A 144179-nucleotide genomic window follows, 5' to 3' on the forward strand; every position below is an offset into this window, starting at 1 on the left:
TTATCATCCCTAATTAAAACTTTTCTAACACTTTCTTATATTATTTAGGTTATGTTTGTTATAGCTTCTGCTATATATTATGGATAGTCACGTATCAGAGATTGTTTAATACTAAGATTTATTGAAAATCATCTGTCAAGTGACTTTGATTACTGTGATCCGGATGATTGAAGTGGAATGCAAATGTTTTAATAAAAATGAAACTGGATCAACAAAGCCTTCTTGACTAGTAACAGTCCACAGAGTTCAATGATGATTCCATAGTTGGCACAACTGATACCGGTAACAAGAAAAGCATCATGAAACACTACTGCCATCTAGCGTAATGTTGAGATGGTACAATAATACATTTGAAGGCAGTTGTATTTTCGTAAGCCAATTAATATTTTATTGTATTGGAGTACTTTGTTATTTCTAATCTTTATATAGCCTACTTTCTTCTAATCGTGTAATAGTCAATTAAATCCCACTCGAGTTTTGATTTTCTCTAGATAAATCAAAACCTCTAGTGAGATTACTGTTGATAATACACGATTAGATGAAAGTATATAAAGATTAGACGTAACAAAGTACTCCAATACAATATAATATTAATTGGCTTACGAAAATACAACTGTCTTCAAATGTATTATTCTACCATCGCAACATTACGCTAGATGGCAGTAGTGTTTTATGATTATGTTTTCTTGTTCACCGGTATCAGTTGTGCCAACTATGGAATCATCATTGAACTCTGTGGACTGTTACTAGTAAAGAAGGCTTTGTTGATTCAGTTTCATTTTTATTAATACATTTGCATTCCACTTCAATCATCCGTATCCCAGTAATCAACGTCACTTGACATATGATTTTCAATAAATCTTAGTATTAAACAATCTCTGATAAGTGACTATCCATAATATCATATAGCAGAAGCTATAACAAACATAACCTAAATAATATAAACGAGTGTTAGAAAAGTTTTAATTAGGGATGATGAAATAAACAAGAAACGTTTTAATTAACGATGATGAAATAAAAAATAAACATGAATAATTAAAAAAAACAATTATTGAAAGTACAATTTTTAAATTTGAATGTTTTAGTGGTTCAGTTGATGTTATATTGGACGTGTGCGTAGGAGAAGTGAACTCGTTGATGTACATGGTGTATCCCTCAACTTATTCAGGATTTCCGAATGGTGCTCTTCATATATGACCAGTGATCTTTATTAATTCTTGTTCTTGAATGCCAATGCGAGTCATATTTGAAAGTGCTGTGCATCGACTGGAGTGGTTAGTAATTTTCTGTTTTTTTTTTCTCTCTTTTTTTTTTTTTGACCTCCAGACCAGTGCAGTTTGAAATGTTGGCAAACAAAGAAACAAATGCTAGGGTAGTGATAAAAGAAAACAAATGCTAGGGACGCGATAAAATTAAACAAACGCTAGGGACGCGATAAAATTGTGCGATAAGCAGCCATGATTGGTTGAAAGACGTCCTTTCGTACCGTTTTATTGGTCGAAAGTAGTGTGACGTAGTAAAAGTGTAATAGTCACTGTAACTACCATGATATTGAAGACAGAATTTTATAAATTTTTCTGTACGAAATCAACATTTTACTGCCTCAAATTAATGACACTTCATTATACAGTGTGTCTTCGTGAGAGTTCGGCCGAGTTTCACAGGCACTAGGCCTACTCTTAATGAAATGTTACAATAATCTCTGATGTAAAATTTTAACTCAAAATGTTACTGTATCAGAGGCATTATTCAGAACTTGTTTAATCATTTATTACAATAACCTATAATATAAAATTTTAACCTAAAATATTACTGTTTCATAAGTAACGATTTTAATGCAATGTTGAAGCCCATATTACGATAATCTTTGTTGTAAAATGTTAACTTAAAACACCGGTACAACTGTAACACAGGTACTGCCCTGGATGAAATGTTAAAGCCCACATTAAGATACCTTCGTTGTAAAATTTTAACTTAAAACACAGGTACAACTGTAACACAGGTACTGTCCTGCGTGAAATGAAATGTTTAAGCCTATATTACGAGGCGCATCCAGAAAGTAAGTTTCTCGATTTTTTCCCCTTGAAAGTAAACGTAATTAGCCGTGTCAATTGCGCATGCGTAACAGATCTATGACGTATCATCAATCATATGCCAGCCGGACAGGTCCCGCCTGGTGTCAGTAGCGTGGCAGCAGTGGTCCGAAATGGAAGCTCTTATTTCTTCTCCCGCCGCCTGCGAGGTTCGGTCGGTGATATAGTTCTTTAATGCACAAAGCATTGCGCCAATTGAAATTCATCGCCAGCTCTGTCAGGTCTATGGGCCGAACATCTCTCTCTCTCTCTCTCTCTCTCTCTCTCTCTTTCTCTGTTGCACCTCAAGAAATTGCTGTCCTCCGGTGAGCGTTTTGGCAAACGACGAAGAGCTAAGACGTCTGTCACACGCTGGTTCCATTCACAGGCGGCAGAGTTCTACGACAGAGGGATACAAAAGTTGATCCCACGATACAAGTGTCTCAATTCTGATGGTGGCTATGTTGAACAATAGCTGAAACATTGCTGTACCTGTTGCCAATAAATGTTTTCCTGAAAGTGTGTGTTCTTTTAAAAAAAAATAGGGAAACTTACTTTCTGGATGCGCCCCGTACAATAATCTTTCCTGAAAAAAATTACCTTGTAATAATAGGCCTATAACACAGGTATTGTCCTTGTCGTAGCTCAACTGTAAGTGACTCACTCATTCGTGCGCCAAAACACGCTTTCTTATGTATCTCAACATCTATTGGGCAGTCTGTTTTTCATCAATATCTCAGAAAGTTGGTTTTGGCACTTAGCACATTTAGAATATTAGGTCCTCAATTATGAAGAGCAAAGACGCTAGGAACATATGTATCAACCTAATACGTTAATATATATTTTCTTCAAGGGACGATGATGTTTGTGGGATGATGTAGAGGAGTAGGTTGTCCCACGACCTAATTTGCACACCAGAAGTCCGACTTGGCCACGTGAAAATTTGAACTCAAAATTTCAGCGTGGAAAACCGACATTCTAACTATCTCTTTGTAAATGCGTAATGAAAAAATATGCGCAATTTACAAGCACTGTTTATTGTTTTTGTTGCAGTGTGTGTGTGTGTCTGTGTAGGAAGCATGCCGCTCTGACACGATGTATCTGCTCTGAGGGACTGCATGCACGGTGTTACCACGAAGCCCGGTAGAAAGGCTTTCTGCTAACGCATGGAAAAACAAGACGCATCAACATTTTCACGTAGATTATATTTAATACTGGTACAAATCCTGCTGAATTTCAACGGATAAACTTACAGATCTACTGACGCGGCAAAACCGTCATGACGACCGAGACCTCGACACATGGATAACATGCAGTACGAGAGAAATGTAACAACTGAATGTCATCCACAAGAAAAAAAGGTTTTACACATTCAAGCACTTAGCAGTGTGCACATTCATTTATTTTATGTATTTGTTTACGTATTTGAGCCCTTATACTGAGGTGTTGATGGTATATAGGTAATGAAAAACAGTGTAATGATGATGACTAATCATGATAATTTTTTTAGACATTTTAAAGTGGAAAAATTTCCCTGAAATTTTTCAAACAAGTTTTCTTTAAAATAATTTCTTACTTACTGTCCTTTAAGGAACCCGGAGAATCATTGCCGCCCTCACATAAGCCCGCCATGGTCCCTATCCTGAGCAAGATTAATCCAGTCTCTATCATCATATCCCACCTCCTTCAAATCCATTTTAATATTATCCTTCCACCTACGTCTCGGTCTCCCCAAAGGTCTTTTTCCCTCCGGCCTCTCAACTAACACTATATATGCATTTCTGGATTCGCCCATACGTGCTACATGCCCTGCCCATTTCAAACGTCTGGATTTAATGTTCCTAATTATGTCAGGCGAAGAATACAATGCGTGTAGTTCTGTGTTGTGTAACTTTCTCCATTCTCCTGTAACTTCATCCCACTTAGCCCCAAATATTTTCCTAAGCACCTTATTCTCAAACCCCTTAACCTATGTTCCTCTCTCAGAGTGGGAGTCCAAGTTTCGCAACTGTAAAGAACAACCGGTAATATAACTGTTTTATAAATTCTAACTTTCAGGTTTTTTGACAGCAGACTGGATGGTAAAAGCTTCTCAACCGAATAACAACAGGCATTTCCCTTATTTATTCTGTTTTTCATTTCCTCCCGAGTATCATTTATATTTGTTACTGTTGCTCCCAGGTATTCAAAAATTTCCAGTTCTTCGAAAGATAAATTTACAATTTCCGTTTTATAATATACGTTTTTGTACGATCTTTTTTTGTGTGTTTACAGCTATTGTTGTTAGGCCTTAAAAGTTAGATTTCCCAAACAAAAACTTATTGCTAGGGCAACCATTCTTCATAACAAAAAACTGTACTGAAATAGACTCAATACAGTGTTCCTTAGTTACCATTACAATATAGTTTTGCGAAGGTTTTGGAATAATATTGCTCTAAATTTTCAATGCAAAATATTGTAGGTTATTTGAAAATTTAAAAGTATCATCGTGCGAAAAATGTTGTACAATATACTTTTTTTGAAGTGCAGTACAAAATCTCGGAAATTTAAAAAAAAAATGCTCTGCTCGTTTTTCAAGCTTTTCAAAAAAATTTTGTAAAAAACACTTCCCAAACTTGTATCGTATTTTTTAAATTCAGTTGTAAATAATTAACACCTGTACAATGGATTAAAAGGAAATGGACAGCAATGTGAAAATTAAATATGTAACTTCAGCTATATTTAAGTTCTTTCTTTCAAATAAATTGTTTAAAACTATCGTAATCTGTGTAAAATACAAAAATAAAAGGAATAGTAAACAGAGTAACAAAATAAATACATCACCATTACTTTCTATTGTTACTGCAATAAACAAAACAACATCAACACTTTCTGTTATTGTTTTTCTTGTACCATACAGGCATTTAATATGGAGTGTAAGAGTTTAGTAGCGATATCTGTTTGGATTAGAATCATGTGGCAAACACCATTATTATTCTAATTTTATTAGGTTTAATTTCTGCTACACTAAAGGCGATTGTTCCTTTAAAAAATTAAACTTTGTACTGAAAATACAGGGTTGTTTCCGATCTCTGATAAACGAATTTGAATGCCGTCATGTGCGTCAGGAATCACACCGGCAGCTGAATTGCGACGAGAGGTGACAGACCAGTAGTGAGTGATTTCATAATCAGAGTGCACGGTGTATTACAGTAGCAATGCCCAAGATAACCGAGCCTTTTTGGAAGGGGTGCATAACAACCCTTTCCAGTGCCAAGTACAGTTACGTGAAAATCATAGGAGTCTGCAAAAAACGTGGTTTCGTTATTTCCAAGAAAGGCATCTTGTGTGTACCTAATGAGACTGGCAAAACTCGGATGGGATTAATTCCAGAGTGGAAAAAGCAAGTAAATCCACCTCCCCCCCCCCGTCACAAGTCGCCGCACCCCACGAGATGATACAAATTAATTCCATTCGAGTCTTACCAATCTTATTAAGTACACAGAAGATGCCTTTCTTGGAAATAACGAAACCTCGTTTATTGCACGCTTCTTATATTTTCACTTAACTGTACTTGGCATCGGAAAGGGTTGTTATGTACCCCTCCCAAAAAGGCTCGATTTTCTTGGTAATTTCTGCTGTAATTTGTTATCAGAGATCGGAAAGAACCCTGTACTCTTTTTCTGATTAATATTTATTTAAGATTTGTTATAAATTACACAGCTGTAACGACTTTTACATCGAACAAACTGGAGTATTGTTTCAATCACGATAGGAAAACACATCCCAGCCATAACCAACTCACACAATACTTCCGCATACGTAGAACACTTCACAAACACCAATCTTATTAAGTACACAGAAGATGCCTTTCTTGGAAATAACGAAACCTCGTTTATTGTAGGCTTCTTTTATTTTCACTTAACTGTACTTGGCATCGGAAAGGGTTGTTATGTACCCCTCCCAAAAAGGCTCGATTTTCTTGGTAATTTCTGCTGTAATTTGTTATGAGAGATCGGAAAGAACCTTGTACTCTTTTTCTGATTAATATTTATTTAGAACTTGTTATAAATTACACAGCTGTAACGACTTTTACATCGAACAAACTGGAGTATTGTTTCAATCACGATAGGAAAACACATCCCAGCCATAACCAACTCACACAACACTTCCACATACGCAGAACACTTCACAAACACCAACCACAACTACAGTAACAAAAAAATAGACATGGAAATCCTACATATTTAAACGATAAAAACTGGTGGTAGAGCATTAATAAGTGAAGATAAAAGTCAAATAATGGTTTTCTATAACTGTCAAATTTTTTACCCCGAAAAAAAATGTGTTTTGTGTGTCTAACTTTTTTTGAAAACGAGACTAGACATTCATTATTTACTTTACCCGTTACATATGTTAGAGCAGTCGTTTGTTACTTTGTTGTGTATTCGTATGTTTTAGGTGCAAGGTCAATGACATTCACGTTCAGTCGAAATGTAAACAATATGAGAGTATTTAGCAAAAACGTCAGTTGTCAGAAATCTGGTAATTTTAGTAAGGGCGGCTATCTGATGCTCCACTGGGACATGCATGAACACTGTTGCAGTTCATTAAATTTTAGTAACATGCAGAAACTTGAGAAGTCGTGCGATGGGTGATGAGGTTAAGAATGAAAGTGGGTATCATATCCTGGCACAGTTAATTAGGAGAGATGCAATTATATAATATTGTTACGGCGTCTCTCCGGTTAGACATAATGTTACACGTTATTAGTATGGGGGGGGGGGTTCCCTCCCTGCATGCACCGAGTTAATTATTACTGCAGATTGATAAGTGCATTGCCATCCTATATAATTGCAAATATTGAATATCATGTCTGCAACATTAAGTTCTAATCTACTGCAGCCGTTTGCCGTTACAAGCAAGTTAACTTAATATTACGTTAACTCGTTCCGGATGAGTGGTTGGCAAACTACGGCCCGCGGTATGGACTACGCAGTTATCGACGAAACCTTATGTGCATTAAAATATGTATTGCATCTATTTATTCACATTGCAAATGGGTATATACCCGGTGGTAGTGGCAACTAATTACGCTCAATAATGACAATTAATAATAAAAACAATTAATAATAAATTAATAAAATACTAATAATAATAATTAATAATAATACTTACTTAATTACTTACTTACTTACTTACTGGTTTTTAAGGAACCCGGAACTTCATTGCCGCCTTCACATAAGCCCGCCATTGGTCCCTATACTGAGCAAGATTAATCCATTCTCTACCATCATATCCCACCTCCCTCAAATCCATTTAATATTATCTTCCCATCTACGTCTCGGCCTCCCTAAAGGTCTTTTTCCCTCCGGCCTTCCAACTAACATTCTAGACGCATTTCTGGATTCACCCATACGTGCTACATGCCCATCTCAAACGTCTGGTGAAGAATACAATGCGTGCAGTTCTGTGTTGTGTAACTTTCTCCATTCTCTTGTAACTTCTCTTAGCCCCAAATATTTTCCTAAGCACCTTATTCTTAAACACCCTTTACCTATGTTCCTCTCTCAAAGTGAGAGTCCAAGTTTCACAGCCATAAAGAAGAACCGGTAATATAACTGTTTTATAAATTCTAACTTTGAGATGTTTTGTCAGCAGACTGCATGATAAAAGCTTCTCAACTGGATAATAACAGGCATTTCCCATATTTATTCTGTGTTTAATTTCCTCCCGAGTATCATTTATATTTGTTACTGTTGCTACAAGATACTTGAACTTCTCCACCTCTTCAAAAGATAAATTTCCAATTTTTTAAATTGTCCACTATGGTTCGCTTAAAGTGTAACGTACATATGTATTATTTCTTCAGTATTGCAGAACTCACGATTACAAATCAAACGAGTAGTAACACAGGTATATAGCTGCTCTCGATGCCGAGATATTACTGATAGAGTCCTCGCGGCATGATTAATTTTATACACAACGTCGGCGCCTTCATGCCCGAGGAGAGATGGCGTCCTTGGATGTGGTAACACAAGTAACATTGGTTCATGGCCTAAGTAGCCTAATAGTAACAGGCATTCGACATCAGTTTATAATCTTCTTGCAGTAAATATTTGAAATACTTCCATTTTTTTTCACCACAGATCCCGGAACTGGTGGTCATGCGCCTTGCGGGGAAAGATTTATTCTATGTTAAAACCACAGCATTATTAAAATTATTATTTCGATCAGATGTTTACAAAATATAGAAAAATGCTTTCATATCATTACTCTTTGAACTCTTCTGTAGTGCTGTACACTTTTACATGACATACACCCTTTACTCTTTGTATACTCCCGAATATTTACAGTATTTATGTTGACTATTTTGAAGTACAGCAGAACCTCTATTATCCGTGGTAATGAAGGGGATGTACTGGACGGTTAATCGAAAATATCGGATAATCCGTATCGTAAAAGATTTTCGTAAATAAAGTGCATAATATTTAGGCCTATAGTTTCGTAATTTCCTCCGTGGTGTTGTGTTTAACATGCTAATTAGTGGATCAGAAGTTCATAATCAGAGACGGGTTTTAAGGGCTAAGGGAATTCCTTGTGATGGTTGTCTGTCGAAAGTTAGGAGTAGAGGTCTCGTGTTATAGATTTATACACTCTTAATTTATACAATTTAGCTTTCTTTATTAAATCGCGTACAGTTGTAACTCCAATCTCGTATTCTGATTCGATATGAGATAAAGTTTCTGCCTTTTCAAATCTCTCAATTATTGCTCTTTTTTATACTTAGCATAACACGTTTTCTTTCGACACCCATAGAAGATATTTTACGTATGTTATACAGAACGTCCTCTCCAGCAGTAGCACAAGGACTGAATTGTACACGGGTTTTGCGATTTTGTGGAAGTTCTTGGGGTCATTTTCTTGAAAGCAGGTAGTGATTATTTTACAAGTTGGGAAAAACACCCCCTCCAACAAGTAATTGTATGGGAATTCATATTTCGTCCTTTAAAGAGAGAGAGAGAGAGAGAGAGAGAGAGAGAGAGAGAGAGAGAGAGAGAGAGAGAGAGAACAGTCGGATAATCCGCCAATCGGTTAATAGGGTGACGGATAATCGGGGTTCTACTGGAACTGTTCTGTATTGCTGTACACTTTTATATTACATACATCCTGTACTCTTTGTATACTCCCGAATATTTACAGTATTTATGTTGACTATTTCGCTTATATGACGTCATTTCATTTTCGACCAATGAAGTGTAATGAAATTTTGAATTCCAACCAATCACAGTCATACTTTGCGATAATTTCTGCAGCTAGATTTATCGCTATCAATTTATCGCATGGTCGTTCTTTTGTTTAGTCGTTGTCGCCAACTGTTTCCCCGTAAATTGATGATCATGAATACATTAAGATGCAACTACACGGTTAAATTTTCTTTCAACTTTAAAGCAATGAGTGCAACATTGATATTTAATATTAATTAATATATTTACGCAATGAAGACCACGTTCAAAACGGGGCACCATGTAGACACAAAATCTTTATGCATCTTAATTGAACGCACCTTTTAAACTTGATTCTTTCAATATTCTTCCCAGATTGCACGCATACGCGATTGGAATATTGAACTGTGTAGATGCAGCTTTAGTTCCGTTACACACTGTAGCGAGAATGCGTTTGTCGAGCTATAAAAAATGCTTTCGTGTAGCACTCATTGTAAGTAACGGTCGAAATAAGACACAGCTGACATTGGTCCTGCTTCCACAGGTAGGCCTAACGTAACCTATAAAATTGTAGCCTATAACATTTGTATTGAAATTAAACAATTAATAGACGTTCAAATTTATGTAACATAATCGCATATCAAACTCATAGACCTTGCATAGTAATAATGTCTTTGCTCGAACTGCCTTTCGTATGGCGTAATAAAATTCGTGTTTTAATTAGGCCTATCTATACAGAGATGGCTTCACTGTGTAGCAACATGTCTCGCTGTGAATACATAAGCATTGGTATATAGCTGTCCCCACTGTTACTGTTAAATTAAATTATGATTTCAGCAGATAATGAAAATATATTTGTTATAATAATAAGAGAAAAGTGCAGTACATGTAATTAATATTGTTAAACCTGTATTTCGCTTTTCGCAATTGGCATTACTGAATAATAACATCGAATTTCTTTATTGCAATAATCGATATTCATCTACGAGTATTTCAACTTCACAATGTCTGAATAGGTTAAGTATTCGTTAATATACAATTATTAATATTTTGTGATCGAATTTTAGGGATATATTATTTACATTTTTATTTTATTCACGAAATAGTCCTAATAAATGTCACTCGAGGTCTGAGATTTCCCAGATAAATCCACTCGCTTCGCTCGTGGATTTATCGGCAGATCTCAGGCCTCTCGTGACATTACTACAGACTATTTTGAAGTAGTAACTGCTAATTTTGTTATGATCACTGAAAATACCAGAAGGAATGTAAGTATTTTCTTAACAGGCCTTAGAATGTAGTCTATTAATATGCTATTTACCGTTTATCTCCAATATCTGAAAATTATCTGCCGACTAATCAAATTTGAACGGTCTCCGTAAACATTGTTAGCTTAAGTATGTACTATAACACACGCTTTAGTATTTAGTGGTAAAATAATAGGAAGCAAGCGGCCCCCATGATGTCGTCAGGGCTATGGCATGGTTCAATAACGCGGGAGGATCCATCCGCCCCTCGCCCATGTCCCTCGAGATGTGCAAGTTAGGGAGTGGGATTTCCCTGTTACAGGGCGGGCACATGCCCTTATTGATTTCTTCATTTATAGACAAGATAGGGGAGGGGGTTAGTATGAACGTATTTCCCTGGAGTTTTAATCAGGAAACGTAAATTTGTATGGATTAACTTTTGAAAACGAGGGAGATATTTAAGTAGTTACTGTTTCATAATTTGAAAATGAAGGGGGGGACGAAGAAGTAACGAGAAATGTCATGTGATAACGGGAATCATAGCGTCATAAGATGACATCCCCCAACAACACTGTCGTCATTTAATAATATAATTTCAACGTTTCGCGATAACGAAATTATAATATACATACACATATATTATAGTGCATATACATATTATGTATTCAATATGTCTATGTATATTTATTTGTTTATAGAGGCATATATGTGTTTGTGTAGATATATGATTAAAAATCTTCACTTATCCGAATGTGAATGTATCATTAAATACATATATGAAAAATATTAGAACAGAATAAACATAAAGCTATAAACCATAAAAATAAAACGTAATAGAACAAAAGAAAACAATGAAATAGAAGTGAAGGTAAAGGGCAGAAAAGAAAGAAAAAAATCATAACATAAAGCAATAAAACAGAGATGAAAATCATAGAAGATGAGGGAAAGCAATAGAAAATAAAAAAGAGACGAAAATCGTAGAAGATCAGGGAAAGCAATAGAAAATAAGAGAGAAGAGAAATCGACAGAACAGAATAGAAAGCAATGGAAAAAGATATAAAGCAAAAGAACAGAATAAAAAGGAAAAGGAATAGAAGAGAATAGAAAGAAATAGAACATAATAGAAAGCAATGGAACAAAATAGAAAGCAATAGAACAGAATAGAAAGCAATAGAAAAGAATAGAAAGCACTGCAACAGAATAGAAAGCAATAGAACAGAATAGAAAGCAATAGAACAGAAAAGAAAGCAATAGAACTGAATAGAAAGCAATAGAACAGAATAGAAAGCAATAGAACAGAAAAGAAAGCAATAGAACTGAATAGAAAGCAATAGAACTGAATAGAAAGCAATGGAACATAATAGAAAGCAATGGAACAGAATAGAAAGCAATAGAACAGAATAGAAAGCAATAGAACTGAATAGAAAGCAATAGAACTGAATAGAAAGCAATGGAACATAATAGAAAGCAATGGAACAGAATAGAAAGCAATAGAACAGAATAGAAAGCAATAGAACAGAAAAGAAAGCAATAGAACTGAATAGAAAGCAATAGAACAGAATAAAAAGCAATAGAACAGATTAGAAAGCAATAGAACTGAATAGAAAGCAATAGAACTGAATAGAAAGCAATAGAACAGAATAGAAAGCAATAGAAGGGAAGGGAAATAACAGAACAGAATATAAAGTAGCAGAACAAAATAAAAAGCAACAGAAGAGAATAGAAAGAAATAGAACAGATTAGAAAGCAATGGAAAGCAAGAGAACAGAACAGAAAACAAAAAAACGTAATGTAAACCAATGGAACAGAACAGAAAGCAGAGCAGGAGGGAATGCAGCAAAGAACAAGAGATAGCAATAGAACAGAAAGAGATAGCAATACAGCAAAATATATAGCAATAGAACAACTGAGACGTCTTGCACATGCAATCCAAGGAAAACGACCAACAAGACTGCGTGGAGTGATGCTACTCCACGATAACTCCTGTCCGCATCCTGCTAACCTGACAAAAACGCTATCCAGGAGTTGGGTTGGGAAGTCATTCCACACCCACCTTATTCACCTCATCTTGCGCCCTCAGATTTTCAACTTTTCCGCTCTCTATCGAACAGCCTTCAAAGAACTTCCTTTCCGGATGAAAATGCGCTCCGAACATGCTCAAAACCACGCGATTTCTACAGGCGTGGAACCGAAAAACTACTCCAGGGTTGGTAGACTATTGTAAATAGTGAAGGAGAATATATTGTTAATGATTAACTTCTTTCTTATGTATATCTGATCTGCTTAATAAACTTATGAAAAATCTCTACGGAATTATGTAACCAACCTAATACAGGGACATCATTTTATTTTTACTTCAATTTTTATTGTACCTGAGTTTTGGAATGTACTTCACTCCCACCCCTTCTACTAGTAAACTTCCAACCGTTCACGACACAGAGCCGAGGGCGCGTAAGCAGTACTGAGTTACTGAGTATAGTACTTTCAGAAATATGTTCGCGTTTTCCAGTGACGAAAGAGCTTTCAATATTGAATCATATTTTCGTACGGGTACTGTCGTCCGTTTCCCTATGTCGCATCCCGGTTTCCCCCACCTGCTTCTGTTCGCCCCTTTGTAAAGTCTAGTAGCTAGGCTATCTTAGCTCTTTTCTGAAAACATTAATTTCTGTTAGGAATTGGACGTCTACGTAATATTATTCCAGTGTTTAAAATAACTTAAATAAAAGGGCTTCCTTAAGTAATTAACTGTCACGTGATCCCCCCCCCTTTCTACAACCCTGCGACAAAACCACTTGAACGGAGAGTAGATAGCATTTCTGAGTGATTTTATCTTTTCGGATCGGGCAGAAGTGAAGATTGAATTTACAATACGTAAGGTACTCTTTTATAGAGTAGGTACAGAATTATTTCAACATGAGTTACTCGTACGAAGGACGAAACTGGTAATTGGAATTAGGTACAATAGTCTATAGTGCGATAATATGCACAAAAGAACTGAAGCCTGTATCGAAATGAACGGCCACCATTTTCTAAAATGTGTTTAAACATCCGTATTATAATTATTTTTCAATTTAACTTCATTCTCTATATAGTATGCTAATGTGCTGTAACAGTACAATATACACTGCATAATTAATACTTCCGAATGGATAGCTCAATTCGTGTGTAAAATACTAAGTGTTAATACAGTACTGTACTTTGATTAAACAAAAACCTAATGAAAATTATAAAACTCAAAATCGCGATATTCCCTAGTTTACATAAATGGATGAACCACTTTTCTTCCCTCCTATATCTAGTAAAGTGATTTGTATTTTACGCCAGTATCATCGAACTCCGTCGTGGAAAGGGTAGCAAACGGTGTTTCCTGTTTCAATCGTTAATAGAAAGGTATAGCCAGGTTAATATTAAAAATGTTAGTAAAAATAAAATGATGTCCCTGTACTTATATCCATAAGGGCTTCCGATATTGAAGGCCGAAGTCCTTGACAGTTAGTCACGTGCCCCACCTGCGAATATGACTTCTGCATGGTTACTAATTTTATCCTAGAGATAGGCCTACACCCTCTAAAGTTATCGCAAGGCAATTGCTGGAGTTAACGGTTGATTAACAGCAAAACAAGAGCATAGGAGTTGGCCTTATGAAAATAAATAAACATGCGAAGAGCGCCGACAAGTTAATGGGGCACAAAATAAAAGCAGAACATTACAAACGCTCGCTAGAGGCGCTACAACTTTATACTTGTTTACTCCGGTACAATAGCCGTCACAGGCTAGAGACGAGTCTCTTATCATGCAACGCCATCTTAATAGCTTCTACCAAGTGTGTTGCAATCGTTTCCCAGGGTACATATTGAACATTTCTTATAAAGTTAAATTAAGTTCTTTTTGAGAGGAAGAAGAAGAAATTTTGAGAGTTATGTAACATTGAACTGAAGCATGATTCGTCTTTCTTTGGACAGGAGCAACCGCTTACATAAAGAGATCTTCTAGAAGGAAATTGCAACGCTGTATTCGTTTCACATGTTTTTAACAGAGAAACGATCCTTTAACTGCATCTTCGGTAGAGAGGCAATGACATGCCGAGTTTATGCTTGCTAATTTATTCAGAGCAAGATATTACATTACTATAAAATGGAATAGAATAAGAACAAAATATAATTAAAAAGAACGGTGAAATGAAAGAGGTTGAAATACAATGGAAATACTATATTTCTAAATAAATGCAATGAAATTGAGAGAATAGCAATAAAATTCGAATAAAAACAAAACGTAATTCTCTGGAAAAAAATATTATTTTTATTTAGTTACTTAATTATTTATATATATATATATATATATATATATATATATTTATTTATTTATGTATACATTTATTTATGTATACAATTATTTATGTATACATTAATTAATTAATTTTTTTATCTATCTATCTATCTATCTATCTATCTATCTATCTATCTATCTATCTATCTATCTATCTATCTATCTATCTATCTGTCTGTCTGTCTGTCTGTCTGTCTGTCTGTCTGTCTGTCTGTCTGTCTGTCTGTCTGTCTGTCTGTCTGTCTGTCTGTCTGTCTGTCTGTCTGTCTGTCTGTCTGTCTGTCTGTCTGTCTGTCTGTCTGTCTGTCTGTCTGTCTGTCTGTCTGTCTGTCTGTCTGTCTGTCTGTCTGTCTGTCTGTCTGTCTGTCTGTCTGTCTGTCTGTCTGTCTGTCTGTCTGTCTGTCTGTCTGTCTGTCTGTCTGTCTGTCTGTCTGTCTGTCTGTCTGTCTGTCTGTCTGTCTGTCTGTCTGTCTGTCTGTCTGTCTGTCTGTCTGTCTGTCTGTCTGTCTGTCTGTCTGTCTGTCTGTCTGTCTGTCTGTCTGTCTGTCTGTCTGTCTGTCTGTCTGTCTGTCTGTCTGTCTGTCTATCTGTCTATCTATCTATCTATCTATCTATCTATCTATCTATCTATCTATCTATCTATCTATCTATCTATCTATCTATCTATCTATCTATCTATTTATTTATTTATTGCTAGTAAGTTTGAAATGAATACAAGTTAATACAATGTAAGATAGATAGATTTGCTTTATTAAGTTTGGCTTGTGTCTACAGATAATAAAACTAAGTCAAGAAACTATCAACATAAGTCAAAGCAACACATTCTTAAGCATACCTTGAAAATCACTTATTCTATAATATGGATGGATAGTAATACGGTACAATCTTAAAATGTCTCATATCCAAAATTTTAACGTCATTAGCCAACATGTTTTTATACTTTGTTTCATAATTGTTTTTTTTTTTTCAAGTCTAATGAATGGTAACTGAATATCATTACAATATCTAGTAGCGTGCTCATGATAGTCTTTACGTAAAGGAAGCCGAGTTTCATTTCTTTTAACATACAACAAACATGCATAAATATACAAATATGGAAGTGTCATAATTTGAAGCGTAATAAACAATGGTTTGCAATGTGCTACATCATTACTGCCAGATAAAATTCTAACAGCCTTCTTTTATTTTACAGATGTTTAAAAAAACTCACTAAAATCATCAGCTGTAAACGGATGATCTTCCACCGAACTTTTGTTATTGTTTAGAACTTCAGTTCTTAATATATTCCATGAAGTCTTACATTTATCAGAGGATTCACTAATGTATCTACCATATGCAGCTTTTATTGTGTTCCTAATTTTAATTTTATATTTATTCCTTAATGACTTATATTCCTTATAAACAGCAACATCACCCATACACTTATAGTTATTATACATATTGATTACACTATTTTTCACATTTATCAATTCTTCATCAAACCAATTGAATCTAACCTTAGCTTTCTTACTTGAATTTAACATACCTTTTTCATCAATTTCTCTAATTGGAAAACAATGACTTAAAATATCCATAAATATTAACCAAAATATCTTAAAGGCTTCAACAGCCCCTTTGTATCCAAACATCATGACATAAAGTTTTGAATTGCTGCATCTTATGACCTTCGTATTCAATAGGTCTAATAATTGAATTTGCCATTTTATATTTATTATTAGAACTTCTAATTGCAATCTTAATTTCAATATCAAGAGCCATATGGTCAGCAATACCATAAACTAGCCCACTCCTGAATGAGTAAGACTCGTGCTCAGGAGGGGATTCCAATACAGACAAAAATAAAATTGAAATTGAGAATGAATACAGATTAAAAAGTGTTTAATATGTTTAAACCCAAACTATAACTCAAATGCAATATATTTTATTTTTCTTTTTATTAATTTGAAGAGGATTCGTGGTTAAAATAATTTTTGAATAAAATAAAATAAAATCAATTAATCAATGAGGGAGAAAGATGGGAGATTAAAGAGAATTGGATTAATCTGGAAATTAATATCACAATTAAGTTTCTTAGAATTAGCCTGTTTTCAATTATCTATTTCTGCTTTTTTTTTACTCCGCAATACAAGTGGAGACATATTGAAAGTATAATAATAATAACAACAAATTTTAAAGACAAATAATAGGCCTAACTATCACGCTGAATGGCGAATATTTCGAATATTATAAGAAGTGAATAACCTCGAAAATCTCTGGTATCTTTTATTTAGATTTATTTACCAGCGCTGTATCAACCACTATACTCCGTTTTCGGAATCACTATAGGAGGCGAAACAAATTGTAAGAGGATGGGACCAGTCCAATGACCGCTCTGGCGAAAAGCATTGCTTGACGACGAGCGTCTAAAATGCCATCCTAATTAACAACTTCTTCCACGCGCATCTTACGCCTTAGCGGCCGTGACCAGATGCAGCCCGCAATACAATTCCGCACTGATAGTCTCCGCCCATTCGCTTTTCATCGGCTCCACCCAAATGCGTCAACCTACTGTACAGATTCAAGAAACGGAGTATAGGTTATATTTAGCGTCGATGGGATTGGTGATAGCGAGATAGTATTAGGCGAGTTGAGGCCCAGGATTCGCCATAGATTACCTGACATTCGCCTTACCGTTGGGGAAAACATCGGAAGAAACCCAACCAGATAATCAGCTCAAGGGGGAACCCAACCCACGCCCGAGCGCAACTCTGACTTGCAGTGATATTAACTTCAGACCTGTTGTGTTTATTATAACACCCATTTGTGCAAAAATAACAATTTTTAAATTAAAATTAAGTTTAATATTTCGTTAAGGTTTTTTACAGGTTACAAACTTTTCACGTCAATCTTTTCTATTTTCAACTGATACCGAAGTTAAAGATCTACAAAAACTACATTTTTGTATTAAGATACAAATTACTCAAATAAAGGGCTTCAAAGACTTTGTTTATTTATTAATTACAGTGTATACCGAAAAATATAAATTAAGAAGTAGTTACCGTACTCTTAGTTTCAATAACATGATAATTACTTATAAATAAAGACTGATTTCTTAGTCCAACAACATTGGAATGAGTATACGTAATAGAGATGAACAAAACTAACTACCGCTCTCGCTCGCTGTGTTCGTTGCATTTGTCTTTCGAGTCTGGCCTCGTAACTCCCGTGCCCTTGGAGTTATGCTCATCATTCTCGAAATAGCATTTGGTCGGCGTGGAAACATTTCGTAACTTTGAATGACATACATCATTGAAATAAATAACATGAAAAATGTTTAATTGAGACAAAAAGACAAAACAAAACAGTATCGTAGTTATCGAAATGTTCTGGTTTCTAATATCAGATATTACTTAAGGTTATAAGGTAATTCCGGGGAAGATGCCAGTTGGGGGAAGACGCAACTTTGTTTGCAGTTCTTTTATGTGTCAGCAATTGACAGCGCGGATCCTCTAGTTTAAAGAGCGTTGACGGGGTGGACACGTAGCGTGTGCATTTGTCTTACTTTATCGTCTTTCATCGCCGTTATTTTGGATCATGTGAGCATATAGTCTGGTGAGTACACACTTTATAATATTTCGTTGCTTATATTTAAGGTTCGTAGACTAATGTTTTATTTTAAATTAAATATCTGCTATAAACGTGAATTGTGCAGTTTGTTGCGCACACTAGACATACAGCCACGGCAACAACCTTGCGGCAGTAGGCAAGTAAGTGTCAGTGGCGCCTTCCCCCTGCTGTAACTGGGGGAAGACGCAACATGGTTAAGAAATACATTATTTAATCCATAAATTATGTTGTGGGAAGGTTATTATTTGATAATATTTTACATTATATTATTTTACATATTCTCTGATACTTTACAAAAGGTATCAATGATTAAAAATGTAATTCACATTTCATTTCTATGCAGATAATGACTTGAGACTGCTAAATAAAAACAGATTGGACATCTTAGTCAAAATAAAATTTAATTTGAGCTGCTGAAGATGTAAAATATGGACAAAAATCGTTATGGGCTGCAGCGAGGATGTATGGCATTCCATACAGAACTCTGAAACGACGGATGGAATCTTCAAACCTTACTAAATGTTCACCAGGTCCTTCCACTTGCGGAGCATGTAGCAGTAGACCTACATCAACAGTTGCTCCTATCAGAACAGATAACGAGATTTCAACTCTGGAAACAATCAGCCCTATTACTCAAGTAAGGAAATCTAAACTCTTGGGGTGTAAAAAACAAACAGCGCATATCTCAACTACACCACAGAGAAGAGAAACTATGCTGGAAAAGGCCAGAAAAAAATAAACCTTCCCAAAGAAAAAGAGATTTGTAAGTTCATCTTCCTCTTCTTCTGGTGACGAAATTAGTCACGATGACAGTGGTAATAGTTTTGATGAGGAAGATGACTTTTGTTGTTCGTTCTGGACACTTTTACGCTAAGAAAGGTTCCTAGTGCAACTGAATTCAGTGCATCGCATGCAAGAAATAGTTGCACGAAGATTGCAGTGGTGATAATTTGCAGTGTATGAAATGTGGTGCAGGCTCGTACTAACATTAAGAATTGTTTCCTAATTAACCAATTTTTGCAAAATAATCATGAGAGAAGTATATAATTAATTTCATAGATGTTTCTCTGTAGTTGTAATAAAATACACATAAAATATTCCAATGTTTATTTTATGTATGCCATTCACTGTGTTGTTGCATCTTACCCCATACCAAGTGGCATCTTCCCCGTATATATGGGGGAAGATGCCACCCTGACAAGAGTTCTTTTAACATGAAAAATTGTTAACAATATACGCACTTGGAAAGGAATCAATCATTATACAGAGCTAATTATAATTGAAAAATACAATAAATTTGTTTGTATTGCCTTATCTTTTCAGGTTTGAGTTGTATGGCCAAGAAATACCTTAGTTGTAGCGTCTTCCCCCGAATTACCTTATAAATAGAAAAAAATTCTCAAATAAATTTGCATTTCTAAGAAACGTAAAACATAACGCTAAATAAAGCGTTAATGTAGTACACTTGATCTCAAACATACGAAAAGAAAAATCCTAGCCTTTTAGTAATTATATATAAAGATTAAGGAACGGATTATTCTACACTGAAAGGTAGAGATGATGTTTCAAATAGGCTAATAATTGATTGTTTATACATATATAACAGTTGGCAAAACAGCTAAAAGTTCAGAATGATCTGTGAGTATAAACAACTGTGACAATTCAAGGCTGCTTGACGTTCGAGACTCGACAATTCCCGAAGTCTTGAAAAGCTTACAAGCAGTCTTTACGTCAACGACGCGATGTAGTCAATATTGTCGTGCGGGTTTTCGGTTTTGCTGGCGCTTTTATTTTGCTTTCTCGATCGTTGTTCAACTCTAATGCATAAGTGTGCACATAAGTGTCTCCTTCAGTAGACACCCTGTTCAGAAACACAAGTAACTCTGCAACAGATTTATTACTCCTAAACTAGTGCAGTCGTTCATTCATTTATTCAGTGTTCTGCCCAAGGGCAGGTCTTTCACTGCAAAACCCATCTTTCTCCAGTTTTTCCTATTTTCTGCTTCCTCCTTGTCTCCTCATATGAACCATATAACTTAATGTCGTATATATCATCTGATATCTTCTTCTGCCCCGAACTCTTCTACCGTTCACCATCCCTTTCATTGCACTTATTATTATGGTGATTATATTTTATTATTATTTTTCTCATTATTATTATTATTATTATTATTATTATTATTATTATTATTGTTATTGCTACTATTATTGTTTATTTAGTCAACTGTCCGAAGACAGGTCTGAAACTCACAAGTATTACCAAGAAGGCACCACTCATGAGGCAACTAGGCCAAGAGATAATGAGGTAGGGTGGTCAGGTCTTTTCCCCCTCCATTGGATACATCGCCCACTGGCTACATATTACACTACTCAGACTTCAGATGCATACCAACAATTGTTCTTCCTCTAACACATATCGTCAAGTGAGATGTACATATCAGCCAGAACCTCAATCAGAGATTATTATTATTATTATTATTATTATTATTATTATTATTATTATTAGTAGTAGTAGTAGTAGTAGTAGTAGTAGTAGTAGTAGTAGTAATATTATTATTTAAAGATTTTATTATTTATGTATTCCCTTTCTAATGTGATAAAATACGACAGCTTTTATAAAAGATTATGAAGATAGTGATTATGATGATGATGATGACGATGGCGATTATTATTATTATTATTATTATTATTATTATTATTATTATTATTATTATATGAAGATTTCATTCCTTTCCTTTCCTTTCTTGCCAGTTCTCCTCATCAATTGCTTCTGAACAGTCAATAAACGGAATATTTTATCAAGTAATTGTTTATATGCCGATCTTACTTCCTTGGTCGCAGTTGAAATCCGTGCCTCGCTACAGATCTTCCTTCCTCCGACAACCGAAACAGCAAACAAACGTACCTCGCGTTATTGGTAAGGAATTGGGAGGCGAAGGTAAATCTCAAGTGGTGAAGATAAAAGGAAAAGGGGGGAAACTAGAATATTCATGAGCGGTAAAAAAAAATAAGGTTGACAAATTTGTCTTGTTTTCAAAGAAAGTCGTTGGCGAGGTACTGAAGGAGATCGCGCTGACAACCGACATCGGCGAGTGAAATCAAATAAAAAGTATTGCCAAGTCAAGCGAGATATTACAGTGGGACCCGTAAAAGCTTTTCTCGTTTCTTGTATGATGTAAATTTGGACCACCTAAATATTGGAGACGCTCTCCGCCATGCAAGACCGTCGTAACGAAACGCCCGCTTGAGCGACGAGCTGGGATTAACTTTGTTCCCAAGAAAATCACACACTGCTGGAGTTGTGTTTGCGTAACAAGTTGGGGTGTGTAATTAGAAGCAAGAGCTCGTGTTATTTCTCAATCCTAGCCTGCAGTCGGGGCACAAAAACTGCCATTGAGACGTGCGTGACGGGTAATAACGCAGGAAGGGAAGGCTGACATGGAAAGAGACGGAGGAAGGTGGTGAGAAAAACAAAGACAAAGAGCCAACAGGACTGACAGTAAAGAAGAGAAGAAAAAGAACAATTATGTTAATTAATAAATTTATTCCTTATGTGTTTATTAATTTATGTATAGGCCTATATTCACTTACGTATTTATTTATTTTATGCTCGACCATGCCGAAATGTAGTAATTATACACCTGGTAGCAGTCCTTTAATGCATGTCATTAAAGTACACCTACTCATTAAAGTACAGGTGTTCAGCCAATGACAACTCAGCTTAACAACCAAGTTGTTATTTTTTTCTCCTCTCTCTCTCTCTTCTTCTTCTTTTTTTCTCTTTTCTTTTTTTATTATCTTGATATATTACTTAATCATTTGTGTTTGTATGCCATTTAGTACGACTTTGCTAATCAACATTTTATGTCTTGTAACCCACATGTATTCTCCTATTAGTATATTAACTGTATAATATATATCAAGTGAATTAATCGTCGAATTTATCTCGGGCATTTTAGGTCTTATAATTTGTGTTTGTGTGTGTGTGTGTGTGTGTGTGTGTGTATGTGTGAGAGAGTGTGTATATTCCCCTTATGTTATGTAACTGATTTTGACTATGTGTAATTTTCTACTTTATTTTATATATTATGTAACCGATCTTGACTATTTGTAATTTTATATTATGTAACTGATCTTGACTATTGTAATTTTCTACTATATTTTATGTAATTTCTAAGGTATTTTCTTTTGTGTTGTTTTGTAATCTAATTTTGTATTTCATGTATATTATTGAAACCTGGTTGAGTGGAACAGAAGGCCTCATGGCCTTAACTCTGCCAGGCAAAATGAAACTACTACTACTACTACTACTACTACTACTACTACTACTACTACTACTACTAATACTTACAGATGTTCAGCCAATGACAAGTCAGCTTTGTACCGTTATAAAACCGCAAGTATCGATTATTCTCGGATATGCAATCTAGAGAGAATTAGCGAAAAGTCACGGAGGCTAGAAATCCAATACTGTCGCAGAAGGTTATGTTCTGTTACTATAATAATTAGCGTTAATTGTAAATAATATTCAAATAAATTCAATTTGTCATCCCGTTTTTCAATGTCGAATTCAATAATCAAGGTTATATCAAGTTTAACGGGATTACATCAAGGTCAATGACATTATTGTTCCTCGGAAAAAATCAATACTTTCGCGTCTGCGCACATCTCATAATTCACGACCTAGAACAAGGTCACTTCCGATCTTGTCAGATACAAATAAAATGTATACATCTGAATAATTTCAAGTTAGAAATATGGTCGAGCATAAAAAGTCGTATGAAACTTGCCTATAATAGTAATTAAGACGCTCGTATGAATATTATAAAACTCGCTTGCGCTCGTTTCATAAATAACCATACTTGCGTCTTAATTACTATCATTATAGGCTCGTTGCATAATGTACTATTATGCTCGACCATGCCGAAATGTAGTATTTATACACCTGGTAGCAGCCCTTTAATGGGCCTCATTAAATTACACCTATTCATTGAGACGGTTCCTCGTATAGGATGAGGAGATTTTCATTAGATTAGTATTTAGTGTTAATATTCTTATATGGATAGGATGCGCGGACGTGTAAGTTAGTTTCAAAATCTGAGACGGAAGTAACAGGTGGACAGGAAGGCCGAACCCAAGCTAGGGGGACAGGAAACATGTGTCCAGGCGTGGAGTTGACTGATGAGGGAATGTATGGACTTTGCCTGCGGGTGGTCAGTAAGATGACGCCAAGCCAGGTTCCAATAGAGATGATCTGGTATATGTCAGAGGATTGTCAGGACGCCGGAAGTAGGGGGATGTTCTAGTTAACGAACAATTTTTGAAGAACGCGTCTTAAGTGACGTAAGTGTAATCATGGCCAATCAGGATTCTTAATAGAGACACGTGATATATAGATAGGAGGGCGAAATTCTATGTTTGGTGGTTGAAAGTAGGGGATAGATTTGGCAGATACACAGAAGGCAGATAGACAGTGTTCGGAGAGGTCGAACTCCACATATTCTCGGCAAACCTAACTCGGAAGTATAACAATTTACGGACTTAGAATTTTTTAGTGGGTGTAGTAAGAAGTCGTGTGTTGCATTATTATTATAAGTCTGAATTCTTTCCTCTCATCACGTTATCAACTGTCCGTTATATTACTGGTGTTTTATAGTACAAAAGATATAATTACGTGAACTCAGAAATTAGTATACCAACTTGCGGGAATTGAGAGCGAGATATTATACACTTGGACGCGCATTTCTGCTAATCTGAAACGAACACTTAATAGTAATAATAAACGCTTTCATAGTTCTTACCAACAACTTCTGGTGTGCGCCTACATCATTACAACCTACGAGCACGTCTCCCAAACCCCATGTCCCGACCGTTTTTGCAGCTGACCTGGGAACCTCATCCTCTACCGGAGCAATCTCGAGGAGGCTGGCGCCCAAATTAATCAGTGTAATAATAGTTAATTATCGACATCGACGTGCATCCTCGAGATACTTTCCATATTTCGGAGCTGGCAGCCGAGGGCGATGATGACGGCTACATCATTAAAGTTCAGGTGTTCCACCAATCAGAAAATACCATTGTAGCAATATGAAAGCGCAAGTATCGATTATTCTCGGATATGCAATCGAAAGATAACTAGTTCTGTTACTATAATAATTAGCGTTAATTGTAAATAATATTCAAATAAATTCAATTTGTCATTTCTTTTTTCAATGTCTAATTCAATTTCAAGGTTATATCACGATTAATGTTTATTTTACTCTCTAGATTATATCAAGGTCAATGTTGACATTTGTTTCTCGGAAAAAATCAATGCTTTCGCGTCTGCGCACATCTCACAATTTACGAGGTATTGCACAAGGTCAGTTCCGCTCCTCAGTCAGATAAGAATAACATGAATACTTATGAATAAGTTAGAAATATGGTCGAGCATAAAAAGTTGTAACTTGCCTATAATGGTAATTAAGACGTTCGTATGAAAATAATGAAACTCGCTTGCGCTCGTTTCATAAGCACACTCGTGTCTTAATTACTACCATTCTAGGCTCGTTGCATAATGTACTATTAATGTACAGTCTATTAACACATAATGCGCAAAATACGTTGCCTTAAAATTACATGACAAAAAATGTACTATAACATTAAGATTGAACATTTATAACATCACAATAGAATACATTAAGATTATAATACGACATAATTAGGCCTACCAACCATTAAAATACCTTTTTTTATGTTTTTGTTAAAACCAAAAATAAAACGAGAAAATTTATTTGACTCTTTCATTGCCATTATTATGAAATTGTTTTGTTTTAGGCAATCTTGTCATGAGCAAATGTAGGCTATCTTTTTGTGCTACCTCGTGTCATAATTGTGAATATCTTCCCTTACAATAAAATCATTAAAATTATCCTTTACAAATAATAATAAATCTAAAATATACAAATTAGTAAATACAATATACAAACAAGTACCCCACGTGCTAGGTTTCTGCCCTCTGGCCGAATTAGTGCGAATTGACAGACATAACACAGTCCGCTCAATAATTTCTAACAGATTAAGGGAACATGGTGATTACGAAGTTTATGAGGAAGTTCAATGTCTTTCTACGGAAGGATCTACATGGCGTGCTGACATCATAATAATTGACCGAGATAAAAAAAACTGGTCTCATTCTTGACCCAACTGTAAGGTTCGGAATTAATGAAGATCAACCAAAGCAGATACATGAAGAGAAACGCGCTATTTACCTTCCATGCTGTGATGATCTCAGTCATAAATATAATATTCAAGATTGGAATGACATTGGACTTATGTTTGGTGCGCGAGGAACAATTCCCAAATTTACATTTGGAGAATCTCAGAAAATTAAAGGTTCCTGAAAAGACTCTTCAGACAATTGCATCAACCATTTTAAAACCTTCATTGAACATCATCAATCACCATCTCTTTTCATCTTTATAATATTCAATGTATATTATTCATTTTCAATAACTTTTTATCGTTTTGACAGCTATCACATCTTGTCGCAGAATATTCTTTTTCAAAATTTCATTATGTATTTTTTAAACATTAATTTAATTTTCTTTTTTGTTCATTTAAATTGTTTAGGATGTCGATATTTTAAATCCAAGCTATAGACGGCTATCATTTCGATGATATTCTCTCTAGGTCTATCCTTTTTAATTGCGGGTACTTACATATTTAAATACTTGGTGGCCCATCAGTTAACACTACATTTCTTTTATTTCTACAATAATTAAGAATTGGAACAACGTAAGCCTGTGCAGACTGTATAATAATTCGGTGAAATAAATGGGCGATTTCGGTGTTAATTCTGCCACTATTTTCGGGGGTATTTCGTGAAATAAGTTATCAGTTCGCTGGGTATTTCGTAAAATAATTTCTCATTTAAATATATTGTGTTATGTTTAATATAAAAGTTTTGTTTCTTTCTTTCTTTTTGCTTACACACATTTGTAAGCACTACTTTTTCTTCTTCTTCTTCGTCTTCTTCTTCTTCTTCTTCTTCTTCTTCTTCTTCTTCTTCTTTTTGGTAATAGAGATAGCTAACGCGCGAAAATTTTTTCGCAATTTCACAATTACACTAACACTTAAAGATACATAAATAAAATTCGGATAAAGTAGCTGTATCAGGATTGGCATCCTTGATCCGTGCGTTTTGTTTAGTAATACAGGGACATCATTTTATTTTTACTAACATTTTTAATATTAACCTGTCTATACCTCTGGATCAACGCCGTTTGCTATCCCCTTCCACGACTGGAGTTCGATGATACTGACGTAATATACAAACAAATCACTTTACTAGGTATAGGAGGGAAGAAAAGTAGTTCATCCATTTACGTAAACTAGGAAATATTGCGCTTTTGAGATTCATCATTTTCATTAGGTTTTTGTTTAATCAAAATACAGTACAGTATTAACAATGAGTGTTTTTACTCACGAACTGAGCTGTCCATGTGGACGTATTCATTATGCAGTGTATATTATACTGTCTACATCACATTAGCGTACAATATAGAGATTGAAGTTCAATTGAAAAATAATCATAATATGGATATTAAACACATTTCGATACAGGCTTCAGTTCTATGTGCATATTATCGCACTATAGACTATTGTACTTAATTCCAATTACCAGTTCTTCGTACTAGTAACTCATGTTGAAATAATTCTGTACCTTCTCTATAAAAGAGTACCTTACGTACTGTAAATTCAATCTTCACTTCTGCCCGAAAAGAAAAAATTACTCAGACATACTATCTACTGTCCGTCCAAGTGGTTATGTCGTAGGGTCGTAGAAAAGAGGGAAATCACGTGACAATTAATTACTTAACGAGGCCCTCTTATTTAAGTTATTTTAAACAGTTGTATAATATTACGTAGACGTCCAATTTCGAACAGAAATTAATGTTCTCAGAAAATAGCTATGACAGTCCAGCCACTAGCTGGCGAATAAAAGCTGGTTGGAGAAACCGGGATACGATGTAGGCAAATGGACGACAGTACCTGTACGAAAATGATTCAATTTTGAAAGCTCTTTCGTCACTGGAAAATGCGAACATATTTTTGGAACGTACTGTGACTACTATGACTGTATATGCGGTCTTGCATCTGTGTGGAAGACGGTTGAAGGGGTGGGAGTGAAGTACATTCAAAAACTCGGGTACAATAAAAATTGAAGTAAAAATAAAATGATGTCCCTGTATTAACTAGTTGTCGCGTGTTCCCCAGCCGACAATAGTGGCGACGTATATTCAGTTCCTATGGCTGTGTTCTCTATTTACTGATGTTTTAGCTGGGAGGGGGGGGCGCTCCACCCGGCGGGTAGTCTTAGCTAGTCGAAGGGGGTATTGTTTACTTAGTCTGAAGCAAGTAGAAGCCGTATCCTATACAGTCTATCCTGATACATAAAATACCATGTTTAAGCAAAAAATACTCGCGTAATAACGCGAAATTTGGATAATTTTGCAAAATATTTCAATAATCACGAAATACACTACATCTATCGCAGAATCTACGAAATCATTTTATTTTTACTTCAATTTTTATTGTACCTGAGTTTTTGAATGTACTTCACTCCCACCCCTTCTACTAATGAAGTTCCAACTCCACACAAAACCAAGACCGCAGATAGTAAGCAGTACTGAGTTACTGAGTACAGTACGTTCCAGAAATATGTTCGCGTTTTCCAGTGACGAAAGAGCTTTCAATATTGAATCATATTTTCGCACAGGTACTGTCCGTTTGCCTACGTCGCATCCCGATTTCCCCCACCTGCTTCTGCTCGCCCCTCTGTAAAAGCTGGGCTGTCTTAGCTCTTTTCTGAAAAGTTTAATTTCTCTTAGGAATTGGGCATTTACGTAATATTATACAGCTGTTTAATTTAACTTAAATAAAAGGGCCTCGTTAAGTAATTAACTGTCACGTGATTTCCTCCCTTTCTACAATCCTGCGGCATAACCACTTGGACGGACAGTAGATAGCATGAGTTACTAGTACGAAGGACGAAACTGGCAATTGGAATTAGATGCAATAGTCTATAGTGCGATAATATGCACAAAAGAATTGAAGCCTGTATCGAAATGAACGGCCACCATTTTCAAAATTGTGTTTAAATATTCATATTATGATTATTTGAGGCGCCCGAGATCAAAATGGGCTATGTCATAAAAAGTAAATTTCAAGAAAACAGAAAAAATTTCCTACATCTCATACAATGCTGGTACAAATGCGGGAATGCATTTAATTGATGAAGACGACTATAGTAAACATGCCTACCATGTTCATTTAAATCATAGTGTCCAAATATTTGTTTTGTAAGAAAATTAAATTTAAGATATCCCATTTTGATGCATTTATTTTGAAATTCGTTACTCTAATTTTATATTAATTGATATAATGATGCTTTTGAACATGATTTTTTAAAATCAAGTTTTCAAATTAATTTAAATTTATTTATAATACCAGTATTTACAAATTAGTTACAAAACAAGTACAAAATTGGAAGTCTTTTAGAATATTATTATAGTAATTACAACGTATTACAGAAATTACAACAAAAACACTCTTCAAACATGTACACAAGTATCTTTATCAAGACAAAAGCATGTACCAAGGCCATCTGCGTCCTCTTCTCCATCTTCCTCGCTTTCTGGTACTTTCCCGGTCATGCGGATTTGCAGGTATATCTGCAAACTGTCATCTCCTTCCCAGGACAATCCAAAATGTTTCTGCAGCAATCCTTCTACGTCTCTGATTTTTAATGGATTGATACTTCCAACTTTCTTAGATACAGAGGGCATTGATGCCCCGCGGAAGCATTTCCCTCGTTTGCATAGTCCATTTGATAAATACTGATTGCTCTGAAAGCGAAAACATGCTTCTCCTTTGAATTGGACGACTGTTCCCTTTCTACGGAGAAAAAGACGTGTAACTTCTGAGATCTTAAATGGAAGGGCACTGGTTGGTTTCATCATGTCTTTTGCAAATTCCTTCCACTCACGGATTGGACATTCTTCATTTCCAACCTTGATTATAATTGCATGCTTCCCAATGATAGTATGATATTCTTCTGGCAACACAATCACCTCTTCCTTTTTTATTTGCTTCTCCACGTTTCCGAATACCCTATCACAAGGTAGAGAACTGTGTCCAACGACAGGGAATAGAACCTCCACAAATTTGAGGGATGATGGAGCTTCATTGTAGAACCACCAACAGATCATCGATATCATAATAGAATTTTTGTTTTGAGACCCGCATCCATCTGACACTAGACGAATCTTCTCAATTCCAATCAGATCAGTAGATGTCAGTCTATGATGAATAATAGATGCAACTTCAGCTTCCTTTAGGAGACTCATGTTCCATCCATGTGTAAGAAAATACATTATCTGGTCTCAACGTTTTGTCTTGTCTCTGCTCAACTACTGTTTCATTGTACATGTAATACTGCCTAGCATAATATGTTGCTTGATCAGGAAGACGTGGAAGCACCAAATTCTGCTGACAGTCAAAGATCAAAGTGAGAAGGCCTGGAGACATCTCATTCATGATTTCATAAAAGCTTTTCGCTCTTAACAGGTGAATACGTTGAGTAGTCATAGCCTGCAATCTTCTGTCTTGATTTCCAGATCTGATTATCTCTTTGTTTTGCCGACATGTTGAACAAACATCTTTTTGTGGCACACCGAAAGCGAGGTTGAATTTTCTAGTAAATATAGATTCGAAGAATCCGTATTTTACTCTTGGTAAGCCTTCTGTTGGGGCATATTTTTCATTATACAATCTCCAGCAGTTTCGGATCGATTTTAGCTCCTTCCCTACATACACTTTTTTGGAACCTTGGCGACTATAATGGGCTTCCCTGCCAGGCAGCATCTGTATAAACTTTGTCACAGACTCACGGCATAGTCTGAATTTACCTTCTTTTCTGTCTCCACCACGATTCTCTTTTCTGCATTTATCTGTTTCATGGTAAATCTTCAGAAGCCGACCAAGTCGTCCATTGCTGATATTTGGAATAATTGCCAGGAATAGTTTTTTACAAACTTGCATAGTCTTCTTGCTTTCTGTCCTTATGAAAAATGAAGCAGAATAATTCTTTTTTCCTTTGTTTCCTTTCATGATGGGCTGTGTACTAAGATGTTTCAAAATGAACTCATCTTGAGATTTGTTATCAGGTCTACTCAAGAACAGATTGCTGAAGTATGAAGCATCAGAAGGGGTAATCCTGAAACATTCTAGTTTTCTCTGTGCATGCTTACAAGCAGGAAGTGTGACTGGCCTCCTCATACGAGAATATCTAGAAAATACAAATTTTTCCCTTTACAGAAATTATTACTTTTATATTTCACGTTCTTTAACTTTATAATATATTACATTATTATTATTATTATTATTATTATTATTATTATTATTATTATTATTATTATTACATAAATTTCAATGCATGTGTAGACTATACATTTCATAAACGCGATATAATAAGACTAAGTTTTTAAATAATGCGCAATTTCACGTAATTTATTCGTACCTAACATTCTTTTCCTTCAGTCTTTTCCATTGTTGTGGATTTGCTATCCTCTTCCTCCCCCCTTCAACAGGCTGTAGATGTCCCATAGACGAGAAGCCGTCCATTGTCGCAATAAATGTAAAGCTGTTGTGTCCAACACCTAATCATAAAACTATAAAATAATATTTTACTAAAGATTCCATAAAGATAAAAGACGTAGTATTTTAGTAGCAATAATTCATAAAATGATGCCTATTACTTTAAATTACAACAAAATTTTATGTATCAGTACAGTCCTTACCTTATAAATTAGAACATAAATGAAGACGTATAATTACTGTGTAACTAAGATCTCAACCATGTTAGTTTTCTGAAAAATCTGGCGGCAGAACTAAAAACACAAGCTTTGGCACACATAGACCATTATGTTTCATGTGCTCTGGAAATATAACGCAACACTATGAAATATGGCCCATTTTGTTCTGATGAAAATAACGAATCACATATCCCATTTTGATTAATTCATTAATAATAACATATCCCATTTTGATCTATGTACTGATTTTCTCCATGCATTTACACGTCTAAAATAAACCACTTTGAAATTGAACTTTTCACTGCTGAAAGTCTTCAACCCAAACTTGCCAATGACGTCAATAACTCAATTTCCGAAAAAAGGTCACATAGCCCATTTTGATCTCGGGCCCCTCATTTTTCAATTTAACTTCTTTCTCTATATTGTACGCTAATGTGCTGTAGACAGTATAATACACACTGCATAATGAATACGTTCGCATGGATAACTCACTTCGTGAGTAAAAACACTTATTCTTAATGCAGTACTGTACTTTGATTAAAGAAAGACCTAATGAAAATTATCAAACTCAAAATCGCGATATTTCCTAGTTTACGTAAATGGATGAACTACTTTTCTTCCTTCCTATACCTAGTAGAATGATTTGTGTTTTACGCCAGTATCATCGAACTCCAGTCTTGGAGGGGGGAGCAAGCGGTGTTTCCGGTTCTCTAAAGGTATAGACAGGTTAATATTAAAAATGTTAGTATAAATAAAATGATGTCCCTGTATAAATATCGTATTCAATATTGTTTGAAACCATTTTTATGTTTCTTGTTTTAGTGAATTTGTGAGTAGCTGAGTAACGCCAATATTTCTTTATTATTTATATGGATATTGTGTTACTCACTTTTTAGTGTTTCAATAGTTTTCTGAAATGCTTGGTTATGAACTGAAAACAGTAACACCAACTCAACAGATTGCAAATATTTTAAAAGATTGGGATATTAACATGAGAGAATCAAATGATGACAACCTTATAGACCGTACCATGAAACCCATGTGCAATAGATGATAACAAAAGTAATATATAAGAGAAATATTTTAGGAAATAGCAACATTTTTTCAACTCGTTTGCAGGTTAGGTTACGTAACGGTTGCTACTGGCGAACTATACCAAATGTGTCGTGTGCATGTGCTATCATCTATACCCTATAGTACATCTAACCTGTTTCTTCGTACGGTGACCAAACCTTGGCCTTTAATAATAAGCAAGAAACTATTTGAATTTAATCTATTAATCGAGTTAAAAAAATGTTTTACTATACTGTAATACACAATTATTATTAAATTTAACTTGTGTTCGGTGATAAGGATAAGTATTAAAATGTTATATGTTTGAATATATTGTATGGTTATATTACAAAACAACTATTTTAAATAGGCCTACTTACTAACATATTTGTTATGAGGGTTATAATTTATTATGTCAATTTCCTCGGGAATTTTTAAGACAAACATAAATAACAAGAAGTATGAAGAGTCACCTAGTTAATACTGCTTCATCCATGATTTTAAACACGTGAGTGCATTCACATGCTCCGAATTAAGTGTCGCTCTACGTTTAGTAACAATGAACCGTATTCATAGACATTCTTAGCGCGGGTTTCCGGTGGATGATCAGGGAACTAACGTTTTTCGTATTCATAAACCAGTGTTAGCGATATGATATATCAATCCCGTACAAGTAATCAGTCGATAGCCGGGGCTAGTTTAAGCACGCTCGTAGCGCGGGCTAGCGAAATGTCTATGAGCACCCCATATGTTTCATGCATCACTAAACACAAAAAAAAATTCTGTCAAGCACTTCTCCACGATCGTTCAATTTAAATCCAAACGTTTCACCGAGTTTACCTCTCAAATTTTCATATGACATAATGTAGTTTACATTTTTCACAAACCACAGAAAACTGATGTTTTTTCTTTATCAAACTAAACACACAACCTTCATATACAAACTCAGTACAGAAACTGCAACTGCAAACAGAAGACTGGCCCCTATTGTAATCAAATTACCAGATTTTAGAAAGAGTAGAAGGTAGTTACACTCGCACTTACACACAGTGTAGACATGGCTATTTTATAAGGGACGAGGGGGATGAATCCCAGAAAAGTAGGTGTATTTCATATGCTAGGAAGACGAGCTGATAACAAGGTGGAAGTTTTCTTGGAAAACCATGAAACTTACTAAGGGTTTCGCATTGTGTTTCAACGTTCAATGGAGGTAGACTAGGTCATTGCCCTCATATCTCCATCTCTTTCTGAAGTGTTTGTGCAAAGATAATCCCTACGCTACCTGGTTTACAGTTATAAAAACAGTACTATTGTGCTTTTAAGTAAGCAATTTCCGAGACAGGAATATTCTCGGAATTTTTAGTATGAGTTTGTACAGGGACATCATTTTATTTTTACTAACATTTTTAATATTAACTTTCCTATACCTCTGGATCAACGCCGTTTGCTATCCCCTTCCACGACTGGAGTAATATACAAGCAAATCACTTTACTAGGTATAGGAGGGAAGAAAATTAGTTCATCCATTTAGCCTACGTAAACTAGGAAATATTGCGCTTTTGAGTTTAATAATTTTCATTAGGTTTTGTTTAATCAAAATACAGTACAGTATTAACAATGAGTGTTTTTACTCACGAACTGAGCTGTCCATGTGGACGTATTCATTATGCAGTGTATATTATACTGTCTACAGCACATTAGCGTACAATATAGAAAATGAAGTTAAATTGAAAAATAATCATAATATAGATATTTAAACACATTTTTGAAAATGGTGCCCGTTCATTTCGATACAGACTTCAGTTCTAATGTGCATATTATCGCACTATAGACTATTGTACCTAATCCCAATTACCAGTTTCGTTCTTCGTACTAGTAACTCATGTTGAAATAATTCTGTACCTACTCTATAAAAGAGTACCTTACGTACTGCAAATTCAATCTTCACTTCTGCCCGATCCGAAAAGATAAAATTACTCAGACATACTATCCACTGTCCGTCCAAGTGGTTATGTCATAGGGTCGTAGAAAGGAGGGAAATCACGTGACAGTTAATTACTTAACGAAGCCCGTTTATATAAGTTATTTAAACAGTTGTATAATATTACGTATACGTCCAATTCCTAACAGAAATTAATGTTCTCAGAAAAGAGCTAAGACAGCCCAGCCACTAGCTGGCGAATAAAAGCTGGTTGGGGAAACCGGGATACGACGTAGGCAAATGGACGACAGTACCTGCGCGAAAATGATTCAATATTGAAAGCTCTTTCGTCACTGGAAAACGCGAACATATTTTTGGAACGTTCTGTGGGTACTATGACTGTATATGCGGTTTTGGATCTGTGTGGAAGACGGTTGAACTTCGTTAGTAGAAGGGGTGGGAGTGAAGTACATTAAAAAACTCAGGTACAATAAAAATTGAAGTAAAAATAAAATGATGTCCCTGTATTAACGAAATAATTGATATCAACTACAACCGATTAATTTTAATCGACTGGATTATTAGATTAAATATTTTTGATCGATTAATCTTACAATAGAAATTAATCGATTAATCGATTAGATTAATCAATTAAATCCCGCAACACTAATTATAATAAAAAATCTTGGAGGTAGGCTATTTATTGCCAGGAAGCGCGCGTTAAACATTACCGCAGATTCCCGGATGACATTCGTAAAAGTCCGCAAATGCGCAGGACCCGAGACTGGGTCATGAAGCGTGGGAGTTTTCTTTTTATGATCCGCTAATAAAACGCGTGAATACGAACTCGCAGCGTTTACTTGGTTCGGCTCTGACTGGGAGCGATTACATCTGACCCGCGCGCACTCTCGCGGCGCCTCCATTAAATATTCACAATCCAAGGCGTTTAAAGATTCATCGGCTGGAACGCGAGCTCCCTCTACTCCGCAGGGGTGCGCAAACCCCCGCGCTTCCTGCTCAATTTATTACAAGCCTTTCATGACCAGGCTTCGGCGCTGTTAATACTACCAGCAGTAATGAATTTTACCGACCAAACTGAGGAAAGTCAATTCTCGGTTAGAAAAGCCAACGTACTATGGTAGGGACGATCATGATTTTAAAATCAAATGTAGGAAGCAGAAAACGGATGTAGGTAAATTCTCATTTTTAAATAGAACTATAAATGATTAGAATGACCTACCTGCAGCGGTCTTTGAGGGCTGTCCTTTCTTAAGGAGGTTCAAGAATAATTTAAAGAGTTGTGTATAAAGTGAAAATTAAAATTAAGGTGATATTCAACATTTAATTTTTTAAGGTGACGTGTATTTATCTAGGCTGACGAGTTTACTTCCTTGGTTTGAATTGTAAATTATTTAAAAATAGCGTGTAAGAGGGCCTTAGACTAGAAATGTTTAGTTTAAATGTAGTTCTGTTTATAAGTATGCATAAGGATGTAATTATTTGACTTATTTGAACTGTTGTATCAGTGAAGCGAGGTGAGTCAGTGAAGTTATGGTTTTACAGTGCAGTGAACAGTTCCGATCAGTGATAATTTATAGCGTCAATGAAATGTGTTCTATAGTGTCAGTGAAATGTGTTACAGAGTGTCAGTGAAATGTATGCTAAAGTGTCAGTGAAATGCGTCATAGTGCCACTACAGGGAATGAGAGGAGAGTAAAGTGAAAGACTATTGAAACTTATGTAGGACCTATACATAATTATGTAGGTTGTATTGTAAAATTAGGTATTTTATTTTATATTTTATTATTATTGTGTTAAATTGCATTGTGTATTATTATTGTATTGTGTGTAAAATTGTATATGTGTTGTAAAATTGTATTGTGTATTGTAAATTTTATTGTGTATTGCTTATCATTTTATTGTGTATTGTTAATATTGTATATACCACTGCCACTTGCAGTGTAAATAAATACATACAAACATATATATATATATATATATATATATATACATATATATATATATAACTATAGTCAAGGAAAGCTAATGGCTAAAGGCTGGTTCACAATAAACCGGGAACGGAAACGGCAACGAGAACTAGAACGGAAATAATGTTAAAATAAATGTACAGTGAAACCTGCCTTTGCGGTCACTTCATTTAAACGGCCACCTGGCCAAAAGGCCAATTTTCTCTGGAACCAATTGGATTTTCCATAAGATCAATACAAATTCTCTCTCCATTTAGCGGCCACCTCATGCGCCGGCCAGCGGCCGGGGTCTATTTGGATTGGAACCTGACTATAACAGTCACTGTCCAACAAAAAATCTTTTCATGGATACTATCTGACCTATTTTTTCGATGGTTAGAGGACAGGGGACAATAGCTAAGTGTACAACAGTACACCCTCCATATCTTCGGGGTTAGTTGGTTACTGTTTATGACTCTTTTGTCACTATCCACTCCGACCCTGTACAGCTATAAATTCTTACTCGTTTTAAAGGATTGAAACACGGACTTTTTCTATCGAAAATGTCACAGTATGTTTTAGGTCAGTAGTTAACCATTCGAATGTTTTTTTTTTTTTTTTTCCTCCTCTTTCTATCTTTCTCTATTTGGACCAGCTTTTACGAATGTTTCTTCTTTTCATACAGGTTTTTTTTTTCAGAGCCCTCCCTAACAAAACTTTAAGTTTTAAGAAAAAAGAGTGTAAAGGGGGGAAGTTGGCAAAAGACAGAATAACCCTGCTGTTTTTTTTTTTTTTTTGTAATGCTGCAGGAGAAAAAGAACCACTTTAATGATAGGGAAATCACTGAAACTGAGATGTTTAAAAAATGTTGACATGGGCTTATTGGAGGTGAAGTGGACTGCCAACAATAAAGCTTGTATGCATCATCGTTGTTTGAGAATTGGCTATGCGATTTCAATTCGAAGATTAAACGACAAAATCGCAATGTGATCCGCGAAATTGGTATTTCTTCCTACAAATACATCACACCTCCAGCCCCTTGAACAAGGTATTATTCAGTCATTTAAACTGAGGTACCGCAAGCGAGTTTTGAAAATGCTATTTGCCAAGAATGGAAGAAGCTGACATTAATATGCACGATTGTTGTACGCGCACAGTACTAAAAAGTCAATGAAATTCAGTATTTTCATGCTGATTCATAAAAACCGCAACCTTAATCAAGCGGCCACCTGATAAAACGGCCATTTTACAAGGTAACTTCAGATGGCCGCTTTAGACAGGTTTCACTGTATTTAAATGTGAGCGTTCACAATAGTTAATTGTGAATCCTCACATTTAAATACATTCATTTTAATAATATTTCCGTTCTCGTTCTCGTTGCCGTTTCTGTTCCCGGTTTATTGTGAACCAGCCTTAATTCACACGGAGATAGTTTAGAGGAGTCAAGTGCTTGGAGCAAGTCGACTTTCCTTCAACTTTCCCCGTGTGATATGGTCGAGACAGTCAAGTCGTGACTTAGCGGTCAAGCAGAATTTGAGTTGACGACCCGTCAACTTTTGTGTCCACTTTCCCGTCACGTGACCAACTTGACTCCACCACTTCCCGCGTGTGAATGCGAACTTGTAGCAACTTGGCAAGTAGAAAGTTTGTAGTTTTAGGCTTATTGTCGAAGTAAATTAATAATTATTAATAATGAGCGCTCCTAAGTGGAATTCCAACGATATCATGAAGTTTTTGGAAGTGTATGAGAAGTATGAACTTCTATGGAATATAAGGTAGGTGTCCCTGATATGGCCTTGCTATGGTTTGAGAATTTTTCTAGCCGCCATTTTGAAAAAAAATGTAAACCACTTTTTTCTTACTCGTTCTCAGTCTAATGGACTTTCTTAAAACAATTTCCTTTCTCCACAAAAATAGCTTTAATTCTCCAAAAAGTCCCAAATTCCAAAAGTCTACCTAGTGGCCATATCAGGAACATGTGCACATGATATGGCCACCCTTGTTCCATGTTCTACAAATCGTGATTGTTTTCAGTTTGATAGCGCAGTTGTGCTAAAATTAAATAATTTTGGTGTAAAATGAATAAACATGACACTTAATAATCTATTTTATAATTCAAAAGTGTAGTCAAAACAGGTTTTTCCATAAAAAAAAGTACGTTGTTTTTCTTAAAATACAAAATTTTTGCGTAATTCCAGCTATAAGATATGTAAATTTGTCAAGTAAAGGAACAAAAGTGGAATGGACTTGATATGGCCATGGTGCATTGATATGGCCATATCAGGAGCAGGTAAGCTTTCACGAAAATCGTTTGATTATGAACAACTCGTAAAAGATACGCCATCAACGACAACACCAATCAACAGAACATTAAAAACTGAATGGAGTACGATGGTTTTCATGAAACAAGTCTTTGAAAAACACGCATAAAACAAAGGAGACTTACCAGAGTAAAATAAGAAGAGGTCACATGAAAACCGCAAAACAGCCAACTGACGCCATATTGCTCAACCTGACTGGATGGAAAACGATCAAGTGACATACCAGGATGCTCTTTCAGTGGATGCCGCTGCAATTTAGCGGATTTTTTGGTTAACTAACTCACAATAGGGGGGGTGGGCATATCAGGAACATGGCCATAACAGGAGCACTCACCTTATGTGACAAAGAATACCTCAATAAAAACAAGCGGGAATTATTATTCCAGAAACTAGTCAGCGAACTCATGGAACAAGGTCACGAAAACGTAGACGTAGAAGTGGTTCGAAAAAAGTTAAAAACCCTTAAAACAGGACTCATTCTGAGATGTTTCCTGTATTCTGCAGGATCTTCTTCAGCCAATTCTTTCAACAAGTTATTAGATGAACCGTGCATAATTCTTCTACGAATCCATTTCTTAACCCATGTTCTCTTTTCCTTTTTTTCAAGATTATTTTGTAATTCATACAATAACAAGGCGCCAATTGCTGCACACATGCTTGAATATGTGCTGGTGGCATCTTCAGTTTCATCAAACTAAAGATTCCAGTTTACTATTGATTGTTATTAACTATAACAGAATTCAAACACCGCTACGAATACAACATTCAGTGCGGGCTTTTTTCAAGCAGTGCTGCTCATCGGAATGACTACTACCGCGCAGGAATCGGAGATTACGAATAAAGCTCTCCACCGGTGATCTCCGGTACTACCGTAGATGGAACAGGGGACATACGGAGGGATGCGGTGGTTCGGAGCGAAGCGACAGTTAGCTCAAGGACGACCGACGCGTACGGACTGACTGTAGTTGTGAGTGGAATAAAATGGCACCAAATCGGATATCCGTCGCATGGAAATTCTTTAATTTAGTTGAAGGTAATAATAAAGTCGCACACTGTAAACTTTGTGAGCGAATTTACTCTAAGGGTGGTGGAGCTTCGAATGTGTTAGACCATTTGAAGCGATCGTACAAACGCGAACTTGATGAAAACAATTACGCAAAACATTTGATACGATTTCTTTTTAAATTGTTTAAGTGTTATTGTTCCCAAAGGCCCACAATATAGGAAAAAGTCTTGAAATTTCTCTAAAACGTAACTTTCGAGGCAATAAAAAAACATATGAAATATTTAAAAGACGACTTGAGTTATATTTTTCTGTTTAGACAACTTGAGTTATGTTTTACTTTTGGATTAAAATATTGAGTTTCTGAATAAACTAAAGAAACATGTGGTAATAATACGATTACAATTATTCTTAAGTTGATATCCGCTTATATTTTTATTACAGAGCAAGAGTGGCGCGTTTTAGAAGAGGCAGTTCAAATGCTGACACCCTTTAACACAATAATCACAATCCTGTCCGGTGAAGAATCTGAATAAATTATGTTGGACAGAAAATTTTAAACCATTGATAGCCCACGTTTCTTTTGTTCAATTCTGAAGCTCCCTCAATATATTTTACGTTAAACTAACTTGATTAGAATAATAACTGACAAACACTGTTTGCGATTAAACGAGAGTTTCTAGGAGAACTACAGTATACATGTTTACATGCGTTAGTTTTGCAGTTAGATTGAATGTTATGAATTTGATCAATGACATAAAACTAATACTCCATTCCACATATACTATGAATTTTAAAACTAGAAAGAAAATCTGACAGCTAACGTAGCACTTCAAGCAAAACAAGAAAAAAAAAGAGCCGAAGAAAGAGAGAGAGATTAACATAAAAGAGAGATTAAACAACAACAAATTACAACTTATTTTAAAAGATACGCGGACGTCAGCGGACTCGAATCACTACCTGATCCGATTAAAGGAATGCTCAGCGGAAAGTGTATGTCTGCGCCATAGCACATATACAACCTGCGCGGCATCAATCGGAGATAACCGGAGGTCTCCGATTGAAAGTGCGCAAACAACCGCTCCGGAGAAAACCTAATCATAAGCAGCACTATTTTCAAGCATGGTTTCAAGTTTAATGTCTCCGTGTGATCACAAATATAGCATCAAGTTTAGAGGCTTCAAGCACTTGACTCCTGTAAACTATCCCAGTGTGACTCGGGTTTGAGAAAGGACAGCAGGAAAGTGACTAGAAGAGGATGAGAACGAAATGGAAAGAGGAAGAAGGTGTCAAAGAAGAGGCAAATGGTAGTAAAGAAGGAGAGATTGAGAAAGTTGAAAGATAGGAGAAAAGAAGACAAAATAATGACAAACTGTAGCAGGAGAGATGAAGCTGCTAAGAATTAAACCTCATGAAAGCCCTTGTTCTGCAAGTCAAGGAGCGACTTTTTTTTTTATTTTTCTGAGAAGTCACTTCAAGTACACGGCTTTAAAGGAAATTATTCACAGCGGCTTGTGCTAGGTCTGCAATACTTGCAGACTGCGAGCTCAACAGGATAGAGGAGCCAGAAGCAGCGATTCCTTTAGGTCTCAATGCCAATAGCGAGAAACACAAGACGCAATAGTCCGCATCGCATTCCAAACATGTGACACGAGATTCCAGGTCAAAGTCGATTCTGCCGCTTTTTGTTTCACGAGTTTATTTCCATGTTACAACAACTTGTAAGGATTTTTTTTTTTGACAGCTTTGGCAAGTAACTTGAGAAGAGTTAATCGCAAATTTATACGTTTTCGTTTTACTCTTTTTTATTTCTCAAGTAACAAAAGAGAAAGATCAATGGATTCTCTAAAGAATGTATCAGTTTTGAATTGTGAGTCAATGAAAGCAGAATCAGATATAAATAATGTTTATAGACTTTAAGAGAAGGCAGAAATGGGTTGCGAAGTTTTCTTTCTGTATGTGCGTGCGTGTGTGAGAGAAAGTGTGTGTTTTCTTTCGCAATTGGAATAGACATGGAATGGAACAATTACCGTATTTCTTTCAACGGGAAATTGACTTCTAAATCAAGACAACGGACAGTTCTATCAAGAACTCAAAAACAAAATTAATAAATTCAGATAAACTGTTCGCGAACACAGACTGAATGTGGATGTAGTTGCCAATTTGTTACAAGAAGTTGAAATAATATTCATCAGAATTTCAACACGAATTCATACATACTTCAATGCATTACCCCAGGCCATTTATCTCAGAAGCGGGTAAAGCATTATGCCTTTATCGACAGTAAAACGTCTTTGACAACAATAATAAATCAGTAGATAAAAAAGGGTTTAACCTAACTCTAACATCGCTTGTGATACTTCTGAATAATGCTACAGGTTGATAGATATTAGATTTAGTTTATATTTTCAATTGAGCTTGCAATTTATCTCTTTATGCTCCTACCTGAACCTTCAAATTTATTTTGTATATACCTACTTACTTACAAAAGGCTTTTTTTTTATTTTATTGGGTTATTTTACGACGCTGTATCAACAGCTAGGTTATTTAGCGTCTGAATGAAATGAGTCCGGTGAAATGAGTCCGGGGTCCAGCACCGAAAGTTACCCAGCATTTGCTCGTATTGAATTGAGGGAAAACCCCGGAAAAAACCTCAACCAGGTAACTTATCCCGACCGGGATTCGAACCCGAGCCACCTGGTTTCGCGGCCAGACGCGCTGACCGTTACTCCATAGGTGTGGACCAAATGGGTTTTAAGGAACCTGCAGGTCCATTGCCGTCCTCACATAAGCCCGCCATCGGTCCCTATCCTGTGCAAGATTAATCCAGTCTCTACCATCATATCCCACCTATCTCAAATCCATAAAATATTATCCTTCCATTACGTCTCGGCCTCCCCAAAGGTCTTTTTCCCTCCGGTCTCCCAACTAACACTCTATATGCATTTCTGAATTCGCCCATACGTGCTACATGCTCTGCCCATCTCAAACGTCTAGATGTCAGGTGAAGAATACAATGCGTGCAGTTCTGCGTTGTGTAACTTCCTCCATTCTCCTGTAACTTCATCCCTCTTAGCCCCAAATATTTTCCTAAGCACCTTATTCTCAAACACCCTTAACCTATGTTCCTCTCTCAAAGTGAGAGTCCAAGTTTCACAACCATACAGAACAACCGGTAATATAACTGTTTTATAAATTCTAACTTCCAGATTTTTTTGACAACAGACTAGATAATAAAAGCTTCTCAACCGAATAATAACACGCATTTCCTATATTTATTCTGTGTTTAATTTCCTCCCGAATGTCATTTATATTTGTTACTGTTGCTCCCAGGTATTTGAATTTTTCCACCTCTTCAAGGGATAAATTTCCAATGTTTATATTTCCATTTCTTGCAATATTCTCGTCACGAGACATAAGCATATATTTTGTCTTTTCGGTACTTACTTCCAAACCTATTTCTTTACTTGCTTCAAGTAAAATTCCCATATTTTCCCTAATCGTTTGTCGATTTTCTTCTAACATATTCATGTCATCCGCATAGACAAGAAGCTGACGTAACCCGTGCTTAACTTGTATACATTTCTTTTTACAATCTCATTTTTTAAATATTCTTTAACATGTTAAGAAATTCATTTGTATGTTCTCGATTCATACAGTCTTTCAGTGGTGCCGATTGTTGAATTAACTCAATATTACGTAAGACTATTTCTAGTCATATTTTTTCGGATTGAAATTCTCTCTTGACTTCATCCTCGTCATCGATGTGTTGATCACCGGATTTTTCTAATAGGTAGAAGGAAGAAAAAAATAAATTATTGTACTGTAATTAACAAGTAACGATTTGATTTTTAACGTACAAAATGAAAAGTAAAACCGTCATACGGCATGAGAAATCTTACCTTTCAAGAAACTGTTAAATAGCGGTGCAAATAACCCTTTGTCATACCTCGGAGGCCATTTGTAAGCGGAAATTGTACCTTTTTCGTAGCAATCCCCAACTTTCTCAGAATCTCAGCGCTGAGCAATCCGATGGCATCACGGTGTTCCGAATTTCACCGATGGCGTCATTGATGCTCCACCGGTCTCGCACCGGTGCCATCAGCTTGCAGAGGTGGTGGCAGTCTCCATCAGTGAATCTGATTGGTTCTTGTATAGGGCGGGAATTAGCAGACGAATGACATCGTGTACTGTTGTGTCATGGCGGTGTGTTCTGCTGTATTGTTTGTAATGAGCACAACGTAAAAACAATATGTTAATAGCTTATGAGCGAACATGTCAACGGACCAGTTATTACTACTGGTTCAATAAATAAATTGTTTATGTTCTCTTTTCTTTGAACGAGATGGCAGTACAGAAATTTCGCAAAATTTTGCTAGCTTAGCACAGACAACAACTTATACAGTCGTCATGACAGCCATCAATCCTTCCAGCAGTTTTGTTCCTAATTCGCTGCAGCGTGACGTCATTGTTGTCCACCGGTCCGGTGAGATTCGGAATACGCTGTACAGTATCACTTAACAACGTTGCCGAACATCATTTTAGCTTCTAGTTCTGTACGAATTTCTTGGAATTTATTTAAGCTACTGCAATGTAATAAAATACTAAATTGTAAATTTTTAAAATACAGTATGGTCTTTTAAAAGGAGTAAAATTAAGGAAATGGCTATTCAATCACCGGTCGGTGGTCGGGGAGAGAAGTGGTCTCTTAAAAGGTGTGTGATTTACATTGGTTTTTTGGATTTTTAATTCGGTCCTTTAAAAATATCGACCTTTAGGAGGAGTGGTCTCTCAATAGGGATGGTCTTTCAGACAGGTTTTACTGTAATGTAAAATGGCCGTTAACAATGGCGGCATTGTTGGCACGTTTTCAATGCCATCTATGTGTAAGGCCACGAACTTCTCAAACATACCTCGTATAACGCTTTTCCATTAGAATCGCCCACACTGTCATCCCTCAAGATAAAACTCTTTCCCCCTGAAAACCCCGGTTTATATGTATAACATTACATGCAGTCTCAACATCACTTCATGGATGAATATATAATAGGATGCGAAACTTACTGAGTTTCCCGTAATACATACTAGAGGCGATGTTGTAGAAATTGATCTTGCTGCCACCTGTTGAGGGGAGGGGCGTTATTACATCTAGCAGCGCACCAAGTAGCGTAAAGAGTAACTAATTACTCCATGCATTTAGCAGCGCACCTGGTGACGAAAATGTTAATCTGTGCAGAAAGTATTCCCTCCCACCCTCATCGATATTCAAAACTAACCCAATTTAAAATAAAACATTTACATTTTTATTCCTCACAGCATATTCTACTGAAAATTCTTACCGGAGCCAACAGGAAGATAAAAGAGACGATCTATTTTACACTACGCAATTAAAATATAACCAGACAGAGACAAAAAATAAAGCAAAAGGTTAGATAATTGGGATTGTATTCATAGGGTATTTATTGTATAGCGCAATGGAAAAATCTGCAAGAACTACTTAGTTCAATTTATTATATTACTATTACTTTACAATACATTCAACAACACTATTTTTACAACGTTCATAAACATCACTGTTTAACATGCACTGCTTATACACACGCAGTATCACTTTATGTTCACTTATTAGCAAGTTTCTGTCTGCCATCTTGTCTCTTCGAGCAATATCTCGAACGGATAAATAGAGAACTCTGGGTATGTACCCAACACGTAGTTCTAATGTTCACCACCTACGACGTTGGGCGCTGATCATCATATTTCAGCCCCCCGCCGCAAGATGGTGCTGACCGCAGTTTCGCATCCTATTATATATTTACCCATTATGATTTCTTAAGGCAACAGTACTTTCACTAGAGCAATATACGAACAAACGTATTTATTTACGTATTTCTACGTGTTTAAAAACTGTATTCTTTCGCCGTATGCTACAGCTTGTTGCAAGCTCACAACTCGTTATTAAAAAACCATCGATACATTTGTAATTATTTAAAGAGAGAATTTGTTGCTAAAAGATTTTTTCTCTGTTTTCAGTAATTCATCCTGAAAGCGTAAATATTAACATTACTAGGTACTTAAACGGATTGAATTAAATGGGATACGCTTATTTGTGTGCATTTAATATATACCACATTTTAAAATCAGAACAAAAGAATTAACTTCCATCTAAATAAGAACGGTTTAGTTTACAAACAACAAACAAACAAACAAACAGCACGCAATCAATATTAAACCTCTCTGTGCTTTTGAATATAGCCAATACCTTTTCTAGGAACACAAGCTCTATATGGAGAGTGGAATCGCACAGTTTACTGTTAGTGTTTTTATACGTATTTGTGCTATTCCACTTTATCTATTTTGTCAAAAGTTTGATTTTAATCCTGCAAAGTGCTTTACAGATTGAATAGCGTTTAGAGGAGTCATTCCACTTTTGTTTCCCTTTATTTTCTTTTTGTCCTGTTTATACACTCTACACTCGCCCTTTTGGTCCAAGCCAAGCTTAGTGAGAATTAATGTCGTGCTTTCATCCTAGAATTAACTGAGAAAAAATCGCTTCCCTATGCTATTATTAATGGTAGCAAACAGCTGAGATTTGAACTCATAGGCTGTCTCTTGTTGGGTTCAGTTCAAATAGCTCGTAAGTAAGGAAGCGGCTGCTATGAGCCACAGGTTTGTTAGTTGCTTCCATATTATTACATGGATGTGATACCTCAAATGTGAAATAAAATAAATGAGAGTTATATTTTTTATAGAGGAATTAAACGCAACAATCCATCCTTTAAGGCAATGGAAAGTGATTAGGGCAAAAAAAAAAAATCGAACGTACACTTTTCATTTTAAAACCCAGAAACCTGATGGCCTTAACTGCACCAGAATGAATGAATGAATAAATGAATGAATGAATGAATAAATAAATAAATAAATAAATAAATAAATAAATAAATAAATAAATAAATAAATAAGTAGATAAATAAACGAACAAATAAGTAAATAAGTAAATAAATAAATACGTAAGTAAATAAGTAAGTAAATAAATAAATAAATAAGTAAGTAAATAAGTAAATAAGTTAATAAATAATTAAATAAATAAATAAATAAGTAAATTAATAAGTAACTAAGTAAGTAAATAAATAAGCAAATAAATAAATAAACAAATAAGTAAATAAATAAACAAATACATAATTAAATAAATAAATAAGTAAATAAATAAACAAATAAAGAAGTAAATAAGTAAATAAATAAAAATAAATAAATAAGTAAATAAATAAGTAGTAAATACATAAATAAATAAATAAATAAATAAATAAATAAATAAGTAAATAAGTAACTACCGTATTTGCTCGCGTAATTTGCGCCCCCGCGTATTTTGCGCACCCTAATTTTTAAGGGATTATTTTGAACTTTATTTTTGCTCCGTGTATTTTGCGCACACATTTTACGTACATATTTTTTTCAGTGTAGTAGGGATTACGTACATATTTTTTTCAGTGTAGTAGGGATTTTCCTTCCCTACAGTCCATAGTAGGCCATTCACCAGCAACTGAAGTACCTGCTTCAGAAAGAAACCCCAAAGTCCCGCCACTTTAACAATGCTTGTCCTTGGTAGAGACAAGTTACCGGTATAGAAAATTAGCCCTACCGTAAATACTTACCTATACATATACTAATTGAGATAAACTCAGAACAGGACCTCTTATTTGAAAAATCCGCATATTTTACGCACCCCAATTTTTCAGTGGCCAAAGTTAATTAAAAAGTGCGCAATTTACGCGAGCAAATACGGTATGTAAATAAATAAATAAACAAATACATAAGTAAATACGTAAATATATAAATAAGTAAATAAATAAATAAGTAACTAAGTAAGTAAATAATATAAATAAGTAAATAAATAAACAGATAAATAAATAAATAAGTCAATAAATATATATAAATAAATAAGTAACTATGTAAATAAGTAAAAATAAACAAATAAATAAGTAAATACGTAAATATATAAATAAGTAAATAAATAAATAAGTAACTAAGTAAGTAAATATATAAATAAATAAATAAGTAAATAAATAAATAGATAAATAAATAAATAAGTCAATAAATATATATAAATAAATAAGTAACTATGTAAATAAGTAAATAAATAAACAAATACATAAGTAAATACGTAAATATAAAAATAAGTAAATAAATAAATAAATAACTAAGTAAGTAAATATATAAATAAGTAAATAAATAAATAAATAAATAAGTAACTAAGTAAGTAAATATATAAATAAGTAAATAAATAAATAAGTAAGTAAATATATAAATAAGTAAATAAATAAATAAGTAACTAAGTAAGTAAATAAATAAATAAATAAGTAAATAAATAAATAGATAAATAAATAAATAAGTCAATAAATATATATAAATAAATAAGTAACTATGTAAATAAGTAAATAAATAAACAAATATATAAGTAAATACGTAAATATATAAATAAGTAAATGAATAAATAAATAAGTAACTAAGTACGTAAATATATAAATAAGTAAATAAATAAATAAGTAACTAAGTAAGTAAATAAATAAATAAATAAATAAGTAAATAGATAAATAGATAGATAAATAAATAAGTCAATAAATATATATATATATATATATATAAGTAACTACGTAAATAAGTAAATAAATAAATAAGTAATAAGTAAATAAATAAAAAATGAATAAATAAGTAAATACATAATGCACACTGTCGTTTATCACATGGCTCCTTAATTAAAAAGTCCTGCTCCTACTGGGCTACTACAGAGCTTACTACCATATTACTAGTGAAAACTTCTGCAAATAAAAGTAACTATAAATAACTAAAAAAATCACTAACAAAATACTAGTGGAGACATCTATGGACAACAATAGATACCGAACTTGAAGTTACCTCAACTGTTAGTTACAAAATCTGATAAATCTACATTTAACTTTTCGGAAACTCATGAAAGTTATCAGTGCAGTTAAATTTATAAGTGCAGTTAAGTAACTGAGAGTTAACTGAGGTCTATCAGAAACCGGGCATAAACTCTACAATTACGGCTTCATAATTTGAGAGAGCGACGATGAAAATGAAGACATTAAATATGATTTTGATCACGTTATCAAAAGAAAGTATATATGGTGGCATATGAACGTCTGATGCTGGACACCCCTGTGCAATTTACTTTCACATAGACGACACGGGCAGCAGAGTCGAAGAGGAGGAAGGGGATATAATCTAAAATATTTCTCTATCTTCTAACAATAAACGTCTTGTTAGTGGAATATCCAGTCCCATTAAGTGGTCGTTGGCCTCAAAACAACCCCTAACAGCCCACTGTTCCAGAAGTCAATTTTCTCGTCGGTATAGTACCTCTTAATTGTACCCTAGATATCTATCGATTTTTCGTTATTTTTTTTTTTTTTAAGAAAACAAGCATCTATTGTTCAGAGACGAGACACAGCTGAGATATGACGGCAATTACAACCATGCCAACCTCCCGTCTGGCTTATTTTTAACACATTAGTTGGAAGAGTGATGGAGGCGACAGAATCCTGTGTCGTGATTATAGCGGCTGAAATAACGGAGTAAGACCCAAATGCAGTCCGGTCTGCCTCTTTATAACCAGGATTTTCGTCTACTGCAACACACATTGTAATAAAGGGAGTGTAACATGCAATTCCGCCCCAGCTCATTAAAAGTTATGTTTATATCAATGTTTGAAACTTGCAATTACTCACAGAGGCCTTCAAATATATCAGTACATATTTGAAAATCTTAAGTAATGCTTTAAAGGAAGTTAGTTCTATAGCGTATAATACATTTAGGAAAAAAATACCTGCAATTAGATTGTCATAGACTTTGTGCTAGTCATTAATTCATAGTGTCCTGCCCAAGGGCAGGTCTTTCACTGTAAACCCAGCATTCTCCAGTATTTTTCTATTTTCTGCCTCCCTCTTTGTCTTCTCATATGATCCATATATCTTACAAGGGAAGGGTTTCGGCTCGAACAGGAATTTCGTATCCAAAATTTGTATACAGGCCCATCTTTACATCTCTGTAAAGCTCCCAAAAGCATTCGTTTGTGTAATGTGTGGTTTGTCTGTTAGAGCACTGTACAAGTTCAGGGGATGGGACACCTTACACGTAAGGCTAGCCTAGCCTAGAAGCTAGTGCGATTGTAAGAAGTCTAAAGTCCATTTAAAAACATTTTTCTCCAACGTTCTGTTCGAAAGTATTGCAGCTAATCAAAAATGTACACTGTTGTGTGAGTCATTGAATACGCACAAGGACACAACCTTAATAAATGGATCATTCCAAGGCTAGGACATGGAATGTATGATCATTCCACCCAAAAAAAACTAAATATATCCAGCCTCTGTATATCTATTTCCTTAGATAATATTATGCTCGTAGGATAACAGATTACATAAAGACTCTCGCTGAGAACCCAGAACTTAACTTGGGAAATCGAGTGTTTATAATGAAAATGCACTCTGTTATTCATAACCAGTTGTCTGCTCCAGTGTACTGCCCTATGCTTCAATGTTCCTGGCAGTCAGCTGGTTACGTGAATCCTGAACAAGTCTCGGACTTCAAAAATGTAATTCAGCTGGCATTTGATTTTTCAACACTGGAGTGTGATTCAGAAGGAAATTTGAGCAAACGTCTTTGAAAGCGCGCCATGCCATTCTTTCTGTAACGGAAAATTTTTCCTCAAACAAAGGGTCAGCTATAACTTTGTGAATTTGTGGACGGATGAAAATGCCCTCTTTTATTTGAGGACCGTTTTTGCAAAACTTGGTAACTGCAAAATTTGAAAAATTGAGATTTTGATGGCTTCCTTAACATAAGGCAGACCTCTACATGATGTTCAAAGCGTCTTAGTAAAATTGGGTCATTTCTCTTCATTGTAGTGTGTCAAAGTGTCATCGTTTTTTCAAAACTTGCTTTCTGCTATAAGTAAGAGATACAGGAAAACTTGCTTATTATAGTGTTTTGTCTCTCCTGTAAAATTTATTATCCATGACCATAACGAAAAGCATGCCTTTACTAAATACTTTTGCGTTTCTAAAGTAGGCTTTTATTCAACATTACTTTATTTCACTAGTGAGATATAGACTTTACCTCACAGTTTGAACTTTATCTCACAGTTCATTAGTATTTTCCTAGTACCCGGGTACACACGTATACTTTTCCACTGAACTATTACTCAAGAAGTTAATATTAGTTACTAGATGTCACTACCTCTACTTCTTTATTACCATTTCTTAAATATGTATACACTCAATCTCCTTCTCTTTTCTGTATCTACTACGTCGTAATTTGTGCATTGCATCCATATCTAATACGTATTTTTTTTAATCTTGTAATAATTTACCTTTTGGGATGCGAGGAGACTTGAACCTGCGAAGTTGGATTTATTATTATAGGATTTTAAAATAACACGCGTTAGCCAACTGAGCTAAACAGACACAATGATTAATTACGTTTTAATATTCCTCTTAAGTTTACAGAAGTAAAATGTGAAATTATTTTAATCACATTATTCCCGTGAACACTTCTAAATAATCCCTGATACTTCAAAAAGACGAAAATACACGTTTAAAACGAAAAAAAATATATATTAAAATTACATAATTAATTATAATTTGTTATTTATCCAACGCCTTAGATACCATTCTTCACTAATCATGGCCTCCTACATCATAACCTACCTAGTACACGTATCGATTCTAAAATTCATGCCATGATATGTGATTATATGACTTATTTTCAATATACTTTGTTTTATAAAACAGAATTTTTCGTTATGGTCATGGATAAAATTACGTATGGTACTTGTGAGCGTGATCTTTATTGCACTTACCTCACAAGTACCATAAATAACTATTTTTTTCAGTTAGCAAGTTTTGCAAAAACGGTCCTCAATTTTCCTTCACTCAAACTGGTAAATTTTTCCCTTAAATACTGAAAACCACATCCTTGTTTCTTTATTGCATAGACCTCACTTTCAACTGTTATGAAATTTACTTAATAGAAGGGACTAATAACTGTTTATTTGTTGTAAGTACAAAAGAACGTGCCAACAACCATAACAAAATGGTAAATAAATACTAAACTCATAAAATATATTAGCTTTTGTTTAGGTTTATACCCCCAACGCTCGTCAGATGTTTCCTGGGAGAATGCGTATCGAAAAGTGAAATCATAGTGTATCTTGAAAGCCTTACGTGATACGAAGAAAATAGATGCAATTTCGGATTCAGCGCACATCAAACATAAGGGACACATTGTTTTAAGTCGGAGCAAAATTCTTGTTGTTCAGAAAGAGCGGGTCACAAATTTCAAGCTTCTAACACGGGTAACATAGGACTGCAGCTTATTCCTTCATCATTTTTCAAAGCAGCTCTGAGAAATGCTAGCAGTGTAAAGATTTACAGTGTTGGAACACGAGTGCAAAGTTACATCGACATAGAGGCACGAAACCGCTACACTAAAACCGACCTGCCTAATGTACTCAACATCTACAGACGTTCCGTGGCATAATGGTTCCCTTCGTTAAGGATTAAATAATTTAAATTGACCATTAGTATTCATTTATGTAGTGCGTTTACAAGCAGGGGGGCTTCCTCTCAAAAACGCGGCACGCGTTGTCCAAGGATGCCCAAAACAAGACAATAACAAAGCCACAATTCAAAGTCTGCAAACCGTAACAAAAAAAAAACACTCATCGTACAAAAAAGTGACGGAACATTAATCGAATCCTTGAGAAACAACGAGTGAAAGTCAGGATAGGAGAAGAAATGTCCGAAGGAAGTGAAATTGGGAGAGGATTACGTCAAGGATGTTCTTTATCACCTACCCTGTTCGACATCTACTTGGAGGATTTAGTAACTAGTGTAATATGTAGCTAAACTCGACGGCAATTCGGAAGGCGGTAGTCTGCTAGGGTGTTATGCATAGACATTTCGCTAGCCCGCGCTACGAGTGTGCTAAACTAGCCCCGGCTATCGACTAATTACTTGTACAGGATTCATATCATAACATATCGCTAACACTGATTTATGAATACGAAAAACGTTAGTTCGCTGATCATCCACCGGAAGCCCGCGCTAAGAATGTCTATGAATACGGCCCTTAGAGTTTGCGTCGAGACAGACAGAGAGGGCAAGGCAGTGTACAACATTGCCACATCGTACTTCACGCTCACGTGCGATACAAATAGCGCAGAAAAGAGTTTAAATTATCAAAGGACAATAGTGACCTTAGCTGTCGATTACTGTAAGCATGACACCAAACAAACCCTGTTTTCTTCACTAACAATATTCTTTGCACTGTTCTCAATCCCACACCACATGCTTCTGCACACATTTCTTGCACGTTGGCAACGTTGCAGCCAGCATCAAGATGGCCGGCAGAGTTGTGCTCGTCAACGTTTTTAAAATAATTATACACCTTAAAAAATGTTTTCTGCGCCTGCCTGTGCAATACTTGTCTTTTACAGTCTCTTCTTCCATTTATTTATCTTACACACACACAGTAAATGTTAGTGTTACTTATTCAATGAATTGAAACACTCACACTTCAACAAATGGACTCGGGAAGTACTTGTTATAGACTGATTCTGATTGGTTCTGCTGTACAAGTTTGTGACGTCACATGCCAGAAATGCTACGGCGCATATAGCAGCCGACCGCCTTCCGAACTGCCGTCTAGTCGGCGATGTTTGCAATGGAGTGGGAAAGGAGACGACCACCCTACCCCATTATCTCCTGGCCTAGTTGCCTCAAAAGTGGTGCCTTCTTGGTATCACTTGTGAGGTTCAGACCTGTCTTTGAACAGTTGACTAAACAACAACAGTCCACACCTGTGGAGTAATGGTTAGCGCGTCTGGCCGCGAAACCAGGTGGCCCGGATTCTATTCCTGGTGAGGGAAAGTTACCTGGTTGAGGTTTTTTTCCGGGGTTTTCCCTCAACCCAATATGGGCAAATGCTGGGTAACTTTCGGTGCTGGACCTCGGACTCATTTCAGCGGCATTATCACCTTCACCTCATTCAGACGCTAAATAACCTGAGAAGTTGATAAAGCGTCATAAAATAACTTACTAAAATAAATAAACAAAAACGATAATAATTATATATAGACATATAATTTTCTATATTACCCCAAAAACCTTTCAATTTCCACACTCTCAACGTCTTCGATTCAAAACAAATTCTAGCATTATTTTCTGTCGCATAGTTATACATTATAATACGTTTCTTGACTCCATACTGTTTTAAATTTCCTGTAATTTTGTAGTTAAGTTTTGTTATTCATGTAACTAAACTTTAGTCTACACCTGTGGCGTCCGGCCGCGAAACTAGGTGGCCCGGGTTCGATTCCCGGTCGGGGAAAGTTACCTGGTTAAGGTTTTTCCCGGGGTTTTCCCTCAACCCAATATGAGCAAATGCTGGGTAACTTTCGGTCTTTTTCCTCGTCCCGTCTCCTGATCACTTTGATCACATTTCCGTCCCCCTCGCGTATGTGGTACCTAAGAGGATACGTCCATTTTCGATTTTCCCCTTCAAAATTTTCTAGAGCTCCTTCACTGGAGCAGCGTAACCCGGAGTGAGACAAATGGCAAACAGGCTTGGAGCTCACATATTTAGTTTCTTTCAGCCCCAAAGCCCTTGCAAGGACGCGTTTTGCGTAACTTTTAAATTTCTCCTCCCACTTCCCTTCCAATTCAAATCAATTGAATTCACTTTCGGTGCTGGACCCCAGACTCATTTCACCGGAATTATCACCTTCATCTCATTCAGACGCTAAATAATCTAAGATGTTGATAAAGCGTCGTAAAATAACCTACTTACTTACTTATTTAATGGCTTTTAAAGAACCCGGAGATTCATTGCCGCCCTCACATAAGCCCGCCATTGGTCCCTGTCCTGAGCAAGATTAATCCAGTCTCTACCGTCATATCCCACCTCCCTCAAATCCATTTTAATATTATCCTCCCACTTACGTCTCGGCCTCCCCAAAGGTCTTTTTCCGTCCGGCCTCCCAACTAACACTCTATATGCATTTCTGGAATCGCCCATACTGCTACATGTCCTGCCCATCTCATACGTCTAGATTTTATGTTCCTAATTATGTCAAGTGAAGTATACAATGCGTGCAGCTCTGCGTTGTGTAACTTTCTCCATTCTCCTGTAACTTCATCCCTCTTAGCCCCAAATATTTTCCTAAGAACCTTATTCTCAAACACCCTTAATCTCTGTTCCTCTCTCAAAGTGAAAGTCCAAGTTTCACAACCATACAGAACAACCGGTAATATAACTGTTTTATAAATTCTAACTTTCAGATTTTTTGACAGAAGACTAGATGACAAAAGCTTCTCAACGGAATAATAACATGCATTTCCCATATTTATTCTGCGTTTAATTTCCTCCCGAGTGTCATTCATATTTGTTACTGTTGCTCCATGGTATTTTAATTTTTACACCTCTTCTTAGGATATATCTCCAATTTTTATAGTTCCATTTCGTAGAATATTCTGGTCACGAGACATAATCTAATACTTAGTATTTTCAGGATTTACTTCCAACCCTATCGCTTTACTTGTTTCAACTAGAATTTCCGCGTTTCCCCTAATCGTTTGTGGATTTTCTCCTAACATATTCACGTCATCCGCATAGACAAGAAGCTGATGTAACCCATTCAATTCCAAACCCTCTCTGTTATCCTGAACTTTCCTAATGGCATATTCTAGAGCGAAGTTAAAAAGTAAAGGTGATAGTGCATCTCCTTGCTTTAGCCCGCAGTGAATTGGAAAAGCATCAGATACAAACTGACCTATACGGACTCTGCTGTAAGTTTCACTAAGACACATTTTAATTAATCGAACTAGTTTCTCGGGAATACCAAATTCAATAAGAATATTATATAAAACTTCTCTCTTAACCGAGTTATACGCCTTTTTTAAATCTATGAATAACTGATGTACTGTACCCTTATACTTCCATTTTTTCTCCAATATCTGTGGAATACAAAAAATTTGATCAATAGTCGATCTATTACGCCTAAAAATAACCTACTAAAATAAAAAAATAAACTAGACATTCGTTAGTATGAGCTTAATATGCTAATTAAAAAGTTTGATGTTGGGAAAAATTGGTCGGAGAATTTTATCTATAGCCGAATCACTCAAGGACATGAATCTGTCACACGGATTATCTGTAGTAATGTCACGAAAGATCTGAGATCTGCCGATAAATCCACGCGCTTCGCTCGTGGATTTATCTGGGAAATCTCAGACCTCGAGTGACATTTATTAGGTCTATTTAGTGAATAAAATACAAATTTAAATAATATATCCCTCAAATTCGATCACAAAATGTTAACAATTGTATATTTACGAATACTTAACCTATTCAGACATTGTGAAGTTGAAATACTCGTAGATGAATATCGATTACTGCAATAAAGAAATTCGATGTTACTATTCAGTAATGCCAATTGCGAAAAGCGAAATACAGGTTTAACAATGTTAATTACATGTACTGCACTTTTGACATATTATTATAACATAAATACATTTTCATTATCTGCTGAAATCATGATTTGATTTAAAATTTTATAATATAATTACAGTAACCTGATTATCACATTAATTAAATGAGCAATTGTTGAAAACGCAGTTATCTAATCTGAATGAAGGAATGTAATTTTTTTCAGATAGCCTACAATGGACATGGAATTAGAAGATGAAGATGTATTTTATAGGCTATAATATAGGTTAGGTTACCTGTGTGTGAGTAGGACTAGTGTCAGCTGTGCCTTATTTCGACCGTTACTACGTGCTACAGGAAAACATTTTTTATAGCTCGACAAACGCATTCTCGCTGTAGTGTGTAACGGAACTAAAGCTGCATCTACACAGTTCAATATTCCAATCGCGTAAGCATACAATCTGGGAAGAATATGGAAAGTTTGAAACGTACGTTAAATTAAGATGCATGAAGATTTTGTGTCTACATGTTGCGCCGTTTTGAGCGTCGTCTTCACTGCTTAAATATATTAATCTTGCATTCATTGCTTTAAAGTTGAAAGAAAAGTTTAACCGTGTAGTTGCATCTTAATGTATTCATGATCATCGATTTACGGGGGAACAGTTGGCGACAATGACTAAACAAAAGAACGACCATGCGATAAATTGATAGCGATAAATCTAGCTGCAAAAATTATCGCGAAGTGTGACTGTGATTGGTTGGAATTCAAAATTTCATTACACTTCATTGGTAGAAAATGGAATGACGTCATATAAACGAAATAGTCAAGGCTTATTCTTCTAAAACAGCCTTACGTTTTCATCAAAGTCGACAGTGTATGAACCTGAAAACTCCGGATCCACTGGACCAGCAAGGACATGATTTAGTTATCGGTGTGAACGCTGAGGAAGACTGGAGCACAACTTCGACACAAATTTGCTCAGATAATCATTGAGCGCTGCGAGAAGGCAGGCACGCAACAAAGTTAGCCAGGCACATAACCTGTCATCACATGTTGCGGGCTGATATCGTAGTCAAATCTGAGCACAGATCTCTAATTCGTACTATGCCGCCTTGTCGTTATTAAACGATTACCAAGAATAGAGCAGCCGTCGCAAAACTTTCTGCCTGATTGCTCCCTCATACTCCAACAACTTAATGTACACAGCTCTCAATCCTAAGCATTCGCAGTTCCATACAGCTCCTACTTTTACTTTCTCATTATGTCGATAAGTAAACTACGCCATTTAAATCTGGTCCACAATAAACCGGAGCGGAAACGACGAGAACGGAAATATTGTTAAAATAAATCTATTTAAGGGGAGACTCCACTCAAAATTAAGGATATTAAAAAAAAACATTGGTTATTTCACTTTTTTAGTATTTAGTATTTTAGTATTTATTTATATAACCTGGTAGAGATAAGGCCGTCAGGCCTTCTCTGCCCCTCTACCAGGAGATTCCAACTATAATATGAAGAATAAAATTACAATTAGTATTAAATTTACAATTACAATTACAATAAAAATCAAAGTAGGCCTACGAAAAGATTACCTCACTAATTAAAGCTAGATCATTTATCATAGAAAAACAAATAATATTTTATATTTACTGAATTACAAATTAAACCTAGAATAACAAAATTGTATAGTGATGAAATTACTGGATATTGAAATATTTTGTGATAGATTAAGGAAACTATTTACAAGAAATCAATTACTGACCAAGTGCCTAGTAAGTTTGCGTTTGAATTCAATTTTATTTCGACAGTCCCTGATGCTAGCAGGTAGCGAATTCCAGAGTCTTGGCAAGGCTATTATGAAAGAGGATGAGTATGAGGAGGTGCGATGGGATGGTATTGTTAGTGTTGTTTCATGACGAGAGCGTGTGTCCAGATTGTGGTGGGAAGAAAGATAAGTGAAGCGAGACGACAGGTACGAAGGAATAGAAGAGTTCAAGATTTCGAAGAGAAAGAGGAGTGAATGTAAATTTCTTTTCTTATCTAGTTTAAGCCAACCTATTGTTTCCAGGGATGGGGTAATATGATCATATTTACGAACATTGCTTACAAAACGTACAACACAAATTATGAGCACGTTGAAGTTAGAATGTATATTTTAATACCCCAAATGGATTTAATTCAATTATGATTACAAATATGTTTTAATGTTTCTTTTTTTAAATTAAGGCTGTAAGCAGGCGTGGCATTTAAAGAGATATGAATTATTATTTTTTATATCAAAGAAATCCTTTTTACCAATTTCTGATTATAAATCTAGTAACTTTTCGGTCTGAAGTTGGCTCCCTGAAGTTACTAGATGAATGTAGTGGAGGAGAATTTTAATTTACATAAATATTAATTTTACTTTCAAATCCATTTTTCCGTAAGTTTATTTTTATTGATATAACACCAACTTTTTATGCAAAATATTAATAAATCTGGATAAAATTTCTACTGCAGATATTTATGGAGTAGCTGCATTTTTCTATGCATTAACTTTGTGAGAAATGCTGCTAGTTTATTTATTTTTTCATAAATTATCAGTTGGTAGAGCAGCTGGATACGGACTGGAAGGTCCGGGGTTCGATCCCAGGTGGTGACAGGATTTTTTTTCGTTGCCAAACTTTCAGAACGGCCCCGAGGTTCACTCAGCCTTCTATAAAATTGAGTATCGGGTCTTTCCCGGGGGTAAAAGGCGGTTAGAGCGTGGTGCCGACCACACCACTTCATTCTAGTGCCGAGGTCATGGAAAGCATGGGGCTCTACCTCCATGCCCCCCCAAGTGCCTTCATGGCATGTTACGGGGATACCTTTACCTTCTTTTTATTATTATTATTATTATTATTATTATTACATAATTATTTTATTGGTGTGGTAAAGATAAAAAGAATTGTCATTGTATTGTATTAATTATGTATTATATTGTCTTGTATTGTAGTATTTTATTGTACTGTATTGTATTGTATTGTATTGTATTAATTATGTTATATTCATAGCAATGTAGTAATTTTCTAACATACTGGTTGAGTGGAAGAGAAGGCCGAATGGTCTTAACTCTGCCAGTTAAAATAAACCATTATTATTATTATTATTATTATTATTATTATTATTATTATTATTATTATTATTATAAATGAGATATTTCATAAAATGATTGCATAAAATTTGTTCTCTATGTCTTGTGAATGTAACCAAAAAAAAGAAAAAGAAAAAAAGAACCTTAAAAATTGAGATCTTCTATTAAGAACTTCGGTTTGAAAATATTTCCCAAAATAATAGAAAAAATAAAAAATCAAATGCAAAAACATTTAAGAGTTCAAAATTCGGATTTTCTTAATTCTTTACATAAACATAACATATGTTCTTTACATACAACATAATTCTTCACTGATACAACACTTCAATAACAAAATATCATTTACACCCTTTAAATACTGTGTATAATTACCGTCTATTAGTAAGGTCCTTAAGCCTATTTTTAAATACATTTTTGGTTGTTGGTAAAGCCTTTAGTAAGTCTGCAGGTAAAGCATTCCAGTCCCTGATAGTACGATTAAGAAAAGAAAATTTCCAGTGTCCGTCCTCTGTCTTCTTTCCCTCAATTTATATGAGTGGTCGTTCCTTGAAGAGTAATTTGGCGGCTGCAACCTATTTTTTATTTCTCTCCAGGCAGGCTCACCTCTGTATGTTTTGAACATTGCGCATAATTGAATTCGCGTTCTCCTGTCCGTGAGTGTGTCCCATTTTAACGGTGAATTTTTCCGACGACACTTGAGAGCCCGTTTTTTAATCTTTTCCAGTGTCTTAATATGTTCTAATCTGTAAGGACCCCAACATGCAGCACCATATTACATTACTGGACGTACTAGTGATTTATATATAAACTAGTGGCTTGTGCAGCAAATGCTGATGCAAACTAAGTTCGTTAGACGTTCAAATAAAAATGTTTCAGATTTATTTTCAATGAAGAATACTTGACATTTTGATAGTTAATTGCTACCATAATAATGAAACGTACTCCCTCTGAATGGGTTTTTTAGGCCACATACATTTTTTGAACCTATCCACCTTCATTTTTGAGTTTCAACGCGGAAACGCAAGTATCAATGTCAGGACGATAGCAATAGCTGTTTCAGGTCATTGTGGATTGTAGGCGAAAGTTAAAAAAAATGTCAGGTTTGCTAAGTTTTCGAACAATAGCATTTTGCTGCGTGTAGAACTTGAAATGTACAGCGTAAAATCATTTTATCCTACTAAAGAGATCATGCTGAAATAATCTGGAGACTACAAAATATTCTAGGTCTCTTATTTTATGAGTAAGTAATACCTTTTGGTCTTTCCTTAGGAACTGTAATTTTTGCGCTCTCTCGAGCCAATACTGAAGACAATGACACATATCAATATCTACACTACACCGCCATTAAGTACATGAAAAAGACCCAACCCTACTTGATTAAGAACTATAAATATATTTGATTTTTAAAAACAATATTATTATCTTACGTAAGTTTTGTAGTTATATATAGCAGCCACTCAGTAAATTATAGAAATGAAGAACTAAATTAGATATTCCCTACATTTACTTACATAACCACAAAACATTTCACTTTCGTGTCATGAATATACGAGTAGCATTAATATTATGTATAATTAATGAAAAATAGACGCATCATGACATTAACCATAATAATATGTAATTTCTAATGGTAATAATGTCATCAAACCACCTCAAGTTTCGTAGATTTGAATATCCAATACAGAGCTGTACTCACAAAATTATACACTGCAGAATGAGACCTGTAAATTATTTTTTAATAACAAATTGAATTTGAGCTCTAAATATGTCGGCAATCCTGCAGGCCTTCGTGTAATAGCCTATTGTTTATTGTAGTGTGTGTTTTGTTTTGTTCTGAAATTCAATCAAGTCGGCCGTGATTCAATAAAATTAGTTCTCAAAACTGACAACAGATAGATTTTGGAAAATAGGAAAATTATGTAGGAAAATTGACATTTCACTGAAAACTACTATTTTTCCGAAAAACTTTCAGTGCCAGGCATGAAAATGAGGGGTCACTCATTAAAATCCGTTCAGCCGTTTTCCCGTAATTTCCATTACCAGTTCAAATTATATATATAGAAGTGTAATAGTCGAAATAAAATTGATGAAAACTTGTGCAGTTACTCGTAAATGTTTTTAACGTGAACCGACTAGACACGGGTATAAAAAATTCACTTTGATGAACACATATTGTTTCTCTAGTCCAATATGCCGAGCTCTAGTAAGAATCTTAACAGGGAAGGCAGGAGGCAGGGCAAACCACAGCGTAGCCGCATTTCTCCCTTTTACTTCTGTTTCTCTGCCGCACACAAATACATGTTACCCCTCTACATGTCGCTTATCATTAATTTGTATCCAGAGGGGGAAAAAACTCCGCTCCAAATCCTATATGACAACCACAAGTTCGGCGCCGTGCGTGTAGGCTACTGGCAAGACGGAGGACAAATAATAAAAAAAAGCAGCAGCTTTTGTACCAAATAAAAATATAGCTTCTACATAACGAAATTTCAAACATGTTTGTACAATTTTTTCTGTGGAGTTTACTAACTTTATCTTCTTTGTCCATTTGTTTATTCGTCTGCGTATTTGAATTTATATTTCAGCCTTTCGTGTGCTTTTATTTAAACAGAAGCAGCACCACCACTATTGACGTAGTTATCATTATCATTATCATCGATGCTTTATGAATATTAATCAGAGATTTTCGAAAAAACACGAATTTTTAAGAAAAGTGGTTTTGGGCTATCATCTGTCTGTGTGTTTACTTAACTGTCAAGGTCTTACTAATAAAAACTTTTATTGAGAAATTTAACTGCCTTATACAGTACATATACAGTGAATAGTTACAGTCTTACTAATAAACCGTGTAAAATTTTTATACGAGACTTATGCAGAGTTGAGACAGAAAACTTTACTAATAAAACATGAATAAGCAATGAATGTATAAACAGGCTGTAACTATACAATGGGAATTCCTTTGCAGTAGTTATATACACGAAACCCCTTGTATAAGCGTTGTATATAGAGAAAAAATGGCCGCCCCTCTAACAGCTGTTCGTATCGACTGTCATTTTGTGATGATGGTTGCCTTAGAAGAACATACCAAAGAGCACAAAATAATATTGCTGTAGCTTGTACTCTTTGACAAAATATACTGTGGTCATCGATTAGAGCCAGTTGTACTATCGATACTTAACACGCCACACTAGAGCGCTCTACTGGATGCAATAGAGAACCTCAGATATTCTATTACCTTTCGTAACGAATGACGAAACTATGACGTAGCTGTGTAACAGTTATATTGTTATACATGACATATGTAGTGATTATTTACACACGACGTATAAACGAGCTACTCATTGTATAAGTTTAAAACAGTTAAACGTCTGTATATAGAGTTTTTATTAGTAAGACCATTTGTTTATAAGTCTGTGTAAATTCCTTACTAATATTAGTTATACAGGTTGAGTAAAAATTATAGAGCAATGCTTGTTACTTTCTTATTCCTAATTTTATCACGAAACTATTTATACAAAAGTTGTAGGGTATCAAAGAAGGAATATTTTGAACATATTTTCAAATACTATGCTTTTGATTTATAAAGGATGTGTCAATGAGTTTTTTTAATGGCACCATGTACTTATTTTACCATTTTCGGATTCTTCAGGTCTTAATATGTACAAAATCATATTTTTTGTCAATTATAAACTACTGTTTTGTAAAAATGATCTCTTTTGATGACAATGTATATGTATTGAACACAGGGAAATTTGAATGCTTCTGTACATCAATTTGAGGAGGCTTTGAATTAAACAATTGCTGACAAGATCTATTAGAAACAAGTGAATAAAGCTAATGAAACATTTAATAACAATGGTTATTTAATTCCAATACCTTCCTGAAAGTAATTAATCATGGCAAATCTTACAGAAAAACAACGAATGATGATCGACTATGGAGACAGAAAGAGGAACCAATAGGAGGTTTGTGTCTTATTTAATGGAATGCATCCAGAAAAGAACATTACGGTATCTAAAATTTTATGAAAGTTAAAGTCCACACCTGTGGAGTAACGGTCAGCGCGTCTGGCCGCGAAACCAGGTGGCCCGGGTTCGAATCCCGGTCGGGGCAAGTTACCTGGTTGAGGTTTTTTCCGGGGTTTTCCCTCAATCCAATACCAGCAAATGCTGGGTAACTTTCGGTGCTGGACCCCGGACTCATTTCACCGGCATTATCACCTTCATTTCATTCAGACGCTAAATAACCTACATCGTCGTAAAATAACCCAATAAAATAAAAAAAGAAAGTTAAATGAAACTGGAAATGTTAAAAATAAGCTAAAGTCTGGAAGGCCAAAAGAAATTACAGATTGTGAAAAAAATCTTGATATTCTACGTATTAACAGTAGAAGAAAACCCACATTTATCGGCTCACCAGCTTGCAATTGACCATATGTCAGCCATTTTGAGCACCTTTTGTAAACTGAAATCAACATGTGATACAACACAACAATGCTAATTTTGGTTTTAATGGGTTTTCTTGCTTTAAAATCCATGTATTGTATTACTATTTCTCCCGTTCTCCATTTCTTCCAACGCATCCTTCAGTAGGCAATTTCTTCTCAACCAGTGACCCAGCCAATTCCTTTTTCTCTTTCTGATCAGTTTCAGCATCATTCTTTCTTCAACCACTTTTTCCAACACAGTTTCGTTTCTTATTCTGTCTGTCCACTTCACGCTTTCCATCCTTCTCCATATTTACGTTTCAAATGCTTCTAGTCGCTTCTCTTCACTTCATCGTAATGTCCATGTTCTTGCCCCTATATAATGCCACACTTCACACAAAGCACTTCACCAGTCTCTTCCTTAGTTCTTTCTCCAGAGGTCCGCAGAAGATGCTCTTTTCTTACTAAAAGCTTCCTTGGCCATTGCTATCCTCCTTTTGACTTCCTGGCAGCAGCTCATGTTACTGCTTTTAGTACACCCCAACTATATGAAGCTGTGCACTTGCTCTACTGCCTCATTTAGAATCCGCAAGTTTACCTTCTTTACTTTTCTTCCTATAACCATGGTCTTGTTGGCATTTATCTTCATTCCATACTGCTCACAGCTGTCATTTAGCTCCAGTAGCATATCCTTTAATATCATCTCCCCTTCTGCTAACAACGTCATATCATCAGCAAATGTAATACACTTTATTCATTGTTCCTGCTACTATCACTTCTCCCATGTTCGTGTATATTGAGGTTGGTTTTACTGCAAACAGAAAACCGCAGGTTCCTAATCATCGTTCACTTGTACTGAGGTATGCAGACGCGCGAGTAGCGGGCTGGTCGGTCTTAGCCCTTCCTGGGCTATCGCTCCTGCGAAGGTAACAACAGTATACAAAGACCTATACATGCTCGTGTTCATGTGTGAAAGTTTCATGAGTGACATCAGTATATTTGTTTCCGCAATTCTTTTCCTTTGGAACGCAACTGTATTTACCTTTAAAATAACTAAGTTCTGCGTGACCGATTTTTGGGACACACTGTATAGTTTAACATTCATTCATTATGAATACAAAGTAGTATAAGAAATGATTACAATATAAGGTCTATAGCTGTTTTATGTAAACATGTGAAAAAATAATTACAGTGTATAAAATATCTAAATAAATATTAAGGGGAGAGGTTGGTATTTTTTTGGTGAAAAATGAGTAAATTAAAAAAAATCTTTAAAATACTCTGTAACATGTGTGGAATGCATAGCATAACATTTTGTGGGTATTTGTGCCCTTATCGGATGTTGAGTCGCAATTTTTAAACTTCCTGTGTTATGGATTTTTAAATCACTCGCCCACTTTTATTGTTGTTTCCGATAAATTAAATTTTCAAAAAAATGTTTTTTTTCTTTAAAATACCCTTTGATATGTGTGGAATACATTGCATAACATTTTGTGGGTATGTGTGCCCTTATCAGATGTTCAGACGTCATTTTTAAACTTCCTGCGCTATGGATTTTTAAATCACACGCCCGCTTTTATCGGTTTCCAGCAACTTCATTTTTTTTCTACATTTCCAGACAAAAATGGATATAATTTCTGAACTATTAAATATACGTGCATGAAATTTAGAACACACATTCTTTAAACTATTAGAAAACTTTTCTCTGTAACAGAATTTTGTTAATTGATTTCATTTTAAAAATACGTCCGTTTGTTTGCAAGAAAGGAAATCAGAAAATTGTTATTAAATTTTAATTGTTTATTTTACAAACGTAGGGACTAATATCAAAATTCTGTTAAAGACAGTTTGTAGAACATGCTTTTGCAAATACATTGCAGAAATTGTTTGAATCTGCTTTTAAAAACGGTTTAGATATATCGGTTTTAGTACAATCCTGCATTAGGTATTTTTTTTCAAATTTGGGCCCCCAAATATTTTTTTTTATTTTTATTTAGTTGAGTTGCCACAGCTATGAGCTCTCTACATACAAAAAATTAATATTTTACACAAAATAAGAAAAAAGTTAAAAAAAATACCATCCTCTCCCCTTAAGTTAAATATCTTTGCTTTTACTGTATTTGTTATATTCTCATCTCATTATTTCGATCATTCTCTCTCTCTTTCTATAATTGTTCTTTTTCCCTCCTTCCTCCATTATTTCTCCTCGTATAGCCTGCGAACAAATATTACTCGCTAACTCTAGAACACTTTGAGGTCACAGAATTTCTGGTGGTGCACCAAAGACATAACATTCAGAACTAATATCATCCACTCCTAAAGAGAATTCGAACCACAATTTCCAAACATCTTCAGAATTACAGCACTCATTAGCTGTTGAGTAGACCACGGTTGATGTTCAGTAAAATATAATACTTGCAATAATGCATTATAGAAGTATTACGTTATGTGTAGTCTACTACATTGTATCATACAGGGTGTTGACTAATACGTGGAAAAACTTTGAAGAGTAGTACAGTACCTACAAAAAAAATTTAATGTAAAAATATATGGCAAATTTTGCTTTGTTTCTTAAATTACACGTAGGCCTACTTTTAATACGGCTAATTTTATACGCCACTTCGGATCCATTATGTTCTCAGCGAGGGGAGAAGGGTAGCGTAGTAATACAAGTTACATTGATTCATGGGCTAACTATTAATAATATTAGCACTCGGCTGTAGCTCATAGCCTTGTTGCAGTAAGCATTTAAAATTCTACAATTTTTTATTTCATAATGGATCCCGAAATGGGTGACCATACTCGACGCGGCCAAAGTTATATCCTACATCAAAATCAAAAGATCAAAAGTACAAAGATAATATTGTGACAGCCACGTGAGGTTCGATCTCACGACCAGCAGAAGGAAGTGCAAGGTCGGCCATATTTCGGTCGGCGCGGAGATTGCGCGCGCATCTGTTTCCTGTGGCATGTACTATGGCGGAGAGAAGAAAAGGGAAAGAGCGACCGCGGGAGAGTAGAGACATGGATAAATATATTATAGGATGCCAAATTTAATGAGTTTCTCGTAACACATACTAGAGGCGCTGTTGTAGAAATTGATCTTGCTGCCATCTATTTCTGGGAGGGGTGTTATTACATCTAGCAGCGCACCAAGTAGCGAAAAGAGTAATTACTCCATGTATTTAGCAGCGCACCTGGTGACGAAAATGTTAAACTGTGCAGAAAGTATTCCCTCCCACCCTCATCGATATTCAAAACTAACCCAACATTTACAGTTTTATTCCTCACAGCATATTCTACTGAAAATTCTTACCGGAGCCAACAGGAAGATAAAAGAGACGATGTGTTTTACACTACCCGATTAAAATATAACCAGACAGAGACAAAAAATAAAGCAAAAGGTTAGATAATTGGGATTGTATTCTTTGGGTATTTATTGTAGCCAACAGCACAATGGAAAAGTCTGCGAGAACTACTTAGATAGTTCAATTTATTATATTACTATTACTTTACAATACATTCAACAACACTATTTTCACAACGTCCATAAACATCAATGTTTAACATACACTGCTTATACACACACGTATCACTTTATGTTCACTTATTAGCAAGTTTCAGTCCGCCATCTCGGCCCTTCGACTCTCCCGTACAGCAATATCTCGAACGGATAATTAGAGAACGCTGGGTAATGTACCCAACACGTAGTTCTAATATTCACCACCTACGATGTTGGGCGCTGATTACCTTATTTCAAACCCCCAAATCCAGATGGTGCTGACCGCAGTTTCGCATCCTATTATATATTTATCCATTGTAGAGAGGGGAGCAGCAGCGTGACAGATTACTCTGGAAGCCGAATCATCGAGTGACGGAAACGACCAGAGATCGAAGGTTCGCGAAGTGTTGCCTAGCAAATAAAAGGAAACCAGCCTTCGAGAGGAGCCATTCAGTCAGTAAGCCAGTGTTGTTACAGTCAGTGAACAGAGCAAGCCAGACAGTCTTGTGTAGCAGTGAAGCCAGCTTCGAGACCAGAGCGCGACTTCAGTTGTGTCCGTAACTGTGGAGCCTGAAGCCCGGAGTTCGAGTGCAGTGGACCGCAGTTGGGGGACCTGAGTTCGAAGAGGAAATTCTCTTCAAAATATGTGACTGGTTCTCAGTCAATAAATTAGTATTAAATTGTAACAAAACTAACATAATTCAACTTAAATCCTGTCCAAATTCAACGTCGCAAATTTCTAGCGCAATAATTACCAATAGTTCCCTATTAGAAACAACAACAACAAAATTTCTTGGCTTAAAAATCGATAATGTGTTAAATTGGAAAAATCATATTAAAGAAATTACCCCCAAACTAAATTCAGCTTGTTTTGCTATTAGATCTATGCAGAAGATAGTAAATATCAATACCTTAAAAACAATATACTTTGCATACTTCCACTCGGTAATGAGTTTTGGAATAATATTCTGGGGAAATTCTACAGATAGTAACAATATATTTATATTACAAAAAGAGTAATTAGAATAATAGTAGGTGCCAAATCTAGGGAATCGTGTAGGACTATTTTCAAAAAACTACAAATAATGCCCATGGCTTGTCAGTATATCTTTTCATTAATAGTCTTCCTCGTATGTAATCATGAAAACTTTGTAACTAATTCAGCAGTTCATAACATAAATACACGTCAAAAAATGACTTTCATAATCCATCGGCAAGTCTATCGTGCTATCAAAAAGGAGTGCGTTATATGGCAGTAAAAATTTTTAATAGCCTCCCTATCGATATAAAAAATGAAACTCAAAACATAAAATTATTTAGGGCCAAATTAAAGAAGTACCGGTACCTAATTTCTCACGCCTTCTATTCTGTAGGTGAATTCATGACATTCAATAACACTTCATGAAATTGATACTAAAACTATGTGTTGTACTAGTAGACTATATTGTAAATCTCGTCTGTATATATTTCATCTAGACTGTGACTATAAATTAAGATTTTATAATAGTATTAAGTTTTTTGACTTGTTCCATATTCTAGCTGTAAGCAATGTATGAATACCATGGAATGTTAATAAATACAATACAATACAATAAAGTGCAGCGGATCGTCTCTGAAGGTCTGGGGTTCGAGATTCTGTGAACGCGAGTGACTGAGCTAGAAGAACTGTGAACTGAGAACAGACAGTTCTGATTTGTAAATAGTGCTTTGTGAATATTAGTTAAGATTAACAGTTCATTGTTGTTAAGAGTCCAAGTAAATCGACATTGTCGTCTGTGGAGTGCACTAACGAATACTGTGTTACTGTGTGGAGAGCAATTCCTATTGTTGAGACAATAAAATTACATTTTTTTTTAATTTATTTATTTTATGTCGCTTTAACTTAGGAAGTCATATCGCGACAATACGTACATAAACAATTCTTACAGTTTACATTAGTTTACTGTATTACAATAATCATTTAGATACATTTGTAAATGTTGATAGCTTTCAGAAATTTAATTAAGTTTGAACTGAATGATGGGTTGTTTAGAACTGATGATAAGTCTTTTGGTATATGGAGTTGATCTCGATGAAGGTGATATAGTGGACATTCAGAAATTAAATGTCGTACAGAGATTCTAATGTGGCAATTGGTGCATGTTGGAGGAGGAGTTCTGTCTAGAAGATAAGAATGTGTAATTCTGGTGTGGCCAACTCGCAATCTGGTGATTATTACTTGGTCTTGACGTTTAAAATTCTGTAGTGGATATTTCATTCTGCAATGCTGTACTATTTCGTGAAGTTTGCTGGATGATGACTCTGTCCATGATGTTTGCCAATGGTTGTGCAGTTTTCTGGTTATGTATTTAATGGCGTCTGTATGAGGAATAGATGTGAAAAAATGCAATGGAAGTCTTGTAGCTTCTTTTGCTGCGGCATCTATAGTTTCATTTCCAGGAATGCCCTGATGAGAAGGGATCCATATTAGAGTTATTTTTCGTCCTTGTTTCATCAAGTCAGTGAGGAGCTGATGGATTTCTTGAATTAGTGCGTTTGTAGAGAATATATCTTGAAGAGCTTGTAAACTTGATTGAGAATCAGTGTGAAGAAGATAAGATTTATCAGTCTCTGTTTCCAGAATATATTCTAAAGCTTTTTTGATGGCGTATAACTCGCATGTGAAAACTGAATAAAGAGATGGCAATGTGTACAACATCGTGTGGTCAGGGTAAACTACAGCACATCCAATTATTTTTGAAAGTTTACATGTCCATTTTGTCAATTTTATAGGAGAAGCAAAAACCTGTTTATTTTGCTAATTGTACTTTGTAGTGTAATCAGATATTTTTTATTCGAGGACAAAAATGTAAAGTTACATTTACATGCATAAACATCACTAAAACTTAATTGTAAAAAAATAATATTTATTATGGACTTGTGCCCTTTTAATAATAAACAATAAGTAAAGCATAATGAAATGACTTTACATGTCCTTAAATGTGTTTTAACTGTTACTGACTAACAAATACTTTAGAATTTAACTGTTAAGAACATTATTTTGCTAAGGCAATATCTCTTATTTCTGAAATAAAGCAATTTAAAAGCATGAAAGCATTAAAGTTTCTCATTAAACACTTCCTCTAAAGATTTCAGTCATCTTCATTGTTTTTTCTTCTATCGGACACTGGAGAATTTCTTTATAAAATTGAAGATATTCAAGAAGTACATACTGCATAACTTTGCTGACAGCTTTAACTTTCTTCTTGTTTATTGGAACTTTTCCATAATATGATTTATTTTGAAGTAGTTTCAAGTCATTAGGATACATCGAAATAGTTCTATGCAGTAACTTGAATGTGTGTCGTTACTCCATCAATATCAAATATACATAAAACATTATGTTACTTTGTTATTCTAATAAATATTTTGTCAATTAACTGTTTACGTGTAATTTATTTAGCATTATTTCAGTCTATATTTATGTATGGTATTATAGGTTGGGGTGGAACTTATAAATCCAACCTTTACCCGTTAATTTTACTACGGAAAAAAGTATTAAAAATTTGTTTAAAAAATCAGAAAGATTACCCAACTGAATTGTTGTTTAAACATTTCAAAGTTTTCAACATTAAACAAATGTATTATTTTATTTTATTACAATATTTTCATAGAAATTTTAATAACCTAGAAAGATATATACATAAATATAGAACTAAAAATATGAATTCTCTGCGTTTGTCTGAACCAAAATGTAAAACCAATGCAGCTTTTTATCATAGCATGAGTCAAGGTCCCAGATTATTAAACAAATTGAATTCCAATAATATTTCAATCACGAATCCTCTCCAAATTAATAAAAAAAATAATAATTTTGTATTGGATTTATAATTTGGGTTTAAACATATTAAACACTATTTAATCTGTATTCACTCTCAATTTTAATTTTATTTTTGTCTGTATTGGAATCCCTCCTGAGCAGGAGTCTTACTCATTCAGGAGTGGGCTAGTTTATCTTTCATTGTATTTATTAACTTCTATTCATCTCAGACTTACTAGCAATAAAAATAAATAAAATAAAAAAAATATACAACCACTGTACCCGGGTACTTAGCATCAAAAACCATAAGTGAATAACGTGAAATTGAAAGTATATTTTCTGATCTTCAGGCACTCCTTTTCCTAATGATTCAACTACTCGCCATTTTGTAACAGTAGTAAACAAGAATGGAATCAAGAGATTTTATATTGTACATCATGCAAATAATGATAGGAAAAGAAGAGAGTTTGTTATTGATACTAAATGAAATAGTAATATGCGTTACAAGAGCGGTATATTGAAGTTTTCATGTTCGAGGAAAAGTTTGAAAAAGCGAAACGTAGTTTAGCATTTTTAATTTCGGAGAATTGAAAGAAAACATACCGCTCGTGTATTGTACATTATTTTGTGCGAAGATCGTTTATTACATACCTGAAAGAGGAATTTATAATTAGTTGCAATGAAATCAACATCTTGGTTTCTGTTCAATGACGGCAAATTTGCAAAACAAAAATATCTATGATGAAAGAGTAATGGAACGGAGAAAAATTCTCTCCGGCGCCGGGATTTGAACCCGGGTTTTCAGCTCTACGTGCTGATGCTTTATCCACTAAGCCACACCGGATACAACTCCGACGCCGCTTAGAATCGTCTCAGATTAAGCCCCAACTCTTGGGTTCCCTCTAGTGGCCGCCCTCTGCACTACGTCATAGATGTCTATGAACGCAGGACCGAAATCCACACATGTGCTGAGGTGCACTCGATATGAGTGACTAGTTGGCCGGGATCCGACGGAATAAGCGCCGTCTTAAATCACGAAGTGATTTACGCATATCATATATGTTATTTTAATGTACCGAAGTACATATGATAGTTCCATGCAGATATTCTGCGTCATCATATGATGAAAGAGTAATGGAACGGAGAAAAATTCTCTCCGGCGCCGGGATTTGAACCCGGGTTTTCAGCTCTACGTGCTGATGCTTTATCCACTAAGCCACACCGGATACAACTCCGACGCCGGTTAGAATCGTCTCAGATTAAGCCCCAACTCTTGGGTTCCCTCTAGTGGCCGCCCTCTGCACTACGTCATAGATGTCTATGAACGCAGGACCGAAATCCACACATGTGCTGAGGTGCACTCTATCTTCAACATTGTTGTTTTAAAATGTTTTCTGTGTTTACTATACTCCAGCAGGCCGTGATATCTGTCTTTTTTTTCCCTCCAGTCTATGATGAGTCTGCAATCTTGTTGATTTTTTCACGGCTTCCTTAATGTTACTTGCATCACGAATGCAGTAACTTTAGTGGAGTTGTAGAGTTTACTTAATTTTTGCAAATATTTAAAAACAATAATTAAGAGTGCAATTTAGGTGAAATTGCAGTGGTAAGTTTCCAATTTATAATTATTACTATATTGAAAGTCTCTAAAAATAATATGTTAAAAGCCTAAAGCAGTAAAATCAATATGTCACTTAAGCGGTAAGAAGAGGGAAAGTTATGTGTGTTAGGTTGGGAATACTGAATGTGGAATTTTAGACTTTCCGCGGATTGGTTTTGTGCGGAACCAAGCAAATACGCACGATCTCGCACAAAATTCTTTACACTGTAACATGCGGTAGAGTGCACAAACTAGTGTCTCTTCTTCAGTTAACGGTGCTAAGAAGAATATGATGGTGACCATAACTCAATTTGTCGTAAAAGTGGACATGTGACCTTTAAATAAGAATCGATTCAATTGTAAATATTTTGTGTGTAATTAAGTCTCCACTGCCACCGGGTGTTTGCCCATTTGCTTGTAAATAAATAAATAAATAAATATATATATATATATATATACAGGGTGTTTAAAAAATACGGGGCATAATTTCAGGTATGTATTTCCCACATGTATACAATCAAAATAGTTCATTACAACATGTGTCCGGAAATGCTTCATTGCCGAGTTATGGCCTTCACAACATTGAAATTCACCGGAACGTTTTTCTTTCCGCAGGTCGTTGTCATTACAGAAGATGTTCAAAATGTCCACCTCCTGCTTGAATACAGACCTCACATCGATGTGTCATTGACCTGCGAACACAATCCCAAACTCCAGGAGTATTGCGTATGTCCTCAGAACATGCCACAATTCGATTCCGAAGGGATTCCAAATCAGGCACCGGAGACGAATAAACCAATGATTTTAAATGGCCCCACAAGTAGAAATCGAGAGGGTTCAGATCAGGTGAGCGTGGAGGCCAAGCAATTGGGCCACATCTACCCATCCATCGATCAGGAAACCTTCGATCCAAGTACCGGCGAGCCGTACGACTGAAGTGTGCAGGAGCGCCATCATGCAAGAAGTGAATGTGTTGACGATTGATCAGTGGAGTGTCTTCTAAAACATGAGGTATGGTTCCGGTGAATTTCAATGTTGTGAAGGCCATAACTCGGAAATAAAGCATTTCCGGACACATGTTGTAATGAACTATTTTGATTGTCTGCATGTGGGAAATACCTGAAATTATGCCCCATATTTTTTAAACATCCTATATATATATATATATATGACTCCACACTAAAGAAAAGTCCGGCGTATGAAACTGAAAGAGAAAGAAAGAAAGAAAGAAAGAAAGAAAGAAAGAAAGAAAGAAAGAAAGAAAGAAGGGAAGCTGGAGAAAAAAGGGAGGATTAAAAGAAGTTGAAGAAGAAAGAAACAAGAATAAAATACAAGGAAAGAAACATGAAAGAGAGGATAGAAAAACATCCAAATGAGTAAAAAGGAGAGAAGCTGAATGGAGGAAAGACGGGAAATGAAGAATTGAAATGAAAGGTAGAAGGAATCAAGAACTTTTAGAACTGTGGTTCAATGGGTCATGTCGAAGCGGACCTGACCGAGTCACCGCATCACCCGGCATGACTGACAGAGCATTATTGTTGATGTGCGCGTAAATATCATTAAAATAGAAGTTATTTTAATTGAATCTGGAAGCCACGTCTCACTGGGTACAGGGCTGAAGTGATTAAACCTCCTGTACCTGATAGCGTGTGTTGGCAGCACTGCATGTGCCCGTGGGCTCACGAGTAATTTGATTGCTGCGTCCGATCCGACAGGCGCAGCGGCGGCCCGTATCTTCAGTTGGCGGCGGATATTCAATTACACAACCGCCTCTACTATCCGGGCCTCGGCTAATCGGATTCCTCATTTAGTAAGTCGAATGCACCATTAGTACTATCTTCCTCTTTCAATATCAGAACTGGATATTGAGGGGGGAGGGAACGAAACAATGGTCAAAGATCGATTAAAATCCCCCTATTGTTTCTCCAGGTTAGTCTCACAGTTTTGTTACGGTCGTGTAACAGGAAGCTCTCTTCCTCAACTCCAGAACATGAGAATTTTGAATTATAAAAGTTTGAAAAGAAAAAGGTTTCATTTACTTTCAAACCAAGACGTTTATTGACGTGAAAGATTATTGTCTGAGCTACAAGATAGAAACATCGTATCGCTTTGACAAGATACGAGTAGATTTTCTCTGAAGTTACTCGTGGTACACTAACGTTCAAAGCTATTTGACCCTACTAGTCGATAGTAATCGATAATTTGCGTTTTTTTTTTGGGTTATTTTACGACGCTCTATCAACAGCGAATGAAATGAAGGTGATAATGTCGGTGAAAAAAAAATTATGGCTTATTTAACGACACTCGCAACTGCAGAGGTTATATCAGCGTCGCCGGTGTGCCGGAATTTTTGTGCCAGTAAAGCTACTGACATGAGCCTGTCGCATTTAAATACACTTAAATGCCATCGACCTCGGCCGGGATCGAACCCGCAACCTCGAGCATAGAAGGCCAGCGCTATACCGAGGGCGACTGCCGGTGAAATGAGTCCGGGGTCCAACACCGAAAGTTACCCAGTATTTTCTCATATTGGTTTGAGGGAAAACCCCGGAAATAACCTCAACCAGGTAACTTGCCCCGACCGGGATTCGAACCCGGGCCACCTGGTTTCGCGGCCAGACTCGCTGACCGTTACTCCACAGGTGTGGACTAATTTGTTGGTGTAAGTGTGGCTTCTATGAATAGATGGCGAAGATAATAGTCAGTGTTGCCAACTGTACATAATATACCCGCCTTGTTGTTATTGTTTAGTCAACTGTCCGAAAACAGATCTGAACCTCACAAGTGATACCAAGCCTCCCAACTAGCACTCCATTTGCATTTCTGGATTCATCCATACGTGCTACGTGCCCTGTCCATCTCAAACGTCTGGATTTAATGTTCCTAATCACTATCCCTCAATGTCTTATTAACTTTTAGGAGCCGTGCGTCCAATATAGTGGCCAGCTAGTATTATGGTCATGACGTGATGTAATATTCGGAAGACGACCCATAAATAGTCGAAACATGTAAACGACGTACGTTGAAATTTAACACAGGAAAGTCTTACCATACATATTCCGAAGTGATACAGTGTTAAAAGTTGTGTAATCAAGATGTATGATATAATATGTTATAAATTGCATGTTATATATAAAATACGTTGATATTCTTTAATTTTATATAACAATAAGGACATTGCACTTGATTAAAACAATAAAAAAATGGTAATTTTTTTTTATTTAAAAAGGAGCAAAATCATTTCAACTGCAGTCAATTGAAATTCAGTCAGCTTCCAGCAGATGTTTATTATTTATTGTTGGTAGCTGTTTCCGACATTTTGTTTTAGTCACTGAAAATGCAGTACACATTAAATCAACGGCTCTTCCTTGTGAAGCAATACTGGATTATTATTGTTATTATTATTATTATTATTATTAATATTATTTAAGACATAAGAAATCAGTGGGAAGTTGAGGAGATGACCACAGACGTCCAATATTATCAACGTAAATTGAGAAACCACCTTCTTAGGATTCCTGAAAATCGTTTACCAAATAGACTATTGTAGCTATTACCATCTACGAGGACGAAGACATTTAGGCAGATCTCACCGACGTTGGACGGACCAATTTTATTTGTAATTCACAGACAGAAAACAATCCAAACTGTGTATTGGCAGAAGAAGAACAAATTATTATTATTATTATTATTATTATTATTATTATTATTATTATTATTATTATTATTATTATTATTATTTAAGACATAAGAAATCAGGGGGAAAGTTGAGGAGATGACCACAGACGTCCAATATTAACAACGTAAATTGAGAAACCACCTTCTTAGGATGCCTGAAAATCGTTTATCAGATAGACTATTGTATTACCATCCACGAGGACGGAGAGATTTAGGCAGATCTAACCGACGTTGGACGGACCAATTCTATTTGTAATTCACAGACACGAAACAACCCAAAACTGTGTATTGGCAGAAGAAGAACAAATTATTATTATTATTATTATTATTATTATTATTATTATTATTATTATTATTATTATTTAAGACATAAGAAATCAGTGGGAAGTTGAGGAGATGACCACAGACGTCCAATATTATCAACGTAAATGGAGAAACCACCTTCTTAGGATGCCTGAAAATCGTTTATCAGATAGACTATTGTATTACCATCCACGAGGACGGAGAGATTTAGGCAGATCTAACCGACGTTGGACGGACCAATTCTATTTGTAATTCACAGACACGAAACAACCCAAAACTGTGTATTGGCAGAAGAAGAACAAATTATTATTATTATTATTATTATTATTATTATTATTATTATTATTATTATTATTATTATTATTATTTAAGACATAAGAAATCAGGGGGAAAGTTGAGGAGATGACCACAGACGTCCAATATTAACAACGTAAATTGAGAAACCACCTTCTTAGGATGCCTGAAAATCGTTTATCAGATAGACTATTGTATTACCATCCACGAGGACGGAGAGATTTAGGCAGATCTCACCGACGTTGGACGGACCAATTCTATTTGTAATTCACAGACACGAAACAACCCAAAACTGTGTATTGGCAGAAGAAGAACAAATTATTATTATTATTATTATTATTATTATTATTATTATTATTATTATTATTATTATTATTTAAGACATAAGAAATCAGTGGGAAGTTGAGGAGATGATCACAGACGTCCAATATTAACAACGTAAATTGAGAAACCACCTTCTTAGGATGCCTGAAAATCGTTTATCAGGTAGACTATTGTATTACCATCCACGAGGACGGAGAGATTTAGGCAGATCTCACCGTCGTTGGACGGACCAATTCTATTTGTAATTCACAGACACGAAACAACCCAAAACTGTGTATCGGCAGAAGAAGAAGAAAATTATTATTATTATTATTATTATTATTATTATTATTATTATTATTATTATTTAAGACATAAGTAATCTGGGGGAAAGTTGAGGAGATGACCACAGACGTCCAATATTAACAACGTAAATTGAGAAACCACCTTCTTAGGATGCCTGAAAATCGTTTACCAAATAGACTATTGTATTACCATCCACGAGGACGGAGAGATTTAGGCAGATCTCACCGTCGTTGGACGGACCAATTCTATTTGTAATTCACAGACACGAAACAACCCAAAACTGTGTATTGGCAGAAGAAGAAGAAAATTATTATTATTATTATTATTATTATTATTATTATTATTATTATTATTATTATTTAAGACATAAGTAATCTGGGGGAAAGTTGAGGAGATGACCACAGACGTCCAATATTAACAACGTAAATGGAGAAACCACCTTCTTAGGATGCCTGAACATCGTTTACCAAATAGACTTTTGTATTACCATCCACGAGGACGAAGAGATTTAGGCAGACCTCACCGACGTTGGACGGACCAATTCTATTTGTAATTCACAGACACGAAACAACCCAAAACTGTGTATTGGCAGAAGAAGAAGAAGAAAATTATTATTATTATTATTATTATTATTATTATTATTATTTTATTATCATCATCTTCCAAATATTGAAACCCAATTTTACCCTTTGCTATATTAGGGTTGTAGTTTGTTACATGTGAAATATATTTAGTAGACAATTTCATCTTATTTTTAATATTCCGATAAGGTAATTATAATATAACGAAATATCAACTGAACCGTCTATGCTTATCTTGTTTTTAAATATAATTTTATTAATTAATTACATTAACGTTTTCGGTACTGGGTGTACCATCATCAGATGTATTGTGATACTATATCGTCGTGTGAATGCAAGAACTAGGTAACTTGATTTGTCATATTTTGTAACATCACCTATTTACTTATTTATTGCACTAAGGAATATGTCTCGTTTTCATTTACCTATCTGATACAATTGAAAACAGATGTTGCTGGTATCGTTCGATCAGTTACCTAGTTCTTGCATTACATTTTGTGCGATTTTTGCTATGCTACAAAAAAGGTAACTAAAAACGCAAATTTCGAGTTACCTAGTTCTTGCATTCAGGCGACGATATGTAAACCTAGCCAATGGTGTTGTGGTCTTGAATAATATTTATGTATGAACATAAAATGTTATACCCATGATCAAATATAGTAGTTATGTAAATACAATAAAACACTTATATGCTATTAATTAGACAAAACAGGCAATTGATCAATACTCGACCCCGGAACAATTTTTCCTTGAAATTATTCAAACCTGCTTTACAGGAGCTTCTACCTGAAAGCCAGATTTGTATAATATATTCGTTACTGGAGGTACGTTAACAGGAAGCCACAATTTAAGTCACACACAATTTGTGTGCACTCAAAGTTGGGTTCTGGCGTCTTGGCAGCCCATTTGAGTTGTGTGGATATAAAGGAAAAGTTGTGACGGTGTCATGCATAGTTCCTGGGTACCTCAGTCGGAAGAGCATTCGTGCGCTAAGCGAAGGGTCCCGGGATCAATAACCGGCCCGGAACAATTTTTCCTTGAAATTATTCAAATTGGAAACAACTGGTTCTCTAAAAAGAATAATAATTTTGATGACAATACATATACAGAATAAAGAATAAATATCTGAGCATCTTGTGACAGGGAATCAAAACTCCTGCTTAACTTGACGTCAAAAACTGGTCATTAAGTGAATTTCCAGCCGAATAAATAAAGAATTTTCAATATTTGCTATAGATGTTAGTAATTTCCCTAAGCTACTCGACATTTGAGGTATAACAAATTGTGGCTAGTATCATTCGTTTTGAAAGAAAGAAAGAAAGAAAGAAAGAAAGAAAGAAAGAAAGAAAGAAAGAAAGAAAGAAAGAAAGAAAGAAAGATAGAAAGAAAGAAAGAAAGGAAGAAAGAAAGAAAGAAAGAAAGAAAGAAATGTGTTAGGTCTATATAAATCACTATCAGTTTTTAGTTACTCTCGCCGAAGTGGGTTAACTGTTGAATCCCATCTATTTGGAAGTAACGAAAAGAATAGTAATATACGTTACAAGAGCGGTATGTTGACGTTTTCATGGTCGAGGAAAAGATTGAAAAAGCGAAACGTAGTTGAGCTTTTTTAATCTCCGAGAACATGAAAACAAACATACCGCTCGTGTATTTTACATTATTTTGTGCGAAGATCGTTTATTACATACCTGAAAGACGAATTTCTAATTAGTTGCAATGAAATCTCCATCTTGGTTTCTGTTTAATGACGCCAACTTCGGAACACCAAAATAACTTTCTTCAACATTGTTGCTGTAAAATGTTTTCTGTGTTTACTATACTCCAGCAGGCCGTGATATACGTCTGTCTTTTTTTTCCCCAGTCTATAAATGCGAACTTAAAACAAACGGTAAGGTTATGTAATGACTTATTTTTCATTTTAATATTTTAACAATATTATTTATATAACATACTGCAGTAATAACATCGGCATCTGGAATCGCGTTGATTTTTTCACGGCTTCCTTAATGTTACTTGTATCAGGAATGCAATAAGTTTCGTGGAGTAGTAGACTTTACCCAATTTTTGCAAATATTAAAAAACAATAATTAACATTGCAATTTAGGTGAAATTGCAGTGGTAAGTTTCCAATTTATAATTATTACTATGTTAAACGTCTCTAAAAATAATACGTTAAGAGCCTAAAGCAGTAAAATGAATGTCGCGCTTAAGCGGTAAGAGAGGGAAACTGTTATGTGTGTTACGTTGGGAATACTGAATGTGGTATTTCACACTTACCGCGTATTGGTTCTGTGCGGAAAACAAGCAAATACGCACGATCTCGCACAAAGTTTCTTGCACTCACATGGACTCGAACGCTAGTCGAGCTACGTCGACGGTTTAATGGTCCTTGGTCTGGCCGGTTGCACGGTCCAGGGCAAACAACCCTGCTGCATTGCACCTTGTTTATTCCCCCTCACTTCCTGTGACGTGAGACTTACATGATTTTTGAGCTGCGGCAGGGGATAACTCGATCAGGTACGCGAGCGAATTCTTGCGAAACTTCAGCTGGAGCGGAACGCGGCGTAACTAACCGGGAGCTCCTCCAGCAAGAAGCCGTCACTAGTCGAGGAGATTTCATCTTGATCTCACCTGTTTACGGCAAACCGATACAGGGGTGTCAAGCAAAAACAATTGCTGTCCATCACTCTTTAAACTTTTTTCTCTCCTGAAATGGACTTCTGGGAAATGCTGGTATATGATCACAGTCTAGTATATAGGCCTACAGCCACGAAGCTTGAGTTGTGAGGGTGCTAGGAACAATAGACTGTGCCGGTACTATTTCGCATTGTCTGTAATGAGGCGATATTAGCAATCCTGTGGTTAGCAACTATCTATGGATGCATATTTACTACGTATTGAGCTTCGTGACTGTATAAATTACACTGTGATATTATCTCGATTTCAGAGATATGAATTATAAAGGTACGGGAGATAATGAACTTAGAAGATAGAGGGTTTCTAGAAGGCATACGTGGTAAACAGATCCCCTGTTTTGAAATGTCCAAAGAATGTCAGATAATGTTCGACTTTCGAAATAATAGAACTGGCAGCCTATAGATAGAAAGTGTGGAAGACCAAGGCAAACGTGGATAGAATATAAGTAAAACAACTGCGTCAGATAAAACTTAGCAGGTTAGATCGTGATATATGGAGATCAGAAAACTGGAAATCTTCATAACAAATCAGATTATGTACCGGGTGAACCGTAAGTAACATAATTAATTTCAGGGATTATTCTTTGAGATATTTCAAAGAAAAAAGTTTAATATAATGTTGCTCGTTTTTCCTTCCTTTTTTAGATAAAAATTGTTTTAAATTAAACATTTTTTACCGTATGATGAAAGAGTAATGGAACGGAGAAAAATTTTCTCCAGCACCGGGATTTGACCTCGGGTTTTCAGCTCTACGTGCTGATGCTTTATCCACTAAGCCACACCGGATACCCATCCCGGTGTCGGACAGAATCGTCTCAGTTTAAGTTCCAACTATTGGGTTCCCTCTAGTGGCCGCCCTCTGCACTACGGCATAGATGTCTATGAACGTAGGACTGAAGTCCACACACATGTGCTGAGGTGCACTCGTTATGAGTGACTAGTTGGCCGGGATCCGACGGAATAAGCGCCGTCTTAAATCACGAAGTATATCATATCATGTAACTTATATTATTTTAATGTACCGAAGTACATATGATATTTCCATACAGATATTCTGCGTCATCATATGATGAAAGGGTAATGGAACGGAGAAAAATTCTCTCCGGCACCGGGATTGATTTAAGACGGCGCTTATTCCGTCGGATCCCGGCCAACTAGTCACTCATAACGAGTGCACCTCAGCACATGTGTGGACTTCAGTCCTACGTTTATAGACATCTATGACGTAGTGCAGAGGGCGGCCACTAGAGGGAACCCAACAGTTGGAAATTAAACTGAGACGATTCTGTCCGACACCGGGATGGGTATCCGGTGTGGCTTAGTGGATAAAGCATCAGCACGTAGAGCTGAAAACCCGGGTTCAAATCCCGGTGCCGGAGAGAATTTTTCTCCGTTTCATTACTCTTTCATCATATGATGACGCAGAACATCTGCATGGAAATATCATATGTATTTCTTACCGTGTTTTGCGAAAGCTATTGGTTTAATTTTCAATATCCTCAATCAATCTAAGAAAGCAGTATTGCCCTTTAAATGTGCAGAAATTTGATACGAACAAATATAACATTGTAAAACTCCTTTGCAAAACGAAAACTTACATCTGTGTTTATTTAGATAACTTATAAGTACGTGGTCTTAATATTTTAATTGTTAGATAACATAATGGAATAACAAAATAAGTCCACTGTTGTCCTGTTGTCGAGTAACGATTAGCATGCCTGACCGTGAGCCACAAGTGGGCCTGGGTTTCAAATGCTGGTTATTTTAAGACGCTTTATTAATTGCTAAAAATAGAGGACACATTCTCGTCTACTCCAGGGCGTTAACTGCCAGCAAAATTTAAAAAAGCCGTACTGGATTACACTCAAGAACAATAGTTGTGGAAACCTTCTTCGAAGTTACTCATGATCGAACAGTTGTCATAACTTAAAAGCCAATCTAAATAAAATATAATGCATTCATTGCACAATATATTCTTTTCTTTCGTATTTGACTTATATAACAACTATAGAATATATACAAAATTGGATGTAGATTCCGATTAACCATCTCAGTCCTGAGACATTTGTTGTTTTATTTTTAAAGTTCAACATAATTCTACGTTTCAAGAAACAGTCACCGACATGAGAAAAAATGCAGAAAAAATTCTGTAGGTTACAGTTAGAGCACAAATGCAGGTATATTATAATATACTTCGGATCTCTGCACATACATCTTATATCACAATCATGTATTGTACAGGGACATCATTTTATTTTTACTTCAATTTTTATTGTACCTCAGTTTTTGAATGTACTTCACTCCCACCCCTTCTGCTAATGAAGTTCCAACTCCACACAGAACCAAGACCGCAGATAGTAAGCAGTACTGAGTTACTGAGTATAGTACGTTCCAGAAATATGTTCGCGTTTTCCAGTGACGAAAGAGCTTTCAATATTGAATCATATTTTCGCACAGGTACTGTCCGTTTGCCTACGTCGCATCCCGATTTCCCCCACCTGCTTCTGCTCGCCCCTCTGTAATAGCTGGGCTGTCTTAGCTCTTTTCTGAAAACATTAATTTCTCTTAGGAATTGGAAGTTTACGTAATATTATACAGCTGTTTAATTTAACTTAAATAAAAGGGCCTCGTTAAGTAATTAACTGTCACGTGATTTCCTCCGTTTCTACAATCCTGTGGCATAACCACTTGGACGGACAGTAGATAGCATGTCTGAGTAATTTTATATTTTCGAGTCGGGCAGAAGTGAAGATTGAATTTACAGTACGTAGAGTAGGTACAGAATTATTTCAACATGAGTTACTAGTACGAAGGACGAAACTGGCAATTGGAATTAGATGCAATAGTCTATAGTGCGATAATATGCACAAAAGAACTGAAGCCTGTATCGAAATGAACGGCCACCATTTTCAAAATTGTGTTTAAATATTCATATTATGATTATTTTTCAATTTAACTTATTTCTCTATATTGTACGCTAATGTGCTGTAGACAGTATAATATACACTGCATAATGAATACGTTCGCATGGATAACTCACTTCGTGAGTAAAAACACTTGTTCTTAATACAGTACTGTACTTTGAGTAAAGAAAAACCTAATGAAAATTATCAAACTCAAAATCGCGATATTTCCTAGTTTACGTATATGGATTAACTACTTTTCTTCCTTCCTATACCTAGTAGAGTGATTTGTGTTTTACGCCAGTATCATCGAATTCCAGTCTTGGAGGGGGGAGCAAGCGGTGTTTCCGGTTCTCTAAAGGTATAGACAGGTTGATATTAAAAATGTTAGTAAAAATAAAATGATGTCCCTGTATAAAGCAGGTTTTAAACATTTGTCGCATTTTGCTACTCGACTTCTAAAAATGTAACAAACTTTGAATGTAGATGTGGAAAAATGTGACAACCACATTGCACTTCAGAAACGAAGATGGTAATGGAGAAAATGAAATCACAGATGTGTTTGAACTAATCTGAATTTAAATGAAATGCTAATGGCATGGGCAATGTTCAAAAAGGTATAGAGCAATAGATGTTCAGGAACTGATTTCGAAAAGTTGGTGCTATTCATGTAAGTTAAGGAACAATTTCTTTCAATTGATTTATATGTACAATTCCATCGCATACTGTAAATTTTGAGCGAGGATTTAGTTGCATGAATCTTGTAAAAACTGTAATTAGAAACCGCCTTTCAGTAACATGAGTTAGAACTCTGCTAACAATAAATCTTGAAGCGCCTACTGGTAAAGAATTTCAATGTTTAGAGTGCCCATAAAATAGTGCAATTTAATGTGATGTAAATTCAGCAGTAATTGATTCTAAACATAGCTACGTCTAATGATTTACTTATGAGTACATCTAGGGCAGCAGTGACAAAAACTCGAGCTGCAGTGATTACATGCGACAGACAGCCTATGAAGTAAGGAGGCAGAGGAAAGGTACCTGACATGAAAACTTCAACCAGTGATGGTTTCTATACCAACATCTTGATCAATCCCGCGGATAAAAATCTCAAGCTTTGCTGTATCAGTAATGCCACTGCTGTCAGCAAGAGCCAGTGAATAATATACGATTTTTCTTGCTTCTTTTTTTTAACCTTCCTCTTGAATATAATCAGGAATTTCCTAAATTCTTCTCTCGATACTTGTTCGAGAAATTCATAGTTTTTCTAAATTAAAAACTTATGTACAAGTTATTTAAGTTATTTTATTCATTACTCTTTTGAGATATTCTGTTCTTTTAAAAGGCTTTAGAGCACGAGATATTTCAAACCCCATTAGGTAGCTGACTTCCTTACATTTATTTATCTTACCTTTCCCTTCCTGGCCATGATTTAAGACATGTCAATTCCTGAACTTTAACAGTTCGTTGGCACAAAATATTGAATCAGTTTTTCTACAATATTATTATTAAATGAATAACTAATAAATAGTTACCCTCATTTAAGGATTAGGAAGATTAATATTGAGATGAAACCTAACAATTTCATCCTTCGAAGGAGAAGACCTAAAAATATCAATATTCATGCAAATACAGAAGAATTATAGAAACACATACTTAGTGGTCAATAATAATAATAATAATAATAATAATAATAATAATAATAATAATAATGATAATAATACATTATTCAGCGTGGCAATTAATGTTTCTATATACTTCTAATTGAACCGTTGAGCGAAGTAAACATATTACATTTTGTCCGACAAAACAATAAAGAAGTTCTCTTTCTCATTATTTACGAAACCACCTCTTACTGCTTATAGAGACAGAGTTTGTAGAGCGACATGATACCGCCACTGCTTGCCTTCAGTACGTGAATGAAACACAGCAATGTACAGGAAACTCCTCGTACCCGTTTGAATATCTGTGATTACACGATGTAATCACGACACCCGCTTTGGTCACCGCTGATCTAAAGTGTGATAAGATGGATTGAAAGTAATAAAACTCCAAGAAACAAATTACATGATTCTTTGTTCCTGCATATTTTATTAATTTTATCTTTCTGCACAATTATTTATAATATTGCACAAGCATTCGTAATTTGCACAAACATAATTTTTCATTTGTGCATTTTTTGCGACAATTACTTTTTTCTAGCCTAAACCCTGGTATGAAGTACAATATAGTACTGTATTCTATACTCTCAGGACTCATGAGGTTAAACATAAATTAGACTAAAACGTCCTAGACCTCTTCTATTGGACCTTGTGTCATTACCAAAGCTCGGAACTTGGGGACTTGTGTCTTTGCACGTGACTAAGCGACCGGACTTCAATGTCAACAAACTCCCGCTTCCAGCACGGAGGTACTGTCAGGTCTGCTACAAAAGTGGTTTCTGGCTGCAACAACATATTGATAATATTATGGCAGGTTGAAACACGTAATTTCATAGCATATATATAATGAAAATAAACATGAGAAATACATCAAATTTACTGTTCTGCTGCGTACATTTTATTACAGTGTATGACTATCTACATTCGAAGATTTTTCGATAGCAGACTTAAAATACTGAATGTTTTCACTGTTACAGCTTTCTGTTCGATTTCCAGCAGTTGCTAGCTGATCTCGTATCTGAGAAAGATAAGCATATCCTAAATTTTTCTAGCTTTCAATTAGTGTGTCACTACTAGGGCAAGCCCCTCTACGTCTCGATCCATGGCTATGGACAGACTTTTCTATAATTTGAGGGACTACAATGCCTTTCAATGAATTTCGTTTCCAGCCTCTAGTTTGTGTGTGGCACAACTTACAAAATATAAACTCTCCATTCGAAAAAAATAATGTATCTCCTCCGAATTCTCCACGAAATTCTGTATCTTAAATTTAAAACAAAATGTATTTTCAAACTTCTATAATACCCATTCGAAATAACACGTATTTTCTATTTCCTCAAACAGACCGTTTACCTTTAATTCTCTGAATGTCATTGGCTTCGACATAACAGTTTCTTCGTCCGTCTTCCTGTCATTAGTTGTGGCCACTTTCTTAGTACACACGACTGTCCCTGAGCACTTGCAGGGTGAGCTTTGTGTACGTTGTACCTGTAACCTTACTCATACACACGACACAAGTCTCCAAGTTCCGAGCTTTTGTCATTACATATAGTTTCTTTAGATCCGTTGACTGCGGATCCCGAAGACAGATACACGAAAGGAACTTTCTGAAATTTACGAGGAGACATTAAGTACGCTACACAGAACTGATGTGTGACAAACTGCAGAAATACTGACTTGTTCACAACAAAGAGTGATACATTGGAATCTTTTGTAACATGAAAACTCGTCAAAAGTATGCATGTCAAAAGTGTAAAGAGAAAACTTCCCAACAACAAAAATTTTTACGTTCAGAATATAGGGTCAATAAAGTTGCTTCATACATTTAGAAGATTCACTGTCAGGATTTAAATGTTACTGCTCACTAAAATGAAGAACACTGTAAAGTAATTCAATACTTGGGATTGTGTATATGGAGTTTGTGAGAAGAAAAAATATAAAGGAAGTGGGGAACTCGATGATTTGCAACGAGAACGGTCACAAAACAAATCACCACGAGTTTATACCTAGAGCGCAAGAGCTGTATAGCACGAAGTAACTCTAAACTGCATATTACAGTGGATGCAAATCCTTGCGAGAAAATACATCTTAAGTTTGAGCGAGGCGTCTCTGCCAATATCGGAGCATGGACGTAGGGGAATCCGGGGCAAACACTGCACGTTAACGAAAGCGCTTATCTACGACATATGAGCACAAAATACATCTGAAAGAAAACTATTACAATATGCGATGCATCGAGTCCCAATCTAAGTCATAAAGCAACTTCAGTTCATTCTAAACAAAGTTGAATAGGTTAAATTGAATATTAAAAAATTTTAGTCAAAATAATGGTGATAGCAGACCAGTATATAGGACTCCACATTCAGAAAAAAACATTGGGCATCATGCTATTTGTCTGGTATCTTTCTGAACCCAAGAATATTTGTTGTTAATAATTACGATATTTTATAGCTTACTGTATTTTTATTAGGTATAATACAATTAAATTCAAGTTTTTATTGCACCTAGATTTACTCACTATGTTTAAACAATGAATTAATTTGATTAATTAATTTCATTAGTTTAATGGCGAACTATTCTGTATCTGTGTTTATATTTTTTCAAAGTACAAGGCCTGAAGGATATAGACAGGCAAATAATAGAAGGGGAATGTAGGGATAAGATTGCTCTGGAGATCCAATCAATGATCAAAACAAATTGGGGAACCGAATTATATCTCTATGGAGGAAGAAGAGTAGGTAGACTGGGTTTAATCTGGTTTCGTCTAGGAGCCTGAAAGGCACTTAAAATCGTATTTTATTGCATGTGCATGTTTTTTGATGTAGGCCTATTATCTTTATATGTATTAGTTGGATTATTTAGTGCAGTTTCAATAAGGAATTGAATTGTCTATATATATATATATATATATATATATATATATATATTTCACTGTGTGTTTTTTTTCATATCCTACATTTTTTAATTTTTATCATTTTTGTGAAATTTGGTATGAAGTTAGATTAGTTGTAGGCCCTAATTGTGATAATTAATGATGACGGTAGTAATAATAATAACTGTTTTTTTTACTATTTTATTATTAGTAGTATTATTTTTGTTTTGAAGATTCAAACTGTGCATAGTTATAGCACGAATGGCCGTACGGGCTCGTGCGAAGGATCTTGTGTACATGAGTTTGTATAATTTATTATGCATCAATAAATGCACTTATCTATCTGTCTATCTATCTATCTATCTATCTATCTATCTATCTATCTATCTATCTATCTATCTATCTATCTATCTATCTATCTATCTACCTATCTACCTATCTACCTATCTATCTATCTATCTATCTATCTATCTATCTATCTATCTATCTATCTATCTATCTATCTATCTATCTATCTATCTATCTATCTATCTATCTATCTATCTATCTATCTATCTATCTATCTATCTATCTATCTATCTATCTATCTATCTATCTATCTATCTATCTATCTATCTATCTATCTATCTATCTATCTATCTATCTATCTATCTATCTATCTATCTATCTATCTATCTATCTATCTATCTATCTATCTATCTATCTATCTATCTATCTATCTATCTATCTATCTATCTATCTATCTATCTATCTATCTATCTATCTATCTATCTATCTATCTATCTATCTATCTATCTATCTATCTAACATCTATCTATCTATCTAACATCTATCTATCTATCTAACATCTATCTATCTATCTACCTACCTACCTACCTACCTACCTACCTACCTACCTACCTATCTATCTATCTATCTATCTATCTATCTATCTATCTATCTATCTATCTATCTATCTATCTATCTATCTATCTATCTATCTATCTATCTATCTATTTATCTATATTTTTTCAATTATCAGAGATCACATTCACTTTTCTTGAAATAAAGCACAAAAAGGAAATTGTCATTTCATTAATACAAACAATTACTCTTGAACCTACAACATTTTACCCACAGCCTACATTGCAGTTTATGTTATATTTGTTTCATTTGTTCACTTTTCAAAGTACTTGTTCACTTTGTTTACAACAAAACACTATCACTGCAAAATAATTCTGATAAGAAAATAAGGACGTGTTCTATAAATTGATGCCATCCACGAACCCAAGCATTAAACATGAAAAAAGAATACATATATAATTATGAAATAATAACGTTAATTATAAAAGGAACTAAAATAACCTGGGATAGAATATCTCAGTTACTGGAACGTTTCGGATTCGGATAGATATTAACCATAAAAGATGGTGTGGGGTCAGAAAAGACCCCAGGTAAATATCGAGGGTTAATAGTTTTTTATGATCTGAATACAAAGCTATGGTACTTTATGCTCATGCCATTTGAATCAGAATGAAGAGTGCAAAACATTTGTACAATGAAATACATTGTCCCATTTAAAAAAAAACATACAATTTCTATGTTACTACAAATTTCTATGACATTTTGTATAACTGTTCACTATTACAAACGGTAGGCTTCATCGACCTTATAACGCAAATTCAAAACTACTTTTAGATATAGACTAAAATACGTTATTTGTGTTCCAAAGGTTATTATCGGACTCTTTATATATAGCTATAACTGTATGACGTTAAAGTACAGAAATGTACGAATGTGTAGTTCCAGATGATATTTCCAGAGTCAAAAATAATTTTAAAACATTTCTGAATCCAAATGCAGAGTAAGTAGGCTTTGGAAAACACAATTTCTTACATAAGAGAGATGACATTTCAGTGCTTATGTACAAGCATCGCGTTCCCTTTTACGTCTCGTACCGCTCCAGAAGCTAATGTAATTTTTACAACATCCTGTTCCTCTTACGAACATAAAATTTTTCGTGCTTATTATTCCATCAATCGAATACAAAATTGCGGAAACAAACTTCGTTACTTTTTGCCAAGAAAAGTGTATGAGGTATCCAATTATTTATGAGGGAATACGCCGCTTTTTACTGACAATTATGTTAAAATGTCAACCGGAACTTCCAAAAAGATTGAGTCAACTTCACGAATATTACTAGGGCTAGGATTTTGATGACCTATAATCATGAAAAAATTTCCTAAAAGCAATGCATTTATGACCTAAAAATCTTTCAAAAATGCCCTTAAAATGCCCTAAAAATTGTTCTTACATAATTGGCTTAGTAGGAAAAGAGGTTTTGTACTACTTAATATTTAGACTAGTAATTATATTAAATTCTACGAGCAGTACCAACATTTAAGTTTATTTAATTTTACATAATTTTTTCTAAGTGGTACACTTTAATTAATTACTCTACCTGATGTAATTTCCATGTAGCTCATCAAAAGGCCACTCTTACCCGGAATTAGCAGGTATAGAGGAGTCTATATTGAAGAGGTGGTTGGAGTGTACTACGTTAAAATAGCAATATTTGTGTAGAAAAACGATTAAAATATTATACAAAATATTGAGTATTAGCCATACGCGTAGCTTAGTCGGTTAAGGCGCTCGCCTGCCGATCCGGAGTTGTACTCGGTCGCGGGTTCGACTCCCGCTTGGGCTGATTATCTGGTTGGATTTTTTCCGAGGTTTTTTCCAACTGTAAGACAAATGTCAGGCAATCTATGGCGAATCCTCGGCCTCATCTCACCAAATATCATATCGCTATCACCAATTCCAACGACACTAAATAACCTCGTAGTTGATACAGCGTCGTTAAATAACCACATAAAAAAATAATAGGTATTAATGGACAAAATATGTAGACAAATATCAAAGGAAATAAACATTATTTTATATTAATAAAGGGGAATTTATGGACAAAATTAAATGAAAATGCCTAAAAAATGTCCGAATAAAACAAGAGATGCTCTTATGAGTTGAAACAACCAAAAAATGCAAAAAAAAAAATGCCCTAACTAATATGTCTTAAAACACTCAGTTTATCACATAACATATAAATACTAAATCAGCTATATTTCTGACTTACTAGAAAAAAGATGCAATTTCACCAAAATCCTAGCCCTAAATATTACATTTTAATGCAAAAAATGTGAAGAAATAAGCAAAATATGACCTTCAGCAAACTACGATTATCCTGTCTATGTAAATCAGCTAAATAATTTAGGAGAGATAGCTACCCACATACGGTTTACTAGGCACTTTTTCCTATCTATGATGCTGAAAACGCGAACAGCATAATACTGATTATTATCAGTGTGGTTTTAGGCGTAATAGATAGATTTTTGTATTCGACAGATATTGGAGAAGAAATGGAACTATAGGCCTAAGGGTACGCTACATCAGTTATTAATAGATATCAAAAAGGCTTATGACTCGGTTAAGAAATAAGTTATATATGATATTCTTATTCAATTTGGTATTCCCAAAAAAACTAGTTCGATTAATTAAAATGTGTCTCAGTGAAACATACAGCAGAGTCCGTATAGGCCAGTTTCTGTCTGATGATTTTCCAATTCACTGTGGGCTAAAGCAAGGAGATGCTCTATCACCTTTACTTTTTACTTTGCTCTAGAGTATGCCATTAGGAAAGTTCAGGACAACAGAAAGGGTTTGGAATTGAACGGGTTACATCAGCTGCTTGTCTATGAGGATGACGTGAATATGTTAGGAGAAAATACACAAACGATTGGGGAAAGCACGGGAATTTAACTTGAAGCAAGTAAAGAGATAGGTTTCTAAGTAAATCTCGAAAAGACAAAGTAGCCTATATGATTATGTCTCGTGACCAGAATACTGTACGAAATGGAAATATAAAAAATTGGAAATATATCCTTTGAAGGAATGGAAAAATTCAAATACCTTGGAGCAACAGTAACAAATATAAATGACGATCGGAAGGAAATTAGATGCAGAATAAATATGGGAAATGCCTGTTATTATTCGGTGCGGAAGCTTTTTTCATTTAGTCCGATCTCAAAAAATCTGAAAATTACAATTTATAAAACAGTTATATTACCGGTTGTTCTGTATGGTTATGAAACTTGGACTCTCACTTTGAGACAGAAACAGAGGTTAAAGTTGTTTGAGAATAAGGTTCTTAGGAAAATATTTGGGGCTAAGAGGGATGAACTTACAGAAAAATAGAGAAAGTTACACAACGCAGAACTGCACGCATTGTGTCCTTCACATGATATAATTAGGAACATTAAATCCAGACGTTTGAGATGGGCAGGGCATGTAGCAGGTATGGGCGAATCCAGAAACGCATATAGACTGTTAGTTGGGAGGCCGGAGAGAAAAGGCCTTTGGGGAGGCCGAGACGTAGGTGGGAGGATAATATTAAAATTGATTTTAGGAAGATGGGATATGATTGTAGAAACTGGATTAATCTTTCTCAGGATATGGATCGATGGCAGGCTTATGTGAGGGACGAAATGAACCTACGGGTTTCTTAAAAGCCATAATTAAGTAAGTATAATTTTTTTTACATAAGTACGTCTATATCGATGGAGCACTATGCCTGCAAAGTAAATTTAATGGAAGGAATATTTACGTCAAACTCTTCGGAAAAAAAGTTTCACTGTCGTTTAATTGGTGTTATTTAAAGTCTCTTTAACAGCGAGTTCATTGCGCGACTATCGATTTTGCTGTTGATACATTGTATTACAACATCTACCGACATGTCTGCTCGAAACTATGCAATGTAATGTTCATATAAAAAGTTACTTTTTCACAACATTTTACTTAAAGAACTATGAGGCAACTAAAATAAAAGAATTCAGTGCTTTTATCGGACATATTTTTCTTCAACAACTCTGCTACCGAAGGAAATCCTACATGCTGTATCTTGTATATACAGGGACATCATTTTATTTTCACTTCAATTTTTATTGTACCTGAGTTTTTGAATGTACTTCACTCCCACCCCTTCTAGTAACGAAGTTCCAGCTGTCCTCCACACAGAATGAAGGCCGCATATTGTAAACAGCACTGAGTTAGTGAGTATAGTACGTTCCAGAAATATGTTTGCGTTTTCCAGTGACGAAAGAGCTTTCAATATTGGATCATATTTTCGCACAGGTACTGTCCGTTTGCCTACGTCGCATCCCGATTTCCCCCACCTGCTTCTACTGTGCCCCTCTGTAAAAGCTGGGCTGTCTTAGCTCTTTTCTGAAAACATTAATTTCTGTTAGGAATTGGACGTTTACGTAATATTATACAACTGTTTAAAATAACTTAAATAAAAAGCCCTTTTAAGTAATTAACTGTCACGTGACTTCCTCCCTTTCTACGACCCTGCGACAAAACCACTTGGACGGACAGTAGATAGCATGTCTGAGTAATTTTATCTGTGCGGGTCGGGCAGGAGAGAAGATTGAATTTACAGTACGTAAGGTACTCTTTTATAAAGTAGATAAATAATTATTTCAACATGAGTTGCTAGTACGAAGGACAAAACTGGCAATTGAAATTAGATGCAATAGTCTATAATGCGATAATATGCACAAAAGAACTGAAGCCTGTTTCGAAATGAACGGCCACCATTTTCAAAAATGTGTTTAAATATTCATATTATGATTATTTTTCAATTTAACTTCTTTCTCTATATTGTACGCTAATGTGCTGTATACAGTATAATATACACTGCATAATGAATACGTTCGCATGGATAACTCAGTTCGTGAGTAAAAACACTTATTCTTAATACAGTACTATATTTTGATTAAACAAAAACCTAATGAAAATTATCGAACTCAAAATCGCGATATTTCCTAGTTTACGTAAATGGATGAACTACTTTTCTTCCCTCCTATACCTAGTAAAGTGATTTTTTTTGTGTGTTTTACGCCAGTATCATCGAACTACAGTCGTGGAAAGGGGTAGCAAACTGAGTTTCCGTTTCTCTAAAGGTATAGCCAGGTTAATATTAAAAATGTTATTAAAAATAAAATGATATCCCTGCATTTAATCACCTACAGACCTATTCACTTGGGAATAATACTGTGTATGTAAAATTAAATGAAGTGTGTAGATACACGTATTTTGATGAAGCAAGAAGTCGATTAGAAGTCCTAATGGTAATACACTTTGCAGAATATCTATAACCAAAAAATCGTTTTCCATATGCAATATAATAACAGTGACTTTTTTCTAAGCTATTAATGAAATGGACTTCGTTCATACAAGCGAAACAATTCATTCGGGAAAACGAACACAAAATGTAATAATTTCAGACAAAACAGCGTAATCGTTCTAAAACATTACTACATAAAATGGTTACTTGTAATAATCACTAATGGCTTTATTATTTTATTGTTTTATCCTAACTTTTTGCCATCTAGCTATTACATCGATGAGTGTTGGCAGATCGACAGGCAGGCGATGTGGCAAGAACCATCCTTCCGGGATTAAAGTTGCTCATATATATTCTTTTTTCCTCAAAATATTTTTGTAGTATCACTGTACATTCTATATATTTCTGGTGATGGAAAAATGAGAGGCATTAATTCTGAGAGAAAATATACAGAACATATCGTAAAATACTGCATGAGCTGAAACAAACATTACTGAAGATGAATTCTGCGCTTTTATGTAACTAGTAATATATAAACTGCACTTAAATAAAGCACTTTAATAAACTGGAACATAAACATATGTTTGTAAGGAAAAAAATTCATGTTCACACATCCATTTTCTAGAAAACACATTTTGAAAATACTTTCCATGGTTTCCTACTCAACTTTCATAATGTTTATGTAGATTGTCAAACATGTTTGTAAGTAAAATTTGCTACAGTAGGTGAAATAGCGTCACTATCCTTCTCCGTAATTGCTCACTAATTAAAATGATATAAATGTATTGATCTCTTTTACAGAAAATTTAAAATTATTAACTTATACAGAATGTTTCCGAGGTGGTGTTACAAACTTTCAGGGATGATGGCGAAGGCCACATGTATCAATTTGAGATTAGGAACCATGGTCCGGAAATGACTGAGTCGAAAGTTATATGCAAAAATATTTGTGTGGAAATGGAATTGTAACTTGGCACCACGTGCCCTCCTTCCCTTAACTTTTGGAACAGTCGTGGAAAGATGGTATGGGCCGGATGTGTCCTCCGCGGGTACTTGTACCCAATACAATCTGTGAGCTTGTCTACTGTTCCCATTGGCTCATCCGTATTCGAAAATCAGGTCTGCTTATTCCGCTCTCGTGTACTCCTCCATTTCACTAGGACTGATCGACTGGACACTGCAACTTGTACACATACACTGTCGTCTACAGATGTGCATATCAGGACCGACCATGTCCGTTACACATTACACTATCTGCATTGCTTTAGTGTAGTTTCCTGTCCCCATCCCTCAGACAGCGCATTGAATGGAATACCTTACGTAGACAACGTCAGATGAATATAGTATATGTAAGATGTACAGATAAATACACATAAATAAGGTTTACAGAAGAATAAAATTGTTTGTAACTTTCGACTCGGTCATTTCCGGATCAGAGTTCCTTATCTAAAATTGATACAGGTACCCTTCGTCATAATCCCTGAAAATTTGTAACACCACCTCGGAAACATCCAGTATAGTTTACAATAAGCTCACTCCCGAAAAAAAAACAAAGTTTGTGCTTGGAAGTGTTCTTGAAACATGAAAGTAAAATTATGTAGCCTACATTAAGGAAGCACTCTAAGACAATATACAAATATAAAACAGCGCACATTACAAGATGAAATACGTTTAATTGAGGAGCTTATTTTCAAAACGACCCTAGTTCATTTCCATAACTTTGCGGGAAATCGCGAAAAACATATTTAGGTCTAAAATTTTTTTCCAGCTAGGCAAGAGACATTATGAAACCAAAGAGGTTGGATACATTTATAATGAAATGGGAACATCAGAGTCTTCGATTCCAAAGCTGGAATTAATAATTTTCTTGGCAATTTTTCTGTGGACAAGAGTCAGTTTGATTCCAATAGTCATTTTTAACGCAAGAATTTAGTGGTTTAGAGAGCATTCTGAAGCCAAATCAAGACAATTCTATGTATAGTTATATTTGAAGAATGCATGGACACGGAAAGCTCATTTTTGTTATCAGGTGGACAAGAGATGTTTTGAAAATTAGCTTTTCAATTATTACACAATAATGCAGGAAATGTTTTTAAGAGTCCATTTTTCTGTCAGATAAAAGTTAGAAAAAAATATTTGTTCACTTTCTTTTAAACCAAAAATCATTCATTAATGCTCGGTGAAAATGATTATAATTTTGAATTGAAATTAAAGCCATTTCTCAGGTCCGAATCGGTATTACACTTGCTTCAATTGTGGTAGAAAAAAAAAGCATATCTCCCTATAGAATAAAATGCTAATTTGACGATATTTAGTTTCATTTTTGTCTTCGGAATATGTAGTTTATTGCTTTCGTGTGTTAATACCTTGTTCACTAGTTTCAGCCTGTTGTGGGCTATCTTCAGAACAGGTTGGTCCTGACCTTCGTCCCTTCTGTTTGCGTTTCCTGTGGGGATGTGTTTGTGTAGTGTAATATGGAGTCAAAACTGTGTGTATTCTGAAATTGAGCTGTGGGTTGAGAATTTCATGCGGGTGCGTTTTTGTGTGCCTGTATATTTCGTATTGTTCTAGTGTGATTAGTTTCTAGTTTTTCGGTTGAATATGTAGAATTCCCATGTCTGTGTTTATGTTGCTGTAGGTGTGGTTGGCATTTTTGATGTGTTCTGCGTATGTGGAAGTGTTTTGTAATTTTTTATGGCTGTGATGTGTTCTTTGTAACGTGTCTGAAATAATCTGCCTGTCTGTCCTATGTAGAAGTTGTTGCAGGTGTTACATTTCAGTTTGTATAGGCATATATGGTTGTATTTGTTTGTTTGTCGAGATGTTTTTGTACAGTGTTTCTTGTTCTGTATGCAATGTTGTAATTTAATTTCTTGAAAGAGGTTGCAATCTTGCGTATGTTTTTGTTTTTCGTATGTTAGTGTGGTATATTTTTTGTGTTCTTGTGTTCCATTCCTATGCTTTTGTGATTATGTTTTGTCTTTCTTATTATGTTGCCTATTATGTTAGGGTTGTATCCGTTTTCTTGTCCTATTTATTTGATTGTGTTTAGCTCTTCCTTGTAGTCTTGTAGTCATTGATTGAGCCTAAATATCATACAAGTGCATCTCTTAAACATGGTGCTAGTTTCGGCCTAAGACTTCATAATAAAATTAAAAATCAATTTCCAAATTTGAAATATTTTAAAATTGAGCCTTTTAAAAGAGATATTTATAAAATTATTCATGATATATAATATTAACAAATGTGTGTATTTTTATCTTTTCATTTCTGTCGACTATATTCATGTTTTTATTGAATGTCACTGGCTTCTGTCTGATTGTAAAGTTATATTAAATGTGCTTTTTTTCTTTTCTTTTTTAATTTTGTGACTTAATTTTCGGTCTGGATTAATTTAATTAATATATTTAGTAATCTGTCTTTGTAAATTTTGTTATATTATTGGCTAAGACCACACCGTACACGAGCTATGGCTCTTACGGTAGTGGCTAGAAACATTTTTTTGTTGTTGTACCCTTTTGAATTATACTTACTTTGCTTACTAAATAATTAAATAAATAAATAAATAAATAAATAAATAAATAAATAAATAAATAAATAAATAAAATAAACCGGTAATATAACTGTTTTATAAATTCTAACTTTCGACTTTTTTGAGAGCAGACTGGATGACAAAAATTATCTCAACCGAATAACAACAAGCATTTCTCATATTTATTCTGCGTTTAATTTGCTCCCTAGTGACATTTATATTTAGTCCTATTATAGTTGCTTCAAGGATTTGAATTTTTTCACCTTTTCAAAGAATAAACTTCCAATTTTTATATTTCCACTTCGTACTATGTCCTCGTCACGAGATACACTGAATCTACAATATGTCTAAATATCACGGCAAATAAATAAATACTTGGTTGCTAGATAAACAAGCATAGTAACCGAGTGATAATTTCAGCGCTGTTTGTTTGTAATAACTACGAAATTAACGAGAAATAATTCCAAGAACCTGGCATTTAGTCTAACCAAGTGGGTTTCAATACATAAGCCGGTTCAAGTGCCACTTGTTAAACCGCTTCAAATAGGTTTTGCTCAACATACTATTTGTTGACCATTATACAGCAGGTTTGTATGCACTCAAAGCTAAGAATGGCAGAGAGTGTATTGGAGTGGCTATGGTGGCGACCGTTGGGAATAGAGGTGAGTCTTCGATAATTTCGATATCTCGATACCCTCAAAACTTGTGGGTATCGAGAGCGATCGATACTTTTGAGATACGGTCTTTAAACTTTTCGAAACTTTTTGGTCTTAGAGAGTTTTCTTGTTCTTTCTTTCCGTTTCAGCGATGAATTAGACGTCCACTACATCTAACATTATGAGATAAGGTATAGAGTATTCCACCTTAAGAAAAAGGTGTTGAGCATATGGGACTATTCCATCAAATGACCAGTTGCTATAGCAAAGCCTTCCTATCACAAAACTTCTACACTGTACTAAGCAAGGCCCTTAAAACTAATGCTTTTTTCTTAACAAACAAACAAACAAACAAACAAAACAAACGAACGAACGAACAAACAAACAAACAAACAAACAAACTCATAAATAAAAAACACATAAATAAACACATAAATAAATAAATAAATAAGCAAAACAAAACAAACAAATAAATAATTTAATTAATTAATTAACCTATGCTAATAATAAATATGTAGCCGAAATTTTTCGGTAATTTTCGTTTTTCCAAAAATAATTGGTCCTAACGTATATAATTAACCGCCCTGAAACCGAAAATCGCTTTTTTTGAAATTTTTGTTTGTATGTCTGTCTGTCTGTCTAGATGTTTGTTACCTTTTCACGTGATAATGGCTGAACCGATTTATATGAAAATTGGAATATAAATTAAGTTCGTTGTAACTTAGAATTTAGGCTATATGGCATTCAAAATATTTTATTTAAAAGGGGGGTTATAAAGGGGTTTGAATTAAATAAATCAAAATATCTCCCTTATTATTAATTTTAATGAAAAATATTACATAACAAAAGTTTCTTTAAATAATTTCCGATAATTTTCATTCCATGCAACATTTTGATACGACTGATATTTAATGAGATAAATGAGTTTCAAAATTACAATAACATCATCTAAGGCGGTGTAATGAAATAAAAAACAAATGACTTCGTCTATAAGGGGCCTTGGACACAACAATCGAAAGCTATGAAACATAGCCTACCGAGAATGTTTCTGTGTTTGTATGAAGTAATATCGGAAGCTAAATTAACCGATTTGTATAATTAATTATTAATTCACCATTGGAAAGTGCAGTTTCTCTAGATGGACATAATGCTATAATGTTATTACAGAACTTCTGAATGAATCGAGGAGAGGTAAGATTAAAATAGCTTCTTAGGCACAGAAAACTTGATAGGCATTCGTTTGTTGTATTTCCTAAAATATTTTTTATGACCAAATAAGTGGTCTCTGGATCAAAATGATGGCATTTTAATTTTTTTAATACAATTTAAGTATCACAATAAACGATTTATCCTTCTATCAAACACGAATGTCCCCTGGATCAAATGTCCTATTTTAATTATGTAATTCTTTTGTATTTATTTCTAATGGGTGCAGCGGAGCGCACGGGTACGGCTAGTAAGTAAATAAGTTAATAAATAAATACATAAATAAATAAATACAATAACAAATAAATAAATAAAAGAGAGAGAGAAGAAGAAAAACAAAAAAGGGTATTCGAACTGAAACCCAGTCAATTTAATGCTGCAGTATTTAGAAACTCTACTTATTATGCGATCACCAAACATGTTACCGGTACGTAACAATAGCTTAACTGGTCTATAAATCAGAGGGGTGCACCATCCTGCATCGTGTCATATTCGCTTGCTATTTTATACAGGGACATCATTTTATTTTTACTTCAATTTTTATTGTACCTGCGTTTCTAAATGTACTTGACTCCCACCCCTTTCACTAATGTCCTTGCTAACATCAGTCACACAAACTTACGGCCGCTGTTGCTAGCAGTGAAATAAACAGTACAGAGTACAGTGTGTTTTTCAGAAATATGTTGCATTTTCTATAGAAGAAAGAGCTTATATTATTGAAGTTTATTTTCACACAGGTATGGTGTGTAGCATAACTGAATTTATCTGTGTGGACTGAGCACAAGTGAAGATTAGAGTTACCGAAAGTACGGTACCCTATAATATGGTACGGTACTTAACAGCATTATTTAAACAAGAGTTTTGTTTTACTGTTTGTAGGATGAAGGACGATGATGGAACTGGAATTACAATATAACCGAATATGAACAACAGTTTTTCTTTTTTTTTTTCACAATTTTCTGATTATATCATTACGGAATATTTTCGTAGAAATGTCATTAATCTGGTAGATAAATTTAGAGCAACAGTGTGTATAGAAAGGAAGAAAAGTGTAACGCGGCCAACAAAGGTGACAGAAGATACTGTACAATATGCTAGAGAAAGGATACAGCGAGGTCCTAATAAGTCCGTCAAGAAGTTAACTGTAGAAATTGGGGTTTCTTACGGAAGTGCTCACAAAATTCTGAGGAATAAATTACGTTAGTAATATGCTGAATAAAGTAGACATTACATAATGAATATAACCGCCTGAAGACTTGAGTTTGTGAAAAAAAAAAATTGTTACTATTCTACTGTTTTTTGATAAAATACTGTAAAGTAATGACCAAACTGAAAATCGTAATACTATATTTCCCTGTAACATAAATGGATACACTACTTTTCTATCCTCCTATAGCTAGTAAAATGATTTGTTTACATATTGCACTAGCAACTCCAAACTCCTGTAATGGAAGGGGGGTAACAGTGTTTCCGAGTATAGCCAGGTTAATGTTAAAAATGTTAGTAAAAATAAAGTGATGTCCCTGTATAATTTTTCCATATTCTTCCCTTAAACATATGTAACTCTAGCACAGTGACCGGCATGTTCCGTGCTCTGTGACGTCATACCACGGAGCCGCCACGCTCTTTGCTCGGCAATCTCTGCATACTGAGCACAGCGAGGAGAGAAGGTTCAACTGAACAGTGGTGGTACGGCGCCTATGCAATGACAGAGCGCGATCCATTCGTCTGAGGTAGTATGGGAACAGCACAATTACAATACATTTGTACGAAAACAAAACTGTACATCCGTGATAAATCAATGTAACAAAATATTTTGGTTTGTAATCAAATTTAATATACTTATAATAATATGAAATTCATAATATAGCCTGCCGCAGAAGTGTTCGCATTATGTAAATGAGGCTCCGAAACTGCTATAACTATACAAATATAGAAATAAATAATTTAAGCAGTACTACAACACTTTGTCTACTCGGAAACTAGAAAACAGTTCAAGTGTTTTTAACAGACATTTTCCTACACAATATAGAGATTGAACTATATAGGCCCTAACTTGGTGAGTAGTATGCAAAGTATATTTCAACATTTGAAACACACCATCACTTTGTGTTACTATCGTGCCCAAGTTAAATTCTTTATCGAGATCAAACTGTGTTATGGAGTATGGAGGAATGGCGAAGTGTTTGATTTGTGGCAAGCTGTTTCAGCATGTAAAGAAATTCAATATGCGATGCCATTATTCTCTATGCCACACAAATAATTATGACAAATATGAGGGAGAATATCGACAAGTACTAGTGCAGCAATTGAAAGATAAATTGTTAAATGAAGCTAGGGAACACACTGTCAGTGAATCAATGGTAAGCTTAAGGCTTAAGATATAGGATTTCACTAGCCATTGCAAAGAACATGCGTTCTTTTAATGACGGGGAATTTGCCAAGAATGTTGCCATCATGACCGCAGAGTAGTTATTCCCTAACAAAATACAGGAATGTGATTCCATCAATTTATCTCCAAGAACTGTCGTATCATTGCTGCACTGACGCCACTGCGCTGGTGCGTGATAACAGAAATACGACTCAACTGCTCGCTCTTCCAAGCTCTTGAGGCCTGACTGGCTCTTACGTCATAACTGCAGCATCTGCCGGCCACTGCTCTAGCATAAGCAACATTCAGAAGTGAGAGGAATTCTGTAAGGCTTAACCAGCAGAGCTGTTTCTGCATGTTGAAGTTCTGCAGTAGAGTTGGGGCTCTGTTTCGCGACAGTTCAATATAGTATATGAAATTGCTTAGTCGCGTGCCCAAGTGGCATCAGTGGGTAAGTGAAAGCCAGTACCATACAATACTGCTGAGTGTAGGAGAGGAAGGTAATGGTATAAATTGTTACACTAATGCTACCCCATTTCAACATCAAGACTAGGAAGCTGTAGAGTTCATTCTTCCACGCTAGGCTGCCATCATAACGCCCGAGTATTAGAAACTGGCGCGATACAAATGTGGTCCTTAGAAGTAAAGAATACGTTCGTATTTAATGACCGTTCTTAAAACCGCAAACATCACTCAGATTCAGTGACAAGATGATATGGTTATAATGGAGCAATGGCACAAGGAAAATGGAGGGAAAGTGTAAATTTTCAAAGGGAATCGTCCTCTAAAACATATTATCACAGTCTACTATATACAGTCGCGAAGCTTGAGGTGATTTTTTTTTTTGCAAATCTCGTGATAAAGCGCTCCAAGCGGTTAGCAACTAGAAACAATAGACTGTCCACGGTCGACTTTGGACTGTGTCGTATTTCCATCGAGTGCTAGCTCGTTGCGTATTTCACACTGATGCTTGTGAAATGTTCGTTATTGGTTGTAATGAAAATGTTAATGGCTAAAATACAATAATTGGAATAATAATATTTTACTAGAGACATAGAAAAATTAAGTTTGTTTTAATGAAATTTATTGATCACGTTTTATTTTCAATTCTGGTGGGAATATTATTGCTTAGGCCTACTTTTTTCTTCAAAGGATATGTTTTTAATTATAGCTGTTAATTTTGTTGTTATTTTTATTTGTTACTTTACTAGAGACGTAGAAAAAGTCTGTTACAATAAAATTTATTGATCACGTTTTATTTCCAATTCTGGTGTGATTATTATTGCTTAACCTCACCCCACTTTGTTAACTACGTAAGCCTACACTACAAGTACCGGTACATGTAAGTTACTCCATTAATTTATATTTCCATTATTATTGTTGTAAAAGGAAATGCAAATTAATATTTATTGTTTTCATAGTTAATTATCGCTATGATGAGTGAGTGAAGCGATTATTAGTAAATTTCAGTTCGTTTTGCACAAACAAAAATAATATTAACCTATTTCTTGCAGATATCTTCGAATTTATGGTGGAATTTAATATACTTCATTAAAATAATAAATTAACTTTATGCATTTAATATTTCAATAATGGAAGGAAGGTGTTAATATTTCTAAAAGAACACGACGAAAGTGTAACATATTTTGTCGTCTACTAGGAGAGATATCTGCGATGATGAGGCGATAGTAGCGATCCTAGTGATGGGCAACTACCCATGTTTGTATTTTTACTACATATTGAGCTTCGCGACTGTATATAGTAGACTGTGATATTATACATCATCATACATCCATCCATCCATTCATCCACCCACCTATCCATCCAGTAGTTCCCAATCTGTCATTCCTGGACCCTGGTTGTCTGCTGAACGAAGGTGTGTTTTCAAATGTTTTTTTAAATAAAGCTTCATTTTATTACATTCTCTAATTTTTTTTGTGAACTTCTTGGAATATTTCATTATTTATCTGTTCATTTGATATTCTTATTGAATTTGATATTCCCAACAACCTACTTCGATTGATTAAAATGTGTCTCAGTGAAACATACAGCAGAGTCCGTATAGGCCAGTTTCTGTCTGATGATTTTCCAATTCACTGTGGGCTAAAGCAAGGAGATGCACTGTCACCTTTACTTTTTAACTTCGCTCTAGAATATGCCATTAGGAGAGTCCAAGATAACAGAGGGGGTTTGGAATTGAACGGGTTACATCAGCTGTTTGTCTATGTAGATAACATGAATACGTTAGGAGAAAATCCGCGAACTATTATGGAAAACAAGGAAATTTTACTTGAAGCAAGAAAAGAGATAGGTTATGTAGATTTATATTAACAGTCATGTATGAGGGTGTGCATATTCAACAGAATCTTCAACCCAGTAATCAACATGAGATTTAAGGGATAACAAATTGAAAACTGGTTTTGTCAGTTCTATGAATGCTAGTTCTGAGACGTCACAGAGCTGAAATTTTGAGGACATTATTATATAAATTGTACAATAAAATAAAATCCTCTTTTAAGTAATCGTGCCAAGTTATGGATGATCTACAAATTAACAATAACGCACAGAAATAATAAACTAAATAAATACATAATTAAAAATATCTGTTAAACGTGTCTCATTTTGCCCGACTTTGTGAATTTTAGCCTTATATAAACAACAATCAGTGTCTTAACTATGTAAGTTATATGAGGAGTAAATTTCTTAATCTGAAAATCTGAACAGTTGCCTAAGTCTCTTAATCTAGGTATACAAAAAATTAGTAAAAACTTTTCTTATCTTAGTAACCTAAAACAATAATAGTCTCTTAACCCAGGTATATAAAATGTAAGTATCTCAGTAACCTAAACAATAACTCTATTAATCTAGGTCTATGAAAAATAAGTATCTTATCTTAGTAACATGAACAATTATTCTCTTAATATAGGTATATAAAAAATAAGTATAAACAATAAGTCTGAATCTAGTAATATAAACAATAAATCTCTTAACCTACTAACCTAAACAATTAGCGCCATATTCATAGACATTTTAGCGCAGACTTCCGGTGGATGATCAGCGAACTAACGTTTTTCGTATTCATAAACCAGTGTTAGCGATATGATATGATATGATATGATATGATATGATATGATATGATATGATATGATATGATATGATATGATATGATATGATATGAATCCTGTACAAGTAATCAGTCGATAGCCGGGGCTAGTTTAGCACGATCGTAGAGCGGGCTAGCGAAATGTCTATGAATAGCACCCTAAGTATCTTATCTCAGTAGACTAAACATGCATGATGCTATTTATAGACATTTCGCAGCACGCGCTACGAGCGTACTAAGCTAGCCCCGGCTATCCAATGGTTACTAGTACAGAATTCAAATCATATCCTAACCAAATCATAACCTAAATAATGTCTCCTAATTTAAATATACGATAAATAAGTATCTTATCTTAGTAACCTAAACAATAAGTTTCTTAATCTAGTAACCTAAACAAGAATCTCTAAATATACGAAATATACGAAATATACGAAAAATATGTATCTTATCTCAGTAACCTAAACAATAAGTCTCTTAATCTAGTAACCTAAACAATAAGTCTCTTAATCTAGTAACCTAAACAATAAGTCTCCTAATCTAAATATACGAAAAAAGTATCTTATCTCAGTAACCTAAACATTAAGTCTCTTAATCTAGTAACCTAAACAATAAGTCTCCTAATCTAAATATACGAAAAATAAGTATCTTATCTCAGTAACCCAAACAATAAGTCTCTTAATCTAGTAACCTAAACAATACGTCTCCTAATCTAAATATACGAAAAATAAGTATCTTATCTTAGTAACCTAAACAATAAGTCCCTTAATTTAGTAATCTAAACAATAGGTCTCCTCACTTAAATATACGAAAAATAAGTATCTTATCTTAGTAACCTAAACAATAAGTCACTGAATCTAGTAACCTAAACAATAAGTCTCCTCACCTAAATATACGAAAAATAAGTATCTTATCTTAGTAACAAACAATAAGTCCCTTAATTTAGTAACCTAAACAATAAGTCTCCTCACCTAAATATACGAAAAATAAGTATCTTATCTTAGTAATCGAAACAATAAGTATCTTAATCTAGTAACCTAAACAAGAAGTCTCCTAATCTAAATATACGAAAAATAAGTATCTTATCTTAGTAACCTAAACAATAAGTCTCTTAATCTAGTAACCTAAACAATAAGTCTCCTCACCTAAATATACGAAAAACAAGTATCTTATCTTAGTAATCTAAACAATGAGTCTCTTAGGGCCATATTCATAGACATTCTTAGCGCGGGCTTCCGGTGAATGATCAGCGAACTAACGTTTTTCTTATTAATAAACCAGTGTTAGCGATATGATATGAATCCTATACAAGTAATCACTCGATAGCCGAGGCTAGTTTAGCACGCTCGTAGTGCGGGCTAGCGAAATGTCTATGCATAGCACCATTAATGTTATAACGTAGTAACTTAAACAATATATCTTTCTAGTAATCTAAATAATAAGTCTCTTAATCTAGTAACGTAACAATAATTCTCTTAAATCAAACTCCAGTAACATCAATAAATCTATATATTTCAGCATACGAGTACCTAAGCCATCTTAATAAATTGTGATTACTAGTGGCACTGGCACTAACGCGCGTTAGCACTAACTCTGAGATCTAGTAAACCCATTAACTAACCTTAAAATCGTAGTGAACCTAGTAGGCCTAACCTAACCATAGGAACTCTAGTAGCTAACCAGGCCGGTATAACACGACGTGTCTCCATATCAAACAAATCAATGTTCTGACATCGGGACACGGTCTGCTTTCATTCGACCGGTCCATTTCCCTTGTCATGAATTCCAACATCGCGATTTTTTATGTAACCATAGAAACTCCGAAGTAGGAAGGGGGAGGGAAGTCGACTATGAATACAGCGCCTACATTTTTATGCATACTGTGGGAGAGGTCGACTTTGTAGTTATTCTGTGTAGTCTCCTTGCACTGTCACTGAAATATTGTATCTACGGTTCGGATTTCACTTGCAACTGTCAATCCAAACAAATCTATCTCTCTTTTTAACAAAAAATAGAAGAGCTGACATCATTCACAGCCGTGCAAAGCTCCCGGCGACACGGAAATCATAGTATACATCCATCTGCGCAGGATGGGAGTTCAGACAAAGTACAGCAACGTCGAAAATGTATTCTTCTGAGACAGCATCTTGGAAATTGAAGTGCGGTGATACAGCAGTGAGATGTAAGCGAAGGACCGTGCGATGGAGAAATTGACAGCGGATTTCATGACTGTTCTGATTATACGAATTGTATCAGAAGCGTTTTGATGTTACAAAATTTATTTCGATAATTCAGTAGAAGAATAAGGGCACATGAAGTAATATTGAAAACAAAAAATGAGAAAAAAGTGGAAAAGAAAAAGAAAATATATATAAATTTATTAACACAAGATACGAAAACAAGAAATACAAAAAAGAAATAACAAAAAAAAATAAAAAAAGCAAAGGGAAGAAAGAAATAAGAAAAAAATAATAGGAAATGTTAAAAAAAATTAACTAGAACAGTGATATCAAAGCAAGCGCATTTTTCTGCGCGGGCAGCAAGCGCTAAGTATGGAAAGAGGAAGGGTTGTCTATATATGAATAAGCAACCTGTTGGATTAAGAAAACAGTGGTGCACAAACTTCAAACGGAATGTGAAATTTTATGTCGTTATTTTTATATGCTTTCTTTCTGTTTAATATCATCTATATTGTCTGTAAAACAAAAGTACTAACACTGATTTCTTAATATTCCACTTGTGTTTTAAATCTTAATAACATAATAGAGAGTTAAGAAGGAATATTCACTTAAATTCCATAATAGTATAATATTATACTGTATTAAGTGGATGAAACACATCATTCATAAAGAAAGTGATATTCCAAAGAAAGAGACTAAGTATGACATGATAAATTTGGAATTTATATTGATGGTATCTTTAGCCTTACAAAAGTAATCAATAAACTAATCAAAACAATATTACAGTACAAAGCAAAGTTACCTAGGTACTGTATCTGTTTTAAGTGTAACTAATATTACATAACAAAACTCTCATCGCATTATGCTTTTAAGGTGGTATTTGTGAGCAACTTCCTATCATCAGAATATTAAATTATTTTCTCGAAATCTGTTGAAGCTATAGAGCTGACATTTTTACAACACATGGGCAAGTATCTTTTGCTTATGATGTAACAGTAGTTGCTTTGTTAATTCATTTCCTTACAAACAATTTCCATGCGAATATTTTCAACATTTTCAATACACTATCTTCAGTAATACATATATACGGTATATTACATTTACGAAAACATTCTGTAAGGCTACTAAATAAATAGGCCTATACCTGAAAATTTCACTTTTCTATACGAAAAGTTGACAAAATATTTCTTTTGAATAAAAAAATCAAACTTGTGAAAAATGAGCATTAAAATTAAAACTTACATTCTTATAATGCACTTATACTTCTCAGACAAATCTAAAAATTAACATGGATACAGTTTTAATAAGTTCTGTTCCCTTTATCTATTGAATCAGTGCTGGCCATCCCTGAATATAGCTCGACCAAGCGGCATATACCAGCTCTTTCGTCTGTCTCTTTCCTTTCCGCTGTAAAGCGCTCAGGCTCTCCTGGGCTCTAAAGCGCCTGCTTGCTCCTGTGGGCATCAATTGACATGCCTGAAATAGAATGAAGGCTGAAAAACGGAATGTTAAGGTTATATACTTTAATGCCACTTTCAACACCAGTGTGGTGTCATCCCAACCACACGACTCAGCCAATTCCTTTTCCTCTTTGTGATTCGTTTTAGCACCATTCTTTCTTCATCCACTCTTTCCAACACAGCTTCGTTTGTTACTCTGTCTGTCCGTTTCACTTGTTCCATTCTTCTCCATATCCACATTTCAAATGCTTCTATTCGCTTCTCTTCACTTCGTCGTAATGTCCATGTTTCTAACCCATACAATGCTACACTCCACACACAGCACTTCACTAGTCTCGTCCTTAGTTCTTTCTCCAGAAATCCGCAGAAGATCCTCCTTTTTCTAATAAAAGCTTCCTTTGCCATATCTGTTCTCCTTTTGACTTCTTGACAGCAGCTCATGTTACTGCTTATAGTACAACCCGAGTACGAGTATTTGAAGCTGTCCACTTGCTCTACTGCCTCATTTACAATTCATAACTTTACCTTCTTTCCTTTTCTTCCTATGATCATTGTCTTCGTCTTCTTGGAATTTATCTTCATTCCATACTGCTCACAGCTGTCATTTAACTCCAGTAGCTTAGGGATGTATGTATGTATGTATGTATGTATGTATGTATGTATGTATGTATGTATGTATGTATGTATGTATGTATGTATGTATGTATGTATGTATGTATGTATGTATGTATGTATGTATGTGTGTATGTGTGTATGTATGTATGTAGTTATTTACATTGTAAGTGGGCAAGCACCCGGTGGCAGTGGTATACACAATATGAACAATACACAATAAAATTACAATACACAATACAATTATATACACAATACAATAAGAATACACAACACAATTTAACACAATAATTACAATAAATAATAAAACATAAAATAAGCTAATTTTGCAATACAACCTACATATAATAATAATAATAATAATAATAATAATAATAATAATAATAATAATAATAATGTTTTATTTTCGCTGTCAGAGTTAAGGCCATAAGACCTTCTCTTCCACTCAACCAGCCTTAATCAATACAATACATAAATTTAAATTACAAATATTTACACTACACTTAAAAGGTTCTCCAGCAATATTCTTCACTACACATTTATTTAAATTTAGATAAATCTATAAGGTAAAGTAGTAACTTAATTTATGAGCTAATTTAATTCAATGAATTATAATTAATTTAATATTTGAGATAGCTAGTAAAATGATGAAAATTAATTTAATATAGGACTATGTTACAGGGAGAATATATATATATTTCTATTTCTATAATGAGAATATTAATGTAATTGCCATTAGAGGTTTTGTAAATCTATTTAGAGAAATTAAATAATAATAATAAGAAGAATGGACAGATGTTAGTTTCATTATAAGTAACAAATATTAATCTGCAATTAATCTGTTAAGTATGAATTTATGTAATTTTGACCTTAATGAAGTTATTGTGCAACAACCCCTTATATCATATATACATATGTACAGGCCCTACATAAGTTTCAATAGTCTTTCACTTTACTCTCATCTCACTCACTGTGACGCATTTCACTGACACTCTATAACACATTTCACTGACATTATAGAACACATTTCATTGACGCTATAAATTATCACTGATCGGAACTATTCACTGCATTGTAAAACCATAACTTCACTGACTCACCTCGCTTCACTGATACAACAGTTCAAATAAGTCAAATAATTACACCCTTATGCATACTTATAAACAGAACTACATTTGAGCCGTTCAGATCAAAAGTGGTGTAAGTCAAAATTGGGTAATGAGGTTTAAAATAAAAATTCTGTAAAATACAGCGCAAAGTAGCAGTTAATATGTCCTTTGTACTAACCACCGACTACCAATAGTTTAAATAAATTGAATATTAATTGCAACTTTGCGCTGTATTTTACAGAATGTTTACTTTAACCCTCATTACCCATTTTTGACTTACACCAATTCTGCTCTGAACGGGTCATTTAAGCTAAACATTTCGGGTGCTATTCATAGACATTTCGCTAGCCCGGGCTACGAGCGTGCTAAATAGGATTCATATCATATTGCTGACACTGGTTTATGAATACGAAAAACGTTAGTTCGCTGATCATCCACCGAAAGCCCGCGCTAAGAATGTCTATGAAAACGGCCCTTCTAGTCTAAGGCCCTCTTACATGAAAAAAAAAAAACATTGTCATCATCATCATCATCATCAACAGGGATTAGGCCTTTCGACCTGTTCCGTCCTCTCAAAGAAATTGATCTCTCCATCTCTTCGTAGGCCTTCCTCTGTCTCTCTTGCCTTTGGGTTTGTACTCTAGAATCTTTTTAGGGATACGGTATTCTGGCATTCTTTGTACGTGTTCATAATATTTTTCTTGGTATTCTTTTATTTTATTATTTAAGTTGAATATGTTCACTTCGTCTCTTATCGTTTCATTATAATGTCTGTCTGTTCTTCTGTATCCAGCTACCGATCTCAAAAATCTCATTTCTGATACTTCTATTTTGTGCTTTTGGTTTTCTGTTAGGGTCCAGCATTCTGAGCCATACAAGAGAGATGGGACTGCCAAGTCTTTGTAAAACTTCAAAATGGTTTCTTTCCTTGTTTTGTTTAATAGGGTTCTTTTAATCGTTCCACATATATGATTAAAATTTTGTAATTTTCTTTGTTGATCTAATTCTCTTGTGTTTCCAATTTCACAGCCCAGGTATTTAAAATCTCTTACTTGCTCTACTATATTGTCGTTAATTAAAATTTTACATCGTACCTGTGTTTTCCCTTGGAAAGCTAAAATTTTTGTTTTTGTCGGACATTGTAACCATGGAAATATCATGACCTGCTTTATTTTAAAGAAATGAAAACATGTTGCTCACAAGGTCCGGTGTATAATCACATAAACTGAATCACTACCCATATAACTCTTAACATTTTTATAGACGTGGTGTACTGTAAAAGCTTCAAATCTATGCTCAAATAAGTAACAAACTTTCATCGAGCGCTGTTATACCTGCACAACCTAAGCACAGCATGAAACCGTGGAGCTATTTCATCAAGACAGCAGAGATCATTAAACTAACAGCGTAAACACCATAATCTAGCCGAGCATCGAACCCATAACTAGAGTTTCTGTGCAGCGTCAAAACTGTTCCTTATCCACAGCGAAAACAACAGTACGAAGGTGAAATTTGAGAGAGCTGTGGCGTGATGGTAATACATGTTTTATCCGACACGCTTCTGTTTTATTATTATTATTATTACTTTTCTTTTTTTACAAGTTTGCGCGGTAACATGTGAAACTGACGAATTGGAGAGAGAGCCCCGCTAAGAGATGAAAGCAGACTGCAATCAGCCGGGATGAAATTCCAACATCAAATGGAATGACAAAAAGTTGGAAGATTAATGAATGCACACTTTCATGTGAGTGGAACGTTGCACCAAACATCATTTAGGTAAAATATTTAGATCAAAGCGAAACATAAAAGGAGGACTCAAGGAAAGCATCTAATAAACAGCTACATGTTACAGCTCGACTTAGTGACAGAAAACCTGAATTTATATCACTGAAGTAAGTTATCAACATACATAATTAATTCACTCGTATCTTACTTTATACATTCAATTTTTCTTCTTCTTGCTAAGTCGCTATAACGTCATCGAAATTTTTATAACTTGCATTGAACCTAAATTGAACTATCTCACACGATGGACCTCCCTAACCGTGAGGTTAACACGATACAACACCATCACTGGACAACTGCAAAAGTAGTGGATGAGCAAGGAAGGAATACCTATGATGAAAGATGGGTGGAGAGGAGAAAAATTATCTCTGGCACAGGTACTCGAACTCGGGTTTTCAGCTCTACGTCATGGATGCGAAACTGCGGTCAGCACCATCTGATGGAAGGAGGTTCAAATAAGATGATCAGCGCACGACGTCGTGGCTGGTCAATATTAGAACTACGTGTTGGGTAGATTACCCAGAGTTCTCTATCCGTTCGTTCGAGACGAACAGACGATGCTCGAGAAGACAAGATGGCAGCCAGAAACTTGCTAATGAGTGGACATAAAGTGATACTACGTGTGTGTATAAGCAGTGTATGTTAAACAATGATGTTTATGGACCTTGTAAAACTAGTGTTGTTGAATGTATTGTAAAGTAATAGTAATATAATAAATTGAACTATCTAAGTAGTTCTTGCAGACTTTTCCATTGCGCTGTACAATAAATACCCAAAGAATACAATCCCAATTATCTAAACCTTTGCTTTATTTTCTGACTCTGTTTGGTTATATTTTAATTGGGTAGTGTAAAATAGATCGTCTCTTTTATCTTCCTGTTGGCTTCGGTAAGAATTTTCAGTGGAAGATGGTGTAAGAAATAAAAATGTAAATGTTTTATTTTAAATTTGGGTTAGTTGTCATAATCGATGAGCGTGGGAGAGAAGATATATTTTCTGTATAGTTTAACATCTTCGTCACCAGGTACGCTGCTAGATGTAATAAGTTCTCCACCGTACAACAGATGGCAGCAAGATCATTTTCTACATTAGCGCCTCTAGCATGTGTTACGGGGAACTCAGTAAGTTTCGCATCCCATCATATATTCATCCATGTCTACGTGGCCGGGATTCGACGGAATGAGCGCTGTCTTAAATCACTAAGTGATTATTTTACGTATATCATATTATTATGATGTTCACAAGTACATATGATATTTCCGTGCAGGATGATATTTTACCTACATCCGTTCTCTGTTTCCTGCATTTGATTTCAAAATCATGATCGTTCCCATCTTAGACGTTAGTTTCTCTAACCGAGCCGTTATGTCTACCTATGCTTCTTCACTTTTATGTGCTCTATACAATGATTTTATTATAGTTTTTCTACGTCTGTTTTCCAATGTTTCCCATTTAAGTTATTTTATCATATTATTCCCGTGTCTTCAACATTTGTGTTAACCTTCAAAATGACCACATTGCTTTCACTGCTTAAAGATAATGCTATAAACTTACTTACTTCCAAATAGCTTTTAAGGAACCCGGAGGTTCATTGCCGCCCTCACATAAGCCCGCCATTGGTCCCTATCCTGTGCAAGATTAATCCCGTCTCTACCATCATACCTCACCTTCCTCAAATCCATTTTAATATTATCCTCCCATCTACGTCTCGGCCTCCCAAAGCTCTTTTTACCTCCGGTCTCCCAACTAACACTCTACATGTATTTCTGGATTTGCCCATACCTGCTACATGCCCTGCCCATCTCAAACGTCTGGATTTAATGTTCCTAATTATGTCAGGTGAAGATTACAATGCGTGCAGTTCTGCATTGTGTAACTTTTTCCATTCTCCTGTAACTTCATCCCTCTTAGCTCCAAATATTTTCCTAAGAACCTAAGTCTCAAACACCTTAATCTCTGTTCCTCTCTCAAAGTGAGAGTCCAAGTTTCACAACCATACAGAACAACCGGTAATATAACTGTTTTATAAATTCTAACTTTCAGAGTTTTTTTTTGACAACAGGCTGATGACAAAAGCTTCTCAATCGAAAATTAACGGGCATTTCCCATATTTATTCTGCGTTGAATTTCCCCCGAGTGTCATTGCTCCAAGATATTTGAATTTTTCCACATCTTCGTAGGATAAATCTCCAATTTTTATATTTTCATTTCGTATAATATTCTGATCACGATACATAATCATATACTTTGTCTTTTCGGGATTTACTTCCAAACCTATCGTTTTACTTGCTTCAAGTAAAATTTCCGCGTTTTCCCTAATCATTTGTGGATTTTCTCCTAACATATTCACGTCATCCGCATAGACAAGCACCTGATGTAACCCTTTCAATTCCAAACCCTCTCTGTTATCCTGTACTTTCCTAATGGCATATTCTAGAGCGAAGTTAAAATGTGAAGGTGATAGTGCATCTCTTTGCTTTAGCCCACAGTGAATTGGAAACGCATCTGACAGAAACTGGCCTATACGGACTATGCTGTAAGTTTCACTGACACACATTTTAATTAATCGAACTAATTTCTTGGGAATATCAAATTCATTAAGAATATTATGTAAAACTTCTCTCTTAACCGAGTCATATGTGTTTTTGAAATCTATGAATAACTGATGTACTGTACCCTTATACTCCCATTTTTTCTCAAATATCTGTCGAATACAAAAAATCTTATCAATAGTCGATCTATTACGCCTAAAACCGCACTGATGATCCCCAATAAAGTCATCTACGTACAGAGTTAATCGTCTCAAAAGAATGTTAGACAAAATTTTGTACGACGTCAGCAAAAGTGATATTCCTCGAAAGTTAAAACTAATAATAATTATTATGATTTACTGTCATTAGAATGTGATTTCTGTCAGTGTCGATAACTAGATATGGATTCATTAAATTATTAATAAACATTCTGAGAAAGATTTCAGAAAGTCTTGTACTGTCTGGTTCAGAATACCCACAGTTAAGGCTGGTTCACAATAAACCGAGAACGGAAACGACAACGGAAACGGGAACGGAAATATTGTTAAAATAAATGTATTTAAATGTGAGCATTCACAATTAATTTTCACGTTCCCGTTCCCGGGCTCCGGTAAGCATCTCGTTAATTGTGAATGCTTACATTTAAATACATTTATTTTAATAATATTTCCGTTCTCGTTCTCGCTGTCGTTTCCGTTCCCGGTTTATTGTGAACCAGCCTTTACTCTTGAAATAGGAAACGGACTGTGCCAGAGTGTAGAGAAACGGTTTCTTGTGTGAAAGTGGAACAAGATGGTGGACATTAAAATTGAATGCACAGCTTCTTGGAGTGTCTGTCTTACAAAGGGCACTAGCGAGGGATGCAAATTGCAGGATTCTCTGGAGACTATGTGAGACGGCTATTGTAAGAACAATAGTCTTTCCCAAGTCTTATATTTCCATAGGGAGTGATAAGTGATGAGCCATTGTCTGACACTAAATACAGATGCATTTATATTTATATAATATCCTTATTACAGTCGACATCACCATCGTCATCATCATCAACAATTCTATAAGTTATATGATATTAATCAGACTCCTTCATCTTCAAAAGTTTCAGTATTACAGAAGGCCCTATGTCAGATTAAATATTATTATTATTATTATTATTATTATTATTATTATTATTATTATTATTATTATTATTATTATTATTATTATTATTATAGAGACTGGATTAATCTTACACAGGATAGGGACCGATGGCGGGCTTATGTGAGGGCGGCAATGAACCTTCGGGTTCTTAAAAGCCATTTGTAAGTAAGTATTATTATTATTATTATTATTATTATTATTATTATTATTATTATTATTATTATTCATTTAGTGTTCCGCCCAAGGTCAGGTCAAAAGCTGAAATGTAAAATTGCAATGATAAACAATACATTTTCAATACCATAATTATTATGTAGTTCCTAACCTAAATCAAAATTATGGTATGGGTAAGATGAGCTTAAATAATACAATGGGAAACTCTTAAGTGAATTTTATATGAGTCAGTATTTGATACTGAAACATTCATTCATTCATAGTGTTCTGCCCAAGGGCAGGTCTTTCACTGCAAACCCAGCATTATCCAGTATTTCCTATTTTTTGCCTTCCTTTTTGTTTCCTCATATAATCCATATATCTTAATGTCGTCTATCATCTGATATCTTCTTCTACCCGAACTCCTCTCCCGTTTACCATTCCTTCCAGTGCGTCCTTCAGTAGGCAGTTTCTTCTCAGCCCGTGACCCAACCAATTCCTTTTCCTCTTCCTGAACAGTTTCAGCATCATTCTTTTTTCACCCACTCTTTCCAACACAGCTTCATTTCTTATTCTCTCTGTCCACTTCACACGTTCCATTCTCCTCCATATCCACATTTCAAATGCTCCTATTCGTTTCTCTTCACTCTGTCGTAATGTCCATATTTCTGAACCATACAATGCCACACTCCACACAAAGCACTTCACTAGTCTCTTCCTTAGTTCTTTCTCCAGAGGTCCGCAGAAGATGGTCCTGTTTCTATTAAAAACTTCCTTGGTCATTGCTATCCTCCTTTTGACTTCCTGGCAGCAGCTCATGTTACTACTTATAGTACAGCCCAAGTATTTGAAGCTGTCTACTTGTTCTACTGCGTAATTTAGAATTCGCAAGTTTACATTTTTTATTTTCTTCCTATAACCATGGTCTTTGTATTATTTGCATTTATCTTCATCCCATACTGCTCACAGCTGTCATTTAGCTCCAGTAGCATATCCTTTAGTATCATTTACTCTTTTGCTGACAACGCCATATCATCAGCAAGTCTTATGCATTTTATTCTTCTTCCTCCTACTATCACTCCTCCCATGTTCTAAAACAGTTCTTCACTAAATCCTCCAAGTAGATGTTGAACAGGGTAGGTGATAACAGGACATCCTTGTCGTACTCCTCTCCCAATTTCACTTCCTTCTGACATTTCTTCTCCTATCCTGACTTTGACTCGTTGTTTCATATAAAGATTACTGAACAGTATTCTCTCTTTTCAATCCACGCCAATAGGCTATTGATACGTAAATCTGACGTACTCTTTTTTATTATCCAATTTAATAAACCCTATTTCACCCTGAGATATATTACAGTTATAGTTGGCATCTAAATACATATTTTATAACGAATAAACAATAATAAAGTGATAACATAAAATAGTGGTCACAGTTACAATTCACATTAATTATGTAGAAGCATGCACCTTAATGAAAGAATGGATCCTGTTAAAGATTAATGAGATGTTTGAGGAATAATCAATATAAAAGGTATACAAGAATGTCTAACCGTTTCAGAGTTTCACGACCTTAAAAAGGTAATCAATAGTAGATTAATAAAACAAAGTTTCATTTTCACTTTCAAATGAATACTTAATTCATGAACAATGAAACAGTTAAGAGTTTTAAAGAGATATTACAAGCAATGATTTACGGTTACAAGTTACATACATGATTCAGGAACAATCACAATAATTAAAATATAACACAAGTAATGACTTACAACTAAACGAATACCGAAATTCTTGAAGGGTAATATATAATGGTAGGGGCAATACAAAAGGTTTAAAAACAAATGTAAACAGTACAGTAAAGGAATAGTAGAAAAAATGACGTAAGATTACAAATTAAACACATTCTTTTTAAAGCAATAGGTAACAACAATGAGATACTAATAACTGACTGTAGTTACAGATTAAACACATTATTTTAAAAACAAACACGCAAAGGATTAATAGCTATTTTCAGGCATCATTCAAAGGGATCATGACTGTAATTCACATCTTCTTGACGTTATTTCGTATATTATTTTGGGTTCCAATCTATTTCAATTTGTTATTTTTCACTGTAACAACAAAAATATATTTCATAAAGCCTCGAGGCATTTTTCTATACTTATTGTATCACGGTACTCTTTGTCAATGGCAACCTGTAATGGTTGTAGGAAGAAATATAATAAATAAAAATAAAATAGTTATTAAACACATTATTTTAAAAGCAATAAATAGCTATATTAAGAGATGACTTGAAATTTACGAATTAAATGCATTATTTACTAACAACAATTAGCAATAAGGAGGTATTACAAGAAATGGCTCAAAATTGGAAATTAAATACATGACTTAAAAAAAATAAAAATAAAAAATAAAAACCAATAATACAATAATATGCGACTTACAGTTTCATAATTAGACTTCGTTGAATTGCCACACGCAGCATGCAATCAGGTTGCCGATGTACGGTAGTATAGAGGAGGTGAGCGACCGCCCAGTCTCGTAGTATAAGCAGTTCATGTTAAGAGTTGTGACCGGTCCAAATAGATAGAGCAGCTACAGCTAATGTATACCTATGTAAGCACTTGTTTTTACATTACTGTGGTTGGAATAGTCAAAGCTTAACATTTGTTCAGTGCAGACAAGAATTCAATCAAACATACTACAATGAGAGTGTTGCTGTTACAAACAATTGCCCCTGGAATACCCTTACCCCCGCAGCCAGTCTTGACCCGTTGGACAACGTGGTTGGATGCTGTTAATTATTATGCAGAATATTACTGCAAAATAATGAAGGTAATTGATGCATTGGATAGCACAGACAGTTCCGCTGTTGCAGCTGTAAAATCATTGCCTTCTGAACAGATATTGGAAGATATTCTGTTCATTGATTCTAATTTTAAAATCGTGTCCAAAAGCATCATTCTGTTAGAATCGTCTAAACTACAACTCTCAGAAGCCCTTAATATAGTGGATAAAGCATCATAAATCGTTATCCAAAGTAACAATTCGCTAATTTCAGAAAAAGTGAAATGTAAGTTGAGAAATATTATTTCTAAAAATTCTGCCTATTCACAACTTCGTATTATAAATGATGTGCTATCAGGTCACGACAAGACGTCTGAAGTTGGTGTACTAAAAAGTAGTGACTTTCCGTTCTTGAAATATGCACCTACTACATCGTGTGATGTTGAATGTACATTTTCCCAATATAAAAACTGTTTGAGTGACCATCGGAGGAGGTTCACTTTGCAGTCGCTCAAAATGTACGTAACTCTTCACTGCAATGCACATATTCAAGGATGATGTGAGTATCTTACATTAAATTTTAAGAGTTAATATATCTCACTACAAAATAATTGTGTATTTACATGTTTAGACATTTCCTACTTCAATGATCATTCATTATATTTCTTGAATGCAGGATACAGGTTTTATTGTAACCGCAGTATACTGCTCAGTGTTTACATCGGAGGCATACTCCATCCATTGCACGTCCCCTTCTCATATAGTCTATACTGCGTGCATAGTAAACCTTACGATCCTCGTGGCAATTCCACGAAGTCTATTCATAATAGTTGATTAGAACTAATACGATTTCCCCCCCCCCCCAGAATAGTTTAACATTTTACAGTTCCACGAATATTCTATTCAAGAAGGACATGAAATAACTATATGATTTAGAGATGGTAAGTATATTGGATAACGGTTTGGTAAATGTATAATGACGTACTCTTCAAAATATATCTTATAATAACTTAGCTAATCGTGTAAGTTGCAACCTGCTATCACGACTGATAGCAACTGACAAATGGAGGCATAGCTAAAAGAAGGAGGGGTTCGCTCGGCGGGAAAAGTAGTGAGGATGAACTGTTCACCCTTTATACGTCAAAATTACGTACGATATCATTCTAGGGTTAAATTAAGACAGGAACAAAAATCTAGTTCGTATGGAAAGGAAACGAATCTGTAATATTTCTCCCTCCATATCCATTGTGCGTCACTTTATTGTTCCATGAGCTACATTTGTCGCATTGAGTCGATCTGTGCGACTGTTTCGACCCCCCAGTTTGCGTTGTACATGTTGAGTTAACGCGGTGCAGACAGTCATTTGTCGTGCCGCTACTTTAAATAGTTTCCTTTTGTCTAAATACTCTTCCTCTGCGATTAATTACGCTTACAGTGTAGCAGCTAGCTTCTTCCCTCCTCCACACATACACAATAAAATGGCGCACTTTTTGCCGCTCCTATTTCCCCCATTTTCATCCCCTCTATTCGCTTTTCCCTCTTTCTGCTCTTGATAATTACCCTCCTCATTAAAACACTAATTTTCACAACCTAGTTCTTAAATCATATTCTTTCTTGTTACTTCGCTTTTCATTCTCCGTTCCCCGTTTACCATGAAGCTTCCACACTTTCCACCTTTTTTATATCTAATCAAACTCCTAATAGGACATAAGACTTGTTCGACACTTTGTAATCCATTTTACCTACACACTCAGTTTGGTCTTTCACCCTAATTTACTTCGAAAAAAGATAAAATTGTATTCATAAAATCAGTCCACAATCAGCATATTATTATTATTATTATTATTATTATTATTATTATTATTATTATTATTATTATTATTATTATTATTATTATTAGACTCTATCATCTGAACGGGTTACATCAGCTTCTTGTCTATGCGGATGACGTGAATATGTTAGGAGAAAATCCATAAACGATTTGGGAAAATACAGAAATTCTATTTCAAGCAAGTAAAGCGATAGGTTTGGAAGTAAAACCCGAAAAGACAAAGTATATGATTATGTCTCCTGACAAGAATATTGTATGAAATGGAGATATGAAAATTGGAGATTTATCCTTTGAAAAGGTGGAAAAATTGAAATAACTTGAAGCAACAGTAACAAATATAAATAATAATGGTTTATTAATAATAATGGTTTAATTTTAACTGGCAGAGTTAAGGCCATTCGGCCTTCTCTTCCACTCAACCAGTATGATAGAAAATTACTACAATGCTATGGATATAACATAATTAATACAATACAATTCAAAGGAATACAAGACAATATAATACATAATTAATATAATACAATGACAATTCTTTTCATCTCCACATCACCAATAAAATAATTATGTAATAATAATAATAATAATAATAATAATAATAATAATAATAATAATAGTAATGATAGTCATACCTAAATTAAATTAAATTATTAAACTCGATCACAATTATAACTTCATTTAACTGTGCCCGTAAGAAATCGTTTAGCCTTTTCTTGAAAATGGTTATTGTCTGGCAGCCACTAAACTTCTGAGGTAGAGACACAGAGGTAAATGACACTCGGGAGGAAATTAAACACAGAATAAATATGGGAAATTCCTGTTCTTATTCGGTTGAGAAGCTTTTGTCATCTAGTCTGCTGTCAAAAAATCTGAAAGTTACAATTTATAAAACAGTTATATTACCGGTTGTTCTGTATGGTTGTGAAACTTGGACTCTCACTTTGAGAGAGGAACAGAGATTAAGGGTGTTTGAGAATAAGGTTCTTAGGAAAATATTTGGGGCTTACATGGATGAAATTACAGGAGAATGGCGAAAGTTACACAACACAGAACTGCACGCATTGTATTCTTCATCTGACATAATTAGGAACATTAAATCCAGACGTTTGAGATGGGCAGGACATGTAGCACGTATGGGCGAATCCAGAATGCATATAGAGTGTTCGTTGGGAGGTTGGAGGGAAAAAGACCTTTGGGGAGGCCGAGACGTAGATGAGAAGATAATATTAAAATGAATTTGAGGGAGGTGGGTTATGATGGTGGAGACTGGATTAATCTTGCACAGGATAGGGACCGATGGCGGGCTTATGTGAGGGCGGCAATGAACCTCCGGGGTCCTTAAAATCCAGTAAGTAAGTAAGTAAGTAAGTAAATAATAACTACACATCCTCTTAAATACAAAACCATTAAAAACCATAGCCAGATTGGCAGACTCCAGGATTTGTATACTGGATTTTATTTCATGGAGTGCAGTTTCATAGAAAGGACTTCGCCGACAGACCTTCTACTGCCCCCTACTAATTGGTTGTCATAAATAAAATGTCTTCCTTACTGTGACGGAAATCTTGTCTTCTCCTGTCAGTAACCAATCACAACCCTGGTTCAGAAGAATTGACAGGCTCCCGTCAAATCCACGTGGAGGCAGAGTTGCTGCATCATTTCCAAATTCCAAGAATCCCTTCAGTCTCACTGTCTCATTTCGAGGGTCACCAGGATTGTGGCAACTGTGCAATGTTGGGACGAGGGGACAGGATGCAATTGTCAGAGATGTTTGTGTAGGAAGTCATAAATCTCTAAGTGGGTGTTCAAAGGAGCCACCGAACTGCACTCCTTGAAATAAAATGGAGTATACCCGAAACCTTTAGAGTGCGAGTCTAGTCGGTTTGGACGGTTTTATATTCCGTCTATCTCCACAAAAGTAGAAGTTACGAGGGGGAAACAATAAGCCAGTACGCTGCAGTTGATTCTCAGTTAGATAATAGAAGAATCCTTAAACAATGTGCCGTCTTTACTACATCACTTACTTCCTTAAAACGTGGCAACCCTGCACACTACACTTACGTCGAAGCATTACGTTACAGTGGGGGGGGGGTAGCAATGTCGGCCCGCCACTCAGCGTTATAAAAGTGTGGAACGGAGTTCTGCACTTCGTTCTCTGAGTGGAAACAAAAAGTTTTCACTCCAATACACCCTCCAACTTTGGGACAAATGAGTAAACGAAGAAGCATATTATTGTGAAAGCTGTTCCTTTCAGGAGTAAGTTTCCGAACCCAAAATGATTTCTGAAGCCTTTCGCAAGTTGTGTAACAAAGTGAAAATCTTTCTAAGCCGTCGCTGATGTAAAACTGAACATTGTGTACTGGAGGCATTGACAGTTGGGAACGGCATCCTTTAAGGCGCTTCTTTGTATAACTGAAGTCTAGTCGTAACCAAAAGCAATATCTCGGAAGACTGAGAGGTTGGTAAGTATGTATGTATGTATTTATTAACACTACAATTGGATATACATCCGGTGGCAGTGATATATAATATACAATAGTTACAATTACAGAAATAAAATAAAATAAACGTTAATGAAATAAAAGAAAATAAACGGAAATCTATAATATTAGATGCAATAAACCTAGGACTATAAATAAAAACTAGTCTATAATAACGCCTACGATAAGCAAAAGTAAATCTAACTTATAAGTACTTCTATTTCACCCAACTATTACCAATTTAAATAATTATATATCAGCTTAATTAATTACATACCAACTTAATTACATATCATCTTAATTAATTACGTATCACCCTACTTTATTTACATATCAAATAAATTACATATCATCTTAATTAATTACATATCAACTTAATTAATTACATATCAACTCAATTAGTTACATGACACAACTTAAATAATTACACTGCACCTCCAATTACATTTTCAGTCTAATCTTCTCAACCTTTCTTTAAATGTATTGATTTTAAGAGGACCACCCTGAAAGATTGCCGCAGGTAAGCTGTTCTAGTCTACTATTGTGCGGTCAACAAAGGAAAATTTTGCCACGTCCGTTCTTTGTTTTCTACATTTAAACTTAATAATATGATCAGCCCTTCCTAAGTATGATGGTGTTACTAATCTAGCATTGATATCGGTCCATGCTTTGTGTCCCATTTGTGCCTTAAACAATGCGGTGAGTCTGGTTTTTCGTCTCCTTGATTTGAGAGGTTCCCACCCTAAATCTTTTACTATCTCCTCACCATGTCCCTTCCCCACCATGCTGCCTTGCGTTGGACCTTTTCTATTGAATCCATTTGGTTTTGTCTGTAAGGATCCCAACCTACTGCTCCATATTCCATAATTGGGCGAACAAGTGTGTAAGTGTGACGTTAACTAGAAAGTATGAGAATGCTCAATGGTAACTGTTATTATGACGACAGTGCGAATAATAATTACAATCGTGATGAAAAATTTTTCATGATGATGATGATAATGATGATGATGGGCAATACCTTATGACTGCAATGACGAGTGAAAACTAGTGACAATGTTCATCACGATGAAATGATATCTGATGATGATTATGACTTATGCCAAAAACAACATATCTGATGACAATATTTACGATAAGTAATATTGTTTGATGATAATCAGCAGCAGGTATTTATGGAGATTAATTTTATCATTTGTCTTTTTTAATATTGGTGTCGGCGGAGATTGTTGGAAATTGATTTGTACTCTTGGCGGAGATTAATGGAAATTTTGGAACATGCAATTATTTTGGAACTGGAATATTAACTCAATATGAATATTACTTTCCAAATAATTAACATTAAAGGTTCGTTGGATTCTAGTAAAGGAACGGTATGGCCTATAGACACTATTTGTTGGATTAAGACTGTATTTAACACACATTCATCAAAAACGATAAAAACTTGCAGCCCTCAGATTAACACTTTCAAATTATCAGTGAAATGTTGAATTCTCCGTCTTCTGAATTCACTAATGTAATCAGAACACCTGGAATACCATGTAATGTAGCCTACTTGGATATAGAACAAATTCAAGTGAAAAAAAAAAATCCGAAAAAAAAAAACTCAGAATATGAAATTCGTTATAAAACGACGAAATGTGCGGATGTGTTCATATTTCGCTATTAGAACTCTATTTCGCGATTTGTCGCGATTCTTTTATCAGCATATTATTAATAAGAATCACTTAATTCGTAAAGATTAGTCAAAATCTATTGTATATCTATTATGTCGTGATTTCCGCGATCTCCATAAATACCCGGCTCTGATGATAATGTTCATGAGTAATACCCGATACGTAGTGACAATGGTGAGTGATGATAATTTATTTAATCTGGCGGAGTTAAAGCCATGAGGCCTCTACCACATCACCAGAATACAAATAGACATACAGGGTGAGTCAGGAGGAAAGGTATATGGTTTGTAGAGTGATGATATTGGTGATTCTGAACAAAAAAGTTTATATGAACATATATCCTGTTCTTAACGTTTTCGGAGAAAAGTAATGGAAAGTATGAGAAACGAGATAAGTGCAGGTGATAGTAAATTAAAACTTTGTTACCTTACGTTCTATTTAATTGTGTACTTTTCTTTACAGAACATGCTCAAAAAGTCCATCGTCAACTTCAATGAACTTTGCAGCTACTGTAGACAGCTGATCTGAGCTGATACGGGCATTCCTTTACTTGAGCAGAAGCTTGTAAAATGCGAGCGAGAAGTTCCTCCCATGTTTCCATTTTGTGCTTGTATACTTCGCTCTTAAGCCAACCCCACACACAGTAATCGGGTGACCTCGGTGGCCAAGAAATGAATCCACCGCGACCGATCCAAACCCCAGGATACGTTTAATTGATCCTACTACAACCTAATGTCGTTTTGGTCGCGTCCGCATGTGCGTGCTGATTGACATGAGACTGACGCTCGTGATTTTCAAACAGCTGTATGTCAGATACTGTTAAAAACAGGGCATATGTTCATAAAAACTTTTTTGTTCAGCATCTACAATATTATCACTCCTCAAACCATGTATCTTTCCTACTGACTCACCCTCTAAAAAAAAAAAAACAACAACAAATGCAGAGAGGAGTAAATAAGAAATAGAAATAAAATTACAAATAAAAATACAAAAACTACAAATGCAAAAAGAGAGGAATAACTATATAGTAGTGATTTGTGCAGCAAATTCTGCAAACTAAGTTCATTAGAATTTCAAATAAAAATTTTCAGATTTATTTTCCAGAAAAAAATATCAGGAATTTTGAAAGTTATTTGCTTCCATAATAATGAAACATACTCCACGGAAGATATAACATTCAAAGTAACGAATTAACTCAATGAAGTATAACCGCAGTCTAGTATATACAGTCACGAAACTTGAGTTGTGAGGGTGCTAGGAACAACAGACTGTGCCGGTACTATTTCGCATTGTCTGTAATGAGGCGATATAAGCGATCCTAGTGGTTAGCAACTATCTATGGATGCATATTTACTACTAGGTATTAAGCTTCGTGACTGTATATACTAGACTGTGGCATAACCCTGTCATAAATAATATACCTTTTAAAAAGCTTCCATCTTAATGGAACTTCATGCCAAATACTTTTTCTTGAACACATCGTCTTCAGTTCTTTGACTTTCAATGCGAAAACACAAGTAACAATATCAGGACGATTAGCAGGTTTTTCATGTAGGAGTAAAGCTGTAGCTATTTCAGGTCACTGTGAGTTGCAGGTGAGAATTAAGAAAATTTTAGATTTGCTAGCATATTGGTATAGCTGCTGCATGTTTCGTGAACTGCCTTGAAATTTAGAAGACAGTATCACTACTTTTCCTGCTAAAAGATCTTGCTGAAGTGATCGGGAGACTATACAATCTTATAGATCTTTTATTTTATCAATTTGGTTTTTCCTTGGAAATTGTAATATTTGCGCTTCCACCCGACAATACTGGTTTACTAAATATTCCCAGACTAACTTATGTGACTAATGAATGTGTGAGAAATGGCTACGAAAAGCAATCCGAAATGATACAAACTGAAGTGAAGTCATTCTAGTGAGCTTGTTTTGCTGCGACATTCGACACCCCTGCAACTTAATATTCTTAAAATTTACAAGGAGAAATGTTTTCTTTTGACGTCGGGATAAAAGCGTACCCGAGGGTCTTAACTGGCAACAACACATTAATAAAATAAAACCGATATATAGGTGTGTTATGTTCATAATTTATGTACTCTCCACATATTTTACTCGGAAAATGTTTTTACTCTGCACCACGAGCTGTATAATCTGATGACAGAGATTTCCCTAGCGTGAGCAGAAACAGGAATGCGTAAGAAAAGAACGATCCACGACGCCACTTGCGTGCATAAATGGCCTACATCAACACGTTTATCTTTGTGAAGACAGGAAGTAACAAATTCGAATTTCTTTCTTCTACAAATTTAGTATTCCTTCTACAATATTTCCATCCTTTCGTCACATTTTCCTATTTCCCAAGATAATAATAATAATAATAATAATAATAATAATAATAATAATAATTTATTTATTTATTTATTTATTTATTATTAATATTTGTGTGCTGAACAACAGCCAGAGGCCAATTATAGTTCAGCACAATACACAAACAGAAGATACAAAGGTGCAAAACAAAAATAAATAATATCATAAATAACAAAAACATACATGAATACAATTGTGTACAAACAGTAAAAACTAATAATCAAAACGAAACTAAACCTTAAAAGGATCTAAATTGTGCCCATGCAAATTGGCATATTTTATGCATCTACAGACTGGAGAAAGTGATTTTGAATTTCGGTTATAAAAATTTTTTTGAAATCTTAAACCTTTTGTAGGAATACGAAGGCTGATATTGTTTATGATAGACTCACAATCAATATCACCCTTGATAACTTTGCAAAAAAATTGATAATCAAGATTTAGACGTCTAGCATAAAGGCTACAACAGTTAAAATATTTACAGGTAATATCATAGTTAAAGTCAGTGGAATTGGGTATATATCGAAAAGCACATAAGGAAATAAATTTTATTTGAATATTTTCCAATTTAACCGAATCGGTTGAAGTAATGGAATTCCAGGCTACAGATGCATATTCAAGTTTAGAGCGAACCAAAGTAAAGTATAGAATTAATAGTGACTCAGGAGTAGAAAAAGAATAAGTTATAGACCTTATTAAACCAAGCATTCTTGTTGAATGATTATAAATATATTGAACATGATCGTGAAAGTATAATTTAGAATCGAGTAGTACACCAAGATCTTTTATAGAATTTTTCCTAATAATACAGGCGTTATTAAGAGAATAATTAAATTTTATGGAAGTAGTTTTTCGAGAGTACGAAATGACAAAAGTTTTTGTTTCATTAATTTTCATTCCATTAATGTCAGACCAAAGTTCAATGGAGTTAATATCATTTTGAAGAGTTTGGCAATCGGCAGAACTATTTATTGAGCGAAAGATTTTGAGATCATCAGCAAATAACAGGTAGTTTGAACTTATTCTTTTACATATGTCATCAATAAATAATAAAAATAATAGAGGGCCCAATGTAGATCCTTGGGGAACTCCACATAAACAATTAAATGGGTCCGAGAGAGAATCACCAAGACGAACACAACATTGTCTATTAGTTAAATAGTTTTCAAACCAGCTCACGTAGTTAGAAGAGAGACCAAAGTTTTTTAATTTATTTATCAGAATATTGTGAGGTACAACATCAAACGCTTTGCTAAAGTCGATATAAATTGAGTCAATTTGACCTTGGGTTTCAACAACAGGCATAACAAGATTAAGGTAGGATACTAAGTTTGTAGTTGTTGATTTACCTTTAGTAAAACCGTGTTGTGCTGAATTAATTTTATTCTTAACATAAAATGAAACATGTTTGTGGATTATTTTTTCAAAAATTTTTGAGAAATTGTTTAATATTGAAATAGGTCTATAATTGGAAACAACATTTTTTTTACCATTCTTAAAGATAGGAATAACGGATGCTTCTTTCCAAAGCATAGGGTATGTACCGGTTAATAAACTTAAATTAAATATAAAGGTTAAAACGGGTATTAGAATATTAGAACATCCCTTAATAATAAAATTAGGAATGCCATCAGTGCCCTTTGATTTATTAGGTTTAAGCTTTTTTATGGCTAATGAAACGTCTTCAACTGTAATTTTAGGTAAGGATAAGAAGTCAGTAGAATTATACTCCAACAAACAGAGATTAGAATTAGGCTGTAATAATAATAATAATAATAATAGGGCTAAAGGACGGGCAGATGAAGATATAAGATGATAGACAACTGTAAGATAGTTACAGTATGAGGATCGTATTTTCCATGGCGCTACAGTCCACGAGGGGCCAAGACCAACCAGCCGGCTACTGGCCTCACGGCCACATGCCGAAGCAGAGGTGGACGATCATCCAACCAGAATGGAGGTATCGTGTGCTTAGCACGATGAGCCCCCCAGCCGTTATAGCTGATTTACGTAACCGGATTTTGCTACCTATCGCAGCTCCCCAAGTGCATCACGATGCTAGGTGGGCACCGGTCCCTTACACTGGCCGAAATTTCATGAGAAAAAATTTCTTCCCCCTCGAGGACTCGAACCAGCGCGCATTCCGTAACGCGAGTCCCAGGCAGGATGTCTTAGACAACGACGCCACGGCGCGGGACATGAGGATCATATACTTACTTACTTACTTACTGGCTTTTAAGGAACCCGGAGGTTCATTGCCGCCCTCACACAAGCCCGCCATTGGTCCCTATCCTGAGCAAGATTAATACAGTCTCTATCATCATATCCCACCTCCCTCAAATCCATATGAGGATCGTATGCGGAGAAGAAAAGGAAAAGATGGAAGATTGGAGAATGCTGGGTTTTTAGTGAAGGTCTTTTCCTTGGGTATGAACTTATGAATGAGTGCATGTTCGATAATCTTAGACCGTTAAAATTACAATATCGACCAAAATTGTTGATTTTTATTCTTTTTCATTTCCTATCTCGGTATTATTTCTAGTTTTCAGAACACGTAGCATAAGTTTTGTGATAATACATAAACGTATGATCACTGATTAACTTTATATTTTCTTTACTGTGTTAGTATGAGGAAATTTCCTGGCTGCCTAGTTTCGGAGTGATATTCTTCATTGTCCAAAGCCTAGTGAAGGCCTCACGCTATCTTCTGGTTTCCTGCTCTGGTCAGGTGTGTTTATGATTGTGTCGAAAAGGGTGTGTGTTTATAAATTGAGTTGAGTGTTCAAGATATGTCGGGGGTGTGTTTTTCTATGTTTGCAAATTTCATATTGTTCTATAGTGTCAAGTTTCTGTTTTTTTTTTTTTTGGCTGGATTTCTAGCATTTTCAAGTCAGTGCTTATGCTGCTGTAGTTGTGATTGGAGTTTGTGACGTGTTCTGCGTAGGTTGAATTGTTGTATAGTTTGGTTATGGCTGTGATATGTTCTTTGTAACGTGTTTGAAATGATCTTCCAGTCTGTCCAATGTAGAAGTCATTGCAACTATTGAATGATAGTTTGTATACACTTGCTAAGTTGTATTTGTGTGTCTTGTCTGTGCGTTAAGATGCTTTTATAGTGTGTTCTGAGTTCTGTATGCAATGTCTATATATATATATATATATATATATATATATATATTCATACATTCTATTCTATTCATTATTTTGTTCATTCATTCTATTCCATTCTATACATTTATTTTATCATTCGTTAATTTTGTTTATTTATTTATTCATATATTTCTTTACTTATTTATTGTTCATTCTTTGTTCATTCACTCTATTCATTTGTTTTATTAATTCATTCATTTTACTTATTTATTTATTCATATATTTATTTACCTATTCATTCATTCATTAATTCATTCATTCATTCACTCCATTTATTCATTTATTTATTTACTTAGTTATTTATTTATATACGTAGTTATTTATTTATTTACTTAATTATTTATTTATTTAGTTATTTATTTATATATTTATTTATTTACTTAGTTATTTACTTACTTATTTATTTATTTACTTAGTTACTTATTTATTTACTTACTTACTTATTTCTTTATTTATTTATTGATTTACTTATTTACTTATTTATTTATTTATTTACTTGTTTATTTATTTGCTTTGTTATTTATTTATTTATTTATATATTTATTTATTTACTTATTTATTTATTTATTTACTTAGTTACTTATTTATTTACTTATTTATTTATTTATTTACTTAGTTACTTATTTATTTACTTAGTTATTTATTTATTTACTTAGTTACTTATTTACTTATTTATTTACTTATTTATTTATTTACTTAGTTACTTATTTATTTATTTACTTAGTTACTGATTTACTTATTTACTTATTTATTTACTTATTTATTTATTTACTTAGTTATTTATTTATTTATTGACATAGTAAATTTCTTATTTATTTACTTTCTTATTTATTTACTCATTTATTCATTTACTTATTTATTTATTTATATACTTATTTATTTATTCATTTACTTATTTATTTATTTACTTAATTACTTATTTATTTACTTAGTTACTTATTTACTTATTTATTTACTTACTTATTTACTTGCTTATTTATTAACTTGCTTATTTATTTACTTACTTATTTATTTACTTACTTATTTATTTACTTACTTTCTTATTTATTTACTTACTTACTTATTTATTTACTTATTTATTTATTTATTTATTTATTTATTTATTTATTTATTTATTTATTTATTTATTTATTTATTTATTTATTTATTTATTTACTTACTTACTTACTTACTTACTTACTTACTTACTTACTTACTTACTTACTTACTTACTTACTTACTTACTTACTTACTTACTTACTTACTTACTTACTTACTTACTTACTTACTTACTTACTTACTTACTTACTTACTTACTTACTTACTTATTTACTTACTTACTTACTTACTTACTTATTTATTTATTTATTTATTTATTTATTTATTTATTTATTTATTGTTCTCTGCTACCACCCGAAATGTTCTCCATCACTTAAAATACTAACATACCTCATAAGGTATAAATTGTTACAAGCCATGCCAATTTAACGATAAACGGAAGGCATACCAATTCCACATCATTGCATTAACTTCGTAACATCATGTAATAACTTGCATACAATACAGGACAAGTAACAAAGCGTGTACGTTGTATTACATACGTGCATCTATATGAGTACATATTTCTAGGAAATCAATTCAATGAAACAGAAAAAAGTTAATTACTTTGTTCCGTTCTTCTTTTATAATAACGAACCGCTAGGCTATTTTAATTGCAGTACAAGAGCGAAGCACTTCAAAACCGCCATTACGAGGAATCATTGCAACAACTGCATATTATATTAACGTGACGATTATCCCCTTCATCTGATAATCAAATCAGAGCTAATTAACGGCATTCATCGTGGGTCTGAGGTGGCCATGAACACAATTCAATTCTCCAAGCTTCCTGATGGCTTCATGTTTAATTTACGAGAATTTTCAATCCATAATTCCTAGACGGGAAAGACTTCGCTTATCTCTCTCTGTCTCTCTCTCTCTCTCTCTCTCTCTCTCCACTCGACATCTACATAATTGCAAAAAATTACAATTTCCCTTTCTAACAATACTTTACTAAACAGACGGAATCGGTTCTCGGACCATTAAGCTTGTTAAAGCGTTAATCTTTTGCCCGAATTCCATCCAATTTAAGTTCGATTTTATGTGAAAGATTTATACAGTACACGCAAACCGGTTATTTACGAGTTCAGCAATCCATTAAGCAGTATAAACGCACTCTGTCTGTCTGTCTGTCCGTCCGTAATTCGTATAGTATATTTCCAGGATTGGAAGCAAAAAGCAAAATTAAAACAGCAAAAACATTGAATCAAGCATTACGCTTAGAAAAATTTTATAAACAGCAACTCTCCGCTTCTTTCTTACAGACTCGTGTCTACTTTAGAGAGATTACGATTTATATAATCATATTCATTATATTTGTAATAAATTATGTAAATCATTATGTTACTTTGTTATTCTAATAAATATTTTGTCAATTAACTGTTTACGTGTAATTTATTTAGCATTATTTCAATCTATATTTATGTATGGTATTATAGGTTGGGGTGGAACTTATAAATCCAACCTTTATCCGTTAATTTCACTACAGAAAAAAGTATTGAAAATTTGTTTAAAAAAGCAGAAAAATTACCCGATTGAATTGTTGTTTAAACATTTCAAAGTATTCAACATTAAACAAATGTATTATTTTATTTTATTGAAATATTTTCATAGAAATTTTAATAACTTTGAAAGGTATATACATAAATATAGAACTAAAAATATGAATTCTCTGCGTTTGTCTGAACCAAAATGTAAAACCAAAGCAGCTTTTTATCATAGCATGAGTCAAGGTCCCAGATTATTAAACAAATTTTATTCTAATATTATTTTAACCACGAATCCTCTCCAAATTAATAAAAAATAAATAAAAAAAAATTGTATTGGATTTATAGTTTGGGTTTAAACATATTAAACATTATTTCCTCTGTATTCACTCTCAATTTTAAATTTATTCTTGTCTGTATTGGAATCCCCTCCTGAGCACGAGTCTTACTCATTCAGGAGTGGGCTAGTTTATCTTTCATTGTATTTATTAATTTGTAATCATTTTAAACTTACTAGCAATAAATAAATAAATAAATAAATAAACGAACAAACAAATAAACAAACAAATAAATTAAATAAATAAATTAAATAAATAAATAAATAAGTAAATAAATCAGTAAATAAATAAATAAATACATAAATAAATAAATATAAATTATAAGAATGCTAAATCTTTTACGTATTAAAATACTCTACGCTGTAACAGTAATATACCAGCACGAAGACTAACCTACGTAATGCAGTTCCGGAATTGAAACTATAGTTGTGGAGGTTGCGAAAAAAACAAACCTGTCATTTCCACTGGAAACAGAACTAAGGTTTTTTTTAGGGTTTCGGTATGTTCAGAGATGCCTCTTTTTGAATATGTTATTGTTTTTATTCTGACTCTGTCATTTCTATGAAAAACAGTACGGTGAAATCAGTATTGTCAATCAAAACGGGATTATTCCATATCATACTAATGCCAATATTTTCATTGTCTTTTTTTAATATAAAAACGAACATTTCCAACATTCTGTATGTATTGCAATTCCCAATGCTTTCAAAATCGGTCATTTTCACTTCTATGTGTAAGAGTGATAATATCTTATTGCTAATTGAAATTACTGTAAAAGTGTTGTTGTATTGTCAACTGCCCGAAAACAGATTTTAACCTCACAAGTGATACCAAGAAGGCACCACTAATGAGTCAACTAGGCCAGGAGATAATAATAATAATAATAATAATAATAATAATAATAATTATTATTATTATTATTATTATTATTTATTTTAGCTGGCAGAGTTAAGGCCGTAAGGCCTTTTCTTCCACTCAACCAGCAAAAAGTATACATACATACGTATGAACTTACAAAGAATTCAACAATTTGATTTAGATGAGAGTTACATGTATACAAGAGTTATTTACGAATTAAACAACAAAATACTATGAACTATTAATTAAACACTGAAATACAAACTATGTAGCAGAATTAAGCTAAAATACATAGAATGTTAATATATTTCAAATAATGTTAGATAATAGAAAGAGATTATTATGAGACAATTTTGAAAATACAGCACTATCAAGATGCATGTCTAAAGGAAGGAGTAATAATGTAGACAGAGATAGTTTAAGTCAGTATGATTGGAGTGAAATGCTAAGAAGGTTATATTTTAAGCTGTTTTTAAAAGTGTTTGTTGTCTTGCAGCTCCTAATACTTTGTGACAGGGAATTCCATTGTCGCGAGGTGGATACTGTAAAAGATGATGAATAACGAGATGTTCTATGAAGAGGTATACATAACGCGCCACAGATAAGAGATCTGGTATTTACGTTGTGGTTAGAGTATAGATAAGAGAAACGAGACGAAAGGTAATTTGGTGTTGAAGTGTGCAGAATTCGAAAGAGTAGGTACGATGGCCAGTTCCTTTCCCTCTCCATTACATACATCACCGACTAGCTACATATTACACTAGTCAGACATCAGATGCATACAAACAATTGTTCTTCCTCTAACACATAGCCTATCGTCAAGTGAGATGTACTGCCTGATAAATATGTACAGTAGTGGCAAAAAAACCGGACCGACGGAATAATCAAAGTACCTGAAATGAGCCACTGCGCATGCCACGCCCGCATTCACAAGATAGCGAGTAATCTAGTGAAATTGTTGTAGTTTCGACTGCTGACGTAGCCCATTTCGAAAACCATTAGAAAATAAGCTTGAAAAATTCATGTTCTGGGAATAATAAGTTAATTAAGTAGTAAAATATCACTGCAATCGAAAAGTATTGGGAATAAATTTCAATAAGGAACAAAGAAAAGTTTCCTTCTTAGGCAGGATTCGAACCACGAAAGTCTTAGTTACCAGTCTATCGTGCTCTGGAGTGAACAAGTCTCTGAAATCAGCTACAAGGGTCGGTCCGGTTTTTTTTTGTCACTACTGTACATATCAGCCAAAACCTCAATCAGAGGATGGTTGTTAATTCTAATAAACTCATTTTTCCATGATACGGTAGAATGAAAGTGAAGAATATCTAGGGAGATAAACTATTCAATTCATATTTTTATTTTCATGTAATATGCATTCACATAGTTGAGCTAAATGTATTTTAATTGAAATTATTGTAAGTGTTATGGTACGGGTGATTATGTAATTACTTAGTAAACACCGGCCAGGCCGCCATCTTCTCACAATAGATGTCCTAGACACATATTTTCCCATTAGAATGTAAAGGTACTCACAATATGCTAGTCCTAAATTTTTTTTTCAAAATTTAGTTAATCACGTAATATTTAGTAATGTAACCCTATGTGGTTCTGGACCCCTATTCCTAGCAGATTGCCTGGTCGATGCTTACTACATAATTACCATGTAAAGTTATATTCGTTACTCCATGATACAATTGATTAAGTGACGTTTATGTTTTACTGTTATAAATGTCAAATAGCTTTTCTCCAACAAAAGTGAACATTTCCCTCACATTTCCGAGAAAACCGGATATTTTCAAAATATTTTTTTCTATGGATTTGAGGGAGGTGGGGTATGATGATAGAGACTGGATTAATCTTGCACAGGATAGGGACCGCTGGCGGGCTTATGTGAGGGCGGCAATGAACCTTCGGGTTCCTTAAAAGCCATTTGTAAGTAAGTAAGTAAGTAAGTAAGTATAAAATTCACAGAAAAAGACTAAAAACATTATTGACACCATTACAACAACGGACGTAACATGCACGAAACATAAAATAATTATTGTTCACTTTGGGGTAAAGTGAAGGGTCGATGCAGATTTTCATATTTCCTGAAGAAAAAAAACGCTATTTTGGAAATGAACGATTTTGTTCGCAACCTCCACAGTTGTGTTGGTTTGAATGTCTCATTTTAGTTTACAAATGGAGTGTCTGGATCTAGGACAAGAGAAGTATTTAATGAAGGGCATGCAATATATCTGAAGTTCATATGAAGTCACATTCAAAATTAGTCCAAACTCACAACAAATCTTCATTATAGTTCACTCAAACTGCATCATACGTATTGATCACAAGATTTTATCAACAATGAAACGAAAGATTTTATAAAAGCATAAATAGTAGTATTTAAGAAAACTTGTGCTTACTTTTATTATCAACAATATCATGAAAGATTTATATAAAATCATAAATAGAAAAACTCGTGATCACAACATTTTATCAACAAAGAAACGAAAGGTTTATAGAAAATCATACATTTAAGAAAACTTGTGGTTACTTTTTTATTATTAACAATGTAATGAAAGATTTATATAAAATCATAAATAGGAAAACTTGTGATCACAACATTTTATTATCAACAAAGAAACGAAAGATTTATATAAAACCATACATTTAAGAAAATCATACATTTAAGAAAACTTGTGGTTACTTTTTTATTATCAACAATGTAATGAAAGATTTATATAAAATCATAAATAGGAAAACTTGTGGTCACAACATTTTATTATCAACAAAGAAACGAAAGATTTATATAAAACCATACATTTAAGAAAACTTGTCGTTACTTTTTTATTATCAACAATGTAATGAAAGATTTATATAAAATCATAAATAGAAAAACTCGTGATCACAACATTTTATTATCAACAAAGAAACGAAAAATTTATATAAAATCATACATTTAAGAAAACTTGTGGTTACTTTTTTATTATCAACAATGTAATGAAAGATTTATATAAAATCATAAATAGAAAAACTCGTGATCACAACATTTTATTATCAACAAAGAAACGAAAAATTTATATAAAATCATACATTTAAGAAAACTTGTGGTTACTTTTTTATTATCAACAATGCAATGAAAGATTTATATAAAATCATAAATAGGAAAACTTGTGATCACATTTTGTTATCAAAATTGAAACAAAAGCGTTAGATGAAAGCATAAATAAGAAAATTTGGACAAAACATTTTAATAACAAAAGCGTAAAGGAAGATTAGACGAAAGAATAAATAAGATAACTGACGAACATAACTTTTCATTAATATGAAACACACCAAAAGAAATGGATAAAAATGTATATAAGAAAACTGACGAACAAAATTGCATATTCTATGGCGTACGTCCAAAGAACACCGACACCAGTTTCATAAACATTAATTTAATTCAAAGCTTAAAATGTTTCTTCAAATTATATTCAATTAAAATTCCTGATAATAAATCCCGTTGAAATATCGACGAAAATCATTTGACTGCATTTTCTAATTTTGCTTTAGAATTAGCTCCAACTCCTAGCCAACATTCTCGCTCAATTGCCCACTCCCTATTCGACCTCACATTTGCCTTAGCGCCACACGTTTCTACTTTGTTTCAAAGAGTATAAAAGTGAAGGAGTCGAGGCGGAGTTCTAGACACATGCACACAAACTAATTTCTCGAAATTAACCCAAAGTACCGTTTTCAATTTGGGAGGTATCATAGATCAGGTCTCAGCACTTAGCGAGTAATTCCTGCAGGATAGGGCCGTCCCTCGCCTGCCTCCCCGAGACCTCATTTCCCTTTACAGCAACACTAAAAGACTTTATGAGCAAAGTCAAATGACGATACAAACTCGCGCTTGCGTATAATCTTGTTATACAGTCCCACGGCTTATTATTCAGTCCTCTGTTTTATAAAGGGAGTATCATGCGTAATTCTCACGTCTAATGGCATAATGAACCGGTCTATGAATGTTCTTTGTTACTTACGAGTTTGTCCTGCAAATTTTACCTCTGTCTGGAACTGCAGTAGTTCCCAATACGGCCAGAACGAGCGCCGTAAAGTTAAATGGTCAACCCAAACGAAAATCATGGTTTTATGTTACAATCAATGAGTGTTTTTTTTTTCTTTTTTTTTTGTAACGAAAATATGTGACAATCTGAAACTTTATTATAATGCACAAGTTCTGCAGTTCATTCTAATTTCTCGACCGTCTCATGACTTATTGACAATTATGTCCTACATATTTCATGTACACAGTGTTTCAAAGGTCATTTTCTGTCAGATGCGTTTCCAACTCACTGTGGGCTAAAGCAAGGAGATGCACTATCACCTTTACTTTTTAACTTTGCTCTAGAGTATGCCATTCGGAAAGTCCAGGATAACGGAGAGGGTTTGGAATTGAACGGGTTACATCAGCTGCTTGTCTATGCGGATGACGTGAATATGTTAGGAGAAAATCCACAAACGATTAATGAAAAAACGGGAATTTTACTGGAAGCAAGTAAAGAGATAGGTTTGGAAGTAAATCCCGAAAAGACGAAGTATATGATTAGGCCTATGTCTCGTGACGAGAATATTCTGCGAAATGGAAATATAAAAATTGGAAATTTATATTTTGAAGAGGTGGAGAAGTTCAAATATCTTGGAGAAACAGTAACAAATATAAATGATACTCGGGAGGAAATTAAACACAGAATAAATATGGGAAATGCCTGTTATTATTCGGTTGAGAAGTTTTTAACATACAGTCTAATGTCAAAAATGTGAAAGTTATAATTTATAAAACAGTTATATTACCGGTTGTTCTTTATGATTGTGAAACTCGGACTCTCACTTTGAGAGAGGAACATAGGTTTAGGATGTTTGAGAATAAGGTGCTTAGGAAAATATTTGGGGCTAAGAGGGATGAAGTTACAGGAGAATGGAGAAAGTTACACAACACAGAACTGCACGCATTGTATTCTTCACCTGACATAATTAGGAACATTAAATCCAGACGTTTGAGATGGACAGGGCATGTAGCACATATGGGAGAATCCAGAAATGCATATAGAGTGTTAGTTGAGAGGCCGGAGGGAAAAAGACCTTTTGGGAGGCCGAGACATAGATGGGAAGATAATATTAAAATGAATTTGAGGGAGGTGGGATATGATGATAGAGAATGGATTAATCTTGCTCAGGATAGGGACCAATGGCGGGCTTATGTGAGGGCGGCAATGAACCTCCGGGTTCCTTAAAAGCCAGTACACAGTGTTTGAAAATTGTGATAATACTTTCATAAAATAATATTAATATTAATTATTAAGGGGGTGATTTCATAAGTCATGGCAACTATCTTACACTTTGTGATGAGGGTACTACAGTTTAGTATATACAGTAACAAAGCTCAATACGTAGGGAATATGCATCCATAGATTGTTGCTAACCACTAGGATCGCTACTATCTCCTCATCACAGACAATGCCAAATAGTACCTGTACAGTCTATTGTTCCTAGTACTTACTTACTTGTGTAGATCAATTTACCGACAGAGTCCTTGCCTAGGGTGCGCCATAGTAGGCTAGTCTACGCTATACCCGCTATGAAATGAGATGGTGATTATGATGATGGTGATGAAGATTAGTTGGGATGCAACAGGGGAACAAGAACTCGTGGAGGAAACCCCTGTGTTACCTGGCCCATGGGCTTGTCCAACACAAATTATAAACCGCGATCGAATCACGGTCCACAGGATTATAAGTACTAGATCACCGTGGTGGCCCCTCTAGAAATGTGAGATAGGCAACTTGTGCGAATAGTTTGTGCCACTGTTAAGGTCACAAGGTTCTGTGCCACTCTTGCGCGCAGCTCGCGACCCGATCTCCACGGTCAGAGAGTGATTTATACCCGGGCGAGGAAGTTAACCTGTTTTTCTCCTCTATCTTGCAAAGCAGGGGTGTCAGCCCCTGCCATACTCCGTCGCTCAGAGAGCAATGCAGTTCTCACCCTCGAATAGAGGGTTGAGGTCCGCCGCGATTGGTGTATGGGGACGCGGAGACAATCAATAGGACATCAACATAAAGTTACGAACCGTTCGGTTTAGTTATTTCTTTCAAGGATATACTGTAGCAGTGGTTCCTAACTTTTTTTAACGTCACGGACACCATCAAACACTTATTTCATTTTGGTGGACCAGCGAAATATATATTTTATTAGTGCTGTTGATCGATCAAAATATTTAATCAACTATCTATTTGAATTTAATCGATTAATCGATAGATTAATCGAGTTTTGATCGAGTTGAAAAAATGTTTAATATACTGTAATACACATTTATTGTTAAATTTAATTTGTGTTCGGTGATAAGCATAAGTATTAAATGTTGTATATCTGTATATATTGTATCGTTGTATTACAACACAACTATTTTAATTACCTACTGACATATTTATTATGAGGCTTATAATTTATTGTGTCAATTTCTCCGGGAATCTTTGAGAGACAATCATAAATAAAAAAAGTATGAAGACTCACCTAGTTAATACTGCTTCATCCATGATTTTAAACATGTGAGTGCATTCACATGCTCCGAATTAAGTGCCGCTCTACGTTTAGTAACAATGTTTCCTGCATCACTAAACACGAAAAAAACTTTTTTTCTGTCAAGCACTTCTCCACGATTGTTCAATTTAAATCCACCTAGTTTACCTCTCAAATTCTCATATGACATAATGGAGTTTACACTTTTCACAAACCACAGAAAACGGATTTTTTTTCTATATTAAACTACACACACAAACTTAATATACAAACTCAGTACAGAAACTGAAACTGCAAAACTACAGCGGTCGAAACAGAAGACTGGTCCCTATTGTAATCGAATTACCACATTTTAGAAAGAGAAGAAGATAGTTACGCTCTCACTTGCACACAGTGTAGACATGGCTATTTTATAAGGGATGAGGGGGACGAATTCCAGAAAAGTATGTATAATATAATGAGTATTGTATTCAGTTGGTTGACAATATTACGAATATAAATAAGGTTAATAATGATCCTTTAAAGGCAGAATAATTTTTTATTTGCTTATGTACTTATTTACTTTCTATTTATTTATATATTTATATTATTTATTTATTTTATTCAATTTATTTTATTTATATGACTACTGTAATATGAAGCTAGTCAGCGATGTATGCAATGAAGGGGGAAAGGAACTGGCCACTCTACCCCATTATCTTATGGCATAGTTGCCTCATAAGTGATGTCTTCTTGGTATCACTTGTGAGGTTCAGACCTGTCCTCGGACAGTTGACTAAATAAGAACAATTTAATTAATTAATTTATTGATTCATTTATCTATTTATTTATTTACTTATTGACTTATTTATTAAAGGCCAATAGGCCTTCTCTTCCACACCACCAGAAACACAAAATTTTACATCCTACAATAACAGTCCATGAACGTAAATGTAAATAATACAACACACATTGCAAAATAAAAACACATATTATAATAACAATATTGAAAATCTCACTATTATTATAAAATGCCAAGTTTATGAGCCATCTAGTGATTCTTTCTTTCTTTTTTTTTTAAATTCTCTCGTACCAATATTAAATAACTGAAAGAGAACCTTATTTGATACTTTAATTGCCATATACTCAAAATTACATTTGGCCCCAACTGATATAACACATAGGCGGAAAAAATGTGTATTGCAACAAAAAACAAACTCTGCGATCGCCGTGAAGTTAGGCTACCCCACAAACAACCGTAGAAATCAGTAATGTATTTCTTGTTCTCCCACCTTGTCATTTTGTTGTCATACAGGCTGCATCAATTCATCCTTACATTTTGCCCTCCTCTGATCTAACAGATGTCATATTGAACATATAGCTTGTTGCTTCGTTTCATAATGATGAATCTCTTTTCTTACTGCATATATGTTAATATGTCCTCTCATGAACAACAATAATTTTGTCATTATTCTGATGTCCTTTGGAGTATGAAATCTTTATTTACATGTGTACTATTGTTACGAAGTCAATGCCATATCTTATGTGGCTACTATATATAGACAAAAAACTAAAAGTAAATTAAAAAATTAATCTAGGCTACAATATTAATGAAGAATTCAACCGTGACTCAGTCTACAAGAAAAATAATGACATTCAGTCAGAACTGTTATATTAATATACTAGCAAATAAGAGAGAGAGAAAAAAAGAATTAATAACAGACAAAACAATTAAATCATCATGAAAATTTATTAGATGGAAGTACAAAGCATCATATCTACCAGAGGTCTGCATCGGACGTTTTGGCTCGAGCGCCTAGTTCATAGCATAATCCGATAGGTAGCGCACATGTATGATGGGTAAAATTTTCATGAGCGATAAATCCTCGAACGGTATAAGCCGAGCGTTAGACATTCGTTCTTGTTACAGTGATTAACTGTGTAGTATCATCATAGATGTTTATCATTTCAAAACTTTGCAGTGTTTAACTAACCTCTCCATAGTACAATTACAAAACTGGCTTTAAAATGTAATATAAATGTTGTAGGTAAATGTTTCCCCCCCCCCCACACAGGAGTGATTTTTTTTTTGCCACATCTGAGATGTTATTGGATGTAAATGGAATTATTACAAACGGAGAACACAATCACGATAATGCAAGAACCGTATCAAGTTTTCTAGTAATAATAATAATAATAATAATAATAATAATAATAATAATAATCTCTAATAATAATCTCTAATAATTAGTGTATCAATCTTTGCGTCTGTAACAGTTGTGCAGCATGATTATTCGTTTTATTATATTTTCTGTGACGTTATCTCTGTACTAATATTGTTATTAATCTACTGCTATATCAATCATATTTTGCAAAACATTTCTACATTGTCGCAGTATATAGGCGGAACACTATGTATGGACCTATCATATTATATATGTGGTAAATCAAATATTGAATAATTATTAATTAGCAATAATAACTGTATATCGAAGTTTTTCATACTATTTTATTTATAACTTCATGTTCCTATTTTGGTACGTTCCATTGACTGTTTCATTAAACGTTTGACATAAACGCAGAAAATAAAGCCTTATTTTTACCGTGTGAGCAAAACATACGTGTATCTTATCTGTTGCCTTCCATACAAGATAAGGCATGTCGGTGAGATGACCTTGTACTGTGCTTCTATTTGTTACGAGCGTATCACGACCGATCGTACCTCACTCGAGGGTGCGACACTCGACCGAGTTCAAGCGAGCGATTTAACTCCAATGCAGCAGTCTGTCTACCAACTTATCAAAACTCGAATTCATTCAATAAAACACTAATTTCTAATTTAATTTTCTTCTTCTTCCTATCACGTATTAAGCCTGGTGGCCTGTTAACGGTCTCACTCCATCGTTTCAGCGGACGGCCCAAAGATCTTGTTCCTAAAGGGCAGTAATTTAGTGCTTGGCGTGGTATCTTTGTTTTAGGCATCCTGAGTATATGAGATTTCCATTTATGTCTATAATTTTGAGTTTTCCCTAAAACTGGGTCAATATTTAATTCTTTCAAAATATCCAAATTTTTCTTCTTGTCTAATCTAGTGTAGCCAGCAGTTCTTCTTAAAAACTTCATTTCATTGGCATTGATTCAGTGTTCATCACATTTATGTATGGTCCAAGCTTCACTTTCATACACGAGATCAGGTCTCGCCAGTGTTTTAGAGGCTTTAATTCTTGTGTGTTTTTGGACAAGAGAAAGTTTGAAAATGTTATTAATGGTATTCATTGCATAGTTAAAGTAATTCAGTTTTGTAGAAATATCTTTTTCTTGTTCATAGCTCAAATGATTCACTAAGTAAAGAATTCCAGAGGTGAAGTAATGTTGTGGTGAAAGAAGATGCGTACAAAGAATACAAATCTGGCTTTCAGGTAACTTATAGCTCCCTGAAAGCTGACTTGAATATAAATAATTGATTAAATGGCGATCTTACTCGTGTTAATTATGTAAGCATGTGCGGCTT

The sequence above is a fragment of the Periplaneta americana genome, chromosome 7 (genome assembly GCF_040183065.1).
Source record: "Periplaneta americana isolate PAMFEO1 chromosome 7, P.americana_PAMFEO1_priV1, whole genome shotgun sequence".
NCBI classification, from domain to species: Eukaryota; Metazoa; Arthropoda; class Insecta; order Blattodea; family Blattidae; genus Periplaneta; species Periplaneta americana.